The 144,179-nt window shown below is 37.9% G+C and overlaps 6 protein-coding genes across 9 annotated transcripts; 2 read left to right on the top strand and 4 right to left on the bottom strand.

Annotated features, from left to right (window-relative positions):
* Window positions 1-935: 935 nt before the first annotated feature.
* On the bottom strand, window positions 936-13,472 carry th (tyrosine hydroxylase). The gene is made up of 13 exons (XM_067378849.1): window positions 13,340-13,472; window positions 12,022-12,225; window positions 10,727-10,901; window positions 10,551-10,639; window positions 10,380-10,447; window positions 10,243-10,293; window positions 9,990-10,135; window positions 7,819-7,954; window positions 7,389-7,458; window positions 7,169-7,225; window positions 6,991-7,086; window positions 6,775-6,908; window positions 936-4,605 (listed from the first exon to the last, which is right to left on the bottom strand). Exons 1-13 carry the CDS (start codon window positions 13,421-13,423, stop codon window positions 4,446-4,448), a joined length of 1,470 nt encoding a protein of 489 aa, XP_067234950.1. The 5' UTR covers window positions 13,424-13,472; the 3' UTR covers window positions 936-4,445.
* Window positions 13,473-36,958: 23,486 nt separating this feature from the next.
* On the top strand, window positions 36,959-64,316 carry si:dkeyp-19e1.3 (USP6 N-terminal-like protein). Of its 2 annotated transcripts, XM_067380433.1 has the most exons (14): window positions 36,959-37,113; window positions 44,579-44,652; window positions 48,364-48,449; window positions 48,701-48,740; window positions 48,918-48,998; window positions 52,139-52,246; window positions 54,740-54,849; window positions 56,448-56,496; window positions 59,834-59,954; window positions 60,061-60,155; window positions 60,242-60,307; window positions 61,662-61,761; window positions 62,086-62,238; window positions 63,146-64,316. In XM_067380433.1, the coding sequence occupies exons 2-14, from the start codon at window positions 44,587-44,589 to the stop codon at window positions 64,300-64,302; spliced, it is 2,232 nt and encodes a 743-aa protein (XP_067236534.1). In that variant the 5' UTR covers window positions 36,959-37,113; window positions 44,579-44,586; the 3' UTR covers window positions 64,303-64,316. The 2 variants fall into 2 exon arrangements, with proteins under 2 accessions (XP_067236534.1, XP_067236535.1); XM_067380434.1 differs by lacking the exons at window positions 36,959-37,113; window positions 44,579-44,652 and adding an exon at window positions 51,042-51,179 and having other exon boundaries at window positions 48,372-48,449; window positions 48,701-48,998.
* Window positions 64,317-65,967: 1,651 nt separating this feature from the next.
* uevld (UEV and lactate/malate dehyrogenase domains) lies at window positions 65,968-77,064 on the bottom strand. The gene is made up of 12 exons (XM_067380435.1): window positions 76,917-77,064; window positions 76,678-76,762; window positions 76,465-76,530; window positions 76,199-76,362; window positions 70,100-70,241; window positions 69,915-70,003; window positions 69,712-69,817; window positions 68,760-68,930; window positions 68,430-68,603; window positions 67,433-67,520; window positions 67,190-67,313; window positions 65,968-66,139 (listed from the first exon to the last, which is right to left on the bottom strand). The coding sequence occupies exons 1-12, from the start codon at window positions 76,956-76,958 to the stop codon at window positions 65,975-65,977; spliced, it is 1,416 nt and encodes a 471-aa protein (XP_067236536.1). The 5' UTR covers window positions 76,959-77,064; the 3' UTR covers window positions 65,968-65,974.
* Window positions 77,065-80,019: 2,955 nt separating this feature from the next.
* On the bottom strand, window positions 80,020-88,960 carry spty2d1 (SPT2 chromatin protein domain containing 1). 3 transcript variants are annotated; one of them, XM_067380042.1, is made up of 6 exons: window positions 88,453-88,960; window positions 88,054-88,194; window positions 83,433-84,854; window positions 81,057-81,213; window positions 80,871-80,948; window positions 80,020-80,521 (listed from the first exon to the last, which is right to left on the bottom strand). In XM_067380042.1, exons 2-6 carry the CDS (start codon window positions 88,070-88,072, stop codon window positions 80,422-80,424), a joined length of 1,776 nt encoding a protein of 591 aa, XP_067236143.1. In that variant the 5' UTR covers window positions 88,073-88,194; window positions 88,453-88,960; the 3' UTR covers window positions 80,020-80,421. The 3 variants fall into 3 exon arrangements, with proteins under 3 accessions (XP_067236143.1, XP_067236142.1, XP_067236144.1); XM_067380041.1 differs by having other exon boundaries at window positions 88,054-88,168; XM_067380043.1 differs by lacking the exons at window positions 88,054-88,194; window positions 88,453-88,960 and adding an exon at window positions 84,950-86,748.
* An 11,185-nt stretch (window positions 88,961-100,145) lies between these two features.
* On the bottom strand, window positions 100,146-129,404 carry LOC137014803 (uncharacterized). Its single transcript, XM_067379321.1, has 4 exons — window positions 128,138-129,404; window positions 100,976-101,140; window positions 100,709-100,810; window positions 100,146-100,628 (listed from the first exon to the last, which is right to left on the bottom strand). Exons 1-4 carry the CDS (start codon window positions 128,159-128,161, stop codon window positions 100,146-100,148), a joined length of 774 nt encoding a protein of 257 aa, XP_067235422.1. The 5' UTR covers window positions 128,162-129,404.
* On the top strand, window positions 110,952-123,325 carry tmem86a (transmembrane protein 86A). Its single transcript, XM_067379453.1, has 3 exons — window positions 110,952-111,086; window positions 118,152-118,416; window positions 119,347-123,325. The coding sequence occupies exons 1-3, from the start codon at window positions 111,066-111,068 to the stop codon at window positions 119,766-119,768; spliced, it is 708 nt and encodes a 235-aa protein (XP_067235554.1). The 5' UTR covers window positions 110,952-111,065; the 3' UTR covers window positions 119,769-123,325.
* Window positions 129,405-144,179: the final 14,775 nt, after the last annotated feature.

The raw sequence follows: 144,179 nt of genomic DNA, 5'->3' as shown, positions 1-144,179 counted from the left end.
GTTAAGCACCACAACATTTGTAATAAATCAGCATATTAGAATGATTTCTGAAGGATCATGTGACACTGAAGACTGGAGTAATGATGCTAAAAAATTCAGCTTTGACATCACAGACATAAATTATATTTTAAAGTATATTATCATAGAAAACCATTATTTTAGATTGTAATAATATTTTACAATATATATTTTTTTTCTTTCTGTATTTTTGATCAAATAAATGCAGGCTTGATGAGTAGAAGAGACTTCTTTCGAAAACATTAAAAATAGTAATGTTTCCAAACTTTTGAATGGTAGTGTATATGTATGTGCAAACTGTGTGTGTGTGTGTGTGTGTGTATATGTATATATATATATATATATATATATATATATATATATATATATATATATATATATATATATATATATATATATTAGTATAATATATATAAGAACCAAATACATAATATTAATTTATATAATATTTATATATTTATAAAACAATCTGTTTTGTATAAAGCACTAAAATATTTGAAAAAAAAATTGTTTATTGTTTTAAATGTCATGATCATTAAGATTAATGTAGGCTGTTTTTGATTTAAAAATGGTGTGATTGGATTGGCCAATGATATTTGATGAAAACTCATTTTAGGGTTGGAATTGATCTTCAATGAAATTCCATTCTGTTATGGTAGTTAAATAAGGCAATATAAAGCAAAATAAGGCAAAATAAAAAAGGCAAAATGTGGAGATCAGAAACTGTGCATTGTAAAAATTAACAGCTTGTTGCCAAAACAAAGCAAATGAAATATGCAAAGTGATGACAAACAGCCTAAAGTCTTGTAGAAATGTATGAGAAAATTAGAGAAAAGTATATGGGCCGTTTTATGTGACAGCAAAATGGCACCCCTGCTGGTAAGACAAAGAATAGTGGCACATGAAAAAAGGGGGGGCTTGCTGCTGGCATGAATTATCAATGCACTCTGTTACTGGAAGCACCATTATAAAGACATTAAACCTCTCTTCCTCTGTCTCCTATTATCCATCAGATGAGGGAAGCAGGAAACCCAAAAGATCTGTAGGGCCTTGCAATAAATCATTCACTGCATTCAGTAAGCTGCATTTTCACATTGCCATTCACAACAGTGCCCATATGAAACAGGACCAACCAGTCCAGCACAAATCTTTAGAGGTTATCAATAAAAGGCTCAGGAGAGTTCGTGATAACCAATATGTACAGTCAGCAATATCCACAGTTTTACATGAATAGCTTTCTGTTTTATACTCAATGACCTCAGTTTAATTGTTAAAATTATGTACACTACAATAATATATCAGTCTTAGTTAGAGTAATATCCTACACCTACTGATTTACTACATGACGTATTGCACTGTGGGATCTTCGTAAAATGTATTTAGTGGTTGGTTGCGTATTCAAATGGCAAATCTTTCCCACTAACTGGATCCAAAATCGGAATCCTTATCCCGATCTTCAACCTCTAACCTCAGGACACGACCCTTACAAAAGCCCTAGTCATTATGCTGTCCATAATATAAAAAAGTGCTGGTGTTGGACGCCTCACCTACACATATGCTTAGACTACCATCTGGTGGTGGTTGTTTTATTTAAAACAAACTTGAATACCTACTGTTTTCTAGCCTTCTGAAACCAATGTACTTTCCCTGTGAAAAGCATTTCTGAAAGTATGAAAGTCAGAAAGCAAACCACAAGAATAGTTTGGGATATTTTTCAAATATATTCTTTATAATATAGCACATAATATCCACTTTGCATTACACTGTTTTCTTGCAACTTTATTTCACTTTTTATGCCATTGTTTGCAGAGATAGATTATTCATATTTATATTTCATATTTTCTGAAGAAAGATGAATATAAACAGGCATCGATCAGTAGACCAGTATTTTTTATGAATGATTCGCTGTTATTAATAAAATATTTCTACCCTCTGTAGGAGAATACATCAGCTCAATGTATTATTTTAGGAATATATTTGGAATACTCATACATTCAATTTGTATCGATTATACATGTTTGATTATATACTGTACATATTTGTTTTATTTTTTTTTTTTTTAGTATAGCACTTCATCTGGTGATATTTCATAAATAATTTTTGTCTTCGATAGCTTCAGGGTACGTTTACACGTCAATAATGTACCAAAAAACGGAAAACCTTTTCCTTTGTGTTTTTCTCGTACAGACGACATTGTTGTCAAATCAATGAAAAAAATGACTGTATTCTGCTGCCAGGCCAGTAGATGGCGATGTTACTTTGTAAAGAAACACTAAATGCCTTTAAACTAAATGTTACATTAAGGACTACAGATATAAAAAGATGGTTCACTCCTATTAGTTATGAATGGGAGAAACTGCAACGCGCAATTTAGCAGAATATGTTCCGCCTTCTAAGTAAAAGAGCCAATCACTGATTGATAAATTCATTGCATCACTGCAGCTGCCGATAGAAGCTCCGATGTGGTGAGAAATCGAGTCCCCACATCCATCGGGTCTCCTTTAGGACTCCGAGTGATCCCACTGGTTCAACGGACTTATAATGTTTCTCATTACACCGGTTTCCATAGAAACCAGAGACTCGCGCTTAGGACTGCACATGCACATTGGCTCGTCTAGCCTGAAAAATTAGCTTTTTTAACGCTATTTGAGCATAAGAAACAACATTAATGGCACAGTTCATGTCAGATTTTATTTCTGATTTGAAATATGTTATTAAATTGTGAGTTTGCCAAGCAGTTTTTGAGATTTCAGGATTCCCCCATTCAAATAGATAGGACTTGGCCTTGGATGTCTGAAATATGGCAGCCGAGTGAACAGACTTTCTTGAATGGGACTTTGGTAATATGTATGCGCATGATGTCATCGTTTTTATGGGGGGTTTTTTTGTAGTTTACACAGAGATCGTATTCAAAAACTTGCACTTTGAAACATGTTTTCATAAGTTGGTGTTTTCAGGCCCCCAAAACGAGATGGTCCTCACTGCAGAACATGAGATCCAAGGGGCGAGATTGGATCCAACTCCTCCCACTTTACATTTTCCTAAACCTACCTGTCTCCACCCCCTGGATCTAAACCTACTCATCTCCACCCCCTGGATCTAGATCCAACTCCTCCCACTTTACATATTCCTAAACCTACCTGTCTCCACCCCCTGGATCTAAACCTACTCATCTCCACCCCCTGGATCTGGATCCAACTCCTCCCACTGTACATATTCCTAAACCTACCTGTCTCCACCCCCTGGATCTAGATCCAACTCCTCTCACTTTACATATTCCTAAACCTACCCGTCTCCACCCCTTGGATCTAAACCTACTCATCTCCACCCCCTGGATCTGGATCCAACTCCTCCCACTTTACATATCCGTAAACCTACCTGTCTCCGCCCCTTGGATCTAAACCTACTCATCTCCACCCCCTGGATCTGGATCCAACTCCTCCCACTGTACATATCCCTAAACCTACTCATCTCCACCCCCTGGATCTGGATCCAACTCCTCCCACTTTACATATCCCTAAACCTACCTGTCTCCGCCCCTTGGATCTAAACCTACTCATCTCCACCCCCTGGATCTGGATCCAACTCCTCCCACTGTACATATTCCTAAACCTACCTGTCTCCACCCCCTGGATCTGGATCCAGCTCCTCTCACTTTACATATCCCTGAACCTACCTGTCTCCACCCCCTGGATCTAAACCTACCCATCTCCACCCCATGGATCTGGGTCCAACTCCTCCCACTTTACATATCACTGAACCTACCTGTCTCCGCCCCCTGGATCTTGTATGTTCTGCAGTGAGGGTCTACTGCCCAAAACGCAGTTGTCGTGTAAATGAACGGCTAAAACGCATAAAAAGTTTTCAGTTTTTAGTTGAAAATGCTGTCGTGTAAACGGCCCCATAATAGCTTAATTTACAATGGGTATAATTTATATGTCATGTTGACACAATTTCTCTTTAGTCACAGAGTGATCCATTAATCCACATATAAAGAATGAAAGTTTTGTCATCATTTACTCACCCTTGTCGTTCTAAAAATATGTGTGGCTTTCTTTTGTGGAACATGAAAGAAGATTTTGATGAATAATTGTATGATTTGACTATATAATTGAAGTTTGTTTAAAATGTTTGGTTACACACTTTCTTCAAAATATCTTTTTGATGTTCGGCAGAAGAAAGAAATGTGTACTTTTTTGGAACGGGTGAGTAATTGATGATAGAAATTTCATTTTTGGGTGAACTAACCCTTTAAGGTTTGTGGTATCTAGTTCCAACATGAGGTTTTAAGGTTGGCTCTCAGCGTTTTAAAAGCAACGACTTCTTTAGCAGCAGATTTAGACAGAGACGCACAGCATAACGATGAGAACAACGTCACATGTGAAGCACAGAGAAACGGGAGAGCTGATTGGCTCCTCGTGGCAGGATCAAGCCAACACATTCAGGGCGTCCGTGAGAATCTTCAGTTCATCCTTGATGGTCTCCAGTCCTTGCTGGATCTTCAGAGGGTTGTCCAGCACTTCTATGCTGTCTGTGTATGGGTCAAACCGCACAGAAAAAGGTCTCTTGATGCGGGTCACGTACGCTCTGTTTTACAGAACAAAAAAAATGTGTGTAATTATTGTTATAGAAACAATTAAAACAATAAATTAAATGATAATGTATACAATAATTTCCTTCTTTTATTAGTCAATACTTGCTACTTGATTTTTAAGGAGTAATTTAATCTTTACATAATGTGTTTTGAAATAAGATAAAATAAGTTAGAAAATAATGAATGAAATAAAGTAAAATACTTTTGGAAAGTTGGCATGTCCTGTGGTGTGACATGCTTTATGCAATCTAAAACTATTATAAATATTAATTAGTGTTCATTTTAAAGACTTCATTAAAAAGTCCATGGACATGTGATGCATGATCCATCTATCCATCCATCCATGAATCATCCATCCATCCATCCATCTATCCATCCATCCATCTATCCATCCATCCATCATTCATCCATCCATCCATGAATCATCCATCCATCATTCAGTCATTCATCCATCAATCAATCATCCATCCATCCATCCATCCATCCATCCATCCATAAATCATGCATCCATCATCAATCCATCCTTCATTCATTCATTCATTCATCCATCAATCATCCACCCATCCATCCATCATCCATCCATCCATTCATTCACCCATCCATCCATCCATCATCCATCCATCAATCATCCATCATCCATCCATCCATCCATCCATCCATCCATTCATTCATTCATTCATTCATTCATTCATTCATCCATGAATCATCCATCCATCCATCCATGAATCATCCATCCATCCATCATTCATTCATTCATCCATCCATCCATAATCCATCATTCATTCATTCATCCATCCATCCATCCATCCATCCATCCATCCATCCATCCATCCATCCATCCATCCATCAATCAATCAATCAATTATCCATCCATCCATCCATAAATCATCCATCCATCATCAATCCATCATTCATTCATTCATTCATTCATCCATCAATCATCCACCCACCCATCCATCATTCATTCATTCATTCATTCATTCATCCATCAATCATCCACCCATCCATCATTCATTCATTCATCCATCCATCCATCCATCAATCATCCATCCATAAATTATCCATCAATCATCCATCCATCCATCCATTCATTCATTCATCCATTCATTCATCCATCAATCAACCATCCATCCCTGAATCATCCATCAATCAATTATCCATCCATGAATCATCCATCCATCCATCCATTCATCAATCATCCATCCATCCATGAATCATTCATTCATTCATTCATCCATGAATCATCCATCCATCATTCATCCATCCATCATTCATTCATTCATTCATTCATTCATTCATTCATTCATTCATTCATTCATTCATTCATTCATTCATCCATCAATCATCCATCTATCCATCCATAAATCATCATCATCTATCCACCATTCATTCATTCATTCATTCATTCATCCATCAATCAACCATCCATCCATCCATGAATCACCATCAATCGATTATCCATCCATCCATCCATCCATCATCCATCCATTCATCCATCCATCCATTTCTTTCATGGGCTATTTTAATATGTTAGTTTTTTTTTTTTTTTACACAAATTAAAAAAGAATTATATTTATTTATTTTCATTCACTAATTCAATTTTTAATTACAGAGAATGTAATTGTATGCTGTTATGTTTTATTGTCATACATGCATGATATAAAATTGCTTACAGTATCTTTTTAGTTGTTTTTTGTTTTAGCAACTTTTATTTTAACTTTTATTTTTATTATAATAAATTCATTTATTCATTCATTCATTCATTCTGAGAATTTAATTGTGTGCTGTATGTTTTTTATCATCATATATATATACATCATATATATATATATATATATATATATATATATATATATATATATATATATATATATATATATATATATATATAATTTAAATTTACTTACAGTATCTTTTCTTTTAGTTGTTTTTTAACACCTTTTATAAATAACAGTTGAAATTATTTGCAAATAAAAATAAAGACAAAAATGCAAATGTACACAATAAATATCCTATTTTAACTTTATTAGTGAGCATGGAATAATATAAAATAGTTAAAATATTTATTTACACTTTTTACAACTTATTTTCATTCATAGCTAAAAATATGATGGCCAAACCTACAATACTGACAGCAAAAGAGTATTTTTGTTGCAGCTCACCTCAGTTTCTCTGTCGCATCTGTGAAGCTCTCCGACACAAAATAGACGGGCTGGTACGTTTGGTCTTGGTATGGCTGAACAGATACAATGTCCGGGTCAAATTCCCGTATCTCTGGCTCATCTGAGAGAGAGTGCTGAAAAAGTGGACAACATTAAATGTCAAACACATTCATCATAAAAAGCAGCAAAGCAATTCTTTTGATAAACTCCACCAACCACCAGCTCGCCGTAAGATGACAGCAGTCCTGCCCCATATGCTTTGATCTTCCCTCCTTGCTTACACAGTCCAAACTCCACCGTGAACCAATACAGCTGAAAAACACACACAGAACAAACACATTCAGAGTTTTTAGTACAGAAGATTTTGATAAGATGTGAGATGCTTTGTACTTACTGTTGACAGTTTCTCAATATCTTCCTCAGAAGCTCCAAGAGAGGCCAGACCAATACTCTGAGAGGACATAGATCCAAGATTGAAAATGTAAGGAAATATGGAAAATTATACATAAATATATATTTAAATATACATTAATATATATTTAAATATACATTAATATATATATATATATATATATATATATATAAATAAATAAAATTTATTTTATTTTTTTTACTTGAGAAAACTGTGCAAATGTTCTATCAGCCAATATCGGCACATGTCCAAGAAGTTCATGGACACAATCCCTGGAAAGGAAAAGATATAAAATAATTATGATTATTAGTGACTGTGCCATTATTTTCATTTAAAGCAAATGTTACTTTTTTTTATCCTCTTGTTATTCGGTCATTTTAGACCGGATATTATTTTCATAATAAGTACTATTTTTTTTTTTTTTTTTTTTACTCTCTTTTTGTTATTTTATTTATTTTTAGTATTTAAGCTTTTTATTTTAGCACCTTTTATTTTATTTGGCATACATCTTTACTGGGTTGCAGTGTTTCATCATGTACTAAGCAGTTTGTCTACGTCCGGATGTAAATCAAATGCTTAATAAAAAGGAAGTGTCCTCATAAATGTAAAATGTGTGACAGGAAGTCTCTTACGGTTCAGGGGAGTGCATGGGGGAGGAAGCGTGCCTTATGTACTGCGTACACTGGAACACACGGAAGGCCAGGCTGGCCAAAAAGTCTCGTGCAGAGAGGAGACCTGCCACTGGTCTCAGCTGAAATCCTGTGCGCTCTTTGGGCATGAGAGAGAGAGAGAGGTGCTTGACTGTGCCAAACTCATCACCATCATTCGGTCTGGTTGCTAGGGTGTTGCTATGCTGCTGCTTGCCTGTCCTTGGTGATTGCTATGACATTGCTATGTTCTGAGTAGTATTGCTATGCCATTCCTAGGGTGTTCTGGGATGTTGCAAGGTGTTGCTATGTGGAGGTTCTGGGCAGTTTTTATTGGCTATGTGGTTGCTAGGGTGTTCTAGGTGGTTGCTATGGCATTACTAGGTTTTTGATAGCACATTATTATGGAGCTGTTTTTGGTATGTAGTTGCTGAATGGTTGCTCTGGCATGGGTATGATGTTGCCAAGGTGTTCTAAGAGGTTACAAGGGAGTTCAGGGTGGTTACCAAGGTGTTGCTATGTGGTTGCTAGGGTGTTCTAGGTGACTGCTATGACATTGCTAGGCAGGTTTTCTGAGTGGTTACTATGGCATTGCTATGTGGTTCCTGTGATGTTTTGGATGGTTCCTGGCATTTTCGGGGTGGGTTGCTAGGGTGTTGCTATGTACATGCTCTGGGTGTTAGTATGCAGTCGCTGAGTGGTTGCTGTAGCATGGCTATGACGTTGCTAAGGTGTTCTAGGTAATCCATAACCCTGAGGAAGTTCTGGGTGGTTGCCAATATGTTGCCAGGATGTTCTAGGTGACTGCTATGACATTGCTAGGCAGGTGTTCTGAGTGGTTACTATAGCATTGTTATGCTGCTCTTATGTTGATTTGGGTGTTCCTAGGATTCGGGGTGGGTTGCTAGGGTGTTGCTATGTGGATGTTCTAGCCAGTTTCTATTGGCTATGTGGTTGCTAGGTTGTTCTAGGAGGTTGTGATGGTATTACTAGGTGGTTGCTAGCACATTGTTATGGATTTGCAGTGGTGTCCTAGGTGTTTGCCAGGGTTTTGGTATGTAGTTGCTGTGAAATGCCTATGAGGTTGCCAAGGTGTTACAGATTGGTTGCAGTGGAGTTCTAGGAGGCTGCCAAGGTGTTGCCATGTGGTTGCTAGGTTGTTCTAGGTGACTGCTATGACATTGCTAAGCAGGTGTTCTGATTGGTTACTATCACATTGCTATGCAGTTCTTAACGTGTTTTGGGTGGTTCCTAGGATTATCGGGGTGGGTTACTAAGGTGTTGCTATGTACATGCTCTGGGTGTTAGTATGCAGTCACTGGGTGGTTGCTGTGGCATGGCTATGATGTTGCTAAGGTGTTCTAGGTAATCCATAACCCTGAGGAAGTTCTGGGTGGTTGCCAATATGATGCCAGGATGTTCTAGGTGACTGCTATGACATTGCTAGGCAGGCGTTCTGAGTGGTTACTATAGCATTGTTATGCTGTTCCTGTGTTGATTTGGGTGTTCCTAGGATTCGGGGTGGGTTGCTAGGGTGTTGCTATGTGGATGTTCTAGCCAGTTTCTATTGGCTATGTGGTTGCTAAGTTGTTCTAGGAGGTTGTGATGGCATTGCTAGGTGGTTGCTAGCACATTGTTATGGATTTGCAATGGTGTCCTAGGTGTTTGCCAGGGTTTTGGTATGTAGTTGCTGTGAAATGCCTATGAGGTTGCCAAGGTGTTCTAAGTGGTTTCAATGGAGTTCTAGGAGGCTGCCAAGGTGTTGCCATGTTGTTGCTAGGTTGTTCTAGGTGATTGCTATGACATTGCTAAGCAGGTGTTCTGATTGGTTACTATCACATTGCTATGCAGTTCTTAACGTGTTTTGGGTGGTTCCTAGGATTATTGGGGTGGGTTACTAAGGTGTTGCTATGTACATGCTCTGGATGTTAGTATGCAGTCATTGGGTGGTTGCTGTGGCACGGCTATAAGGTTGCTAAAGTCTTCTAACTGGTCCAAAAGGTTTTAGTATATTGTGATGTTTTATGTTAATTTTCTGTTACTGGCAATACTGAATAATATTTACAGTAACAAAACATGAGTTGTTATATTAAATATCATGTTGAGTGACGTACGGGTTGCACTGTTTTCTGGCTGTGCTATAATTTGATTGGTACCTTTTAAGAAGCAGGACACATCCTCCAGCTGAGGGATGTTATCGGGACTGTAGCCACAGTGTTTCTCCAGTAACCGGAAAGCCTCTAAATGTTCACTACAGGCATGGGTTGTGTACAAATCTCTGAGGGTGGAATACACTTCTCGCCTGCACACACATTTAGTTGTATATGAGAAGTTTGAATGGAAAACACAGTTCAAGGATCTCTGGCTGTGTTTTTCTGGAATTGGTTGTGTATTTCAGTACAAACGCACCATGTTCCGATCTCCTCTTCCGTATACTCAACTCTAGGAATCGATTCTCCACTGGAAAGAGACAGGTGTCAATCAAATATCTGTGCCAACATGTCCAGAGAGGCAAACATTGCATGGTAAACAGTTTTGCAACATACTGTTTATATTTGAAGGCAATGTCTCCAATCATCTTCCGTCGTTTTCTGTAAACAGGGTCAGTGAAGCCCTGCGAAGACATCAAAAAACTTATATAAGAAATACATGACAGAATTTGGGTAATCAAATATATTTTAATTTTATTAGAATAGAGAAGCTATTCCAACACTTACTGGATGATCCTGATCCAGATCGGGATCGAATTTGGTAACAAGATGATGGCATCTATCCAATTCAGCAATTTTTCTGGGAAACCAGTGGACTGAAGAAACACAAAAGTACTACGCATAAATGACATTCAAATATGGAAAAGGAAAAACATATGAACATTATGTTTTAATAGACGCACATTTGACCTCTTTTGTGGTTTTGACGTCCTCTGCACTTCTCTTGAGAGAGCTGACCAGCGTGCTGACGTCTGAAAGGTGCACCTCACACTGAATATAATACTCCAGATCCTCCAAGCCATCCTTTGGTTTTCGGCTGGGTCTGGTCTCAAGATGGTGGATCTTGGCTTCAAATGTCTAGGGTGTTCAGTAGTTGAAAATTACAATAAAATTAAAAAATAATAATAATATTATAAATTCATACACATGTTGTAGAAATATTGCCATTAGGAAAGTGAAAATGTCATTTTTCTTTATGGAGTTCAACTCTTAAATGTATAAAATATAAAAACTCTGGTAACACTTTCGTTTGGGGACCAATTCTCACTATTAAGTAGTTGCTTATTAGCTTTTATGTTACTGGCTGTTTATTAGTACTTATAAAGCACATATTAATGCCTTTTTCTGCATAACCATATTCTACATCCCTTAACCCTACACTGTAAAAAAGAATTGTTGGTTTAACTTAAAGTAAGTTACCTGGTGGCCTTAAAATTGAGTTAATTGAAATTAAAAATTTGAGTTAATACAATGAAGGCGATTGATTTAATCAGAAACTCAAACTATTATGTTATCTGAACCACATGAATTATCTAAGTTGATTTGACAAAAGAAAAAATGTTGTGAAAACAAATCATAAAAATATTTTTACAGTGTACCTCACACCTAAACATAAACACTATAACAACTACCTTACTAACTATTAATATGCAGTAAATTTGAAGTTTAAAAGTAGAAGTTAGAACTAAAGAGTGACCAAAACTATAACATTTGATTTTTTAAATTCATTTATATACATATAAATAAATGTAATAATATAGTTATATATTTTCATATTAATTTTTAATACATTTAAATAGTGTCAATAGTTCCAATAATTTGCAACAATTTTGCATTTTGCTGGATTTAGATTAAAATGTATACTCTTTTAGACTATACAAATTTAGACATGTTTAGAATAATATATTAAATGCACCTTTAATATTATAATCTTACAGTTTTCTAGTTTTGTAACTCATGCGCAACATACACATGTACATACACATTTTGTCTGATATTTAACTTAAATAACTAATAATTTACATTTCAAATTAAAGACCAAGTCATTTGAAATAGTCCTAAAAGATTTTAACCTGAGAATAAGAACCCAAAATGCCTAAAATATTTCCAAAAACCAATTTTTTAGCATTTCTTTCTTCATGATATCTGTTCTAAAATCTTTTGCAGAAACAAACAAACAAAAATCCGTCTGTTTTACCTCAAAGACCTTGAAAGTGCGGGACAGCGCTGGGCTCTTTGAACTCCTCAGAGAGAAGAAGACACTGAGCAAGGCTTTTCCATCGCTCTCCTCGAACACGATCTGCTCGGTGAGACCCGCAGCCTCCGCTGCCGCTGCCGCCGCCTCGCGCTCCTTACGCGCATCCTCGATCAAACTCTGCCGCCTTCCCACAAACTTCTGAGACTGTTCAAAGAGAAGACCGCGCATCATTTAAGACGACACATCCATTTCTATTCATTTTTAAGATGCATCTAATCTAGAAATAATAGACTAGCTTACCTGTTGGACATCAGATGGAGGTGATTTACATCTCCAAAAGCGCATAAGAACTTCAATGCAGTCTATGTAAACCTGTCATATAGCCCAGACTTAATCATTTGCTCTTGAGCCGATGTTACAGCCACTTCTAGACTGCTTTCACAGCGTTTGCGACTGTTCACCGCTTAATGCTGTGCGTAAATCTCAACGGAGATACCATTTACGCGCAGCAAAACGGTAGAGGAGGTGCATCTCAATTGCTACACCATACTCAATATGCGAGAAGTAGTAGAAGTTAATAACATTATTTCTCAAAATATTAAAAGTATGAAAGTACTTGCATTAGATAATACCAAACTAACTGACATCTAAACATCAAACAAATCCTGGGCGATCTTTAACTTCATAAACGCCTAATTTTTTATTCAAAATTCATTTATTATATTTTGAATAATGCATGTTATACAGTTTTTTGTATAATGTAATGTAGGCTATATAAGCACCTTTACAATAAGGTTTCATTATTTAACTACTTCGGTTCACATAAACTAAGAATGAACAATACTTCTACACATTTATTAATCTTAGTTAATATTAATTTCAACATTTACTAATACATTATTAAAAATCAAATGTATTTGTTAACATTAACTGTGAACTAACAATGAACAGCTGGATTTTTAACAATAATTAATAAATACTGTAATAAATGTATTGCTCATGGTTAGTTCATGTTAGTTAACTTATTGTAAATGGTATTCTAAATGGCACTTGGTTTGATATCTCGTTTTCTAATAGAATAAAATTCATACATCAATACATAAAGTGAGTCTTAAGCGACCAAATACTGTATTTGTCCATCTGTGTAGATGAATGTAGACAGTATAGATTTTCATGACCAAACTCCCATGAAGTTTAATGCGTAAAAGCATCTCTATTTTATTATTACCAATACTGACGAGGAGGAAATGTCAAATAATTCTTTCTTTCCTTTCCCTCCTTCATTCTAAAGCTATTTAATGAAGTAAAAGGTTCTTACCGTGATCGAATCTGAGCGCTCGAGTTCAGACGCAGCTCTCCGGATGCTCTTTGTGGAAGATGTGGAGCTGCTTGAATTCGGCATATTCAGATGACGCGCGCGCGGGACAGATGAAGGTATCTTACTGTGCTCTCTTGGGAGTGCTGGTTACTTACTTCCATCTGTAGCTTTCTTTCCCCCTTATTTATAGAGATAATTTATCTTGACTGACGTCAAACTGACCCCCTCCGTCATTGAACATCTTGAAGCCCCTCACAACACATTCGTTCATAATTCGATTCTTTGCTATACGTAACTGTCTGTCATTTCCATTTGTCAATTATTAGTGTATGAATGAAAAACCTGCCACTGTATCTAAGATTGTTACCTTAAAGAGCGATTTTACCTGAATTAACACATTCAAATATATGCTAAATATTATCAATGATGCTACACTCTAAAAATGCTGGGTTAAAAAGTTGGGTTGAAAATGGACAAACCCAGCAATTGGGTTGCTTTAACCCAGCGGTTGGGTTAAATGTTTGCCCAACCTGCTGGGTAGTTTTAACTATTATTATTAACTATTGTTTAAAAATGACTGTATTGCTTGCTTAAAATGAAACCAAACTATGTTGGGCATTAAATTAACATTTATTAATATGTTTAATGAATAATAATTAAACAATAAACATTTATTAAATTGCATTTTAAGAAATGTTCACCTTTTGATTATCATTGTTGCCTCTAGTAATCATGTGTCTGATTTTTAATTTCCAACCTATTCTGGGTTCATTTTAAGCCAGCCATATAGTATTTTTTATTTTTTTTAATTGCCCAGCAGGTTGGGCAAACATTTACCACTATACCGCTGGGTTAAAACAACCCAATTGCTGGGTTTGTCCATTTTCAACCCAACTTGGGTTGTTTTTAACCCAGCATTTTTAGAGTGTGTATAATAGTAAAAATAAAACAGTTAATTTAGATGTTACCATTTTTATGTTAGCATTTTTACATATAAAAGTTTTAAGTAAAACAATCCAATGACAAAAATGTCTTTTTGCCAAATGGTTTTGTTTTCAAGTTACACAAGTAATTTTGGTAACACTTTAGTTTAGGGTCCAATACTGCTATTAACTAGTTGCTTATTAGCATACATATTACTAGGATATTGGCTGTTTATTAGTAACTATAAATCACATATTAATTCTTAGTTAATAGTTCTGCATGACCATATTCCACATCTCCAAAACCTAAACTTAACTGTAACCCTGAATAAGTTGGCAAAACTCAAAATTCAAAAAAAAAAAAAAAAAAAAATTGAGGCAATCAGTGAGTCAAGTTAAGGCAAGTTAAGAAATTCAAAGTTTAAGTAAACAGAACTAGCAGATTTTTATTTTGTGCTCATATTTAATTGTTCTTAACTTAAAAAGTTTGAGTACTAATTCATTTAACTTAAAATTATCATGTAACCTCAATGTAAACTTTTATTAGTGTAAATTTAGCTAGCTATAACAAGAAAATGCTAACTTGCTAAATTGCTAACATGTTAACAATAGTATGGTGTAGCACTTGCTGAATTTAACATACTTCCTCTCAAACCAAGCCACATGCACCACTTGTCAGCATGATGGTACAGTAACTCTCCAAAAACCCACATTAACAGAAACTCTTCTAAATTAGCATAACAAAACAGTAATCAAATCTCCCACTTATCATTAATAATAATGATAATTATTAATTTATTCTCCCTTTCCAGTGCCATGGGCAAAGCATGCTGGGAAATAGAAACCCCAGCCCAGTTTCAGTTAAACTTAAGTTCGTCTAAATTAAAAGAAAAAAGTTCATAAAACTCAAAACAATGAAACAGTTCAGTTTACTTAAATATATCAGTTGTGTGAACTTGAAAGAAAAAGAAAGTGCAAAATACTCACAAAAGTTAATTTTACTGAACTAATATTTATTTAATTTAATTATTTTTTTAGACGGTTTTGTCTATTTTTTTTTTGTTTGTTTCATAGTTTCTTTCTTGTTTTCTTTTTTGTCTTTGGCTTATAATATTTACTTGGCTATATAAAATAACTGAAATATTTTATTATACGTTTATCAATTAATTGATAACTCTACCACAATTCATTTTACAAAAGCCATGGTTTTATTTCCCCCTTTCTAAATCTTACCCACACAGGTCTAGTTATTGTTCTGTAGGTCTCAGATACTTGGCATTTAAGATTTTTAATCTAAAGTGACTTATAATGCACCAACTGCAATGACAGTGTGCCTGGAGCAATCTGTGGTCAAGGGCATGATGATGATAGAACAGGACTTGATACTTTAGATTGAACCTCCAACCTTTGTTTAAGCCGCCCAGACCCTTAAACATTATCCAGTCACCCTGAGGGTCTAACATTTATGTTACATGACATGAGCCAGAGCTGGACTGGACTACATTTAAATGTAATCTGTTATCCTGCTGAATACAAATCAGTTTGCAACTTAGATTAAAATAAAAGATATTGGTTGTATAACGCTAAAAATTGTATACATTTCAGATATGTTCATTATATTTCATATCTAAATAAAAAGGATAAGTGCAGTTTTCAAAAACACAGCTCTTCTAATGAACCATAAACACATTCAAAATCAAGTAACGTGCCTTGCACTTAATAAAATGTCTTTCCTTCCAACAAAAGGAAATAAAAGTCAACTGTAGTAAATTGAGTCACTTTATCAGCTCAACCGAAAATCCATTGTCATTTTCCTCAGCAAATGTAATTGCGATTAAAACCTGCCAGTTGTTTTCTGTCTTCTACCTGAGCATCAAGTGATCCCTCCAGCCGTGAACAGTTTTATGTGTAAATTGATTAAAGTCATGATGCACAGAGCCCTGCGGTCCGGATTACCAGCAGTCTCAGACGCAGCAACAGCTGGAAAAACGCTCGGACACAGGGGGGTTGTGTCTCTAGTAGGATGAGATGAAATGCTAAAGAGTACTTGCGTACCCTCAGGGCTGTGTGCCGAAAGTGTGTCCTTTACTGGGAGGGGCAGAGAACAGGGAAAGATAACGCTTAGTGACATTAAAAGAAAGCACACAGATTTTCTGGATTGTTCACAGTCAGTTTGAGTATGAAATGCTATAATGATCTCTCCATGGAAGGCACTGGATGGTGATTTGGATAACAGGTCTCACAGGCATTTAAGTGTTTACTATTTTCAAATTGGGACTTCAAAACGTGATAAACGTGTATTGGGGTCACTTAAGTTCTTCATTGAATCATGAAACAATTTATTTGATAATAAATATTATACAGCTGTTAATTCTGGACCTTGAATCTGCCAAACAACACTTTGTTCAAGTTCTGTTATGTTTGCAATCAAGTCATGTCAGATTGATTGCATTTAAAAGTTGAATGTGTATGAATGCTTCCAGAAAGTCATAATTATTAATTCTGAGTTGTGGACATGCCAGTGAGAAAACATGGCAGATGCAATGGATTTGGTTGATGGTAAATTTGTTGAAATGTATGAAATCACAGTTTTATTATACAAAATACAGGTGCTGTTCATATAATTAGAATATCATCAAAAAGTTGATTTATTTCACTAATTCCATTCAAAAAGTGAAACTTGTATATTATATTCATTCATTACACACAGACTGATATATTTCAAATGTTCATTTCTTTTCATTTTGATGATTATAACTGACAACTAAGGAAAATCCCAAATTCAGTATCTCAGAAAATTAGAATATTACTTAAGACCAATACAAAGAAAGGATTTTTAGAAATCTTTGCCAACTGAAAAGTATGAACATGAAAAGTATGAGCATGTACAGCACTCAATACTTAGTTGCCTTTTGCCTGAATTACTGCAGCAATGCGGCATGTGGAGTCGATCAGTCTGTGGCACTGCTCAGGTGTTATGAGAGCCCAGGTTGCTCTGATAGTGGCCTTCAGCTCTTCTGCATTGTTGGGTCTGGCATATCGCATCTTCCTCTTCACAATACCCCATAGATTTTCTATGGGGTTAAGGACAGGCGAGTTTGCTGGCCAATTAAGAACAGGGATACCATGGTCCTTAAACCAGGTACTGGTAGCTTTGGCACTGTGTGCAGGTGCCAAGTCCTGTTGGAAAATGAAATCTGCATCTCCATAAAGTTGGTCAGCAGCAGGAAGCATGAAGTGCTCTAAAACTTCCTGGTATACGGCTGTTTTGACCTTGGACCTCAGAAAACACAGTGGACCAACACCAGCAGATGACATGGCACCCCAAACCATCACTGACTGTGGAAACTTTACACTGGACCTCAAGCAACATGGATTGTGTGCCTCTCCTCTCTTCCTCTAGACTCTGGGACCCTGATTTCCAAAGGAAATGCAAAATTTAATTTCATCAGAGAACATAACTTTGGACCACTCAGCAGCAGTCCAGTCCTTTTTGTCTTCTGATGCTGTCTGTTGTTCAAGAGCGGCTTGACACAAGGAATGCAACAGCTGAAACCCATGTATTGTATACATCTGCGCGTAGTGGTTCTTGAAGCACTGACTCCAGCTGCAGTCCACTCTTTGTAAATCTCCCCCACATTTTTGAATGGGTTTTGTTTCACAATCCTCTCCAGGGTGCGGTTATCCCTATTGCTTGTACACTTTTACTCTACCACATCTTTTCCTTACCTTCGCCTCTCTATTAATGTGCTTGGACACAGAGCTCTGTGAACAGCCAGCCTCTTTTGCAATGACCTTTTGTATCTTGCCCTCCTTGTGCAAGGTGTCAATGGTCGTCTATTGGACAACTGTCAAGTCAGCAGTCTTCCCCATGATTGTGTAGCCTACAGAACTAGACTGAGAGACAATTTAAAGGCCTTTGCAGGTGTTTTGAGTTAATTAGCTGATTAGAGTGTGGCACCAGGTGTCTTCAATATTTAATCTTTTCACAATATTCTAATTTTCTGAGATACTGAATTTGGGAATTTACTTAGTTGTCAGTTATAATCATCAAAATGAAAAGAAATAAACATTTGAAATATATCAGCCTGTGTGTAATGAATGGATATAATATACAAGTTTCACTTTTTGAATGGAATTAGTGAAATAAATCAACTTTTTGATGATATTCTAATTATATGACCAGCACCTGTATAGACAAACATATTGGGACACACATTTTAATTCTTGAATTCAGGTGTTTTAATCGGACCCACTGCCACATGTATATAAAATCTGGCCATGCAGTCTGCATTTACAAACATTTGTGGGATAAAATGGGTCGTTCTGAAGGACTGTGTGAATTGTGGTGTTGTGATTAGATTCCAAATTTGCAGTCAGTTCATGAAATTTCATCCCTGCTAAATATTCCACAGTCAACTGTAAGTTGTATTATTGGAAAGTAGATACCAACGATACCAGATGAGGAATAAGAGTCTTATCTAGCGAAATGATTAGGGAAGGCGAATAGGGAAGGCATAGGACATTCAACGTAAGCGTTTTGAAGAATGCGGAAACGGAAAGTACGTTCAAGGCAATATTTTGTTTATAAAGCATAAACGGTTGTATTTTTTTCGAAAATGACCGATCGTTTTGCTAGATAAGACCCTTATTCCTCATCTGGTATCATTTAAAGCCCTTTGAAGCTACACTAAAACTGCAATTTGGACCTTCAACCTGTTGGTAGCCATTGAAATCCACTATATGGAGAAAAATCCTGGAATGTTTTCCTCAAAAACCTTAATTTCTTTTTGACTGACGAAACAAAGACATGAACATCTTGGATGACATGGGGGTGAGTAAATTTATCAGGAAAAGTGTATTTAAAAGTATTCACAAACTTGTTAACTATATCATGAATTTTATGATATATTCCGATTATAAAATATGAGGAAGTGAATGTGTTTTGTCACGCGATGAGTTTGCACGGCAATTCAGAGCTGTCAGATTTACGAAATCTTCCCCGAAATACATAAAAGTATGTGGCGGTGAACTGGGAGAAGAATAGAGCAAACTTTATTGTTTCATACACAATGTGTATTTGATATGAATAAAACACTTCGTCAAATTATATAATTGAAAGGGTTATTGTTTCAACTTCCGTAGACATCAGTATATGGAATTTGATTTTAACAGACTACAGTTGTCTTTTTTATGCAGTAGCCAACTCAATTCAAATGTGTATTTAAATATCTGAAACATAAAATAAACCTGATGAGGTTAAAAACACCGAATAGTTGTGATAGGTTACATGACAAGCGCGGAGCGCGCTTCTGTTTCTGGATCAGCGCTAAAGCACATTTGAATTTAGCAGTGAATCTTTGCATTTTATTCTTTGCCATAATCCTAATCGAACACTGGGTGTATTACAGCTTCAGAATTATATTTGTATAGACTGTCAACAGTGATAAGGTATAGCTAAGAGTGGTCCAGACCAACCTTACAAAAGTATGACTTACAAAAGGTATACTTAACTTAAGAACATTTCGGGACACACATATTAACGTTAAGGTACAGCTTAAGGTATAATTTAAGAACAACGTAGAGTTAAGAAGGTTTCGGGAAATCCAGCCCAGGTTTTTGTTGGTCAGTGGCGCATGTATATTCAGTTGCCTCATAATAGCAACATGCCAACAATGCACCTGAACACATCTCATTTTCAGACCAGCACACCCATGGGCAAACAGATGGGTGCGAGTGCATTTGCTATTTAAACAATGTGAGCGCTGGATGTAAAAATGATAACTGCTTCGGGCTGAAACTAGCAAAAAGCCACTTGCGTCGCGTCTGGCGTCCCATTGCACTGGGTGCATGATAGGGCCAATTGTGACTAAAATGTAAGTTACCTAATATAAAGTTTATTTAATTGTTGTATATTGACGGCTCTGTTCACAACATAAATAATAACATAATACAAAAAAAAAAATTGTGGTGTTGTGATTAGATTCCAAATTTGCAGTCAGTTCATGAAATTTCATCCCTGCTAAATATTCCACAGTCAACTGTAAGTTGTATTATTGGAAAGTAGATACCAATAATACAAAAATGGTGAATACAGTATATATAGAAAATTGTATTTTGACTTGTCTTTAAAACCAAATATTGGATGAGAATTTAATCTGAGATGTCCAAGCTGTAGTCCAGGACCATCAAATATCAACAATCATCAAGACCACTTGATGGAACATGTCCCTGTTTGCTCTGGACGACACACAGATATTAACAGACGGATGTAGGCACAATGGTTACCCATCAACCACCTGACGCGCTGACTCACTGTCATTCACGACCCATTTCTCCACACTGCAAATTGAGAGCCTTTGTTCTAAATGCCGTTCAAAACTAGGTGACATCACTTTGGCATTCAATGCACACTGTTTATTCATTTTTCCCCCTTTTTTTGTAAGTTACAGAAGAACCCACACCGGCACAGGGACAACAATTATCACAATTACGTATTGATTGGATGGTAGCCTCCTCTCGAAGGGCCCCGCGGCATAATTGTTAGACTTCAGACAGAGTAATTGCAGCACGCTCACAGCTGGCCGATTATTCTTCGTCCCCCACAATTCTTTTCTCTTTCCTTCATTCGTCCTATCGCTCATTTTTTCTTCATTGAATGTTACCTTTCATCTCAACAGGGGTCATTGGGAGCGACAACAAATAAATATTCTATTAAATGTAATCAACTATATTACTTAATAACCATAACAATGAGTATTTTGAATCAAATGCTGACAATAATGCATGAATGTCGTATATCAGATCTGTGAGACCCTGAAGGGTTTGTCTTGTTCACTTTGGAAGTTCAAACAAATCCTTTTCGAGAAACATCACCACTTAATATCTCTGGAAAACAAGGCTTATATGTGATAAGTGGAGCCTGTTGATTGTGCTAGACGTTCTTGAGGAAACATCTCTCCAGTGACTTTTATTCTGCACCACCAAAACCTCATTCTTTACTATGTTCAAATGTGACTCCTGCATTGTACTCATTTTGAAGGATTTAGTTTCTTTACCCGAAGCAAAACTTTAAGGGTTAAAATAAAAATTTGGTCCTCATTTACTCACCCATACACACTCGTGTTGCTCCAAACCCTTTTTTTTTTTCTTTTGTGGAACACAAATGAGATATTTAGCAGAATGTCCCAGGTGCTCTTTTTCATACAATGAAAAGTCTCATTACAATTCATCAGTACATTACAATTTGGTAAATTAGTTGTGAATTCATAAGATCTCATTGGTACGATTTTGTACAATCTGCTCATGCCCCCATTAGGGTTTGGTTTAGGGGTGGACCTTCATGAATTTACCAGGGGCATGAGGTCTATATAATGCTCTGCATAACCAAGACATTAATGTATTAACACTATAAATTATTATAAATTCCCTTTGTTTGAGGTGTACCATAAAACCTACTTGATAAAATTATGGTAATACATATGTAACTATGCATCATTTATTTATCTGACAAACAAATTTTCTTCAAATCTGCCAGTTATGGAGGGTTTTGAGTAAGCGGATCTACAACAGCTTTGGTGCCTACGTTGTTATGTATCATCATCATTGTCCCGTGTTCTCATTGGTTTGCTGGCCTATGGGGGATTTCATGCACAGGGAAAGCTGTCCGTGAATCGCTCACCCAAGCAGAAAAAATGTGCTGTTGATCTCGATTAATGAAAATCACATTGGATTTGATACAAAACTAGCTAGACTAATTGAAATGGAAAAAAAGTTATCACTGAATCTATTTTCTTGGTATTTTATTTTCTCCATAGGGAAATTCATTTTTTATGAAAACTTTGGCTAAACTGTTAAAGACAGACCTACAGTAAGTGGACCTACAGTACTGTGACTGTCTGAGGTTGTTAAAGGTTTAGTTCACTTTACAATGAAAATAACACCAAGCTTTACTCAACCTCAAACCATCATATATGACTTTCTTCTTTCTGATGAACACAATCGGAGTTACATAAATGAGTACGCCCCTTCTGAACAAATACAAAAGATGTATTTTCTTTATGATCACTAATACAATTCATGGAAAGATGGCAAAACTAAAATGTGTTAAACATATACATAATAAAACCTGAGAAATATATGTCATTAATAGCCATTAAATAAGTAAATTAGCCAATTTTGGTTAAATTAAGTATTGAAGAAATGAATACCCCATAGATAATTGGTCTCAAACTCAATTCCTGGAGGGCCACAGCTCTGCACAGTTTTGCTCCAACCCTAATCAAGCACACCTGATTCAGCTAATCAAGGTCTTCAGGATTACTAGAAACTTTTAAGCTGGTGTGAGTTAGAGTTGGTTGGAGCTAAACTGTGCAGAGCTGTGGCTGTGGAGCTGAGTTTGAGACCACTGCCCTAGATTTAATTCAACAAATGTATAATATTCTATTCCTTCTTGGCACGGAGTGTACAAGTTCATGACAAATTGTCACATCTGTCCTGTTTAACTCCTGGATGATGAGCTTCTTAAATGCCCTGGGTAGTGTTTCCCAAAAGCATCGTAAGCCTAAGTTGATCGTAGCTCCATTGGTTTCAATGGAGCTACGATCAACTTAAGCTTACGATGCTTTTGGGAAACGCAGCCCTGATCTTTAATGGTGTTAAGATTGAGTTCAATACATGTCCACAGAAGGTTTTTCACCTTGGGAGAATGCATATCCTCATTGTCATGTTGAAAAAATGCCCAACAATGCAGGGAATGAGGAAAGGGTAACATGTTCTGTTTCTGTTTGTGTATTAAATTACACAGTGGTGTGTGAATTCATGACAGCATTGATAAAGCACAACTCCCTCACACCTTCAGCACTCATACATCCCTATATAAGAGCTTTACTACCACTGAACTTTACTGTGGGAACCAGGCACTTCTCACTGTACTCCTCCTTTAGCAACACCAGAACATTTTGGATGCTGTTAGATCCAAAATTATTGATTTGGTCTCATGAGACCAGAGTATTGATTCCCAAAATCTATATTTTGCAAAAATGGGCTTTGGAAATGGCTAACTGACTTTAGTATGCTTTGGCTACAGTAGTTTCAGTGAGAACAACAACCATGCATGTCATTTCTGCAGGCTGCATCTTACTCTGTGAGATAAACAGTCACTCTTTTCATAGCTTTTGCTGGCTCTGAGACACTCGCTTGGTATTTCTCCTGCTCTTTGTCTAGCAAAAAAATCCCTCATCACTAAATGAAAGCTTAAAATGAAGGCCTGGTTATTTCAGGGGCCTTGTCACAAGTTCATTGTTTTTGAATTTCTGTGTTACTTTTGCTATATTTTCACACTTAAAACAATGATAAAACACTGTCCTCTTTTGTGCTAAGAAATAAGTCTCCTGACAATTCTCTCCAAAGTAGTTCCATTGTTGTCAGCATTAAGTCTGAAAAGGATTCAGTGGGCTATATAACACTTTTAATTGTCAAGAAATCACTTCTCTTTAAATGTTTTGGTTCAACATACTTACCTGTTGAACCATTGAACCATTTTATTTAGTACATTTTAGGAGGTTGTACTCGTTTTTGCTACACAACATTTTATCACCTTGATAAGAAAATCTTATTTTTCTGAATAATTTTGACATTTTCTTTGGCAATTGATTAAGAACATAAGAACATCTTGCTGGAACATTATATCTCTAAAGAAGCCTAACATGTCTTCTAAGTAATTGAGTAATTGCTGACTTTCAGAAGTTTCAGAGGGGGTGTACTCATTTATGCTGTGCACTGTATATTGATAAATATCCTGAAGCTTTATAATGGCAGTGAATGGATATTTAACTTATTTAACTTAATTTAACTTAAAGCATAACTGACGTTGCATTCTTTTTGACATGATGCACCACCCAACCCAGTAAAAAACGTCACTGCTCGCCACTGGATTTTATCTATAAATTCAAATAAAATAATTCAAATAAAATCGCATACTTGTACAATATATACAAATTCTCACTAGATCGGGTTGGTACTTCACATCAGGGTGAAACAAGGTGTGTGGCTGTAGCAAACGCACAACAAATAAATTATCCAAAAGAAACACTTTATTTAAAAAAACAAACAAACACAGGATTGAGGTAGAAAATGACAGAATAACACAATCACTATATACGCTACCATAAACAAGACTGCACAATGAATGGTGGAAAATAAGGGATTAAATACACAGGGAGAATTAATGAACTAGTATAAAAAGAGGTGCGTGATTAATCAGAAACCATAGAAACAAACAAGGAATTACAACTCAGGTAAACAGAAATAGGGAAAGATGACAACATTATCAAAATTACACACATTTTCAGTCCATCAAAATGCTGTTGTCTTGTAAATGAATGGCCAAAACGCATAAAAAGTTTTCCTTTTTTAATTGAAAACGGTGTCATGTAAATGGCCCCTGAAACACAAATGAACTAACATAATTAAACATAACCCTTACACAGTGTTGTGAATTAAGAATGTTTTAAAAATAATTTTCAATTGATGAATTCAAATTGAATGTAAATTAGGGATATCAACAGCCAATTGCATAAACTTAGCCACTATGTTAAGACTCTAGTCTTAACAACTAGTTTGACCAACTTGAAGTTAACCAAGGGGTAATCAGGCTTACTTTTCCAATTCCAATTAGACCAATCTACCTTTTTATGTGACTGACTTTTAAAAATTTGGACCAGTCTTGAAGAAAGGGTGTAAGAAAACGTAATTTTTGAACCACAAAAGCCATATCTGTATTATGTGTTTTGCTGGTTATGGTGTGGATGTAATTACCCGTTGGCATAATTGCGCTTCAGTGTGTCAAAATACAGCTGCCAAGCAAAACGACTAATCACGTAGAGTGCACCTCCGTCAGTTTGTGCTCATGTAATTTGTCAGAGGTGGTTTGAGCTGTGACTGTGGTTGTGTCGTGACAGCCTATAAAGTCACAAAAAGACCTTGTAGTCGATACTAGTGCAGTTTGATGCTTTGTAGTAACTGCAGTGTTTATTTGTATAGTGTCTTTAAAAATGAAAATTTCACATATTGGGAATATATTTAATGCTCATTATGTATGACTGGTGCTGGTTTTATTAGTGAACCTTTAAGAAAACAACACAATGTTCTTTGAAGCATTAGAGTGAAGTACAGTAATGTGTACTGTGTAATTACTTTTCTGAAACCTTTCATTTTGACTTTAATGAGATGATTCTATTTTTGTGATTGAATTGCCATCTATTTTAAGTATAGCCCAAGTGGATGATTATATTTAAGCAGACAGACAGATAGAGAGAAACCCACAATAGAGCATTAAAAATAACAAAACATTTCAAAATAAGGTCTAATACATGTACATATTAAAATATATTAAAGAAATTGAGGGTTTAATAATTGTAAACAGTGTTGAGGGTAACACATTATAAGTAACTCGAGTTATGTAATCAGATTACTTTTTCAAGTAACTAGTAAAGTAACACATTACTTTTTCAATTTAAAACCAAATAACTAAGTTACTTTTTCAAATAAGTAATGCATTACTTTTTTCACATTTATTGACTGACAGCTGTCCTGTCCCCATGTTGAGAGAAATATAGTGCAGATTATTGTATTATTGTTACACTTATTGTAATTCTAGACTAACATGCATTTACCCATCTTACTTGCGCGAAAAAAATAAAAACAGTGAAATTTCAGAATTTTACGCAAACCTGTTATAATTAACTATATTAAATTACACAAATATACTTTATGTACTTAATCTCACTTTATTAACTGATGTTTTTGCTGCTAACATTCAATGATCTAATTCAACCATACTAATAAGAAAAAATACTTCAGATTATATTTAAAAATAAGAGTGTTGAACTTATTTCTCTTGTATCCTTTTCTTCTTTAACCCAGAATGGCAGCACATCTGAAAGGTTTGTTTGAGCTGCGCCCTTTACTGTACATCTGTAATATGCATTTCCTTCAGCCTGAGGCTTATTAATTTCACCTTTGATGTGAAAGGGCTGAAAAATATTTGCCAAATATATAACTTTTTTTGTTGTTTTTAAAAAACAAACAAGCAAGACCAGTCCAAGTGAGAAAAAGTAATGTGACGCATTACTTTTCTTAAAAAGTAACTAACACAATTAGTTACTTTTTTAGTAATGAAGTCTTGTAATGCATTACGTTTATAAGTAACTTTCCCCAACACTGATATTGAATAATAATTTATTTTTATTTTAATTAATACAAGGATAAAGGATCCTTAATAAAGGATTAATAATTAGTGTTGGGAACTTGCCATGTTCTATGCACTTCACGTACCATGTTTCTTTTTAACTTAAAATAATTTTTAAAAAGAAAGCTAAGAACTAAAATTTAGTTTCCTAAATTTGTACTGTACCATGACCATTTGGAATCATTTTGGAAAAGGTGTTTTTTTGTTTGTTTGTTTGTTTGTTTTTTACCTTGGAGTATGAATATATTAGGGTATACAAATATGGTCATCTTTAACTACCATGGTATTATCATCTTATTTATTTATTTAGCTGATAAAAATAACCTGACAAAATAACTCTTCCTCAAGAAAAGTTCCCTTTTAAGATTTTATTGACTTAAAGGATTCTCAGGGATTTTCATTTTGCTTCCAGTGTAACCATATGTCACTGTTGATCTGTCTGGAGACTAAATGACGGTAGGTTTAGAATATATGTGTCATATCTGATCAGAAACGAGGTCTTCACAGGGCATAACTATGCATCAATCAAGAAAAATTTACATCACTTGATCTCTTTATGTTTTTCATCTTGTCTGGATCCATTCAGCATAGAAACCTTGTTTTGCTGTAGGTAGCAGTCGAATACATTCACATTGCCACTTAAACCCATATGATACATCATATGTATTACTACAGCTCTCACCTGAGGGTTTATTTTGGTACAACAGCACTGCCTCCCCGCTCCCATTAGTCCCAAACCTTCTCCAAGAGGGAGCGTGTTATTGAATTTACCTTTCGTAATGGCACCATGTGTAGCCCCTGCCGCAGGCGAGGATGGAACTGGATGTGATAATTACAAACACCCTAAACCCACAGACGCACCTCCTAATTAAACTCTGACATTTTCACTGAACACACACACTGTTTTCCTCTGTCTTATCTCGTCCCACTTGCTCTTTGTTCTCAAAATCAGCTCTGGTGATAACAAGGAAAAAACAGCAACAAAAATGTACTTTAATCACTTTCTTGAAATTTTAATGAGCCAAGAAAATGTTTGCCATAATTCACAGAGACAAATCTACAGCCTCAAGTCATGAATTGACGGTGAATTACTGAATACAAATGTGGCACAATCATATTGTTACAGGCAAATAGATCAACCAAAAATGATCATCGTTTACTCACCCTCATGTCATTCCAAACCCATATAACTTTCTTTCTTCTGTGGAACACAAAAGAAAGTAGGGTGAATTCAGGTTGATTGGGACACCTTTTCCTAGTCATCGCAATGGCAGAAAGTGTCCCAATCACCATGAATACACCCCTATTGTGAAGAATGTTTCAACTCTTTTGTCCATGAAAGTCAATGGGTCCAAAACAACATTTGATTTTCATTATATGACAGTTTTCAAAAAATCTTTTTATATCATATAGGTCTCTCTAGGTCTTCTAGGTAATATGCTTTATCCTTTCAGCATTCAAACAGTTTTGAGTGACTAAAAAATTGTGAGAAATGACAAGGTAAGACAGATTATTTCCAAAGCAGAGGGCAGAATGATGTTTGCATGTAGCGATAAAAGGCTTTCTGTCATGGAATGTGTGAGACAACACAACACAAATAAGACACTGTGTCTGAAATTGCTTATCGGAGCAGATGCGAGTAAATTGCCTCTGAAATGTGGCGTGACCGGAAGGCTGACGCCGTCATAAGGCTGGATCAATGCCATTTCGGGTAAACATGGCAGTCTGTGGCTGTGACGTGGAAGCAATGGGTGTTGTTGCGCTCATTGACAACGTCCACTTCCTCTCGATAATGGTTGCAGCTGTGACACGCGTCCACGCCGGCCCCCTAAACTCACACAAGTGGCTTGGGGGCTCATCAAGTCTCCCAGGGACGCCATTACTGCAGAATTAGGCTGAAGAGGACCTAATGGAGACCAGGGGATGCACAGACAGGCAGTCCGTACTCTATCAATAATCCGATCTCTCATGTTTGCCCACTTCAGTCAAACTCAATTCCACCATTAGATGTAAAAAAGGCGAATATACAGGGCAGGCAACATTTGCCAGATGGTTTCGATTTCCACATCCGTCAACAATTTTAGTTGAGTAAACATAAATTGGGCTGACATTCATTCCTCTTCAATTGTATATGCAGGGAGGACTGGAGAGGGTGGGTGTGTTAGAGCGCACATGTGCCCGCCCAATCTTAGTCTCATCTCTGACCAATGGAGTCGAGGGTCACGCAGACATCAGCGCTTGAGGGCTTTTGCAGCCTTTATCGCATCATGGAGTCAACAGAGCCAAATGTATTTATGGGATCTGAGACAGTCTAACTGCGTACTTACTGCCTGACCTGACCCTGGAACAGAGGAACCTGCCATTTCTTGAACTTCTAATGAGATGAAGAAGTCCTGTTTATCAAATGTACAACCCTCAACCTTACCGATTCATTCACATAAATCAACAGACAATTTGCATTTCCTGACGAAAATACAAAAGAATAGTGCGCCCAAGCATAAAGTTTTGTGTGTGTGTATGTGTGTAGATATAATAAGTGTAGCTATGTTTCCATCCATCTATTTTTATGTGAATTTTGGGATATTGCATAAAAATGCTGGATGGAAACAGCAAGATGCACATAAATTCAAGGAATTTATTGATAGAAATACATTTAAATAATCCAATTAAAAATCTGACAAAGTTTTAATAGCCTATACCTTTACCAGCAGTGATCTATTGTTAGATTTACTTAAATTGTTAGATTTACTTAAATAGATTTACTTACCTAAATTTGTTGTTACAATTACTCAAATTGTTATATTTTTGGCAGTCAAAATCTAAACAACAACAAGGAATTCTTTGGTTGAATTAGTTACAGTTTTCACTAGGGGTGTAACAATATATCGTGTAACAATACACCGATCAGGCATAACATTATGACCACTGACAGGCGAGGTGAATAACACTGATTATCTCTTCATCACGGCAGCTGTTAATGTGTGGGATATATTAGACAGAAAGTGAATATTTTTTTCCTCAAAGTTGATGTGTTAGAAGCAGGAAAATTGTAAGGATTTGAGCGAGTTTGACAAGGGCCAAATTGTGATGGCTAGACAACTGGGTCAGAGCATCTCCAAAACTTCAGTTCTTGTGGGGTGTTCTCGGTCTGCAGTGGTCAGTATCTATCAAAAGTGGTCCAAGGAAGGAACAGTGGCGAAAAAGCAATAGGGTCATGTGCGGCCAAGGATCATTGATGCATGTGGGGAGCGAAGGCTGGTCCATGTGGTCTGATCCAAGAAGTTAATGCTGGTTTTGATAGAAAGGAGTCAGAATATACAGTGCATCACAGTTTGTTGTGTATAGGGCTGCATAGCCGCTGACCTCTGTCCACCGCCAAAAGCGCCAACAGTGGGCATGTGAGCATCAGAACTGGACCTCGGAGCATTGGAAGAAGGTGGCCTGGTCTGATGAATCATGTTTTCTTTTACATTACGTAGATGGCCGGGTGCATATGCGTTGATTACCTGGGAAACAAATGGCTTCAGGATGCACTATAACATCCATGTGGATGTTACCATTGACACGTATTACCTACCTAAGCACTGTTGCAGACCATGTACACCTTTTCATGGAAATGGTATTCCCTGGTGGCTGTGGTCTCTTTCAGCAGGATAATGTGCTCTGCCACAAAGCAGAAATGCTTTAGGAATGGTTTGAGGAGCACAACGAGTTTGAGGTGTTGACTTGGCCTCCAAATTCCCCAGATCTCAATCCAATCGAGCATCTGTGGGATGTGCTGAACAAACAAGTCCGATCCATGGAGCTCCACCTCGCAACTTACAGGACTTAAATGATCTGCTGCTAACATCTTGATGCCAGATACCACAGCACACCTTCAGGGGTCTAGTGGAGTCCATGCCTCGATGGTTCAGGGCTGTTTTGGCAGCAAATTACTTCAATTGTTGGAATTTTCACCCATTCAAAATTCACCTGACAAAAGTTTCATTGTACTGCACAAATTACTTATGTTTTTAGAATTTTCGCCATTCAAAATCAAACTGATAACTATGAATGGCGTCATAGCATACTAAACTGTGATTGAAACTGTTTTCTTTCTTGCACTTACTTGATGCCTTGAAATCACTTTTACTAGTCATCCAAGATTGTAAAGAGCAATACTATCTGCAAAACTTCTTGCTTGGAGGACAAATTAAGATTTTAGGGACTGTCATCAACCATTGCCACATGTTTAGAGCAAACACCAAACATCCCCTCTCCTATTGACTCAGGGTGTGTGTACACAACAACGATGTACTAAAAACGGAAAAAACAGTACAGATGACAAACGTTATCAAAACTATCTAATTTACACAGATCTGCGAAAATGATGAAAAATGCTGTATTATGCATGCCCGACAAGTAGTTGGCGATGTCACTTTGTAAAGAAAGACTATGTGCCTGCGTAAATGTTTTTTTATTAATTTTCTTGCGTAAAATTCTTTTACAGAGCACTTCATAGTACAACACGTCCATACCTATCCACCTTATTTTTACAGTTTACTGCACTTCGATATTCTTCTTGTTATTTCCCTACAGTGTTTTCAAAAATGTACACTTTGAAACCCGTTTTCAAAAGTTTGTGTTTTAAGGCCACCAAAACGCTGTTGTTGTGTAAATGAACGACCAAAATTTTTTTGGACCAAAAAGTTTTCCTTTTTTAGTTGAAAATGGTGTTGCGTAAACAGCCTCTCAATCAAGAGAGAGACTCTTCACTCCACACTTTTCACACAAATGATGTGATTTGCTAATATATTATCAGGCAGATGTATAGGATGCTTTCCTTGGTCATGTTTGGTTTAGGGGGTGCAGAAAAGACAGAGCGAATGACGTGGGCTATGCCACTGTCTGGCTTGTTAAAGGGCCCATTGCCTGTCACAGGTGTCTCCTATTGTCCCTCTGCCAAAACACCACGCACATCACGCCATCTTGTTTGGAAATTACACCCTTCACAGCAAACAAGCTTCTTTGTAGCGGAAATGGATACGCTGTCAGCACTGGTTTGCATGGGGAACATGTAGCACTGGCAGTTTTATAGATCATCATGTCAAATAGAGATAGAAATGTGGCATTATCATTTGAATCATCTGTTTTTTTTTAATGCAATTGCTCTTGATGTAAATGGTGGCTATTTTTCTGTGACACTGATGAGACAATAATGAGCACAGTTATTGCTTCAATGGGTGCCATTGTGTGTACCTTGTTTTGGGGAACACAATTTATCACTGCAGACACACATAAACATTAAAATGAGCCGTAGATCCATTTAAATTGGGTAAATGCACTAAAACGTACTCACATAGTGGCCAAAAACATTTTTTGAGAAGATGATGATAAATACAAATAGTATTTATTTCTAGTTATCTAATTTTAGCTACATTGCAAAGATTAGTGTTGTGCTTTGCTTTCTTTCAAAAATGGGAGAAAATTTTGAATATTTGCATTGTATTTTACTACAACTAGATGAAGTACCATAACTAATACAGGCATGATAACAACCATCTTGCAACATGCTAACAATCACTCAACATATATTAGCAAACACATTTCCTTCAGAAAATACCTACTATTTCTCCCCCCCCCCCCCCCTAGTTTTTAGGTAAATTTTACAACTTTCAACTACTGTATATCCAAGTCGGAACTAAAAATATTTTCTTCTCCTGAGTAAGTGAGAAACATCAGAAACAATATTGATATTTATATGAAACATAATTGAGAACTCCATTAAACTTTATGATCCATGAAACAGAAACCTCTGAGAACTAAACATTTCCTCTAGGCATGACAAATGTTACCATTACACAGTCATGTTTGATTTTTTTTTATGCAGGCAACAGAGCAACCGGTAAATGTCACTATGTGCCTGAGACCAGCCAGAGACAGGCCCTCAGGCGACACACCCTGTCACTTCAGTAAAGAGAGCAGCTGCATCCAGTGCCATTCAATCTATCCCTTAACCTAGGGTTTCCCAAACAGGGGTTCTGGGTTCATGAGTTCGTTAAAAGTGATTAATTAGCTTTTTTCACAGTAAATGCTGCTATTTATATAAATCAGTGGTTCCATTGCATTGCTTTTTTACAATTTTAGACAGACGTGTTTGACCATTGTACTCGCATCTCACATCTTTTGCAGAATCTTGCGCATTACACAGCGTTCTAAAATATGGCGCTCTAAAGTTTTTGGCTCAAGTTAAAAGAAGTTTAAAGGGTTAGTTCACCCCAAAATGAAAATTCTGCCATTAATTACTCACCCTCACACACCCGCAAAGGCTGATTTATACTTCTGCGTGGAGTGTATGGCGTAGGCTGTGTGTAGCAAGTGTAGACAATGACGTAGCCTGACGTGCACCTCTTCAAAAATGTAATAATGCATTGAGTCTACATGGACCGCAGGCGCTGTGATTGGTCTGCTAGAACCCCTCCCTCAGGTTAAAAAACTGGTGCGGAGCAATCGGAGAAGAGCGAGCATTTACAACTTCCATAGGAATTAAAAAATGCTCTGTTTCAGGGGACACATGCAGTCTACTGCAACAAAAGTCGTTACCTATTTGCTGCTTCTCTGCCACTTCTATTTGTAAGCGTCTCTGACAACGTACATTCTTCTTTTTGCCTTGATACTCAACATTACCGCGGACACTGCCTGCTAGTGGTCTGCATGCACGTCAACGCGGACAACGAAGCTGAAGTATAAATGAAAACAGACGCCTAGCATACCACGCAGAGCCTACGGCGTAGGTCCGACGCAGAAATATAAATCAGCCTTAAGAAATTCATTCATCTTCAGAACACAAATGAAGATATTTTTGATGACAGAATGCTGTCAGATTTCCTTCCATTTACTGCCTTTGTAACTACCAAATTGACACTTCAAAAACTCCATAAAGAGATCAGAAAATGAATCCATATAAATCGAGTGGTTTAGTTTTCTGAAGAGAATCGTTCACTTGTTATGATGAACAAATTTAATTTAGGCTTTTACTGCCATTGTTCAGTGAACAAGATGCGTAGACCGATCGGTGTATGATATCAAAGTACTGCGAGAGCGATTCAAAAGCATGAGGAGTTGTATGCTCTCCAAAAGCTCTTGCGGTACTTTGATGTTATATGCCGATCGGTCTGTGCAGCGCTGATGCTTCTCGAACAAGCCTGTAATTAAACTGCCAGCAGGAAATGTTCGAGCGGCTCTCTTATGATACCAACAGAGGGCATCACTGACTTACAGCCAAAACATCAACCTAAAATCACCCGGTTTTCAGTATCAGTCGCACATGAATGTATACTTTAATTGATACTTCGAACATTATCTGTAATGTTTATTGTCTTTTCAGGTAAGCGATATATAAAAATCGCTAAGATTTGTCTGCTGCACATTGCTGACTGAAGTAACACAAAATAGATTTCATATGTATGGAATTATGCAGGAAATATTAAAACATATATCTGGTATTAGCAGAAATTGATTCAAACATACATGAAATATTACAAAACATACAATCCCCTATTAATAAATTGCACTAAAAGTTTTACAATGCATCATGTAAGCGACAGTATAAATGCTTCGAAATAAAGATCATTGGTGGAACCCCTAATTTAACCTAACTGAGCTTGAATTAGCATTAGCATAATGAAGCACAATATAGTGATTTATATGTCACTTGAAAAACAAGATACACAGTTAATTATGTAAATAAATAGCAAAATATGCTTTTTCATTCCAGATGTTGTAGTTACAGAGTCTACCAGGAGGGGCTAGCTGCTAAAGCTAACCAGACACCTCTGACCCATTGTAGCAAGAGGTAACTCCTTCATTTTGTGAGTCCCAAATATTGCAATTTTAGTGTGTGCTGCTTGTGTTTTAGCAATTTATTGTACTATGATATATGTAAGCATTCAGTAGATTGATTTCCAAAATCAAGTTAGGCAAATTTCTGCATAAAATCTGAAAAATCTAATAATTTGTCAAAAATAATTAAATGCAGAGTGATTGATGTTAGAAATGTTGTTAGGTTTATTATTACTTTCACTACCAATTACAGGTCATTTGACTTGTCAATCAAGGATACAAATCTGCAAGTCTGGTGTCTGACCTATTGTTCTCTTCATGTTGATAGTAGTTTGAAACCCTCCTGTGGTGAAATATGGAACAACAATACAAATATGTCTTGTCTATCTGGAAACATATTGAATTCATTTAGTTTTTTCTCAAGCAATTCCCACAACATATATTTTTAATTACATTTCAATATTTAATGTTACATTATATATTAAAAAGGTGCTTAGCATTTTAGGCAATTAGCTTTTTGAACATCTGTAAGCAGCAAAACACAAAAAGGAATAATTATGCCATGCATTTATAGTAAACCTACAGTATATAAACCAGATATTTATTTCTGATATTAAAAGATGTTTATGCAAGTAAACCTAAACCAAACTGTTGGACAGAAATAGGATAGAGTGTGGGAAAACTCCCCCTACTGTTTTCCCCAAAATAACCACTAGATCAAGTCAAGATACATTTTTTTTGCAACTATGGACTACATTAACAAGAGTTAAGTATTTACAGTGAAGCTTAAACTGGTGACGTAGGCTACCTGAAACAAAACAGATATTACGTAAATTATCTAATTTTCAGCAGTAAGAAAAAAAGTATTTTAAAGCTTGTTGTTTGAACATTGCAGTTATATGCGATATGAGAATAGTAAGGCCTGTAGATAGAGAGTACATGTTATTTAAGGAAAATATAATTATATTTTGAGAATGACAAAAATGTTTCAATCAAATGTAATCTAACTAGGTGGTTGAATAAAAATATTTGGACTTTATATTTAAAAATCAGAGGCGTAAAGTTCTTGAGTAAATGCAATTAGTTTCTGTACTTGAGTATCTTTTTGGCTACTTTGTAGTTGTACTGAGTTTCAAAGATATAAGCAACTTTTACTCTCTACTTGACTACATTTTTGAACAAGTAAATGTACTTTTTACTCCACTACATTTGAGATGAGTTATGCAATTACAAATGACATTTTTCATGGCAGCTAACTTTTTCTGCAGCAGTTTGTTTCTGATATAAAGAAGTGATATCACCATCTAAGGGCATTGAAGGTACAATATCTTGTGCATTTTGCCTTTACTCACTCAAAACTTGTCAACAAGGACACTTTACATGAATGTGAGTGCATTAGCAGGCAGTTGCTGATCGCAGATGTTTGATTTATTAGATGAGGAAATGACTGCAGCTGGTGATGAGGCTCAAACCAGCACATACAGTAGAGTTTGACTACTTAATTTTACTTAACTTTGTTTTATTTATCCGTTATATTGACAAGACCGTTTTGAAGGATATTGGTTTACCTGTGGCCTTATTGTGCACTTGAGCTTAACTGAGACTTGAGAGTTTGTAGATGTTTAAAAGGTTGTTGTGTCAACCTTGATTTATTGCAACATTGAGGTGTTCAGTTTTATTTTGATTTTAGAAAATAAACTTGATTTCTCATCTTACAAATCAATTGTTTCTTATTTTCACTTGGATGGCTCTCAGGACTAGTGCATTTCTGAGCCTTCATTCAGCATGAGTAAAATACTCAAATACTGTTAAAATCAGATACTTTAAGACTTTTACTCAAGTCGTATTGGAATTAGTTAGGCTACTTGTAACTTGTGGAGTCATTTTCGATGTAAGGTATCAGTACTTTTACTCAAGTATGGTTTTCAGGTACTCTTTACTCTGTAAAAAATTACCTCAAGTTAGCATCAGGTAGCTAGTTAGCTAGCCAGTTATCATCAAATATTACAATATTTTTTCAAATTAGATATAATCATTTTGTAAATCATAATTATTGAGTATATTCTTTTAAATATTAATTTACTGATTTTGCTGTAAATGTATAAAGCAACTTGCTTTGTCAGACAAGGGGCATTTTACCCCTGTGGAGGCATTTTACCCCAAAATTTATGTAATTTTTTTGGTTACAAATCTAATAACATGAAATCTCTGGACGTTTTTCATACTTGGTTTATGATTTATGTCATTGTCACTAAAATTATAATATCTATATTGTTTCACAGAAATAAATGACCGTCCTCTATGCATGGCCGCTAGAGGACGCACCACGACAACTCACTGACTGCAGATAGAAATTAATTTAAATATGTTTAATAATTTAGTATTTTTTAATAAAATGTATATATTTATAATATTCTAAAAATGTTTGTTATTGTTTGTAAGATAATATGCTCATAATATCTTAATCATAACCTTAATCATTCATTGTATTGTAGCTTAAAAATAATAATAGCAATCGTAGACTATATATTAATAACTGATTTTAAATGAACATTTAAATATTTACATATTGATTTAACAGCTCTTGTGATTCTTACGCTAAGCTGTGGACTGCACGCGTGCACGCGCTCTCTCACACACGCGCGCGCTCTCGTGTTCTTCTCATGCACTGATCACACAGTTGAACTGGAGTCTCGTCTGTCCACGTTGAGCGGCTTCATTATGAACACAGATTATTTTTAAATAACAGCCTGTGCAGCGCAGAGCGTCTGTTTTCAAAGGTAAAAGATTTCATATAATGCTGTTTTTATTTTAGTTCAGTTTGATGATAGTTGTTTTGTCGGCCAATGCTTTACTGTCGCGTCTGTGCGTGAAAACAACTTAAGCTCTCAGATAAAAGTCAATTGATCTGTCTGAAGTCAGATAAAGTCTTGCTTTCAACATGTTTATTTTGTCTAGAAGCTAGAATAGCTTGGTCTTGTTTTTAGAGTAGCCAGTTCACAACTGAAAGTGGACCCTAAATAAACTTCATGTGGCTTTAGTTGATTCTACTGAAACCCATTGACTTAAGACACTTTTATCTATTACATTTCACATAGAGAGATCATATTAGATATCTATATGAATTGTAGGGTATCAGTCATTTGTGTCTTTTTGAGAGCTTTCATTTTCATTGTTACATTTTGGATCTACAGTAAATAAATCCATCCGGGGTCACGTGTCAGCTTTTTCATCATTTTAATTGTACTATATTAAAGTGTATTACTATTTAACAAATGTGACATGATTTCAGCATAGAAACATGAACTTAAAGTGCGTTAGTTTCAATTCACACTATGCCAGACTACCGTTTTACATTTTAAATGTGAATCATTGCTGGTGGCTCCCATGAGATACACTGTTTCGTGTTGAAACCTTGAACTTCAGAAGGACAGGATGCATTGTGGTCACCAGCCTACTTCCTTACCTTCTTTCAGAGCTCGAGGCGTGGCCCACGCTGGTTTCCACTTGAGTAGACCGCTCTTGTGTTTAATATCAAACACCTAGACATATCCTTAAATCTACCTTGTTTACAGAAGTCAGTGGATTAGATGTTCTTTTTGAGTTACTAAAATACATTTAGAGGAAGTGAGAGCATACAACAGCTCGGGCATGTGTTTCTGTTTCTGAAAGCCTCCAGTGAGAACTAATGAACCACAATCTCACTGACATGTGTGGCCTGCTGCACATATGTGTATACTCTAAAAGAGGCTGTGTGTTGGAGACACTTGTTGTGCCTTACATCATAAAATGTTGCTTTGTCTTCTTGTTGCAATGTTAAGTGTTTATGGCCACTGAAATTTGACATTTGATAATGATGAGCACAGACTGATGGTTTGCATTATGCATGCAAGCAATACGCTATTAGATCATCTGAGAAGAAACTAACATGTTGCAGCCTGTCATTTAATTATAGGTTTGTGGCTTCTTTTTGTCCTGCTGCTGCTAGAGCACTGTGGTTTAAAAGTGAAGTCACTTTTTTCTCTTCATAATTAAGTTGGACATATAAACAACTTCTTCTGAGCCAAAATTTAGACTGTATCTTCTCCTAGAGCATTAAAGCTACAGCCACCAAACTCCTTGGGTAAAGTTGGTTTTATTTTCACACATTTGGACTTCTGATAAATTCAGACTTTCCAATAAATGTGCAATAAATGAATGTTTGCGAATTTTAAGCAGCGACATGATATTGACAACCAACGATTGTCAACTGACAACATTTTTCACAGTCGATCAAAATAGGCAAGTATTGTTTTAATGGCATATTTACTTGTGAATGTCCACTGAATGTCCAATGTAGTGTGATTAACAAGGCTATTGAATACGGATGTCCGAATGTGCAAATATAAAACCAACTTTACCGAAGTCACCAAACTCAGGTCAGATCTTCAGACTGTTCTGACTCGGGTTGCTATGTCTTTTCAAACTGATCCGACTTATGGTTTTCCTAAAAATGAAAATTAAATATCATAAAAAATCTGATTAACTTACATTGAGGGGGTCAAAACTCTTACAATTTCATTCAAAACTTAAAACTTTCTGGCTAGGCTTCTTTCTTTCTTTCTTACAAATTCTATCAAACTTCAAGCTTTTAGTTTTAAAACTTCAAACTTTCTGGCTAGGTTTTTTAAAGCCAACTTAAAGGGTTAGTTCACCCAAAAATGAAAATAATGTCATTTATTACTCACCCTCATGCCGTTCCACACTGTAAGTCCTTCGTCTTCGGAACACAAATTAAGATATTTTTGTTGAATCCGATGGCTCAGTGAGGCCTACAATGACGCCAATGACATTTCCTCTCTCAAGATCCATTAATGTACTAAAAACATATTTAAATCAGTTCATGTGAGTACAGTTGTTCAATATTAATATTATAAAGTGACAAGAATATTTTTGGTGTACCAAAAAAAACAAAAAAATGACTTTCAAAACACTGATTCAAAACACTGCTTCAGAAAGCTTCGGAGCACAAATGAATCAGTGTATCGAATCATGATTCGGATCGCGTGTCAAACCGCCAAACTGCTGATATCATGTGACTTTGGTGCTCTGAACCGCAGATTCTACACAAATGATTCACAATGCTCCGAAGCTTCCTGAAGCAGTGTTTTGAAATCGGCCATCACTATATAAGTGGTTATTTAGTTTTTTTGGTGCACCAAAAATATTCTCCTCGCTTTATAATATTAATATTGAACCGCTGTACTCACATGAATTTAAATATGTTTTTAGTACATTAATGGATCTTGAGAGAGGAAATGTCATTGCTGACTATGCAGGCCTCACTGAGCCATCGGATTTCAACAAAAATATCTTAATTTGCGTTCCGAAGATTAACAATCAAAATTGACCCTGTTTACTTTGCTAGTGCATATTACTAGTCTTGTGGCAAACAATTAATCTATGCCAGTTAATACACAGAAAAACAATTTTTGTCATGGTTAATCAAAATCTGAAAAGTTACTTCCGTTCTGGAATGGCGTTCTTTCTCTGATGATGTCAGTTTGACGGCTTGGGTTAAAAACACTTAAAACACTCCCCTCCAACCATTAGTCTGCTAACCTTTCAAAGTTGCTGAGACATCTACATCTGTCAAACTTTCAGCATTTGTAACACATCTGCACAATTTTGACAGATAACTCTGCAAAAACATTTAGCATTTCTGTAGGTTCTTCCACCAGCTAAGAGTTCTTCTGTATTGTTATTGGTGCTCTAAAAGTTTTCAATTTAGTGGATTGGATGATAACACTGTAAAAAGGTTGTGACATTAAGATACGTTCCAGGCACTCTTACGTTCTTCAGAAATAACCTACCTCACACCTTTCATTTAGTATCCATTCAAGGGTTGAGAAGGCCACTTGAGTTTTCCCTGGGGAAGAGTCCGGGGGGAAACTGGGTTCATAGGAAATGGGCTGAGCTATTTTAACAGAACATTACTATTGTTGATTTGCTAGACTTAGGCAACAAACAATGAACATGTTTTTCATTGTTTTTAGCAACCAGGCATACATAGTCTGATCCATTAATTAAAATAATAAAGTCTATTTTCAATGCACTAAAAGGCTAATTCACCTGAAAGGAGAAGCTTATACAAATAAATAACATAAAAAAATATATATATATATATATTTCCTTTTTTTCTGTAATGAATTGCTCTGGAATTGGTTGAATTCTGGCTTATGCACTGAAGTTTAGGATGTAATGGCATGTAATAAGGCTTATCAAGTTAAAGGAACACTCCACTTTTTTTGAAAATAGGCTCATTTTCCAACTCCCCTAGAGTTAAACAGTTGAGTTTTACCGTTTTTGAATCCATTCAGACGATCTCCGGTTCTGGCGGTACCACTTTTAGCATAGCTTAGCATAGTTCTTTGAATCTGATTAGACCGTTAGCATCGCACTTAAAAATGACCAAAGAGTTTTGATATTTTTCCTATTTAAAACTTGACTCTTCTGTAGTTAAATCGTGTACTAAGACCAACGGAAAATGAAAAGTTGTGATTTTCTAGGCTGATATGGCTAGGAACTATACTCTCATTCAGGCGTAACAATCAAGGAACTTTGCTGCCGTATCATGGCTGCAGCAGTGCAGTGATATTACGCAGTGCCCGTGAGCCCCTGCTTGCACAGGGAACGTGCCTTGCAACCATGGAGACGTTTGTGAGAGACGCTGCGTAATATCATTGCACTGCTGCAGCCATGATACGGCAGCAAAGTTCCTTGATTGTTACGCCTGAATGAGAGTATAGTTCCTAGCCATATCAGCCTAGAAAATCACAACTTTTCATTTTCTGTCGGTCTTAGTACACGATTTAACTACAGAAGAGTCAAGTTTTAAATAGGAAAAATATCAAAACTCTTTGGTCATTTTTAAGTGAGATGCTATTGGTCTAATCAGATTCAAAGAACTATGCTAAGCTATGTTAAAAGTGGCACCGCCAGAACCGGAGATCGGCTGAATGGATTCGAAAACGGTAAAACTCAACTGTTTAACTCTAGGGGAGTTGGAAAATGAGCTATTTTCAAAAAAAGTGTAGTGTTCCTTTAAGTTATATTTTTTTTAACTGTTTGTTTCTCAGAGATATTTCATAATATCTATCATATGCTACACGGATGATTGTTTGAGTAGTTTTTGGCATTGTATCAGAGAAGTTATGTCACAATATTGGACTGCAAATAGTCCAAACTTGTTCTCTGCACAGCTCATAAAGATCCATGGCATACAAACGATAATCTTGCTTGAGCTCTTACAAACAAAACACCCATTTATTTATTATACTTGTATTTTAATTTATTGAGTCTTGAGTTTCGGTGAGATTTCTGTAGTTTGGCTTTGCAACTTCAAACTATGTGGTCGGACTGAGAGAACGTCAAGCCTAATGTGAAACTGATAGCTAAAACTTCACTTTTATACACAGTTTATTAAATATAACCTACATGGGGAAGTTCAAGTATTACTGGAAGTTCTGTTCTCAAAACTAACCCAAAGCTGTCCATGAATGGTGACTGTTCGCATGTTCATGTAAACTGTAGTTCGTCTCTGCTATATATTGCTCTTGTTGGTTGTTGCATATTGGCTTCTGCCAGTAAAAACAGCTGAACTGTGCACAGATCAGTGTTAAGGATCTTTCTCCATCAGCACCTTTTCATAACCCTTCTGCCACTGACCTGTGATGAACTGATTTCACGCTCCTACTGTGCAAACAGCAGCCTGTTGGCGGTGACACACCTGTACCTCCTTTGGCTGAACATCACACGGCATTTTCAACAGGATCCAACTGTGGATTTAGAGTTGGCATTTAGTTTTAAAGAAGCAGAATGATGCACAATTTAGTTGTGTAATTGAAAATGAAAACTTCCAAGTCTTTTTATTCCATTAGTTTGATGCTGCGGTGTCAAAAATGGGTAAAGCCATATCCCAAAAATTAAACTTGGGCATAATAAAGTAGTTTCACAAAGACAATGAGCTTCTCAGATAATTACTAAGATTGTGCCACCAGTTTTGTCTGAAACATCAAAGAAAAATGTCTGCATCTTAGCGCGCTTATAATTGCAAGCATGTGGTTATTTGTTAAGAGCTGTGGGTGACCTCTGTGTATTTAGTTTCATGAGAAAATTGAAACGCAGCTTTAGCTTAACCTTCGCTTGAATAGTTTGGAGTCCAAGTCACAAAATCACGTTAAACCATTTATTGCTTTGTCCAAAAGGATAGACTTTTAAGCAGACAATCCTACTAGTAGTGGCCCACATTTTTGATCCCGTGATTTCTGTCAAGCCATTAGTTCCCCGACTCCTAGACTGCGGTAAATAAATTATGCTTGGATCTCTTGCTAGCTTTGACCTGTTTTCCCTGTCAGCTTATAGGAGACATAATGTTTCTCAAACAAGCCTTTCCCTTTAGCAGTAACAGAAATGAAGATGTTTTGGCTCAAGATCAAGTCTTAAGACAGATTTGTTTACTGTGGCATATTTGACTTCTCACGAGGGTGGTGGTTACATGGAGAAAGCATTAGGATAGTGCTATTCCTTCCCTACCATAGACAACAAGGTGTAAAACAAAAATTCTGTCACTATTTACTTTCACCCTCATGTTACAAATTTGTATTATTTAAGTTCTTCGACAGAACACAAAAGGAGGAATGCTGAATAATGTGTTATGGCCGCTCATTTTCAAATAACATTTCTATTTTTGTGATCCACAGAATAACTACAGTCTCATTGAGTAAATGATGATAAAATTGTAATTTTTCAGTGAATTATCCCTTTAATAACTTTAGCGAACATCCAGCTCATATACTTTTAGAACATCCAGCTCACATATTGATTAAAGCGCTTAAAACAATGACAGAAAAAAAAAAAATGCACGGTACAAACCTTTTAGGGGTAAAGGTAAAATGTTTGAACGTTTTCTGAGAGTGAAGAAAAGTTTGAAAGGGAAACTTGGGTTTCCATTTTTATGATCTAATGTTTTGAAAAGGACAGGTGGTTAAACAGAGAAAGGTGCCCATGTGTCTCAGCAGAGCAGTTGTCTGGTGAACTGTAGACTCTGTAAGAGTCCCACCTGTCCACAGAGAATGTGAACTAACAGACCTCACTAGTTTTCAACACATGGTGGCGAGTATCAGCTGCGACATTCCTGCCCTGTCCATGTCCTATTCTATGCTGTCCAACTTCTTTGGCCACCTTGCAGATCCAAAAATTGACTTGCTGCTTAACTTTATAGCAATTCTCTATCAAAGCTTGGGTTTTTGTATGAATCTGACAAGAGATCCATACATTGGGAAAAGGCTGAACTGTTGGCCTGCACAGCAAAGTGTGATAGTTGTAGTGTTGTCAAAAGTATAGACCTCGCTACCAAGTTGGTACTGAAATTAAAAAATGTGACGATAACAGCATTTCCCCCTAGAATTTTGAGAGCTGTTGAGCAGATTCTTAAACACCTTTGATTGGCCATTGTGTTCACATGCTTAACAGATATGTCTGTGATTGGCCTCAATGATCAACACTTCAAAAACATTGTAAATAGACATCTTTGATGCTCTTCACTGAGCGCTTATGTCCGTCTATCAGCGAATATATTAGGGATCTGCTGATAGACGGATACAGTAATAGACGTCTGCTTTCATACGCTCCCGTGTTTATCTGTGTAAGCGCTCGGTGAAGAGCATCAACAATGTCTATTTACAACATGTTTTTGAAGTGTTGATCATTGTAGCCGACCATAAACATATCTGTTGACTGCGTGAACAGAATGGCCAATCAGAGGTGTTTAAGAATCCGATCTATAAAGTACTGAAGTCAGTACTTTTGATAAACCTAGGTAGTTGTTGGAATTTTCCATGTGATTTCAGTCCTGGTCTCGCATGTTGCATGAGTTTGTCCAGCACCTTTCCTGACAAGACTGTTAGACTGAAAAAAATCAGTGTCTGAACAATTAGCTGACATAACAGCACTTGTCTGTTTTAGGCTCATGATGAATGTGCAACCTCACCTCACATGTGTGTCTGTCAGCTTCAGGCAGAACTGAATGTTGTAATATTGGTGGAATGTGTATGCCTCGGATCATTTTCATGCGTTTAAGCCAAACGGACAGGAAGGTGGATCTGTAGAGGACTAGTAATGTCAGCAACATTCAGGGACATGTTTCCATGCATCTGGATGAGCCCATTTGCTCAAAGTCTTATGTTTGTTTTGTTTCTTTTTCAGATTTTGAGATGAAGAAGGACATTGATACGCTAATAGCTGAAGAACGGGCTGAAATCATCGAAAAATATGAGAAGGCAAGTTACATCCTTTTAGTTGTCCACTTTCTGACTTTCAATAGTTTTGAGTTTTGAACTTGATGTCCAGACAAGAGGAAACTGGTTAATAAATGTCCCTTAACTTTCAGCGACATGAGCAACAAAGGCACACTGACAAAGTAGCACAAGTAAAGTAGTAAGTAGTCATTAAATCAGATGTTGCAGTACGTACATGAACATTCCTCTTGGAGAGGCCAAGATTTGGGGTACGGCACTGCTTGGAGTAACCTAGGGTTAAGTGTTTTGCTCAAGGGAATGATTGTGATAACTCATGGATCAACTATCCCAGATATTTAACCACTAGACTACACCACCCAAAAAGTTGCTGCAATTTGCTGATCTTGGCAAGGAAAAACTTTCCTTAGAGATGCTGCACACAACTGATGTAAGAAAAGCTATGAAAAGGCTGATGTATAATATGTGGGTAAATGTAGTTTGGGTTCATATTGTGGTATATCTGCCTTGCTGTCCAGTCATGACTTCACAGACAGTGGCTTTGTATGAATGTACAACCGAAGGAAATGATTCAGACATGCTTTAGAGGCATAAAACATCACATCTAATGATCTAAAACAAATTTGAATTCAAAACTGCTCCAGGTGTGTGTGTGTGTGTGTGTGTGTGTGTGTGTGTGTGTGTGTGTGAGTGTGTGTGTGCGCACTTGGATGGGCGAAATGCAGAGCACAAATTTCGAGTATGGGACACCCAACACCGTCAAGTCAATGTCAAGTCAATGTCAAATTCAAAGTCCCCATGAAATCAAAATTTAGTTGTTTTTTTTGGTTTTTAGTATGAATATGTTAGCCTTAAGGTTATCTATAAGCTAGTTTGTTCCACAACAATGAAAAAATGTGCATTTAGAAAATATAAGTTTTCAAAACTTAGTCTCTCACTTCTGTCCAATATGGATCAATGATTTTGATGACATCACCCTGCACTTCAGCTTCTCATCCGATTTTCATCATCCAATCAAATGCTCTCTTGAATCTAAAGTGCTCCGCCCCCTAATTTATAAATAGACGCTGAAGTTGCGGCTGAAACTGGTCACTACATGGTGAATGGCACATAGTGCTCTATATAAGGGATAGGGAGCGATTCAGACAGTGTAAATATGGAGAAATGGTTAGACAGACTCGGGATCAGAAACAGTGCTGACTAGTAACTTGACTTATGTAATCAGATTACTTTTTTCAAGTAACTAGTAAAGTAATGCTTAACTTTAAATCTACAACAAAATATTTGAGTTACTTTTTCAAATAAGTAACGCAAGTTGCTTTGTTTTCCCATGCATTTACTGACAGCTCTCCTTTCCCCATGTTGAGAGAAATCGAGTAAGTGCAATGCAACGTGTAAACATGATGCTTATTGTAGTTCTAGACTAAATATGAACATTTACTCATCTCACTTGCACAAAATCAGTATTCCTCAAAATGAATAAAAACAGTGAAATGCAATCTCAGAATATTGCACAAACCTGCAATAATTAAATGTATTAAATTAAACAAATATACTTTATGTATTTAATCTTAATTTATTAACCAATGTCTTTTTACTTCACTGACCTTCGATGATCCAATTCAACCATACTAATAAGCAAAAATGACTTTAGAAAAACGTCACATCTGTGATCAGCCTGAGGCTTATTCGTTTCACTTTTGGTGTGAAAGGGCCTTTACATTTGCCAAAAACAGAACTTTTTTGTTATTTAAAAAACAAACAAGCTCAGCCCAGGTGAGAAAAAGTAACGCAAAAGTAATGTAATGCATTACTTTCCATTTAAAAGTAACTAAGTAACACAATTAGTTTTTTTTGTTATATTGTAATGCATTACTTTTTAAAAAATAACTTTCCCCAACACTGCTAATGAGTGGAAGAGATAACAATGGTGGCGCCTTGCACCAACATAATTTACACACTTTCCAAAATACACATCCTCAGCATGATTATGATCACTGTTTTGCTTTTAGTAACAGTTTCAATCTAAAAGGGGAATCTACTAGCTGCGTGGCTGTCATAAGCTGTCATAAGCTGTCAAATGTGGCGAATGCCGAACACAATGGCTCTAGGCAAACTGTGATATAAACACACCGGCCATTTAAATGGCCACATATTGGCCATTTTAAAAAAGGGGAGGAGCTGCTCGATATGTCCCACTCTGTCTTCGTGTTTGTGGAAATTACGTCAACACATTGAATAATGCTGTGCATTTCAAGGCACTTCAGTGTAATAAAGCCAAGTTCAAAAGCTTTTGATAAAACCTTATACATTGTGACCGCAATGTGGTCTTAAAAGTAGCGTTTCTTCTGCTCCTCTCTAGAGATCGACCGATATATCGATTTACTGATATTTTCCCCGATTATCGATTATCGTATTTACCAATAAACACTGCCATCTTGTGGGTGTTTTGAGAATTGCACACTGGATCGCATACATTACAGCGCATTTGAGTGGAGACGAGTACAGGTAAAGTATACTTACCTGCTTTTGTTGTAATTAGTAAACTTTATTTAACATAACAGCAATTAATGCACAAATTAGATGTTATATAAATGCCTGCATTGTAGCTAGTTTATGCAACATGTCTCTAAGAAAGAGACAAGCTCACGTAAGATAATCCGTTTCAAGTAAGTCTTGTCCCAATAAAGATGTAACTTTGCATGAATTAAATAATACAGCCATTAATGAGCACATGTTAGAAATAAAAGCGCTGAATTTAATTCTTTCGTTGTTGTCTATGCTCATCATTAGTCTCGTGAAGTCGTCTGCATTTTGCTGTTCCCTCAGCACTTTGTCAGCAGATATTTCATAATCTAGAATGACAAAAACATTATTAATAATTCTGATATAACATACCAGTTGAGAAATGCAATAAAATACAATGTTTTGTTTGTTATATTCCAATATTCCAGAGAATGGTTTGTTAAATTGTTTGTTCAGTTCAGTGGTGTTGTAATAGTCAAAAACAGAAGTAAAACAGTAAATAAATTTCAGTTCTGCATATCATTTATCTGGGCACATAAACACACATTATCTGTATCAGTTCTAAAAAATCAATATCGGTCAATCACTACTCCTCTCCACCTTTTTTTTAAAATTGTGTGTGTGAACTGTAGACACAGGGTTGTGGGATATCATGGGCACCGAAGGTATATCAATGCTGCCTTTAAAAATGTGTCCATAAAAAGGCCATAACTTAGTAGACAGGATGTTATATGCACATTGGATCCAGACAAGCCTTAGTGCCTTCGAAACTTCCATATACAGCTTGCGAAGGCAGCAAGTTTTAGCTTTCTACAGCCAAAATCTTTTGAGGAGGAAGCGTCTTGATGGACAACATCTGGATGTCATGCTTACATTGCTGCTACAACACTGACTACAGTCTGGATGGAAATTCTCAGCGTACTTCGGATACCTTTTTAGATAAGTTTTATGACGCTTATACAGATAAGGTATTCGGAATATACAGAGAAATATATCAGTCTGTTAGAATAAATTGTGGATTCTTTGAGTTTATAGTATCATCCCTATTTATTTTGGATATCTGGATTGTTCCAAACAGAAAGTTTCAAATGTTTTTCTTGACTTTTACTTTAAGTCATCGTGTTGTTATTTGAGTCCCAATCATCTCTTGGTTTGAGGGTCTTTTGCCTTTGCTCCAGATTCTGAGTTTGTTTGTTTGGCTGGTTGCAGGGCAGGCAGGAGGGTGTGCACATCAAGCCCTGGGAGGATGCGGACTACAGCATCTACAAGGTCACAGACCGTTTCGGTTTCCTGCAGTAAGTCTCGCCTGTCCTGGCAGTTTTACCACACAGTCTAACAAGATGATGACCTCTGTGCTCATTTGAAGATGTTAATTGCTCAACTGTGTTGTCAAGTATATGTGCAAACTTTTACGCCTGTCTGTAACCTTTAGAACAGCGTTGTCAGGATTGTGTTTCATAAGTCTAGAATAAAATCTTCCAGTGATGCTTCCGAATTTTTTAAATACAGATTTAACAACCGTTTCCCCTTTATACTTTCTTTCCAGTGAAGAGGAACTACCAACACCATCCGCAGTAGAGGAGAAGGTGACATTAGGATATCTGCTTTCCTTGCACCTGCAATCCCTGTTAAATCTTCTATGGCAAAATTCAGTTTAACCCAATGAATTATGGTGTCTACTATAGTTGACACCATAGTATATCCTCTTTGTTTTACTTGCATTTTTAGATTTAAGACTAAAGTGCAGTATGCTCTTTCCCTAGTACAAACTCCAGGAGGTCGAAAGAGAGGAAAAATGGGTTAAGATGGTGAAAAAGTGGCAAAAGTACCACAACAGTGAAAAGGTAACTTATAATGTCCAGTTTCACAGACAAGGCTTAAACCTAGTCCCAGACTAAAATGCATGTTTGAGCTGTCTTGCACCGATATATCTTAAAATATGTTAGTGCCATTGTTTTGTCTCAAGATGCACACCAGCAACTAAGACATGTTTATAAAAGCTACTTAAATGTCCTAATTAAGGTGACCTATTATGCAAAATTCACTTTTACATGGTGTTTGATCATAAATGTGTGTTGGCAGTGTGTGTGTACACAACCACCCTATAATGATAAAAATCCACCCACTCCTTTTTTTAATCCTCGTAAATCATAAGCAGTGTCTGAGAACAAGCCGTTCGCAGATTCTGTACAAATTAGGGTTGTAACGGTAAATGTATTCTTACCGAACATTTGCCGTATGTGTCTTTCGGTTCGGTACACGTGTACCGACGAGTACAGAGTTGTAGCCCATTAACCACTTTTAACCACCAATAATCGCATTAAGCTCTGTGTTTTGTTACTTTCAATAAGAAACACAGTCTCATTCCTCAAATTCTGTCCATTTTATCACGAAATTCAAACAATATGCAGCTTTGTCGCTCTTTAATGTGACGTGACAGATTGCTGTATAGGCGCCTCATTTTAAGCATAAGCAGAGCGCGAGTGAGCGCGATCATCTGTATGTGATGTCTGTGTGATGTATGATAAACTTCATAAAACTCATCAGTAAAGTTTTGGTCATCATTTGGACTGGGCCCGCTACAAAAGGCTTGTACTAATAGTGGATAAAAGCAAGATGACAACATAAGTAATAACGGTAATTAAACTAAACTATACCTGGTCTATCTCCATGCAGCATATATTCTCTGGCTCTGTATGCATCATTGTCCGACTCTGGTTTGAACTGAACACCGCTACTGACAGTTTCTGACATTTTCCGTGCGTGAGATTGTCCTGTTTTGTTGTTGCATGAGCTCGTGAAGCTCCATCCTCTTCTTGGAAGGGGACTGGGAGCAGCTGCTCATTTGCATGTAAATGGACACACAAAAACAGCACGTTTTTGCTCACCCCCAAAAAGTGGCAATTTTAACATGCTATAAAAAAAAAAAAATATTTGTGGGGTATTTTGAGCTAAAACTTCACATACACACTCTTTACATCTTAATAATAGAGCATAATAGGCATAATAGAGTGCCCCAGGGATGACGCGTTTTTGTAGGCCAACCCGGAAGTTAGCGGCGCACGGGTTCCCTTTTTCCCCTAGACTTCGCAGAAAATAAGCTCTGTGTTTAACAAAGGGTTATGACACTTACTATCAAGTATCACTTTGTCTATCAAGATAATCTTTACAAGTTAACACAACATTTATAGATTTTGAAGCCTAAATAAAGTGGACAGATATAAAAAGCTAACAGTAGACTATAAACGGACTACAGCACACCATGGTCGCGGATCAACGTCGTCACCACCAAGCTTCCTCAAACTTTATTTAGAAAACAACTTTATTTATGAACATGCTCGCTGATTATGATCTGTGCTGTTATGAACACTTTTCCACTTTTTCATGAGAAATGCTGTCCAAATGTCCTGTTTGTCATGATGACGTCTAAAGTCCCCGCCAAAGGAAGTAGTCCCTTTTAGCAATTTGTTAGCAACCGCCGATTTTAAGACACAGTAAAAGTTGAAAAAATCACAAGCGGGTTATAACTGGTGTGTGTTATGTCATAGATCAAAACGTGAAAGTATTTAGAGGCTTTGTTCACCACAGACCTTATTTCAGGCGATTTAGCAAAAACCCATTCAAAAAACCCATACACTTTAATGGCGTTGTAAACCCGAAGTCCTAAAATGCTAACTCGCTTCCGGGTTTTGTCTAATAAAATGCGTCATCCCTGGGGCACTCTATAGGTCCCCTAGATTGTTTTTTTACAAGATGTAATATAAATCCTAAGTGTCCCCTGAATGTGTCTGTGAAGTTTCAGCTCAAAATACCCCATAGATTTTTTTTAATTAATGTTTTTACCTGCCTATTTTGGGGCATCATTAACTATGCACTGATTTTTTCAGCACGGCCCCTTTAAGAGATGCGCTTTCTCTACCACACGAGCTGTCGAATATATTACAGCGCATTTACAAAGTTCACACAGCTAATATAACCCTCAAATGGATCTTTACAAGATGTTCGTCATGCATGCTTCGAATTATGTGAGTAAAGTATTTTTTTAGATGGTTACGTGATGGTTATGATTCTGTGTGAGTTTGAGGCTATGCTCTGTGGCTAAAGCTAACATTACACACTGTTGGAGAGATTTATAAAGAATGAAGTTGTGTTCATGCATTATACAGACTGCAAGTGTTTAAAAATGAAAATAGCGACAGCTCTCGTCTCCGTAAATACAGTAAGAAATGATGGCAACTTTAACCACATTTAACAGTACATTAGCAACATGCTAATGAAACATTTAGAAAGACAATTTACAAATATCACTAAAAATATCATGATATCATGTATCATGTCAGTTATTATTGCTCCATCTGCCATTTTTTGCCGTTGTTCTTGCTTGCTTACCTTGTCTGTGCACAGATCCAGCCGTTAATACTGCCTTTCCTTGTCTAATGCGTCGAATGGGCTGGCATTATGCAAATATTGGGGTCATACATATTAATGATCCCGACTGTTACGTAACAGTCGGTGTTATGTTGAGATCCGAGTGTTTTCCAGAAGTCTTTTAAACAAATGAGATTTACATAAGAAGGAGGAAGCAATGGGGTTTGAAACTGAATGTATGTCTTTTCCATGTACTGAACTCTTGTTATTCAACTATGCCGAGGTAAATTCAAATTCTGATTCGAGGGCACCTTTAACGAAGGCCTAATCCTGGCCTAATCTTAAACCCTGTCTGTGTGAAACCAAGAGATAAATTTGATAGTTCCAACTTTAATTGGATGAAATTTGAAGCAATCGTAAAACAGTTAATATATTGAAATATTTAACATTGTTGTCTCTTATCATATTGCTGCCATTATATTTACATAATATGCCACTCAATACTGCTGTTTTTCACAGATTTTTACTACGTTTAAAGAGGCCCACACGTCCGGAATTATGGAGACCCAAAAATAAATCTCGCCATTTGTTTCCTCTTCCCATGTGCATTTTTCAGATGATGAAGCGGGTATACAAGGGGATTCCCTTGAAGCTGCGCGGTCAGGTCTGGGCTCTGCTACTGGATGTGGAAAATGTGAAACGGGCAAACTTCAGGAAATACGAGGTAGGAGCTTTGCAGAGATCATCTTTGTGAGATATGTTTGGGTTCTAATGAGTCCTTTGGAAAAAAAAGGCTGTTTGATGTTCATTTATTCAGTGACTCACTTGTTTGGGTTTTACTTTGTCCTGTGTGATTGTTTGGGTTTAAATTAGCCAGATTGTTTTGTCTCCAATCTGCCCTCTTGGCACAACAACGTTTTAATTTAATAACAAAGGTTTTCTGCTTTGCATGATTTGTAGTCTAACAACTCTTACATAAAAGTTCCATGGTTTTAAAGTGATATTTCTCCAAAAAATGAAAATTATCCCATGATTTGCTCATACTCAAGGTATATATCCATAAGGTGTATCTGACTTTCTTCTTTCAGATGAACACAATTGGAGTTATTTTATAAAATATCCTGGGTCTTCCAAGCTTTACAATGGCAGTGAATAATCCACATGGCTCCAGGGAGTTAATAAAGGCCTTCTGAAGCAAAGTGATGGGTTTTGTAAGATAAAAATTCATATTTAAATCTTTATAAACTAAAATAAAGAGCTTCCGTCAGACTGCTGTACTCAACGACTTACAGAGAAAGAGTAATCTGACCTGGCGCATTGTGGGGCTGGGCGATATATCGAATGCTTTTGTCACGCGCATTTCGTCAGTAAAGCCGCTCCATTTGAAAGCAGGTGATGGCGATTTAGTGGTAATCAGGGAACCGGCTTTACTGACGAAATGCGCGTGACAAAAGCATTCGATATATCGCCCAGCCCTAACGCATTGACGAACGTGGAATCTCAGAGGATAGAGCAAAACTAACACTAGTCACGAATTAGAAGTCTAAAGGCCTTTGCACACTGAGTCCGAAATTTTCGCATGCGTTTTTTCGTATTCGCAATCGTAAAAATTCGTCATGCACAGAGACCTTGCACACTGAGTCCGATGCGTATTAATGAATGTGTAGCGAAAAAAAATCGTAAAACAATACAAAATGAAGTCTTCAAGCAGTGAGCATGATTAGTTGTCTGCTCTCTTCTTAAAAAGAGAAAAAGAAAGAGGAAATATTGGGTCCATTCAATCCCGAAATTGCATAGAGAGAAAGGAGAATTCACCTCATCAAGGAGCTGTGTGATTATCCGAGCGTTTCAAAGATTACTTCAAGTAATGGCTCAGTGGCTCAGTTTGATTCTTTACTACTGGCACAAATGTCTAAATATTAAATTATATTAAAACAAGAATTCTTAAAGAGAAATATCGGAGGATTTCGATATATTTAAACTGCAAGAAGCATCTAAGCTTACGCTACTCCTATATCCTACGCCATTAATCGCGTCAGAAGTTACTCTTTTGACGCAAGTCGACTTGCAATACGGCCGTCTGCCAGAAGCTAGTTATTTTAGTTTATAAAGTTTTAAATATGGCTATTTTCTTACAAAAACCAATCGCTTCACTTCAGAAGGCTTTAATTAATCCCCTGGAGCTGTATGGATTACTTTTATGATGGATGGATGCACTTTTTTTGACTTTGGCGCCATTTACTCCCATTATAAACCTTGGAAGAGCCAAGATATTTTTTTTATATAACTCAGATTGTTTTCATGTTTTCGTCATATACACCTAGGATGGCTTGAGGGTGAGTAAATCATGGTATCATTTTCATTTTTGGGTGAACTATCCCTTTAACATTAAAAATTATTTTCACTGTTATTATTATAGTTATTTTATAGTTTTTTTTGTTTTTAGTCATTGCAGAAACTGTAGAGTTCAAGATTTGTATTTATAACTGAACGTGTATCTATATCTGAATTTCTAAATATATCTAGGTGCCGCTGTAATATTTATAACTTGTTTACTGCTCTGATGAATGCAGATAGCAGAAGCGTCTCTCTTAAATGGAAACTTGTGGCTATCAACGTTTGTTTTTGAAAATTTAGATGCATTGTAGTTCAGGTAACAGCCTGGTAACTTGTTGAATATATCAAAAGTGAAATCACCCATTACTGTAAATGCAATGTTTTTAAAAGTTTAACTGTGAATATAATTTAAAGGATAGTTTACCCCAAATGATAATTTTGTCATGTATACATATATAATGTTATTTTCCCTGTGGAAAGCTAATGCAGCTCTTTGTGTACAACGACAGTTTATAGTGACAATGTCCAAAAACGTTCTCCTATCAGTTTAATATGCACAAATAACCATTATCAAGGCATTTGTATATCGACTTTCAGAGAACCGTATGAACATCCGTGCCCTGAGGCAGTTTACTTGAGCAGTCCGATTTGTTTTTTGGCTCAGCCAATGGCATCAGTTTAAGAGATGACAATCTGTCTGATCATTGGCAGTTGGGCAGTGTTTGGGTAATCTTTTTAAAAATGTCACCAAGTTTAACTTTAGGAAAAGATGTTTTTGTTGTTGTTGTTGTTGTTCATTTAATTAACAGCAGTCTTGAACTGGAAATTGTTCACAACATATCGATTATCTCCAATCATTTTTGTTTTCATATTGTTGCAGATAATGAAGGAACAAGCCAAGAAGTATTCAACAGAAATCAAGCAGATTGATCTTGATGTCAACAGGACCTTTAGAAATCATATCATGTTCATGGAACGCTTTGGGGTCAAGTAAGATATTGCATGAATGCATACATGCGGATACAAAATCTAGTTTTATCTTCCTTTTACTCAAGGTCTGTTTGGCATTGTTCTTTTTGTGTGTGTGTGTGTGTGTGTGTGTGTGTGTGTGTGTGTGTGTGTGTGTGTGTGTGTGTGTGTGTAACGTGTTGAGATGGTTCTGAAATGAGGTGCTCAGACCCTGTAAACCATTAGCCAAAACAAGAGCAACTTCCTCTTTGTCACTGCGTTTTTGTTAAGCTTCCTGCCCTAACAGGAAATGACACAACCGATGACTCGTTACCATTATGCCCAGAATAAATAAATACTTTGATGTTATCCATAACAACTAGAGTTTTGCCACAGTGTCATGAAAAAAATATATATTTCCTTTTGTGCCGGACAATCATAAAGACCCACTTGGGATTGTATATCCTCTTAAGAACGGACAGATGTCAAAAACATTTTTTTTTCTTCTGTTTTTAAACTGCCAACGAGTCAATCATGGCTTTTTAACAAAATGTATACCAGACGGCCTTCAATAACCTTTCAGCAAATTTGATATTCAACAGTTTTCACACTTACTTGGAAAATGAAAACTGAAATGGTCTTCAAACCTCACAGTGTGTAGACCAAAGTGCATGAAAAGGTTTCAGCCATGAGGTTTGCATGGGCTGCACACCCACAATAAACATAGATCAACCACCAACCTCTTTGCACAGGCAGGGTATCTGGTGGATGGAAGATATGAGCAATGACTTCTCCATTTTTATTAGCACTGCACGGCCAATAAGAGGATATGGGGCGGAAGTGCTGTTTAACACATCTGCTATTTGTTTGTGTTACTCTTAAGTGTTTCTACAACACACTAGTCACAATTCTGCTTTCCTCTGGCTTGTAACCAAGGGTCTTGCTGTGCATTTCTGAATCTTTTCAAATCTGCAGACGCTATGAATTATTAACACACATCTCCTTTGGATGTGATGGCTTATGCATGAATGGACTGCTACTGTGAGCTGGTTTCTTTCTACTGTTCAATTTGGGCTGGACCCTCAGTGCTTTTTGCTCAAAATGTAGTTGGGTTACTGACAAAGAATGATGTCCATGATGGAAAAAAAGGAAAAATGTCAGGTATCATTTCCTGTTTTACGTTTTTGGTGTCACATGAGAACAATAATTTGTTTTGGCAGACAGGTTTGTCAAATCTTAATAATTTACATGACTTTGTCTTATGAAATAATAATACAAATAGAATGTAAAATAAATGTACATTTTTTTCCCAGATTTTTATTAACACTTCTTTTTTTTGATAATTTTAACATTATACGCATACACAAAATATTGTAAATTCATTTTAATTCAGAAATTAAAAACATGTTCATCACAGAAGTCACATTCATTGTCATTGTCTGTATGAAATGTACTTTCGAATACTGTATTCAGTCACAAAAATAATAGCTTCATGTCATTGACCCAATTTTTGGCCTACTATTAGTATCGCATCATTAACCCACATTGAAACTTTCATTGTTAATTTGACATTTTGGTTGAACTTCCTTTCAGTAACTACTGAAGGCTGTTTTTGACCTGTGTTTTTTTGTCTTTTACAGACAGCAAGCCCTGTTCAATGTGCTGGCAGCTTATTCGGTCTACAACACGGTGAGGGACTGACAGAGTCTGAATGTTTGTGTGTAAATGTGTTATGTAACTCAGAACAGCATGTGCTGGATGAACCAGGGCGGAGGGGAAGAAGGGCAGTTCGGTGTCCCACCCTGTCAACAGTCCTACACAGACACACGCATACAATTGCCCCACTAATAGCGACTTCCTATTCACTTCTATTGTTCTTAAGTTCAGCTAAATATAATGACTTTAGACCCCAACAATGAAATAAAACTTTTATCAGTGATATGGCTGCATGCCAGTTTGCATATTATCCATACTGTATAGCATGCAAAATTTGGAGAATTGTGTCCCGAATGGTAGCATGTTAAAAATAGTAGGTACAATAAACATGGCTGAAATACTATTTCCAATTTTGGAACTGTGCATGTGTGCCTTTTGGGTTAATATTGCCGATATCCCCTTTTGTTTGCAAATGTATGATCTTCAAAATTGGATAAACTTAAAAATTAAAGCAGAACAGATTTTATTACTGTAGACATCATACGCTTGGTGACTTTTTTGGACATTCTGAACACAACAAACTCACAAAGAAATATGTGCCACCTTTCTAGGAGGTGCATGACACATGAGAACCATTTGTTTTAAAATAGTCTAAAAATACCAAACATGCTTGATCTCCTCTAATTGGATGGACTCGTATGGTGCTTTTCCATTGTGTGGTATAACTCGGCTCGGCATGGCTCACTTTACTTTCAGTTTGCTTTTCCACTGCAGTTTAGTACCGCTTCAAAGTGGGTGGGATTATAGACTGATCGTTATAGTTGCACCGCCTCTACTGCCGTGGATCTGCTCCTCGGCTTCCAACGAGAGGAACATCTACGCCTCATCTACTGACCATGATGCAGCCATTTTTTTTCTTTCTTTTATCCCCCTAAGATGCATGCGATGGTCGTTTAAAGAAAGTTGTGTGAACAAATGATGCTGCGGTGGCTGTTACTAACTTTAAATCTAGCTGGTTTGGTGTCTCGTGTTTCAAATCCAATGACGCTGGTAGTTACAATTCTTTCTGACCAATCAGTGAACTGCAGTGTTTACACGTCACATTTAGTATCAGTACGGCTTGGAACCTGAACAGAGGTGGTACTATTTAAGCGAGCCGTACCATGCAGTGGAAAAGCGGCAAAAAGTAAGCGTACTAAGCTGTACCATGCAGTGGAAAAGCGGCAAAAAGTAAGCGTACTAAGCCGTAACATGCAGTGGAAAAGCGGCAAAAAGTAAGCTTACTAAGCCGTACCATGCAGTGGAAAAGCGGCCAAAACGTACTAAGCCATACCATGCAGTGGAAAAGCGGCAAAAAGTAAGCGTACTAAGCTGTACCATGCAGTGGAAAAGCGGCAAAAAGTAAGCGTACTAAGCCGTAACATGCAGTGGAAAAGCGGCAAAAAGTAAGCATACTAAGCCGTAACATGCAGTGGAAAAGCGGCAAAAAGTAAGCGTACTAAGCCGTAACATGCAGTGGAAAAGCGGCAAAAAGTAAGCTTACTAAGCCATACCATGCAGTGGAAAAGCGGCCAAAACGTACTAAGCCATACCATGCAGTGGAAAAGCGGCAAAAAGTAAGCGTACTAAGCCGTACCATGCAGTGGAAAAGCGGCCAAAACATACTAAGCCGTACCATGCAGTGGAAAAGCGGCAAAAAGTAAGCGTACTAAGCCGTACCATGCAGTGGAAAAGCAGCAAAAAGTAAGCGTACTAAGCTGTACCATGCAGTGGAAAAGCGGCCAAAACGTACCAAGCCGTACCATGCAGTGGAAAAGCGGCAAAAAGTAAGCGTACTAAGCCGTAACATGCAGTGGAAAAGCGGCAGTAGTCTGCAGCTAGAAAATCGGAGACTATGCTCATCACACACTATATGATTTTCAGTGAAATCAGTCATAACTTCTCTGCACAAAATCTGCAGACTGTAAACTTGTTTATTTTAGCCTTTAAAGGATTAGTTCACTTTCAAATAAAATTTTCCTGATAATTTACCCATGTCATGCAAGATGTTCATGTCCTTCTTTCTTCAGTCAAAAAGAAATTAAGGTTTTTGATGAAAACATTCCAGGATTATTCTCCTTATAGTGGACTTCAATAACCTCCAAACGGTTGAAGGTCAAAATTACAGGTTCAGTGCAGCTTCAGAGGGCTTTAAACGATACCAGACGAGGAATAAGGGACTTATCTAGCAAAACGATTGGTCATTTTCGAAAAAAATACAACTGTATATGCTTTATAAACACAAATTATTGCCTTGCACGTGCTTCCGCTTTCCGTATTCTTCAAAAAGCTTACGCTGTATGTCCTACACCTTCCCTATTCTACTTACGGAACGAACATTGCATTTTTTTCCATAAGTAATATAGGGAAGGCATAGGACATACAGCGTAAGCTTTTTGAAGAATACCAGTTTGACCAGGCTGGAAAACTGGCTAAAGCCCAGAACACAGCAAGCCAACGCCGACGAACTAGTGCAGACGAAAGCAGACTGTGGGGTTGGCTCATGTCGGCAGCGTCTGGGTCCACAGTTGCCCTGACACATCAAACCGATGCTTGACACCTGGCGGCCAAGTAGCACATCCATTCTGCACCTGCGTAAGAAGAAATGTTTTTCCGTACCAGCAGTAGCTGAACAGCCAATCAGAGTGATCAGTTGGCTCGACTGACCGATGAGCTCCGCCGATTCAACATGTCGAATCGGCCGAAAAAAAGCTGACGAGGACCAACTTCAGCCGGCGGTATGGAACACACTGAGAAAACACTGAACAAAAACTGCCTGACGGCTTGGTGTGTTCCGGGCTTAAGACAAGCAAACGCTATAACAGAGGCTTTCTGTCTGGTGCTAATTGGATGATATGCTATTTAATGTATTTATTGGGCACTCTTTGGGAACTGACCCTAAACATCAGGAAATATAGAGGATCGACAAAGACAAATGGAAGAAATTTGTATAATGATAGTTTGACAGGATGTTTGGAAAAACTGCTGGAACATTAGGTGCACATAAATTTCCTTATTTGCAAAAGTGAGGAGTGTGTCGGTCTCAAAAAGACAGGAAATGGTACCATATTCCTTTTCCTTCCCGATGTGCCTAGTACAAAGTGGGTCAACTTGGCAAGAGGAGGGCGATGGAGGGGGGAAAGAGGTGGAGAGAACAAGAAGCAGGTCTTTGTCTATGGCAGAAGAAGTACAGAAGCACTAAAAACTTTTGTAATTAGTGAAATGAGCACTATTATTTCCTTAGGGCTTAGGCCATTCTCTATGTCTGAATGTTGTTTGATGTTTTTTAGAGTAACTTACCCCACACTGTTGGTTATGTGGTTTTGTATAGGAAGTGAGCTACTGTCAGGGGATGAGCCAGATCGCTGCCATTCTGCTCATGTACATGAATGAGGAAGATGCATTCTGGGCCTTATCTCAGCTACTGACCAATCAGAAACATGCCATGCATGGTGAGTGTCTCTCACTCTCTGTAGATAAATAAGATAGAGCTTTTGTTTTTGTAGAACGTGCTGTAATTATTGATTTAATCTCTATCTTTCTCTGTGGTTTCTAAAGGATTCTTCATCCCAGGTTTTCCCAAACTCCACCGTTTTCAGCTTCATCATGACCAAATACTGTCCAAACTCCTTCCCAAACTCAGGAAACACTTGGTGAGATTTCTTATTTTGAACCTTAAATTGCTCGGATTTAACCAAATGTAAGTTAATACTTATATTTGTTGTTGTCTTCAACTCAGGATAAGGAACAGATGTCCACTGGTATCTACACAACCAAATGGTTCCTTCAGTGTTTTATTGACAGGGTGAGGAATAATTTTCATTTTCAACTTGTCAACATTTTCACCATTGTTATTTACTCTTAAAGGGGATTAAGCCTAGTCCTAGACTAAAATGGCCCTTTAAACCAGATTAACAGAAATCGGCTTTCTCTGCCGTGGTTTTACATAGTCCTAGACTTAGTCTAGTCCAGAGTTTAATTAGATGATTTCCTAGAGCTACTCCAGGACTAAACTGAGGCTTAAATTAAACTTACCATGGGGCTGTTCCAAAGAAGACACGTATTACTTGGATGCATACAGTCGTGGCCAGAATTATTGGCACCCTTTGCAGATATGAACAAAAAATAAAAATAAAAAATCCCAAAACCTAACCTTTCATTGACGTAAAACAACTGAAAATGGGGAAAATCTCATTATGAAATGTTTTTTTCTCTAATACACATTGGCCACAGTTAATGGCACCCTTTTATTCAATACTTTTTGCAACCTCCTTTTGCCAAGATAACAACTCTTGAGTCATCTCCTAAATAGCTGACAAGAGATCAGATAGCACTCCTCCATACAGAATCTCTCCAGATCCTTCAGTTTCCCCAAGTCCATGTTGATCCACATTCCTCTTGAGTTGTCAATAGGGTACAGGTCAGGGAACTGGGATGGCCATGGCAGAACCTTAATTTTGTGCCCAGTTACCCCTTTTTTGCTGTCATTGTTGATTTTGATGTGAAACTCTAGATGGTGCATGCTGATAGGTCTTTCCTGGTTCATTCCATGTTTTATAAGCAACCTGTCATGCTAATTCAGATTAGCACAGTTGTTTTTAAATTAATCTTGTTTATTTTAGTTCTGGACCCCATAGTCCAGGTGTTGGTAATCTGTGTTTCAGAAAGCCATTTATAAAACATGATTAACTATTCTAGATTAAGTCCTACTCCTGGTTTAATTTAAAACCTGTTTGGGAAACCGCCCCAAAAGGTTCATAAGGGTACATATTACTAATCAAAGGTACTAATAGGCACCTTTTATAGACATAGATAAACAGTGCAAATGCAGTCATTCTTTCTTTCTGGACCTCCTCTCTGTGATCTAGTCCAGGCCAGGACAAAAAGTTTGGTTGCACTAGCTTTTTTGTCCTCTGCTGGGGCAAGACTTTTTTCTGCAAAAGCACAGTCCAAATTCTGCAACTCTTTGCTGAATATTCAGGGAAGAGAATCACGTCACTCGCTTACAGTGAGTTTTCGTGTGAAAAAGACTGGAAACATCATCTGCTAAAAATTTTATATGGCTAGGCTGAACCCCTTAGAGAATCTGATGTCAATGTTTTATTTATGTTGGAGTTCTGCTTAGCCGGTTGATGACTTCTTGTGTTTCTACTACATAGACACCCTTCACACTCACTCTGCGTCTTTGGGACATCTACATATTAGAGGGAGAAAAGGTTCTTACCGCCATGGCCTATACTCTCCTCAAATTGCACAAAAGTAAGCAAGATTTCCCACTTCTCTCTGTAGCCTAGTGGTTAAACGTGGGCTGGTAAGGTTCAGAATCTACAATAGATAATCCATGAGCTATCACTATTACAACACAGAACTGTATTGTGGTTAAAGGTTGGTTTAAACTATCATCATTTCACCATATTATTATATAGTGAAATTGTATAGTTATAGTTAGTCTTAGTCTGGGCTCAAAAACACAAAAGTTATGGTTGTAGTAGAAAATTAACTTCCTAGATATAATGTTTACTTGGGTAGTGTAGATGAGATTAATTTGAAGTTTATAGTCTAAAGCTTTATTCTTTCTTTCAGAGCATCTTCTGAAGATGTCTCTGGAGGACCTGAGGGAGTTTCTGCAGGATCGTATTGCTTCCTCCTTCAACATGAGTGATGATGTTGCTATTGATCACCTACAATCGTCTATGTCAGAACTCCGCAGAATGAAGCTTGACCTCCCTCCTCCAGGTAAAGGACAAAATTGTTGTAAATGAGAACATTCTATGCAAATACCAGAGAGCATAATTAAGGACGTTGTGTTCACAAGATGTACTTTACAATTCTATAATGAATGTCGTTGGTGTCTGTAAAGCCAGGTTCACACTGTATGATTTTGGCCACAATTTTGCCATCTTTTTACCTTAAGATGAAATTCTGACAGTGTCAGAAGATTTGACGCACTGTCCTGTAGTGCGACTTCTCCAACGACAACCATTAAATCAAGCGAGACAACAAACCACCACTTGCTCCACACACATCGTCTTTTCTTCCAGTTTTCTTTTCAAGAGAAAATGAATGCTAAATATTGTTTTTGTTTGCTAGACACCATTTCTATCCCACATGTAAATGTACATATCATAGATCGATGATGTAAGTCTCCAGACAAGTCTTCTTGCGGTGTCCACTTTTAATGCGCCTTGACTTTTATGACATTAATGACAACTGAGATCCCAGTGTGACATGGCTTACAGTGGGGATCATGTTAGTACAGTCTGAGAAGAAACAATTTTAAAAGGACTATTATAAATTGTACATTGTGCACCTGGCTTAAGTGAAGACTCCTAGAAGTAAAGGCTCCAGTTAAAACCCCAAAAATAAGAGTTTTACAGTCTGATGCTATCTGAGAAGCTTTCACAAAGCTGTTTATATGCCCTAGTTGTTTATAGCTCCTGTACAGATGGTTTTCTAAAGATGTTGGAAGCCAACAGAGTTCTCTTACAAACTTATAATGTAACATCAAGAACCTTATGACCAATTCAGGAACCTAATACAACAAAAATGGTCCTTTGGGTTATTTACTGAACTTAAAGAACCTTGTAACAAACTTTATTTTTAAAGAGTATCCTGTGATTTCTTTTCTGGATTTGTCTTGTAGCCAAGGGAGACGAGTTCCCAAAGATAACACTGGGTGAGGAGCGTCCAATAATGCTGCTTCCAGTGATCCAGAATGAATCTGTACCCTTACCACCAGCCGCACACAACAAACAAACCTCAACTAAGCTTCAGGCGGAAGACACCACCACCCACAAGCAGAGCAGCGATAAACACATCCCTACTATTACCTCATCTTCCCCTCTTTCAAAGCACACCCAATCACCTTCCAACTCTTCACCATCACAAGTGACACCTGAAGATTCAGGGTCCACACTGAAGAATCAAGACAGTGAACCTGTACAAAAGAATCATCTACTCCATCCAGAACCTACACCATTTTCGACAGAGACTCTTTCATTGAAGGGTGAATGTGTCAGTAGGCCCATGTCAGCGGAGTCTGAAGATTGGCCTCCTCCATACCAGACACCCCTAACAGATTGTTCCAGTATCCACTCTTTGAATCTCCCAGAATTACCTCCTCCACCTCTTCCCTGCAACGAACAAGGGGTCGAGCTTTTACCTCTAGAAGAGGATGTCCCGTTTTACCTTCCCCCACCTCCACCACCAGTTACCCAACCTTTGGATCTTATCTTAGAAGATCCATCTTCATCTCCTTCTTCGTATAGATCCTATCGGCAGCTAAGCAAGTTCCCCGTCAACCTGTATGTTCCACCATCCTCAGGTGACCGGCGACCTTCCAACACCTCGCATTACGACAACCTCTCGGAAGAGGAAGATCAGTCTGTGGAGAGGTTGTTGGAGATAGCGGCCACATTGCCGCAAAACCCAAACTTGGGCCTCAAGAACACCACCCTTCCCCTTCCCTCAGAAGATGCCATGTCTCTTTCTCTCCCACCCCCATCTATGTTCTTCTACACCCCTGACTCTTCGCCACTCCCTCCACCTCCTCCATGCATTGAGGAGTCAAACCGTTGGGTGACTCCAGACTGCGTTTTCCCCCAACCACCTACAGGCTTCACAGATAGACCCTTACCCATATCTTCAGTCCCATGTAATCAGGTGGTTCTAAACCAGACTGAACAAGATACGGGTCAGCCAGAGCCCCCAAGACTACCGCCCAAAAAATCACGACCCACAATGCTCTCTCCTGTACACCCTGATTCAGACTTCTACCGAATGCATGTTCCAAGTCACTAGTTGCTGAAATCATCCTTACAAGGCAAGTACCAGTGTTGGTGTGAACCGAAGGCATGTTTCCATATTTTGGACTTTTATACTTCAGTGATATGAAGTGAATGTTTTTTTAATCTTTTAGATGTTGTGATAATGTTGCTGTATGTGCTATGTAAGAACAGGATGCTAGAATATGTGTTGTGAGTGTGTTTCAGCAAGTTTGTTACATTGAAATCCCCATGTCTACAGTAAAACATAGAGTGGTAGAGGTTATCATAATCACCATTTAGCGAGTTGAGTAACCAGTTTTCCGGGGAGTCTTCATGTGTCTTGAAGGGATAGCTTTAATCATTCAGAGGTTCAACTATTGTTTGGCAAAAAGAACTGATTTGATTGCATTTTTCAGGTTTTTCCTTTTGGTCAGTCATTATAATTTCTTTATTTTATATCTTGGTGCAATTTGTTTTTGTTTCTTTTGAAACTTTGGTTATATTATGGAAAAACACCTAAAGAATGTGCATCATTAACATTAAACGTTAAGATGTTTTTTTGTTCTGTCATATTTAGGAAATGTAAACAAGGATTTCACCACACCAACACAAGTAGAAGTTCCCTGGTTACAGTAATCTTAAGACATTTCAGTGGTCCTTGATTTACTCAAAAGGGAATTTCCATTGAAATTTCTTCATATGTAAAGCTTAGTGCTAAATACTGCCCTTTAGCGCCACCTTGTGTAAATACAGCCCAGCTTGGTCAACATTTATTTACTAGGAAATACAGCCACCATAGTGAATGTTAAAATGAAGAAATTGTATATTCAAGGTCTTTTCATGCCTTTATTGTGTAATTGTAAATAGAATGTATTTGATTTGTACTTTTGTTATTAGTATTTAGAGCCTATATTTAATTGCTTTTATATATTGCTTCTCAGGTTAAATTGGTGTTAACCCCAGTGTTAAATGTATTTTGGTTTATGCTCATTTGACTTTATTTGCTTAACTAAAAAAGAAACATGTCTTCATTGCAACAATGAGACAAAGGATGGTAAAGTGGAGTGTTTTATTTACATTATTGCTATCTTCAATTCTGATTTCACATTCAGAGGTATATGACAAGCACAACGTGATAAAATATAATACCAGGATCGAACGCACATTAGGAACCCACACCCTTTAATTCATTTAAGCAAACCTACATGACAGATTTGCCTGATTGGTAATAGCATTTAACAAGCACTTGAAGCCATTCATTTTACCATTCAACCATAATTTAACCATCTACCATATTGTAGTCTTTCATAAAGGCACTATTGTCCATTATCTGCACAGGTAAGCAGAGTCAATAAGTTTTTTGACAAAAAGGATTGCATCTACATAGTGTGTATTGTAAACAATATAGAAGTGCAGTAATATTATGCATAATAATTCACTGAAAGCCAGCATAAGTGCTTTAGTGCTATTGCCGTCAGACGTAAGACTTCCACTTCACAGTGGCTGCTGTGAGAATATAAATTAAGCAACCATCACAGGAAGGACTAAACCGCATCTTTACCTTCTATTAGAATTTTCTTTGAATAGCCCTGCATCCATAAATGTTCTGAAAGTCCAAATGTGTGTCTCAAAGCTTCGGTTGTAGCAGAGAATGCAGACAAAATATACCGCTGGTGGAGGTGATGCAGTTTTCTCCAGTTCCTGCATTACATTTTTAGCTGCATGAAGAGGTTGACCTGACATGCCACGCTCTCCCTCACCTTCATTTCATCTTCTGAACCTAAAGCCACACCTGGTAATCTGGTAGAGCCACTTTCCCCGAGGATGCATGGCAAGCTGAGGAACACTTTGGAACCGATTCCACCCCAACCCTGAATGAAGGAAATGCACACATGTTGGAGACAATGGAGGCTTGCAAATAGATGATCTCAACATTAACACATGGATATTAAACTGTATTGTGCGGCTGTAGGTTGTAAGATTGTAGTCTTGAAAGTATGACCAAAATAAGAATTTTCACCAGAAAATATCATCTGACCAAGTATCAAATCTGCCACTTTTGTTCTGACCAACTGAGAAAAAAAAACATTTATAATAAATCGCGCTACAAATGGCGATTTAAATCTAACGATCGCTTAGCTCATCACATTAAACCATGCAGATTATTATTATTGTTCTACTGTTCTCAAATTGTTAATATGTTTACAGCATCAGCGTTGCGAGACTATGGCCCGGTTTCACAGACAGGTCTTAGCCTAAGCCAGGTTAGGTCTTAGTTCAATTAGGATATTTGAGTATCTTTTATAAACGTACACTAGAAAAAACATTATGGCACTGGCATATTTTAAGATATGTCAAAACAAGATACTTTCAGTTGCATCAAACATGCATTTTAGTCTAGGATCAGCTTAAGCCTTGTCTGTGAAACCGGGGCTATGTGTATTTAGTGTGTATTAGCATTACCTGAAGACTTTAATTTCTGTACAGTCTAATCTCTAACGTTAATTTGTCATACCATACAATCCGCCATCAAAATTATTACGTTTAATTATTCCAGCTCCTGTGAGAAAAGGCTATAAATGATCCACCACCAGCAGCATCCTCACATGCCTACTAGCTGGGACTCGTTCTTTATGTAAACAGACTTTTTGCTTCAAACACAAGTTTGCAATGTTGTGATTCACTTTGTAGGTGGTTGGTTTGGTTCATGGCTTAGAACACTTTAACAAAGACTTTAAAATGAGTGGGAAAAAATACTTCCAGAACCAACACAGCTAAAAAGGTGGGCAGAAACTAATGCACTCTATAAGGTTTGCATTTACAAAATATGACTTAAATAAACCCTTATGAAAGTTAATTGCATGTTAATACTGTTAAGTAATAAAGTTATTAACAGATGTTCTACAAGGTAAGTAACATACCTCAGCCAGTGTTGTGACAGAGTGTATTTTCTTTTGGTCTGTTACGATGCTGTGAGTGATGCCAGCAATGGATAACCCAACTGACCATGACCTCTGACCTCTGCCCTTGAGCATCTCTAACGCCCTGAAAGCATATCAAACCGTTCACACTTAATAATGCAATAAACAAATACAATTAATTTTTACATTTCTATTACAAACAATATGAAAATTATATGGAACGGTGATCATTTAAACCCATACCTGTCCATCAAGGGTTTGGTGGAGTTGGACACTGGGCATAATGCTTGTAGTTGGTCAGTTCCCGGCCCCATGTTACCCCACACTGCCACTGAGGAACAATCATATAGAGCAATCACGTTTATTATCAGTGCACAGTCGATTTGCTAATGTGACCATGATGCAAATGTTTGTTTTTCAGAGTTAGCAAGAGTTAGCAGGTAAGCAAGCAAGGTCAATAGCGAAAAATGGCAGCTGGAGCGATAATAACTGACATGATCCATGATTAAATGATATTTTTAGTGATATTTGTAAATTGTCTTTCTAAATGTTTCATTAGCATGTTGCTAATATACTGTTAAACTTGTTTAAAGTTACCATTGTTTCTTACTGTATTCAGGAGACAAGAGCCGTCACTATTTTCATTTTTAAACACTTGCATTCTGTATAATGCATAAACACAACTTCATTCTTTATAAATCTCTCCAACAGTGTGTAATGTTAGCTTTAGCCCGTTAGCCATGGAGCACTATCAAACTCATTCAGAATCAAATGTAAACATCCAAATAAATACTATACTTACATAATCGGTTATGCTGCATGACAAACACTTTGTAAAGATCCATTTGAGGGTTATATTAGCTGTGTGAACTTTGTTTATGCAATTTATTATAGAGTCGCGAGCCTGGGGGCGGGGAGCGTGAGCATTTAAAGGGGCCGCATGCTGATTCGGCGCATATTTAATGATGCCCCAAAATAGGCAGTTAAAAAAATTAATTAAAAAAAAAATCTATGGGGTATTTTGAGCTGAAACTTCACAGACACATTCAGGGGACACCTTAGACTTATATTATATCTTGTAAAAAAGCGTTCTATGGCACCTTTAAGTGTTTGAAAAATGATGTTTTAAAAAAATATATTTCAGCTTTTTTAATACAAAAGAAACTTTTCTAACTTCATAAGCTCATCTAAACATCATATAAAGATTTGAAAATGATTTTATGAACACTGAAGCACTCACCCTTGTTCTCTGAGAGTTCTCCAATGACCCAGGCCTGCTTGCCTGTGTTATTTGCCACCAGTGAAATGTTGATGATGTGAGACAGTCTCTCTGAGTCCAGATTACACCCCACACCGATCACTTGAGTGGGCAGAAGATTACTTTGTCTCCAGGCAACATGTGTCATAATGTCCACTGTGAACATTAAGGTCAGAGTTCACATTCATGGTCAATAAAGCAAGATTTTGCTGTCTGTTATATTTCAGATTAGTAGATGCTGACTAAATCATGAATGAAGAAAATAAATGGGACCCATTTAAGCACAGGCGACGCTAGCTGCCGATCACTAACCTGGTTGAGAGGCGATGAGCAGCACAGCCTTTGGACTCAGCTGGGCGAGATGAGGGATGATTCCTCTGTACATGTCCACATTAGTCTGAACTACACTCAAATATGACTGCTCATCACTCCAGGCATTCGCTGTGACGACCACCACTTTAGAGCCCGCTGAGGCCGACAGGTCTATGAAATTGAGGTTAAAGACAGTCTGTCAGTCACTATCTGTTGTGTAGGAGGGGCTGGATAACTTTACGATGTAGACGGTAAAAAAAAACATGTAAACACTTTGTAGTGTTTATTAACACAATTATTAACACAACTTTAAATAAAAATAAAATGAAAGCAGGAAATATAACTATATAATTATAGTAAAATAACACATCTTCACATATTGGAGGGCTGAAATTATGAACACATTATTTCTAGAATATAATTTGGACATTAATGTAAAAAAAATAAAAGTAGAAATAAACAATAAACCAAACAATTAAAAATTGTTTTTGGTCATTAAAAAATAAAGCTGAAAATAAAATCAGAAGATAAAAACTTAAAATTACTAAAACTAAACATGAAATGAAAATAAATTAAATAGAAATTATTAATAAATGACAACACATAAGATCATAAGCACATAACATAAGTGCTAAAAACAAACAAATTCAAATTAAACTATAAATATAGAAATAAAAGCTAATTACAAATATTAACAATACTATAATATTATATAAATTATATTAAAAAAAAAAAATTAGATTTTGAAAATGTGTTTAAATGTCATGAAAATAATCGTCACAAAACAAAATATATTTTTGGAGTGAAATATGATCCAGACATGTTATGGACAGATATTGTGAGATTTAAAAAAAAAAGAAAAAGATTTGAAAATAAACAATTTGCAATTCAACTGTTCTTTACATATTAAAATGGGGACATGTGTGGTACTTAATATAATGATAAAAATCACCTTTCGACACCTCGACCTTTGGTAAACTGAAAATCTCCAAATCCATTGTGCCGCCTTTGGTTGAACTCTCAGGGATGTCAATAAAAACCAGTTTGTCAACAGAGCACTATGACGGAAAGTATGACAATACAGACTGGTCATACAAATGTGGTTACGTAGCCATAAGCTATTTCTGGCAAACAAAAGACAAATCATGTAGTTACTTTTGCCATAATACTCAACACAGCAGCTATTCCCAAATCTCCCCCACCAATCACAGACACTTTAACCTCTTGATCAGGCCGATTTACACCTATAAGAGCAATTACAGATCATATCATGATTTTAATTCATAAAAGCGGTACTCAACATTTGCAACTGCATATTTGTATGTCCATCCAAGACAAACCTTCATTAACTTTGAGATTTGACACATAGGCCAGTAGATCGTTGGGACTGTCGCCATATGCTGAAGATCTGGTGCCCAGCGGAGGTTCCTCCTCAAACTTAGCAATCATCTCTGCCAGAAGGCCATTCACAGAGGACTTTGGCTGCAACAGTGACATTTTTTAATAATTATATTATATATATATATATAAATATATATATATATATATATATATATATATATATATATATATATATATATATATATATATATATAAAAAAAATAAAAAATACAGTAAATAGAGTAAAAAAAATTGTGAAATATTAGTATTATTACAATTTATAAGAACTGTTTTTGAAAATATTTTTAAATATATAATAAATATATATAATTTCGGTGTGGATATTCAAAGTTGTTTTACTTGTTTTACTTGTCAAGTGACAAAAGTAAAAAATAAAAAGTTCGGAAAAGTTTAACTTTATGTAAATGAGCAGCGAATTTCACAAGCAACAACCAATAGGACTGAAGACTGTAAGTGAAGGTGGTACAGAGTTCTGGAGCAATTTGACCATTTTATATGATTTGACTGTAACCACATACATGGATATAATAAAATGATGCACGGAGAAGAAACTGTCTGCAGTCTTAGCGAGTTAGATTTATACATTGATAATTTGTGTTGGTAATTATATGATGCAGTGAGCAGTTTAGCACTCCTGCAGTTCATATTACAGTTTCCCCTGCATTATGTTGATTACTAGGGACAAGAAAATGTATTTGTCAAATTTGAATTGTGTTTTAGTAATTTTTGGCAGAATGAGCTAGTTTAATTTGTTGATTGATCGATCGTTAATCTTGTTAATGATTTAATCACTGAGTACTGCTGTAGTTTATATCAGAACACTATGAAACACTATGAACTACACTATTGGTTCCCAAACTTTTTAGCATGGAGTACCCCCTGAAGGCATTACCATCCTTCCGCGTACCCTCTCTCTTCCACTTCGACTGCAGTCACACCTTTACTATTAAAAATTGATTTTCCAGTGCATTTTTTACCTTTATGAATAACTTTATAAAATAAATAATGTTTTAAATAAAAATGTTCAATAGAGAAATATGCAATGATGGTAAAACTAAGTAAAACCTTTAAATATTAAACTAAAACCGCCAGTAGGTGGCAGCAAGTCACTGTTCTTATGAGTGAGTCATCGAGTCATTCATTCAGTAACGAAGCAAGTGGCTGTGAATGAATCATTGAATCGACTCTCACAATTCGTTCAAAGCCGCAGAATTGTTCGCGAAACACAGACGTGTTGTAGTTCTGCTGTGGTTTTCGTTATTATTTCGTTGCAAAATAGAGTAAATACTGGCAGTACTGTGTTTAAAATCTACGTTTTGTTTTTTGACCTGTTGTATAATAATGTCATGTTTGCAGTCATGTGGATATTTGGGAACAATTGCATTCTTGCTCGTTATCATCATTATATACAAGAACTCACACAAGGTATGTTTTGTACCGGAGAAAGTTTGAGTCTTAAATCAAAATTAATCCATTATCTGTGTCTATATTTGTTCTTCATGCAAGTAAGTGCTAAATCCCCACTTTTACAAAGGTGCATTGTCGAGAACGACAGTAATATAGCGCGATTTAAGGCAGCAGATTCGGCACACAATCTATCATATGCATGCTGCTTGTGTGGACACAGTCATTTTTGACTGCAAATGATGAGGTAATTTGATTAAATGATTTACGACATTTTGTTGTTTGGCAGTTAGAAATACATGCTCTATTTTAATATTATTTTAAGCTAGAGTTAAATTTACTACTCAGCATTTTGTTTGCCTACCCCCTTTTGTCACCTCACGTACCCCCAGGGGTACGTGTACCCCAGTTTGGGAACCACTGAACTACACATCAGCCTTAAGGCTGCTCTGTGCCTGCTCAAAATTCTGTGTAAAGATATAATGCTGCATAAAAGCCAGACCAAATTATGCCCGCTCTGACCCACCTCAGTCCCTAGTATCAAAGTATACAGTTGAAATTGCTGTGTAAAAGCACCTCTGAGCAGCATTAAAAAGTCTGTGAAAAGACACCTAAATGCCACTTCAGAAGTGCTTCTGTGCCACATTTGCAGTGTAAATTTGGCATAATTCCTAGTGAAATTAGAATGATATCTTAGTTTTATATATCATTGATGTGATTGCGTTTTCTAAATATATGGCCAGACATGAAGTCTACCAATAACATTAGAGTGACGGCACTGGAAACGACAACAATAGTCTTCACAGTACAGAGACTTGCAACATACAGCAATAAGTCGCTGGTGGTGTGAACGGGGCTTAAAGCCAGGAACACACCAAGCTGACGCCGACGAACTAGTGGCAACGAAAGGGTTGGCTCACATCGGCAGCATCTGGGTCCAAAGCTGCCCTGACACACCACACCGACACTCGACACTGTGTTAAAAGAAATGCATTTCCGTACCAGCAGGTGGCAGTAGCTGAAGAGCCAATCAGAATGATCAGATGGCCCAATGGAGCGACGAGCTCCGATGGCGTTTCAACATGTCGAATTGGCTGAAAATAACTGACAAGGAACAACTTCAGCCAACGGTGCGGAACACTCTGAGAAAACCTAGTCAGCCGATAAACAAAAACTGCCCAACCGTTGGCTTGGTGTGTTCCTGCCTCTAGATGTGCAAAGCTTAGGAAGTGAGCTGCCGTGCTAGTCAAGCTCTGACAGAGTGACTTTCGAACTGCGTTGCCTCTGCTCCTTCCCCAACAATATGGACAAAGTACTTCTCATGTCCCGAACAAATAAGGACTTTTCAAACTCTGCTGCTCTGTGTTTCACAGAAACCTGGCTAAATAAAGCCATTCTGGACAGCCCAATACATCTACCTGGCTTCCAGCTGTTTAGATTGGATCGCACCACAGAATCAGTGGGGAAATCGTAAAGCGGTGGGACATGTTTGTACATCAATGAAAGGTGCTGTACAGACGTAACAGCATTGAAGAAGATGTGCTGTCCCGATCTAGAAACACTCTTCAGAACAACATCCAGACTGTTATAATCATTCTTGGCTACTTTAATAAAGTAAATCTCTCCCGTGAACTGCCAAAATACAGACAGCACATCACATGTCCTACCAGAGACAGTAATATACTGGACTACTGCCACACCACAATAATGGATGCATACCATTTTGGGGCTTTCTGATCACTGTCTGGTTCATCTTATACCAACCTACAGGCAGAAATTTAAATCATCTAAACCTGTATTAAAGACTGTAAAGAGATGGACCAACGAAACTGTTGCAAATGCACTGATTGCCTTTGAAGCTGCTGGACCAGCTCACTAATACTGTAACATCATATATCAGTTTCTGTAAGGATATGTGCATTCCTACCAGGACACATTTAAGATACAACAATGACAAACCGTGGTTCACCGCAAAACTTAGACAGCTTTGTCAAGCCAAAGAAGATGCCTACAGAGGTGGGAAGAGAGTCTTGTATAATCAGGCCAAAAACACACTGACAAAGGAGATCAGAGTGGCTAAAAGAAACTACTCTGAAAAGCTGAAAAAAGCCACGACCCTGCCTCAGTATGGAAGGCTTGAAAGACATCACCAATTACAAGGCACTTTACCCCAGGACTGTCGAATCAACAACTGGCTGATGACCTGAATGAGTTTTATTGCAGGTTTGAAAACCCGGTCTCACACCCCACACCCGTTCTGACCTTCTCTTCATGCATTCATCAACACCTCCAGCAACCCCCATCCTCCTGTACTTACGATCTGTGAAGATGTGTGCCGGGTCTTCTGGAAACAGAAGACCAAGAAAGCACCAGGCCCAGATGGCGTCTCGCCTGCCTGTCTGAAATCCTGTGCTGATCAGCTGGCACCTTTCTTCACAAAGAACTTCAACAGATCACTTGAACTATGCAAAGTCCCTTCCTGCTTCAAATGCTTCACCATCATCCCAATCCCAAAGAAACCCAAAATCACAGGACTGATTAAAGACCTGTTGCTTCAACGTCTGTGGTCATGAAGTCATTTGAAAAACTGGTCCTGGCCCACCTGAAGGACATCACTGGACCCTTGCTGGACCCCCTGCAGTTTGCTTAATGGGGCAAACAGGGCTGTGGATGATGCAGTCAACATGGGACTACATCCTGCAACATCTCGACAGACCTAGGACTTATGTGAGGATCCTGTTTGTCGACTTCAACTCGGCTTTCAACACTATCATCCCAATGCTCCTCCAGACCAAACTAACTCAGTTCTCTGTTCCTAGCTTCATCTGTCAATGGATCACCAGCTTTCGGACATCTAGGCAACAGCTAGTGAGACTGGGAAAATTGCGTGCTCCGATGTGTGCTCTGCCCACTGCCTATAGCCCGAATGCACCACAAAAGACCCCTCAAGCTCCTGCTTGCTGAAGTCACTACACTCATCGGCCTCATCCAGAACAGTGTTGAGTCTGCTTACAGACAGGAGGATGAACAACTGCCTGTCTAGTGCAGACATAATAACCTGGAGCTGAACACAGAACTCAAAACAGTGGATTTGATTGAGGAACATCCCAGCACTCCCCATCATTAAGTAGAGTGGAGTCATTCAGGTTCCTGGGCTCTACCATCTCTCAGGACCTGAAGTAGGACAATCACATTGACTCCACTGTGAAAAAGGCCCAGCAGACGTTGTACTTCCTTCGCCAGCTGAGTAAGTTAAACCTGCCACAGGAGCTGCTTCAGCAGTTCTACTCTGCAGTCATAAATCTGTCATCCGCCCTCCTGTAACGGTCTGGTTCGGCTCGGCTACAAAATCAGACCTCGGATGACTACAGCGGATAGTCCGGACTGCTGAGAGAATCATCGGTACACCCCTTCCCACTCTCCAAGAACTGTGCTTGTGAGTAAAAGGGTGGGCAAAATCACTCTGGACTCCTCACATCCAGGCTACGTCCTCTTTGAACTGTTGCCATCTGGTCGGCGCTACAGAGCACTGAGCACCAGAACAGTCAGGAAGAGAAAGGTTTCTTTCCTCAGGCCATCATGAATAGTTAAATGCCCCCACTGGGCATGTGCAATACACAATTAAAACTCATATTTAAACTCATATTTATTTAGCATGTCATACCTCTTATTCACATTCCCTTGAATTGTATACTACATACATGTACATTGTTATATATATTATTATTTATTATTATTATTTACTTATTTAGCTTTTATTTTCCATATTGTCGCTGTCATTCTGTCCATGCACTGCAAGCTTCTGTCACCAAGACAAATTCCTTGTATGTGTAAGCATATTTGCCAATACAAATCATTCTGATTATGAAAATATAATTTATTCCTGTGATCAAAGCTGAATTTCATCATTACTCCAGTCTTCAGTGTCACTTGATCCTTCAAAAATCATTCTAATATGCTGATTTCCTGCTAAAGAAATATTTCTTATTATTATCAATGTTGAAAACAGTTGTGCTGCTTAATATTTTTTTGTGGAAACTGTAATATACTACCATTCAAAAAAAATAAATAAATACAAATGAATAAAAATTATTACCTTTATTCAGCAAGGGTGCATTAAATTGACAATTTTACAAAATATTTCTGTTTCAAATAAATGTTGTTCTTTTGAACTTTATATTCATCAAAGAATCTTGAGTTCTTCATTAAAGTTTCAACATTGTTAATGATAAGAACCGATATTAATAATTAAGTAATAACAGAGCATCAAGGATCATGAGACACTGAAGACTGTAATAAAGAGTAATAATGCTGAAAATTCAGCTTTGATTACAGGAATAAATAACATTTTAAAATATATTCAAATCGAAAACAGTTCAGTTAAATTGTAACAATATTTCACAATATTACTGTTTTTTTTTTTTGCTGTATTTTAATCAAATAAATGAAGTGAGCATAAGAGACTTCTTTCAACAACATTTAAAAATCTTAATTATTCCAAACCTTTTACCTTCATTTTTAAATTTTCTTTTTTAAATTAGAAATTAAATAATCAAACAATCAAATAAACTATTTTACATGTAATATAAATAATTCCAGTCAAAAAAGAAAAAATAGATTTGAAGTTCTCTTACATGGTCCCAGTTGTGCAGGCCCGGCAGGTGTATTCTACCCTTCGAATCGACATGTTTACCCTCCCGTATGACCATGCTGGACGTGGGTCTCAGGAAGCAGATGGGAGGTGTGAACGGAAAGGAATCCAAGAGCCAAAGCAGGATGGGCAGGTTATATGAGTGCCCTGTGAATACATTATCATCAACAGACAGGACTTCTTATCAATTACTATATTTAACATAAACCATATATAATATATTTCTTGTTCACGTTCATGGAGTCTTACCTTGATATCTGATTGGGATGTTTCCAACCAGTTTGAGTAGATCCTTCTGTAGACTGTCATTAAATGCTGCAAAAAAATGTGTCAAATGACTCAGCAGATTTCACAAGTAAGATGTATATAATAAATTAGCCTAAACTTTGAACTCTCTTTAACTAAACCAGATAAATGTGGTTTTATAAGTTATGTATACTGATCTTTATGAAAATGACTTACTGTATGTTCCAGATTTGACTTCCATATCAGTGTAGACGCGAGACACTTTCTGTAGCTCTTCAATAGCCACATCACGAAATTTATACTAGTAAAGAAACCAAATAACATGTTAGAGAGTAATAATTCATATTTAAAGGCGTGCTTGACACTGTGACTACACTTCAAACAGGTTTAACCAGTGTCTTATCATCATCCTTATTCATCAATTATTTAAGATTACTAGCATAAATGTTCCTCACCTTAGAGAGAACTTTCTTCACAGATTCCGAACTTAAATCCATGATCGCTGTTTAAAACTGTGCGGTAAAACCGGAGAAAGCCCTAGAGCTCTTCAATCTCAACCAGGCAATAAAGTGAAACTTCCGCAAACACATTTCAGCTGACTACTGTCTGGTACGGCAAGCCGAGAGGAATGATGTCGTACAAATAAAATATACGGATGTATAAGGCGGTTGTATTTATTTTATTAAACCAGCCCAGGCTGAATTTAGAAAAGAAAAAAAAAATACAAAAATATAAATAAATATATATAATTAATAGACATTTATAAACATAAAATGCATTTCAAATAGTTGGGTTGGGTTTGTAAATCAAACTCTCTTTTACCGGACTCACCATAATGAAAATAAACCGCTGACAGATTGAAATGTTCAAAACATAAACATTATCTTGTCCCCTCTTTTCACTGCTGTTTTGTTTTATTTTGCTACTGGAGCAAGTGGGAATACAACGATTATTTCCTGTCGTCTCCCGTTCACCACTATAGAAGTTTATCCAACTGACGACTTTCGCTTCTGAGAAACCTGGACATTTGATAAAGGTCCATATATAGGGAAGAAAAGGCAATAGCAACTTCTGTTTCTTTCACCGGCATCACATTGAGGTACAACTTATTATCCAGGTGCTGATAGTAGTCTATGCATTTTTGCTGTAACTTTTTGTTCAGCACTGAAAAATGTGAAAAATGTGGAAAAAAAAATATGATTCGACACAAAAGATTCATAACGCTCCGAATCAGCGTATCGAATCATGATTCGGATCGCGTGTCCAACCGCCAAAATGCTGAAATCACGTGACTTTGGCGCTCCGAACCGCTGATTCGATACGCTGATTCATAACGCTTTCTGAAGCAGTGTTTTGATATCGGCCATCACTGTATAAGTCGTTATTTTGTTTTGTTTTTTGACGCACCAAAAAATATTTTAGTTGCTTTATAATATTAATATTGAGCCACTGTACTCCCATATGAACTAATTTAGATATGTTTTTAGTACCTTTATGGATCTTGACAGAGGAAATGTCATTGCTGGTTATGGAGGCCTCACTGAGCCATCGGATTTCAACAAAAATATCTTAATGTGTGTTCCAAAGATCAAGGAAAGGTCTTACGGGTGTGGAACGGCATGAAGGTGAGTAATAAATGATAGAATTTTCATTTTTGGGTGAACTAACCCTTTAAACTTAGTCTTGTCGACATTTTGGAAATTGCTTTCATGTTCATTGAGATAGTGTTTAAAATGTTACTTTTCAAAGGGGGTGTACTCATTTACACTGAGCACTGTATATGATTTCAATTGAAATTTGAAAATGGACAGTTTTGCATTCTGAATTTCTCTTGAATTTTGGTTAAATAATTTGACAGCTATTTGTTATGTGAACTTTAAATGCGAATGCCAGCCATTCCCACATGATTCTGTGAGACTGGAGGGTGGGCCTCAGACCCTGAAGGCCAGGGGGGTCCTCTTGACTTACTACCCAAGAACTCGAACCCTAAAATATGTTTGGAGCTCTTGGGCAAACCAATGGCACCACCTTCTAACCATCAGTGCACACAAGTCTTTTCTATATCTGTTTATTAGTAAATAAACTACTGTGAGGACAGGGTTCATAAATGTTCATTTCTATTCATGAATATTAATTCATTCACAAACCTACCTGATCTTAATTCTGGAAAAGTACCACGCTCGTCTACACGACTTGCTAAGGCGCATATAAAAGATGCAACATATTCTCCTGGATGGAAGCAACAAAAGAAGGCAAACACTGAGTAAAATGTAATTTGCATGAAGGTTAAGTATGATTTGTTATTATGTGCCTTACTTTAAAGCGGATAATGAAGACAACAATTGTGATATTATTAAAGGATTAGTTCACTTTCAAATAAAATCTTCGTGATAATTTACTCACCCCCATGTCATCCAAGATGTTCATGTCTTTCTTTCTTCAGTCGAAAAAAAATTAAAGTTTTTGATGAAAACATTCCAGGATTATTCTCCATATAGTGGACTTCAATGGAGCCCAAACGGTTGAAGGTTAAAATGACGATCCCAGACGAGAAATTAGGGTCTTATCTAGAGAAACCATCGCTTATTTTCTAAAAAAAAAAAAAAAAAGTTTAAAATTTTATACGTTTTAACCATAAATGCTCATCTTGAACTAGCTCTCTTCTAATTCTCTATTAGAATTCCGGCAGTGTAGACACTGCTAAGTGTATCACTGCCCTCCACAGGTCAAAGTTTAAACTGTTATATACTTGCACTAGCATATTGTGTATGACAATTTAGTTTAAACTTTGACCTGAGGAGGGCAGTAATATACTTAGCAGTGTCTACACTGCTGGAATTCAAATAGAGAAGAAGAAGAGAGCTAGTTCAAGATGAGCATTTCTGGTGAAAATGTATACATTTAATTTTTTCTTTTTTTAGAAAATGAGCGATTTCTCTAGATAAGACCCTTATTTCGTCATCTGGGATCGCTGTAAACTAATTTTGACCTTCAACCGTTTGAGGTCCATTGAAGTCCATTATATGGAGAATAATCCTGGAATGTTTTCATCAAAAACCTTAATTTCTTTTCGAATGAAGAAAGAAAGACATGAACATCTTGGATGACACGGGGGTGAGTAAATTATCAGGAAATTTTAAGACCATTCACTCTGGTCAGTGACAAAATTGGCAGGATGTTAGGAAGCCTCATCTATTGCTGTAGCGATCAGCGCCCTCTGCTGGTCAAACCTGTTTTCCCACTTTGTGCTTAAAATTTCGACAATGACCCTTAAATAGTACTGTGGTGGTATGATATTTAATTCACATTGTAAATGGTGCTTAAAAGTTCTTCACAGAATACCATGTTATTGCAACTAATATGTTACAAATTAGTTTGTGGACTAGTCTAGACAAAGCCAGAAATGTTGAAATGTTGACCATTCGCATTGCAAGAACTTGTTGTGCAATATGTCTACAGAACAAAGTTAATATTTGAGTTTCATACCAACTCATTTTTACTTTCAGATTTCTGTAACCAGATCCACTATTAAAGCAATAAGAGAGAATTAACAAATGACAGGACAACAGGATCTGTCAAATCACTTTAACAAAAAAATACATTGGAAAAATGGCAGTCTTCTGTCTTTTCTCACCAATTAAATAGTACAAGTAATAAAATAACTCTCCCAAAACCAGGACCAATTTTGAAGAAGTTGGTGCTTGAGGTGTAAGGCATCCACATCAATATACATCATTTCTACAGATACAAAAAAATGCTATTGTGATTCTCAGATATTTATTTTATATATAATTTTCTCTGAAGCTCAGCTACGTCAGATGGGCTTTTGATAGTGCAAACCTGCTCCCATGGCTTGGGCATTCAAATAAATAGTGTAACAATGTCAGTGGCACAAGGCAGGCATTTCCATTCCTCTCAGTTCCAACCAAATAAGACTAGATCAAAGTCAAGTAAAGTAAACTAAATCTTTCTCTGTTTCGCTTTCATTGCTAGTTTTCTTTTCATCTCCTCCTCCTCCATTCGCATTTCTTCTTCATCCTCCTTGATACCCAGGCGTAAACTGAAGCAGAAAAAACAGACGTCATTAAGGAACGGGACTTACGCCGGTCCTCTGCGTAAAGGGAGAGAAGCGTTTTATTTCAGTCTATCCGAACACAATCATCACAATCATTTTCTCTTCTTGGCATTCTTCCGCTTCATCTCCTCAAGTTCTCTCCTTTCCTCCTCCTGATCTTCAAACACTGCCATTCGCAGACTAACCAGACAATCGGGGCAAGGCATAACACACACAAAACACACAGAAAAAAGGCAATAGTGTGATGATCTGGTGAAAATGATGATGAACCACATCAGTTAGCCAGAGCTACTATTTCTCCACTCATAGTATGCAACTGAATTTGTCTGCTTACCTCCGTGCTTCCTCTTTCTGCTGATCTCTCCAGCTGCTCTCCATAAACTTCAATGCATAGTCACTTTCGTCTTTATATCTATTGAAACGAAAGACATGTTACCACAATATACGCAAAAAAACCTTTGCATTTTACATACGTAGAGTGTATATTTCAAGGCAAATTATATTTGCAACAAGAACTCACTTGGTCCTGTCGTAGCCAAAGATTTCCCTGATATGTTTTGAAACTTCATCTTGGTCTTCTCCTTCATCGTCGATGAAGTCATCCATCTCCGAGTCGTACTCTTCCTCATCTTCATACTTCCGTTTATAAGTGGACGTGATGGGAGGCAACGACGGTCCTTCAAAAACAGCAGGGAATACATCATGTAAGAACACACATAAGGCATTGATGTTGCTACAAGGGTTATTAGCTTTTCACAACAAAACCTGCTAGCCGAAATACGTTTCAGGGAAGGTCCCTTGGTAAAAATCGTGTTCCGGGGGGGGGGGGTAAAATCCACGTTTTTGGTGGGGTTCCCCTGATAAAATTCACATATGTTATTTGGGGTCACTTCAACCTGCGGACATGAAAAACAACCTGCAGCAACAGTGTTAAAATAGCCCAAAACTACAGACTTGGAAACACTGGTTGCTAATGACTACAAGTTAAAGCCAAATGGCCTCATTCATGAAACAAGAATGGACATGCGTGTAAATAATTCATAAACTCATGAAAATTCAACGCAGCAATTCAGAGACAATTAAGGTAAGGAACAATTCAAATAAATTCAATCCAGGAATTCTATGACTTCCATGATCAACTCCCATCAAGTACAATTCAAGGAATATTCCGGTATTGTATAAGATCTGGTATAAGATACATAGGCGGAAATCGTAGTTTTTAATAAAATTAAAAACTACATTGTGTATTGTAAATAATATACCCCCCCCCCCTCCCTTGCCACACAGTGCTTTGGTCCACTTCCTGCTTTCCTCTTATCTCACATACACCAGTCCGGTGGGCCAGCGTTGCCAAGGTTGCGTTTTTTTCCGGACAATTGGGCAATGCCGTCATGGGAACAATTATTATTAATTATTTTAATAATGGGGTGCTACATTTATAACATACCGCAGCCATCAAAAATGTTTATCTGTAGAAAAAGAAAATTAAAAAGGATGCCTTTACTAATGCTTATTATCCTTGTAATGAATAACTGGCAACCTAAGGACAGAGGAGAGGCATTTGCCGTGACAAACTACTACGCGAGTTTAAGGCTTTCACATAGTACAAATGAATGTGACAACCAAAGCATGTCGCATATAAGCCTGTGTGAACGAATGGCATTGTTTCGTCTACTTCACAAACTCAAACACATGTGACGCTTACTGTGTTACATGAACTTCAGTCACTTCAGAGCTTTCTACACCATTTCATTTGGAAAAAACACGACAAACAGCCAAAATAACATGGCCTATGTGTGAACTGATATGAGGCTAATATTCTGTTGGGTTTTGCTCAATTTGATGCTAAGTGGCAGATCAGTGGGCTTGCTGCAGTTGAGAGCTAAGAGACGTTCTCTGTCCCAGACGAAACCTAAAATACTATGTGGAGGATGCAAGATAATTTAATAATTATAATATGACCGCGTGGAGAACCTATGAACCGCACTCGTATTTATATTAACAAGAAAAACGGAAATACATTTTGGCTAAATATTTGTGTCCCCTTCAAAAATCGCTTGAGAAATTTTTTCACTGTCCCCTCCAATTGTTAGATGAAATTTATGTCTGATAAGACACCCCAGATTTCCTCAGTGCCTCAAAAACATTGCATGTTATCTGTTATCTTCTTGTAGAAAATCAAAAGAAATTTCACGCCAATTAGCACTATGCTAGGCTACCAAAGGCTATTAAAGAGAAAAAAAATTGGTATTTTAAGTTTTGGTAAAATAGTATATGATTTAAAAGACTAACATTTTTATTCTGTAATACTGAATATTAAAATAATCTTAGTTAGTTGTCAATTACCACTGAAAATTATTTCAACTTGTCCCCTCAGTTTGTAAAAAAAACAAACAAACAAAAAACACAAATGTCAGCATGAAACTCATGCTTCCTGAATGAGAAAAAAAAAAGCAGGACAGGAAGAGAAGAGATGTTGTTGCGAGGGGAAGGGAAAGTTAATGTTTTGGATTAAAGATTACGAGGGGGCATTCATAAAAAAAAAAAAATAAAATAAAAAAAAATAAAAAAAAAAGGAAACAAATATTGAGCTGAAATGAAATCGATTGCTTGACAGAGCAAAACTCAAGTGCTCAGTTCAGCGAGTGAAAACGTATGTATGATAAACTTATACTTAACCTGGCTTGTAAAATCTAAGAATTTATTAGCCAATGGTTAATGATAGACATTATTCAAGTCGCAAGATTTAGTTGCATATGCGAGTGATTTACCTGCATTGTAGAGGGTTAAAATAGTAATTATTTAGGGGTATCTTGGGATTGTGAGCTGTTGAAATAGTAGTTCTCTAAACAATATTAACAATTAGAATGAATGAAACACTTTTCTTATCTCTTACCTGGAGGTTTAACCAAGACTCTGTGGCCTGTGGGGGCAATCACTGTCTTGGGGCCTTGTGGCACTGGAGGCCTCTGAACCATCCCGGGTCTCGAAGCAAAGTTCTTTGATGAAATAGTCTCTGAAACAACAGTGCACTGAGGTCTTCCAGGGCCAGAGCCCATGCCATTTACTGGTCTCCCAGAAACACTACCTCCCATCCTACTTGGTCCATTTATAGAGGCCCTGGAGCTTCCAGGAATTTGCTGACCTTGCAAACTACCACCTGGTCTTGGTTGTTTGGAGGGATCACCAGAAGAGGGTCGTACAAGTCCGTTGCTACCAGGCCGAGGTGGAGCATTGCTCCCAGGTCGTGATAAATGTCCTGGTTTTGCTGGTCTCTGAGGTTGCCCACCTCTATCAGAGCTACTAGGTCTACTCTGCCCAGAGTTAGGTCTACTCTGCACAGAGTTTTTGAGTGGTCCTGGACCTGATCTAGCTGCACCAGGAGCAGCTACAGTGCGACTTCCCGAAATACTTGATTTCCCTTGAGATATTGAGGTATTCCCCTTCCTTGGGGTAAGGTCACTTGAGGTTGTGGGCCTTTGGCCTTGTGAGGGTCTAGGTGGTGCTTGTTTTGCATTTAACGGAGCACCATACTTCATGGTAGCTTTATCATTTAAGGCACCTGAGGAGCCTGAGGAGTTGTTTCTGTCTCCATGTAGTTTGGCAGAACCTGGAGTTCGTTCACTGGATGCTTGAAGCTTTGGCCTTTTGCTGGTACTACTTGACTGGTGCTTTTCTACTGGTGGCTTGGGCATTTTCACATTTTTGCCTTCTCTGTCTACATTCTTCTTCTGAGAACTTGAGCTGAATTGAGATCTGCTGTCTTTCTGTCCTGAATACTTGTCTGGTTTTGGGTCCCTCTCTTTATCCTGTTTCTTAACCCTGCGCTCCATTTCGAGTTCTCGAATCTCCTCTGCTGTTCTAAGTCTCTCTTCGGTCTTCTTCACTACTTTTATTTCAACAGGTTCATATTGCTTCTTTTGCGCAAGTTTCAAGAGTTCTGCAAAGTTCATTGATGGTGGTGTGGGCCTAGCTGGAGCACTGGCTTTTTTCGGTTTGTTGTCAGCTTTGTTGGAGAACTCAGCCCGAGACTGAGGATGAGGCTGAGGCTTAACAGGCCTGCTTTGTTCTTCAGATTCAGAATCTGTACCCTCATACTCGTAATTATCATCATCATCATCATATGTGTTTGACATTTCCTGATCTTCTGATCTGTCCCCCTTCGAATGCCTCTTTTTGGGCTGGTCTATGACAGGGACGCCGTTGTAACCTTTGAAATTGTCCTTGGTTCGTGAAGCCATTGCTCGTGCCTTCCTATCTGATTTCAGCTCCACTCTTTTGGCTAACAGAACTTCTTTTGCTTTCTTATCCTGTATTTCTAAAAAGGAGAAGCAAAGTGACATCAAAATATGCATCATAAGAGTTCCATTTTCTGACCTTCACGTCTTTACAAAAATCCCTATGACAGGTTACCTATCCTGCTCCTGGAGGGCCACTATCCAGCAGAGTTAGTGCCAATCATAATTAAATATCCCTGAACCACCAAACCAAGGTCTTCAGGAATACTAGAAACTTCCTGGCAAGTGTGTAGGAGCATGTTGAAGATACACTCTGCAGAACATCAGTGGGATTTGAAACCTTTGCCCTATGACTTTTTTATTCTGTGAAACACAGAAGGTAAACTTTTATAATGAAAACAATGTGGATGGATGCTGTCAATATTTCAAATATAAACAAAAATATTAAGCATTATAAAAGTGGTTCATACAGCTTGTGAGCTAGAGACACATGATATACTGGCACAGGGTAACGAAATTTGTTGACTATTGCTTAGGGCTGGGATTCGATACCATCACAATATTTGGGTGGTGATATGACATGTATTGCTATTTATTTAAGAATTGCAAGTTCTACAAGTATTGAGATTCGATATTGCAATGTATTGTGATTTTGCTTTGTTTTTTTAACGCTAGGACATGGGGAAAAGTTGAATCATACTCTTAAGCCCTTTTTGGACAGGATTAGTTTTACATGGGGAGATGGAGTAAAGTAATTTTACCTCAGGACGTCGGTAATATTATTTGGCCAATTCGCACGGAACAAGACATCTCAGTAAAACTAGCAGAAGTGGGAGGGGTAACTCGATTTATGCAACACGAATGAATGTTTCTTCAAGTGCTTCCATGCTTGAAAAATGCGCAGAAAACTACTTTTAAACAGGAAATGACAGAATTTTACCGTACATATTTACAGCGGGTCTATTCGAACGGTATTAGTATTACCTGAGGTAATTTTTCCAGGCCTTTTTACAGAAGGTAAAAGTCGCCTCTAATCTTTACTGACATTGTCCGTAATGATTACTGAGATGGCACATTCGGACAGGACTAAAATCTCAGAGAAGCTCTGGTAATAATTACTTTACCCCATCTCCCCATGTAAAACTAATCCCGTCCGAATAGGTCTTAATACAGACTGTACATGATGTATAAGATGAGTCATATGTACAAAATTATCACATCTAAGTTTTATTTCAGAAGCATGATACAATACAGTGCTACATTCTCTTGAATAAATGATCCAATGACAGTTTTTAACAGTCATTTTGTCACCATCGAGTACAAAACAATGTAATCGATACAGTGGTTATTTTTAAAAAGGTGTTAACTATTTAAGGTGTTAACTACCTTACACATCAGTGATTATATTTTAACTACATTTATCATACTATTTACTATTATCATGGAAATTATACTATGAGGTAGAAATAATAACTGTTTCCTCTGGATCAGCGGCAGAGCCAACACAGATTTGAATGTTGCAATTTGATTTTGTCAAAGGATTAATAGAGAGACAAATTGTTGTAATTTATGATCACACAGGTGTCTGATTCGAGATTGTGCAGCACGGTCTTATAAATCGCTCTCTCAGCATTGATATCTGCCGCAAAGCGTAGGATACATGAGTAGTGCGAGGGCTTTTCAGTACATTCATTACTATATAATATTCATGAAGTAAAACATCGCTATTAAAGGATACAGTGCTTCTCCCACACATCCCACCAGTACAGTTTTCAGAAGTTTAAATATACGGTGGTCAATGTTGGAACAAAAGTGGGTAACTTCTGTCCACCTCGCCTATTAGCAAGGATTAAAATAAAGCAATTTAATTTGAATAAATATCGATTCTGGAAAAAAAAAAAATGTTTAAAATCGTAAACAAACAAAAACAATTGCGATAAGTTAGGTGAATCAATTATAAGGATGATCCAATTGAAACCCTGTGGCTCATGATGACACATCGATGTCCTAAGACACGAAACGATCGGTTTCGAACAGTATTTATATCATTTTTACCTCTAAAACACCACTATGTCCAACTGCCCTGCGCATCCGGTTAGTGAGGTCTGAACACGCTCTGACAACGGAAGTGATGTCTCGCACTCATTGAAGCAAAGCGTGGGACATCACTTTTGTTGTCAGAGCGCGTTTTTTGACCTCACTAGCCGGATGCTGAACACAGTTGGACATAGTGGTGTTTTAGAGGTAAAAATTATATAAATACTGGTTTCTCGCACAAACCAATCGTTTCATGTCTTAGAACATCAGTGTGTCGTCACGAGCCACAGGGTTTAATTTGGATTTGTCTGTGCATGTTGACTCTTATAGATGAAGTTCCCATTGACATGCATTACACGGCTGACAGACGGCAACAGTTGGAGTTAAAAATCATCATTTATGTTCTACTGAAGAAACAAAGTCACCTACATCTTGGATGCACTGGGGGTAAGCAGATAAACATCAAATTCTCATTTCAGGGTGAATTATCCCTTTAATCAATTAGCTGAGTCTGTGCAACGCCACTTTATAGTAGTGAAAGACGTATTTCTATGGAGAAAAATGTATTTGAAAAATACGAAAAAAATTTGCATGATCTAAATAGTCCAAAGCACGTGAGGACTTTATGGATATAAGCTTCTTTGAAGGGCTTATTATATAGTTTCATGTGGGCTACCTTTTCAGGTGTGTTGTTAGAAGTGTTAGAAGAGTGTGTCCACCAGACAGAGGGCAGCCAAATGATTTTGACTAAAATATTTATTTTGATAATACATGTAATATAAATCAGATATATTATCGTTGTTGTAAGTAATCACATTTTTTTATGAGAACAGCACCTGTAAATGTATTATAAGAAATTCCCTTAAGCTAAAAACAGATTTGAGGTCTTGGTTTTCTTTATTACCATTTATAATTTAAACAAGCTTTCTGGTTTAAAACTGTGTACAAGCAGTTGGTCGTTTTACAATGAAATCTGTGACATTTATGTTGTTGAGATCAGCCTTACCACGATGTTTAAATGGACTGGCATGGACTACTTTTATGGTATTTTAAGGAAATTTTAATCATATTGACAGCATCCTTCCCCATTCATTTTCATCTTATGTGAAAGAGCAGTATTTTGTGGACCATGGGGTTTGTAATGACATGAGAGAAAGTAAACAATGACTTAACTGGTTATGGCTTTAAAGAGAAGTGTTATATATAGCAAAACAAGGATTATGAAGAAAAAAAGTACGTTACCTTTTTTCCTTTGCTCCATGGCCTGTTTTTTCAAGAAGGCTTGCACCGCAGCCGAATTAACTCCTTTGACTTTGTCATCTTTCTTGGGTGGACCAGTTTTTAAGCTATACCGCTTCTATAAAACACAGACATGACTGAAAGCTATAGCCATGTGCACATGAGAGCCATAAGGATCCATATGACAGAATGCTTTTATTTCAATAGATGTGTATTAATATTACTCTAAAACATGTTAGTTTGACATGTTACAGCATTAAAACAGTTGAATTAATAAAACTATAAAGTTGGACCTACCAAAGGCCTAGACTGTACATATTTGAATCTACTTCACAGACTAATATATATATATATATATATATATATATATATATATATATATATATTTCTGCTGATACTTACCGGTATGCTACTGAGCCCTTGATTTTGGGTGGCGATGGACAGCACGTTGTCGAAATCCATGGTCCCTCACTGTCCACGGCTCACTTTTTTAGCTAATAGCAATAGCTACCACTCGCCAATCGACAAACACTAACCTAAGCCAGCCTTTTGCCCGTAACTACGATCTATAGGTCAACCGAAATCCACCCCGCTGTTAAAATCAAACGAATATTAGAGAAAGGCGAAACAAACTAAAAGAGGAAACCCTCGATTAAAGCCTTCAGCTTCTGTTCGACATATCTTGATCAGCTGTTACACATTTAAACCCCTTAACAACGGAGAGCTTGACCAATTGATAATAAAAAAGAGTTTCGTTTTGTTTTTGCTCAGTGATACCGTATCAGTTTCCCTAAATTGTCATTAAATGACATTAAACAGAAAAGCTATAAAAACTGGGCGAATATGGAAATCCTCTTGTGAGATTTGTGTGTTCTAGAAGCAACAACCAAACCCATGTCATCCGGTTCGCGTTTCCACGTAACTTCCGGTTGTGTAAGACACTCTGCTTTATCTTCTTTAAATGTTGTTTTGATTGGTCACAATTATCTAAGGCCAGAAATGACAAAACAAATAACCATTTTTATCAACACATAGGACTTAAATCATGTTTATCAGGCATTTTAGGAGAAGTGAATAGGGAAAGAAATGCATCAAATTATACATATTCCTATTAATTATTAGATATTATTATGAAAATGTTGCCAATTATTACTCCCATTATTACACTTATTTTTTCATCACATGTTGCTCCAAGAACACATTAATATGCAAATTAGATACAGTGTATAGATGCATTGTATTGAATAGGAAAACCCATGTATGGCTATTTTACCTACCTGCATTAAGTAAAATGGTATATCAATTCATTCCATTATATCTTTCAACCCTAACCCTAGTCGAGAATCATCTTTATACAAAGTTTGGTTAAAACAATCCTGAAGCCTAAAAATTGATTGGTGATTTAAAAAAATCCCATTGTTTATGCCTATACATGTCATTTAATGCCATTTTATTTTTTAAACAACTTTTTTCAAAAAAATTTTCCCATATGTTTCTTATGCTCTAAATATAATGACGTGAAAAAAAATACTAAATTTAAAAAAAATTCTGGGTCTCAGGAGGATATATATATATATATATATATATATATATATATATATATATATATATATATATATATATATATATATATATATATATATATAAAATGGTGGCTACTAAACATAAATAATAAGAAAAAAATTTTTCCCATATGTTTCTTATGCTCTAAATATAATGACGTGAAAAAAAATACTAAATTAAAAAAAAATTCTGGGTCTCAGGAGGATATATATATATATATATATATATATATATATATATATATATATATATATATATATATATATATATATATATATATATATATATATATATAAAATGGTGGCTACTAAACATAAATAATAAGAATTCCATATAAATTTTACCTTTCTCAAATTAGACATGCTTTTTTTTCTTGTTTGTTTTTCCTTATTATTGTTTGTTTGTTTTTTGTAGACAGCAAATGCGATTTTAAATGCAAATAAATTACTAGGAAAGTAAACAATTATTCTAATAAACAGATGAAACAATTCATAAAAATAAATAATGGAGGTCACTAAAACTAATAAACAAAATAAACTTAAAACATATACTTTTCTATAAAAATAAATGTATATAATATAAATGACCATAGACAAGAACAATATTTCCCTCTTCAGTTATAGCATGTGTTTTCTTTTACAATCTAAATATTTATTATAAATACCGACATATCACTTTGTACTTTAATATAATATTGTATTGAGTTGTTCTTTTTTATTATTATTATTATTATTAATATAATGCATCCAACAATGAACAGATACAAAGACAAAACAGACAGAGCCTCTACAGGAATGAAATTATATAAAATCTTCATGTAAAGTTCCACAAACAAAATAAGAGAAAGGAAAAATAAATAAATAAAAAAACTAACATCAAAAACACATAAAGAGGAAACATTATACATCAGAGGCGTTAGCATACTATTTTTAATAATTTTTTCATTATTACATAGCCAATTTCACATGTCCGTGTTAACTAACATGACATTTGCATCTAAAATATTACCAAATAAGTTGTATATTTTTTTTCAAACATACTATTATCAGTATTATATGTGTGTCCCTATTTACACAAGATATATTTATTCACAGTAAACCTTATTTTTTTTTGTAAATATTTTATGATTTGTGTGCGTCCCTAAGTTTGACTTACCACCCCGTCACAGTAACTTGTTTTATCTATAAATAATGCACTGTTCCTTTAAATGACATCACAAAGCCGAAGTGACATTTGAGCTTTAGAGCCACCAAGAACAAAAGCAGGCAACTATGTAAAAATGTTTTACATTGTTTGTTTGTTGCTTTTCATGTTAGGCAGGGCCCGTCGAGCTTAAACCTACCACCCTGTCACGCAAAATAGAAAGGGAAAACTGTTTTTTTTTTTTTTTTTTTTTTACTTTATTAATACAAAGAAAATTATATTTCAGATTGAATGCATGTATGCTAGGTGAGAAACTTGAGCACATGAGAGATTTGCACCACGTTTGAAGCGAGCCCAAATAACATGACAGCCCTTGGAATGCACATTTTACCAAGGGAATCCTGTCCAAAAAAAAAGTTTATCCCCTAGAACTTTATTTTTATCAGGGTACATTTTGGGATGAAATTTACCACCCCGTCACGTTTTTGTGAAGGGGTGGTATGTGACGGGGTGGTAAATTCATCCCAAAATGTCCGCCGATAAAAATACTTTGTCCATACCACCCCGTCACAGGGTCATTTTGTTAAAAGTTTATGGAAAGAAAATGAAATTACATTGAAATGACATTTCATCAGTGCCTTCATAGCTTCTTGCTGTGCTATCGCAGTACTCCGCACGCGACTGCAGTGTCGCCAACGTAATTGTCATTCAACAGAGAGCTCAGAACAAAACCAGCAACACTCAAAGAAACTGTCTTGCAGCAACAAAAGAGTCAGGTACAGCGAAGGAACCTGCGAGCCGAGGACAGAACCTTTTCAACAGGCTCACCAGTGCTGGCCCAGAACTATGACAGTGGTCCAAAATGGGTTCCGGCTACTCTGGAGGTCCAGACGGACCCAGTGTCGTATAAGGTCAAGACTGCTGACAATCTTTCCTGGAGGAGACACACTGATCAACTGCTGGGTGGAGCCAGCACAGTCACAGATCTTCCTGAATTCACTGATGTCACCGAGCAAATAGATGACACTTCACCAACTTCAGCAGTCTCACTGAGCCTATCATGACCTCAAATTGTCCATTTGTTAAGGAACCATCGTCACTGGTTGTTCTGACAGAAAATGGAAACTCAATTAGGTCGCCGGTATCCAGTAAGGGAGCGGCGTCCGCCTCAGCGTTTGTTGGATTACACTTAGTTAGGGGCTACCCTTATTGCTTGGGGGCAGAATAATCCCCTAAGGGTAAGCTAGGGTCTGAGGTAGTCTACCCTCATTCCCAGGGAAATAGTTATGTTATTTTATATAAGAATTCAACATGAAAGACTCAATGTTCTGAGTTAAAAAGAAAAAAAAGGGGTGTCTATGTTTATAGATATGTTGAAAAGAGAAACTGAATTTTATAAATCCATGACTTCAGTTGGCACAGTTTAATTTGTAATCTTTGTGTTATACCTCAAAGAGTAAGAGGGGAGGAAATGTTGTGTATTTTGTTAACGCTGTTTTTTAACTACATTTCCCATAATGCACGTTGTTACACGTGTTTCCGGAAATGTTCCGGTGTTATGCTGCGTTCACTCCACCCAGTGCCCAAGGAAGTCGACCGGAAGTTGAAGTCGGCCGGGTGCCGCCATCTTGTAGCAGAACTTAACTTTCGCTAGCATCCCCATTGACTCCCATTCATTTTGGCGTCACTTTGACAGTGAATAACTTTACATCTGAGGCGTTTAAAGACTCCATTTGTCCATTATTTATTTCCAAAGATACACAACAATGTATAAAGGGCTCCATTACCTTCTATGTTACATTATGGCCCCGTAGAAACAGTTTTTGTAAAAATAAGCTAACGATTGCGTCATAACCACTCGACTCTCTGTCGCACAGTAGCGAAATTACCGTACAGACAGGAGGAGAAACTCGCAGGCAATCGGGGAGATTATCTTAATATGGCGTACTGGCGTTATATTTTAAAATACTATACAAACTAATTAATCAGAAAACTTACTCCTGCTCACTCACGCCAAAGAACTCCCCGCTCAAGCTCGCCGTCTCTGCAAGATTAACGATGGCAGTTTTCACGCACAGCTACTAGAAGATTTACATCTGTCAGACAGGTTGCGGACGTCATCAAGCTTAGTGTGAGTCTGCGCGTCAGAAGCGGAAGTGCTAAAATTCGCTAAAAATGGGCTTCACTTGACTCAATTGAGTTCCAATGGGGTCGCTGTGTCCATTTCTTTTACTGTCTATGACTCCACCTCGTATTTACCGGAATCTTTAAATGACAACACGTGACGTTATATTCGGAGCTGTTCACGTCCTTTTGGTCCTTGGACTGGGAATCATGCGTTACCATGGCAGCACTATCGACGTCTAAATGAATCTACAGCGGTCAGGTGGTACAGCGCGGCCACGTGGTACATCTGGGAGCTTTCAGAAAACTCCCAGCTTACAAGTTGTAATTACGAGTTCTACGAGGACGTGACTGCTGTTTACAAGCTAGAATCTCGTAACTACAGGAATTACCGTAGTACGAGGCCGCGTGAACGCACCTTTACCTCTCAATATTTAAGGAAGCGGTCACGTTAAGTGTGTGTGTGTGTGTGTGTGTGTGTGTGTGTGTGTGTGTGTGTGTGTGTGTGTGTGTCTGTGTCTGTCTGTGTGTGTGTGTGTGTCATCCTTCCCTGCATGCGCCCTTATAATCTCCTAAAAATATACAATATTTCCCATCTCAGGGTAAGTCAACTCAGAGTTCAAGTTTCAACTCAGAGTTGGTTGAACCTCTTTATTGAAACGGGCCTCAGGTAAGGAGCGGATGCTACCCCTTGTATTTATGTTTGTTAGTTAGTGTAGCTTAGTTGTCGATTTGTTTTATTTTGTACGGAAGCCCTAAACGGCCATGGATTACAATTTTTTTTTCTATCTTGTTTTCTCGTGATCACGACTTATTTTCTCGTGATCTCGAGATAACAAAAGTTGTTTTCTCGTGATCACGATTTAATTTTCTCGTGATCTCGAGATAACAAAAGTTGTTTTCTCGTGATCACGACTTATTAAAAGTTATTTTTACAATAATTGATTCTGAAACACTGTACCGGATTCTACTGTTGCTATAGTAACGAACACAACTTTGACGCGCATCTGATCGACGGATAAATCATGCGCTCTTACTATATCTTGTGGATATTTCAGCTAAATGTTTACTTCACTTAATAATAAAGTTTACAATAAATAAATACATATAGGCTATTTAATCACTGTTCAATAAATGTACGCTTAACATATTGTTTGTGTAATTATCATAGCTAATATTCAACAGAGCATCTCAAGCGCAGGCAGAGTGCCTTCAGAAAGATGCCAGATTATTCTATAATTCTAAAACCTTTTAGATTAAACCAACTTTATTTTCCATATTCATTTAATATATATATATATATATATATATATATATATATATATATATATATATATATATATATATACACACACACACACGACGAATAAAAATAACATACACATTATGTAATATATATATATATTACATAATGTGTATGTTATTTTTATTCGTCATGTAGGATAGGCTGTGACGATATTTGCTTTAAACTGTCTTCCTCCTATCTTCCATTAAAAAGGGGTGCAATACTCCAGATTTCCTGTTTGAGAAGCGTGTTAATGTGTATGTTTTCTACAAAGAAATGTAGAAAATACAATAGGTTACACACTATCACTGAATTAAATGACATAGGCTATAAATCACATTTCTTATCAATATACATTGTGACATATTTAGGTAAACGAACACTGAAACTGCAATGATTAAAATAGCGTCTTAAAGATACACAATGAAGTTCAAACAGAATACTAATATCAAAATTAGTTTTAATAAACAATAAGTTTAGTATCACACCGAACTATTGCGGTCGTGAAACTGTGGTGAGTCATGCAACTAGTCAGAACGATAACAGATACACTTTAATGCAAAAGAATTATAATCAGTCATTTAACAGTAGAGTTAATCGCTTAAGGCACACAATACTGCACAAAATAAAGCGATCAGGAAAACTATCTCTGTCCGAAACTCGTACAATCTGAGCCAATATGAACTAATACAGTAAAGTGGATATTTACAGCGCATCACCAGTTATATTTGGTAATATACTGCCACCTGTTGGCACATTTGTGTAATGTAGAGCAGAGATTAAGTCGTGATCACGAGAAAACAACTTTTGTTATCTCGAGATCACGAGAAAATAAGTCGTGATCACGAGAAAACAAGATAGAAAAAAAAAGTAATCCATGGCCGTTTAGGGCTTCCGTAATTTTGTGCTGTTTCTTTGTTAGTTTTAACCAAACCTGCAGAAATTAAAAATGAATAAATAAATGAATGAATAAATAAATATATAGATGAATAAATAGATAAATAGGTAAATAAATGTGATAATAGGAAAATAAATTAATGAATAAATGACAATAAAATAAATAATTCATTTTTAATAAAATTAATTTTTTAAATGTTTCCCCCTTAATTTATTATTTTCTGCGTTTATACATTTTTACATTTTTAAAACTTTTTTAAATTTATTTTTATATTTATATATTATTTTTACATTTATTTTTAGATTTATTTATGTATGTATGCATTCATTTATTTTTAGATTTATTTATTCCCACATGTATTTATTTTTTTGATTTATTTATTTATTGATTCATTTATTTTTACTTTTCCTTGTGTAACATGGAAATGAGGAAGGCGGTCCTTCTGTAGCTTCAGTGCATCATTGGTTAAGAGCTCACGCACAGAATCGTCAGGCCAGCTAAACGATAGAGATCGGAGTTTGCAACGAAAATGGCGGCAGCCGTAGAGTTGTAAGTTATTTATTTTCACCTACTGTTATTCGCGTTATGCCGCAATATGTAAACTATTTTCCAGAAATAAAAACACAAAGCTGAAGCTACTTATGTGATCCCCCACAGCATCATCGTCATCGAGTCTAGAACCGTCGACGTCAGACGCTAGGGTGATGACGCCTAGAGTCAGACACTCAGTGGACGATTGGTTAGATTATTAATAGCTATAACTTTAGCAAAATGACAAATAACGTTAATGCAGTAACGGTAAATGTTTTAAATTTGGGAGCACGGAGAAAACTTTATACGACGATCAGATGGTCTCATATTGACATTGTTAACGTGGGTAGACGATATGAAGAAGTGGCCAGACCATGGGACTGTCAGGAGTTGATGGAGCAGCATGTAAAGGGTGTAGGTGAAGAAGACTGGAATTATTTTAAATCAGCTTTGTAAAACAAGAGATAACTTTGTGATTTGTTTTAGAAAATTTATCATTTAATACAAGTTGTATAAAATCAGTTGTAAGAGTGTTTGTTGTTATCAGGAAGCTAGAGAACTTTTACTGACCTTCATGTAATGTTTCACCATTTAATTTTCATATGCAATAAACCAAGATGGAATTTATTTGCAAACTTGACATGACTTATTCCATTTAAATCAGTAGACTTCATTCCTTCCAGTTTTAAGGGGAATCTACAGAGCTTACATTATATGGTTTTATAAGAAATTACTGACAGCTAACATCTGGCCACATTGTAAAGATTATAACAAAACTTCACAAAAGATAACATTATCATATTGTAAAGGTTTATAGAAATAACTTTACAGATAAGTAACATAGTAAAGGTTTATAAAAAATAACTACATACACTATTTACACTGATTAGTTAAATCAAAACTACAGCACAGATAGAAGTGGAACACACCTACAAATCAACACTTATTCCTCCTCTACATCAGAAATTATGTTGCTTAGGTTACACAGGACAAATTCTCTAAATGATAAATTTTAGGGGTGAGTTTAATTGGAACTGTTTTAAGAAAGGATTTTGAAGTTTTTCAGTCATATGACCACTTGGCGATGGTGATTTCTTCGGAGTCTCTCTTGGTGAATGATGCTGGAATGACGAGTTTCACCTTCCTTTCATAGTGGAAATCGGTAATGGTGAAGCCTCTGTCTGCATTTACTTCAGCGCCTGGACAAAGGTATTCCAGGAACTCTGAATTTGCAGTTATGAATTTATCACAACACCAGGATTTGAAACACCAAACCTTTAAGCAAGATCACCCTGCAATAAATTAAGACACAGCTTCACCAGTAATCAGGAGCTGATCCCAAGTGTGTAGCTGGAAGCTGTAGGTGCATGTATTGGTAAGGTGCTCGGCGACTGAATGAAACGCATCCGATGTCAACCCTGTGTGCTGACAAAGATGGTTGTTTCTCAGCAGAGTTGTGTACAATGGCGCCGGCTCAACGCATTGCATTCTCATATCAGATGTAGGTGGCTTCAGGTTGAGATGCGATTTGGATGTGTAGTTGTGGTCAGAGACAGATGGATCCTCCTATTGTGTTTCTGCATCACAGTTCAGGGCATGTGGATGTGAGCATCTTCACTGTTGTCTACATCACTGACGCTCATCGATGCATCTGTGGAAATAGTATAACCAAACACATTTTTACATTAGTAATAATACATCATGAGAATGAATATACAATGCCACTACTTGAACAGAACAGTGTGAGAGACAGATGCATTAAAAACGAGACAGTATATACACAATCTCTAACTCTAGTGTTGATACGTACATCAATATCAATATGAGAGATGTTGCTAGATTGCCTGCTATCATCTGCAATCTCTGTAATTTACAGGAATAATGTAAGCTACTGTAAGACTATTGTACCATAGTACTACAGTAAATGTACTATCGTAAATATGAAATATACAGGTGACAATGGTAATAGTGCAAGATTCATTGTGTTTTGTGAATATTACTGATCTCAAATTCATAGAACGGACTTCACAAATCTATCGTTAGGTTAACAAGCACATGGCTAGCTAAGTTAGCTTACCTGAATCTGACAACCTGTTCAGCATCTGGCGTGACTTCTTTATGGGAACATCGTAGCCGAGACATTTCACCTCCTCGTCTTAAGGCGGTGGGTGTTGAATTGTAAAGTGCAGCGCACCACTCCGACCGCTTAATATAATCTACCGTTACAGTTATAGGATTACGGCTAGAGACTAGCATTAGGTCCCTCTCAACCAGAAGTAAGATAACTAAACGAACGCAATGGTGTCACCCTTGTTGTCGTGAAAATAACGCGCGAGAGCTACAACCTGTCACTACACAGCCAGAGTAATCGAGCAAGCGCTTCAATCAATGATGAACCAATGGTAAGCAAGACCAACCCACCTAATTATCATACATGACAAAGAAATGTAAAAATAAATATGAAGATAAATTTAAAAAGTTGAAATAAATAAATGTTACAATAAAAAAATCTGGAAATAAATACATATTGGAATAAATAAATATAAAAATAAATGAATGCATAAAATAAGTAAATATAAAATAAATGGAAAAAATAAATAAAATAATAAATAAATAAAATTAGAAATAATTAAAACATAAAAGCAGAAAATAATAAATTAAGGGGGGGGAAATTAATTTTATTAAAAATGAATAATATTTATTTTATCATGTTGTTTATTCATTAATTTATTTTCCTATTATCACATTATTTATCTGTTTATTAATTTATATATTCATTTATTTATTCATTTTTAATTTCTGCAGGTTTGGTCCTCCATATAAGTTAGCATATGTTTTGTTTTGTTGATTTCTTTGATTTAGCGCCGCTCTTTGTCCCTTACTCATGTGTTCCGTGTTTGTTTATTATTCGTATATAACTTTGTAAATATTTATTTCTGGATTCACTGTTTTGTATAAACCATCGGGTGTATGTTTTTCCTCAGTGAGATATTAAAAAAAAAGAAGCTTTCATTCTATTCTGTCTCTGCCTGATTCATATCATCACACAAGATATCAGTAACTGATCCCGTTTATTTATTATTTTTTATTTAACTTTAACACTAACATGTTACATACTCTTTTACATACTTTAAAAGACATTAATAGAGGGTCTTAACAATCCTCAACAATGGTGACACTAAACAAAAATCTTTTTTGGGACTTTGGTAGCTTGTTTTGTGATGCTCAGAGCTGATCTGAAAATTTTGTCACCATTGTTGAGGATCATACGCAGAATCTTGATGTCTGTGTGAATAATTTCTGCACAATTATAAAAACTTTCAAAATATCAAAGCAGGACAGGATGTCATACAGTGTCATAAAACTACAACATGAAAGAAAATACAATAAAATCATCATACAATGAGCAACCAAATCCATTTAATCAGACCTTTTTTTTTCCTCACATTTTTTTTTGTTGTTTTTTTGTAACAAATGCTTTAGAAACAACAGTTACAACAATTGGAGAAAAAATTCAAAACTCAATACATCAAGGATCAGGAGCCCAACTAAAGCAGGTGCTTACATCCATAACGGTGACATCTATACATTTTGATAAAACATCAACACCTCATTAAGAAGTTTGAATGAAAGAAACAAATTCAGAATGGTTTGTAATAAGTGAAGAGGCAGAGATCTGTCTTTAATGTTGTTTATGTTATCTGACTTTTGAGAGGTTACCATTGTGCTGGAGAGTAGAGCCTGTGCTTCAGTCTGTGATGATCCAGAAACACTGATGCTCTGCTGCATGTTGCTTTATTTAAAGGCTGCAGTAACTGTGTAGTTGCTTATGCAGTGATACAGCAGTTACATTAGCTCATGTATGCTGTTGTTGTTTTAGTTTTTTTGTCTTTTGTAAGACATTTAAGAAAAATTAGTTTTTGTTTGAGCAGCCAATTTTATTAGTCAATTTAGCTCTAATTTTCAATTCATTTTTTGACAAGGGCAGTAGGGACGTTCTGAGAACATTTCCAAATAAAGTATGGTTCCCTAAACATTCAGAGAACATCTGAATGTTCTGTGAAGGTCCACCAAATAACATCCCCTAAACCTTAAAAGAACTCCACATCGTACTGGGAACGTTACTAGGCAACGTCCTTAACACAAGTGGGGACGTTCTGAGAATGTTCTGGGAACGTAAAATTTCTAGCGGGGATAAAGCGATTGAAAATTTGGATTGATTTGGCACTTGATTCTTATGGCTTAGTTTTCCGATCTCTTTATGAACTTTTTGAAGCATCAGAGTTACAGTTGCGTAGGCTGGAGGGACAGGAAGCTCTCAGATTTCATCAAAAAGATTTTGATTTCAAAGATGAACTAAAGTCTTACAGGTTTGGAACGACATTAGCGCAAGTAATTAATGACAGAATTTTCGGGTGAACTAACCATTTAATTGTGTAAAACAGGCTTCACAGTATCTGATCAAGGCGTATTTTGGTGGCAATTCAAGATGATTTTAACCCCAGTGTCAATGAATACAAATAATTAACTTCAAAATAAGAATATTAAATATTAAACTAGACTAATGTCAGGATTTTCTCTATTATTGTATTTTTCCCTGGTTTCCTTCCTCCTAAATCTGCCCAGGAAACTGAAGTGGCTGACTTTGCATTTAAAGATCATGCTGAGCTGATAAGAAGGAGAGACATAGTGGAGCAGTGCTGCCATAAACCGTACAGCATCTTTGAGCTGCAGAATTACTGTAATTAAAGAACCTATATGTCGTGTGACGACTGTCAATGACTTCACCACCTGTTTGCACACAGGTATCAGCCTTAATGCTCTTGATTTGTTTTTCATTAGGTCCCGCAGATCGATTTGCAGACCCACAAGACTTTGGCTCAAGGTGGGCTGTGGCCTTCCTTGTTTGTCTCTTCTCTGCTCTCTTCTTTCTTTCGTTGCATCTCGTTCTCTCTCAAACTGCTGCCGTTGACGTTCCAGGTGAGTCCAGAAGGTTTGGAGGAAGTGAGAGGCCAAACGCAAACGCTCAGCGTCCTGAACCAAACAAATGCTGTTAAAACATACCCTCATGCAGTAAAACAACTTAAATACGTGACAAAGATATGTGTGCACACCTGCATGTGTAGCCAGGTCTGATAACTGACAGTAACTGCAGGTAGTGTGCTCAGCTTCAGGTCTCTGTATTCAAAGAGCTCGCCACCAAACACCTGCTGTTTCTGTCAAGAAATTTAGAATTTTAGATACAAACTGAAAAATCATAATAATAATAATAATAATAATAAAACAGTATAAAATAATAAAATAATGCAACAGTACAAATCGGAATGTTGGCGTTAATTTGGTTTGCTTACTGGACAGAAGACATGAATAAGTTTTCTTACGTATTGGGACATGAGTTGTTGGACGCGGGAGCGAACAGTGCGCGTGAGGCGCAGTGAATTGCTGAAGGACAGCGCTCCTCTGTAGCCAAGAGGAGCAGAGTTATGTGTAGACACCATACACAGCAGAATGAGGATGCAAAAAGGAGTCAGACACCGCCGAAACATCTGCAGAGAAGGGAGAGCGAAACTGTCAGATCATTCAAAGTAGTGATATATTAAATAGATAGGCTACGGTGATGTTTTATGAGGCACAATACGGGTTTATCACAGTTTAATTCGCCATCTTTTTCCGTGATATTATTGATCATATATCACGTCAGAAATCGACCTCAGTAGCCCGGCATGTGGCATATTGTCTGACTACTGGATATTAGGCACTTTGAATCACATGGGCTAAACAACAAACCTTATATGTAATATTTTAATAATAACACAAAAAAATATTTTGCATCGTGTAGTGATGTTGTCAAACGCGTTTACTACTAGTTGCTTAGCCAATATCGATAATTAACCAGGTTCGATCAATATCAATTGCATTAAAATGTCTTATTTAAATGAATAACAATATAAATTGCGTATCGTTTTAACTGTTAAAATAAATCTCCTGATGTGTAGTTTCTCTTTTGGTAATAAGAGAATTAAAATTATATCGGCTCTTACCTGTGTTTGAATATCAGTACTTGATTGTTCAGTCGTCCTTAATGATTTGAGATGGTGATGCACCAGAGCTTTTATCTTATATGTTTGCTTTCGTTTCGGTTTCATTCTCGTTCTTTTTTTGGGAATGCCACTTCTTTTGTTCTTCTTTCTCTGTCATTACGCGTAGTAGAACAGTTTCAAGAAGTACAGTATAGTCTTAAAGATGGTACAGTATTTTCATGTGTACTGTAAGCCTTAAAGGATTTGATGTATATAAAAACAAGATACTCCTTAGAGGTGTACGTACAACAGATTAAAAACAGTAAAGATGAACTTAAAAACAGGATAAGAGATCAAGGAGAAACGAAGCAAAACTCCTTCTTCATAACATCTAGGCAATTAAATAAGTTAATTTCTAACCCTGATCATTTCAAAACATGCTGGATCACATAATCTTCATGTTTTATACAATGTTAATGCAGCTCTAGTGCTGCTGCTGCCAATAAAGCAAAAGGGGGACAAACCAAATACTAAGACATTCTTAAAGTCATGTATATTTTCAATTAAAATGTTTGGTAACATTTTACAATAAGGTCTATTTTGTTAACATTACATTAGCTAACAATGAGCAAACAATGAGCAATATATTTTTTATGTTTATTAACCTTTGTTAATATGAGTTAATAAAAATGTTTATTCATGTTAGGTGAGTATTAACCAGTGTTAACAGATACAAATTTTGATTTTTTTTTTTGTATTTTAAATTAAGTAGGTAACATGCAATGGCTATCTATAATTGCCTCTATAATTATGTGAAGATATGATTATGTACCTTCCAGTTTTTGTCAGTTATCATTATCTGACCCTTGAGAGAAATTAAGAGAGAAGAGAAAGTGGCCACGTACACACTGTAAGTTTTAGGAGTGACAACTGCATTTAAATGCGGGAGTGAATCCACTAAATTATCGTTAGGCTACATGTGTGTACGGAACACGACTCTCGAAAATGCGATGATTTACAGCTTGGAAACCAGCAACGTTCTATCGTCTCTCGTGTTTGGTATCTGTTATCGTGACCAAAGTAATATTAAAGTGACAAAACACTCGTTATTTTCAGCAATTTAACTAAACACACTAACACAGTCGACGGAGGCGTCGTGTTTTGTTTATGCTTGTATAGCCAGTTCCCTTTCGAGAACGGTCTCTCGACATGGCGTCAGAAGCTGACGCATTGGGGACTCCCTTCTCTCCTAATCCTTCCTGAAATCCTATTGCACAACGCCAGTGAAGTTGCAACTCTCACTGGCCAATGCCAGCCAAGACGGCGAAGGGGGGCGGTACCTGCCACTATATAATGCACCGTCCTGGCGGCATAAGCTCAGAATCTTCCTTTTCACGATCAACGGATTACGATTTAGACTACGAGACAGCTGTGGAGAAGACGCGAGTAGACGGATTACCCTCTTGGCGTTCCAGCATGTCTAACGTTTGCACGCTGTGTTCGGGGCCCATTGAGGCTCCGGACACCCATGAGTAGCTGCATTCTGTGCCTGGGACTCGCCCATGCAAAAGCAGAACTCGCCGGGTCGGGCTGCCCGCACTGCGAGGATCTCCCAGTGCGGGTGCTGAGGACTCGGAGGAGCATCGCCCTTGGTGAATGTCCTAGGCAATGTCCCACTGCCGCCGATGAGTCGCTGGTGGGACAGCCGCATAGGGGCGATGACGGGGGAATGAGGTGTGATTCACCACCCCGCCCTCCTGTTTACTTCATCGAAGAGAGTCTTCGACCCACCCCCCGCGCGTCGGAGATGGTTTTGTTCGGCGTGGCGAGGGATGACAATCCCGACGAGGCCATGTCCCTAACGGCGTCCGAGAAGGACTGGGCAGACCACCTCCTGGAGGAGCGCTCTGAGCCAGAGGGGCAGGTGGCGTTTCAAGACGAGCTCGTCAGGATTCTTACTAGGGCCGTGAGCGATCTCGGTCTGGAATGGGATTCCCCCGACGAGCCAGCGATGAGCAAACTGGATTCTTGGTTCCTTCACTTGGGCCGCCGAGCCGCCGCTCCAAGGAAGCGAGCCCCTTTCTTTCCAGACCTGCAAGAGGAGGTCGCTAGGACCTGGGCCGCGCCCCACTCGGCTTGCGCCCACGCCAGCGGCTCGGAGATATTCACCAAAGTTGCTGGCGCTGAAGCCCGTGGTTATACGTGCATTCCGCCAGTCGAGGAATCTATCGCGGCGCACCTCTGCCCCTCGTCAGCTTCCCTGAAAGCAGGCGCTATGTTGCCGTCAAGACCCTGCCGTATGACCGCGCATATTGCTGAAAAGGCGTACGGCGCCTCAGGTGAAGCAGTTTCAGCACTTCACACGATGGCGGTGCTTCAGGTTTTCCAGGCTCAGCTCCTGAAAACCCTGGACGAGGGTGAGGCGGACCCCGAGGCGTTTAAGGATCTGCGCGCTGCGACTGATTTTGCCCTGAAGGCAATGAAGAAAACGGCCCAGGCGATCGGACGAAGTATGGGCTTCATGGTTGTGCTCCACCGTCATTTGTGGCTGACTCTTACAGAATTAAAGGATGCAGACAGGAAGGCGCTGCTCAACGCTACTTTATCTCCCTCCGGCCTCTTTGGGGACGCCATGGAAGCGATTGCAGAGCGCTTCTCTGAAGCGCAAAAGCGTTCCAGGGCGATGAGTCATTTCCTCTCACGCCGGGCGCCCGCGCCGCCTCCAGCACGCAGCAGATCTTCTACTGCTTCAAACAGGCTGCCGAAGCGAGCTACCTCTGCTCCCGCCCCTTCGGCGCCGGACCCGGAGCCTGCTGCACGCACCAAAACACCCTGGCAGAGAGCGCTGAAGTGGCGTCACGGCTTTAAGAAAGGCGGCCACCCCGGGACTGCTCCTAGTTCGTCGGAGCAGAAGCCTCGTTCCTGACGGGAGAGTGCAGAGGAGGAGGGCGCTGAGCGGCGAACCCGCTGCGAAGCGTCCGAGGTGTTCTCAGGAAGTCCCCTTGGCGGTTGCAGGCGACTACGAGAATGTTTCTGTTGTTCATGGTCAAAATGTAATAAAGGCTGTTACAACCTCACAAAAAGAGCTTTTTTCTCCTCCTCTAGCAACGGCAGCTTCTCGCACTCTATGCTCAGGCGAGTTGCTGCAGATACAATCGGGCTCGCAGCTCCCCCGTGTAATCGGTGATGCTCGCGCTCTGTTGTTGAATGTAGGTCCTCCGCCGCAGCGGAGCACCCATGTCAATTCTCACGTACACGATTCGCCGACTCTCAAAGCGCCCATTCGTCAAGAGAGCTGTCAGCGCACTACCCCAGTTTACAGCGGCGTTGTCCAGAATACAGAGGGCGGGGCGCCCCGTCCTCTGTGCCAATTTGCGAGCGCTTGGCGGGCTGTTCCAGGTATTTTGGATTGGGTGCGGAACTTAATAGAGAACGGCTACACTTACAGTTTCGGCGCAGACCGCCCCGTTTCAATGGTGTGGTTATGTCGACAGTGTCGGCTCACAACGAGTCAGTGCTGAGGCAAGAAGTTCTCAATCTCCTCGCAAAGCGTGCGATAGAAGTGGTCCCGCCAAGCGAGCGAGAGAGCGGGTTCTACAGCCGCTATTTTGTCGTTCCAAAGAAAGGCGGTGGCCTCTGTCCGATATTGGACCTGAGACCCATCAACCGGGCTTTATTCAAGCGCCCTTTCAAAATGACGACACTGAAACAGATCCTCGCGCAGATTCGGCCCGAAGATTGGTTTATTTCAGTGGACCTGAAAGACGCATATTTTCATATTCAGATCGCCCCTCATCACAGGCGCTTTCTGAGATTTGCGTTCGACGGCACGGCATATCAGTTCACAGTTCTGCCGTTCGGATTAGCCCTGGCTCCTTGCACGTTTTCAAAATGTGTAGATGCAGCGTTTTCCCCCCTGAGAGCAAGTGGAATACGCATACTCAATTATTTGGACGATTGGCTAGATTTAGCCCATTCAGAGGATGTGCTCAACAGCCACAAACGCACTCTACTGCTTCATTTGGAGAACCTGGGTCTATGCGTAAATACACAAAAGAGTATGTTATGCCCCAGCCAGTCAATCTCGTATCTAGGGGTGGAGTTGGACTCGGTCGCGATGAGAGCGCGTCTAGGTCAGGAGCGTGTTCGCGATTTGATGTCCGCCCTGAGTGCTTTCAGTCTGGGCCATCCTGTAGCGCTGAAGGAATATCAGAGGCTCTTGGGCCGGATGGCAGTGGCCGCGACGGTATGCCACCACGGGCTGCTTTATATGCGCCCCCTCCAGTTATGGCTGAAAAGTCAGGTACCAAGGAGAGCTTGGAGAACGGGCCATGCCCGCGTTGTGGTCACTCGCAGGTGCATGAGCGCGCTCGCACCATGGCGGAATCCCGACCTGTACCAACGCGGCGCCCAGCTGGGCGTGGTTACGCGGCGGAAAGTGGTCACGACGGACGCGTCGACGACGGGCTGGGGAGCTCATTGCGATGGCGTTCCGGCGTCGGGCTACTGGACGGAGTCGGAGAAGACGTGGCATATAAATCGCCTCGAATTGAGAGCGGTCTTTCTGGCTCTTCGAAGCTTCCTCACACAAGTCCGGGGTCATCATATGTTGGTTCGTACGGACAATGTTTCGGTGGTATCGTACATAAATCGCCAGGGCGGAGTGCACTCGCAAGCCCTTTATGAGCAGGCTGCGCAGCTTCTACTGTGGGCCGACCACCATCTGCTCTCCATCCGAGCGGCGCATGTTCCGAGCCACCTGAATAGCGGCGCGGACATGCTGTCGAGGGACGGGATCCCTCAAGGAGAATGGAGATTGAACCCCGGGACAGTGAGACTGATCTGGGAACAATTCGGGAAGGCGGAAGTGGACTTATTCGCAACGGAGGAGAACACGCATTGTCCTCTGTTCTTTTCTCTGTCGCGGTCTCCCCTGGGAGGGGAAGCACTGACGATGCCATGGCCGAATGCTCACCTTTATGCATTTCCCCTGATGAAGATTTTGTCACAAGTGCTGCACAAGATCAGGGAGGAGAAAGCGTCGGTGCTTCTAATCGCCCCGTACTGGCCGAACAGACCGTGGTTTCCCGATCTGCTAGAACTGGTAACGGCTCACCCGTGGATGATTCCACTGAGACGAGACCTCCTGTCGCAAGCGGGCGGGTCAATTTGGCACCCCAACCCTGAATGGTGGAAACTTCATGTGTGGGTAGTTCAAGGGAGCCGGTAGATCCGAGCGTTCTGTCCCGCCGTGTTATGGACACAATTACAGAGGCGCGAGCCCCTTCTACAAGGCGCCTGTACGCTTCTAAATGGGCAGTAATTGTGAAATAGTGGGAACTGAATGGTCTCGAACCGGGAAACTGTCCCGTCTCAGGTATTCTAAGATTTCTTACAACAGCGGTTGGACGGCGGCAGTATGCCATCCACTCTTAAAGTCTATGTGGCAGCTATTTCAGCTTTTCATGCCGTTATCGATGGGCGCTCGGTGGGCGGACACGATCGAGTGGTAAAATTTTTGAGGGGTGCAAGACAACTAAGACCCTCTCGCCCCCCCACGGTGCCGTCATGGGATTTAGCTCTTGTGCTCGAAGCGTTGACGCGGCCGCCTTTTGAGCCGCTCATGTCAGTCGGCTTAAAGGAGCTCTCACTTAAAACTGCGCTGCTACTTGCCCTCGCTTCAGTAAAACGCGTGGGAGATTTGCAAGCGCTTTCTATTAACGCTGATTGCTTGCAGTTTGGGCCAGATGATTGTAACGTCACGCTCAAACCGAGGTTGGGCTACGTGCCTAAATCGCTGTCAACGCCGTTCAGAGCACAAATGATAACTCTTTCGGCTTTCACCCAGGAGTCAGCGGATAACGCCCCTCATCAGGAGTTATGCCCAGTGCGAGCTTTGCGAGTTTACATTGACCGCACAGCTCAGTTCAGGCTCTCTGAGTAGCTGTTTGTGTGTTTCGGCGGCAGTACCAAAGGACGTCCCGTCTCTAAGCAGCGGCTATCACATTGGGTGGTTGATGCGATCACTTTGGCCTATTCTAACCAAGGAATGGAATGCCCTATTGGCGTCAGAGCGCATTCAACGAGGGCGATTGCATCCTTGTGGGCATGGACTAAAGGCGTCACCATCAAAGACATTTGTATGGCGGCGGGCTGGTCGTCGCAGAATACCTTCGCCAGGTTTTACAATTTGGACGTGTGTTCTCTAGCCTCACAAGTCCTGGCGTTGAGTACAACTCGTATTCTACCTGCAGTTCCCGCCCACTAGCTGAGGCTGGTGGTTTCAACTAGGTCGTATAAGTGAATCTGGGGCGGAGCCAGCGCCACACCCAGTCTGTGGTGCTCTCCCTTTCATATCGGCAGAGCGAGCTGTATGATGCACGATGTTGCCGCGTACGTTATGCCACCATAAGCGGCCTGGAATATGGGACACAGTGCCAGCAATTCGTCTATGTCCTCGCAATGAGCACGGGCTCGCTGATGAATTCTCTCATGTTATACCGACACCAGCAGCAGCAGCTGCTCATTGACTGTATGTTCTTATTGCTGTGCCCGGCCTGGCCGCCCACATGCTTCATTGCCCTGTATGTAGCCTATATATTATTCTTGAATGCATACGATGTTACAAGGGTAACTACGTTATAAGCATTTCGTAGGTGTGTACTTTGGGGATTATTTTTTTATTATTACTATTCATAGTAGCTCCGCAGTGGCTGAGCTTCCCTTCTTCGCTGTTTCCACGGCATGTTCTATACAGTCACCAATGCGTCAGCTTCTGACGCCATGTCGAGAGACCGTTCTCGAAAGGGAACGTCTCCGGTTACTAAGGTAACCTCGGTTCCCTGAGAGACGGGAACAAGACATGGCGTAAACTGCCGTGTTCACCGCTCAGGTCCGCTGTACTCTTGTTCAGTCGGAAGATTCTGAGCTTATGCCGCCAGGACGGCGCATTATATAGTGGCGGGTACCGCCCCCCTTCGCCGTCTTGGCTGGCATTGGCCAGTGAGAGTTGCAACTTCACTGGCGTTGTGCAATAGGATTTCAGGAAGGATTAGGAGAGAAGGGAGTCCCCAATGCGTCAGCTTCTGACGCCATGTCTCGTTCCCGTCTCTCAGGGAACCGAGGTTACCTTAGTAACCGGAGACGTTTTTATTATTATTTTACTTTATTAATACAAAGAAAATTATATTTCAGATTGAATGCATGTATGCTAGGTGAGAAACTTGAGCACATGGGAGATTTGTGGACACATCAAAATGTCCCCCGATAAAAATCAAGTTCTAGTTTTTTTGTCAGGATTCCCTTGTTAAAATGTGCATTCCAAGGGCTAAATATCATGTTATTTGGGCTCGCTTCAACCCGTGGACATGAAAAACAACCCGCGGCAACAGTGTAAAAGTAACCCAATTCCACGGGAAAACCGCAGACTTGGCAACACTGTTAGGTTCATTCACTCACTCACTCACTCCCTCCCTCACTTTTTACTCAATTTCAATGTCTCCCCTCCCCCAGTTTTTAAAGTTTAAAATCAGCAGATCATATAGAGAAACACGTTGTCCATAAAACCCCATCACAGGGTCATTTTGTTAAAAGTTTATGGAAAGAAAATGAAATATTACATAAATTAAAGGATTAGTTCACTTCCAAATTAAATTTTCCTGATAATTTACCCACCCCCATGTCATCCAAGATGTCCGTGTCCCTCTTTCTTCAGTCGAAAAGAAATTTAGGTTTTTGATGAAAACATTCCAGGATTTTTCTCCATATAGTGGACTTCAATGGAGCCCAAACGGTTGAAGGTCAAAATTACAGGTTCAGTGCAGCTTCATTGCGTTCTACACAATCCCAGATAAGGAATAAGGGTCTTATCTAGAGAAACCGCTCATTTTCTAAAAAATTTTTTAAAATGTATACTTTTTACTGCTCATCTTGAACTAGCTCTCTTCTTCTTCTCTATTTGAAATACAGCAGTGTAGACACTGCTAAGTGTATTATTGCCCTCCACAGGTCAAAGTTTGAACTAAATTGTCATATTCAATATGCTAGTGCAAGTATATTACAATTTAGTTCAAACTTTGACCTGTAGAGGGCAGTAATACACTTAGCAGTGTCTACACTGCTGGAATTCAAATAGAGAAGAAGAAGAAGAAGAGAGCTAGTTTAAGATGAACATTTATGGTTAAAAACATACAAATTTTATAAAATGAGCGATGGTTTCTCTAGATAAGACCCTTATTTCTCGTCTGGGATCACTGTAAACTGTAATTTTGACCTTCAACCGTTTGGGCTCCATTGAAGTCCACTATATGGAGAAAAATCCTGGAATGTTTTCATCAAAAACCTCAATTTCTTTTTGACTGAAGAAAGAAGGACATGAACATCTTGGATGACATGGTGGTGAGTAAATTATCAGAAAACTTTAATTTGAAAGTAAACTAATTCTTTAATGTTGAATGATGTTCTTGTTGTGTGGACTAATCAGATAAATGTAACTTTATTTGTATTTTTTAAGTGAATTCATTTTTTAAGTACAAACAATGAGGCCATTGAAACGTCAAATTCATATTTCAAGATTACAAATCTAAGAATAAAATTTAAAATATATATTAAATTACAGACTTTCTATTGATGGAATATATACTATTATATATATATACTATTAGGAAAACATAAGATTTTAAAAATCTATTTCTTATTTTACTACTCCAATATTGTCCGTGACGGGGTGGTACAAGAATGCCTTGCCTGAATAAAAATGATAATATTAATAAAGATTTTGTGTCTGAGGTGGGAAAATATGTTTTTTGGAGGATTAACATATCTTTCAAGTTGTAGGTTTGTTCTTAATGAAAATGTTGAATATTGCAAATCGTAGAATGACTCAAATATACTTCTTCCATCTAAGATCAAATCAGGTTTCTTTGTGTCACTCTTGCATCGACTTGTTCAGGAAAGACAAATATTGCAGTGACGCAATATTGCTTCTCTAAACCCACCACAAGATGTCGATACAGATCCACGGAACAGTTCAGCGACGTTTACGCACCTAAATATCGTTTTATTAACATCCTGAATTCGTCTAGAACTCACATTATATATCAGAAATAGTTATTGACAACCAAAATACAATTAAAAACGCGAGAAAAGGAAGAAACAGTCACTAAATGTGCTTCATGCAAATCTCGCGCGTAAATCCCTCCCACACGTCCACATTTGCTGAGGCTCGCCGTAATGTCAACACTTTAACACGTTCCGATTGGACGGGGATTGTTTTCACCCGCAGGCCCCGCCCACATTACAGCTGATTTCTCTCCTCCCACTGATGATGGCCTGTCCCAAACACAAGACAAAAACAAATCGCACATACAAAGGGACGTAAATACTAGCGTGTGCTGTGTTAGCGACGACTGATCTGTTCATCTTTCCACTGGCTGTTCAAGCTCAGACAAAGATGGTTTCTCCTGTCACTGTGGTAAGTCTGCTACATATTTGAGCCTTTCATTTAAACACCCGTGTATAATCGACTTAATCACTTCATAAAGACGTGATAACTGAAATTGGCATTGCATATGCATTCATAAGTTTTTAAAGTGGTCATTTTCGTTTCATATTCATGTATTGCTTACACCTCCCTTATATTTTTATGTCATATAAACATGATAGTTATGTTAAAAATGATGCTTATGACTTGTTAAGGATGTGCTGACATCACTGTTTGTGTTATATGTATATTTTTGTCCATGCATCCTTGAGTCTGTTATCCTGGGAATAACAATGAGCACGTGATTATGTCCAGCATGCTCTTGTGTGCTTTACCTCTGCAAACAATGCGATGTATGATCATGAATTGAGCTGGTTTATTTATGCAAAGATTCCATTGATCTATAATTAAGTAAGCACTGTGCAATTCGCTATGCAGTGTTATTTTGCCTTCTCAGTATTTCCCCATTTTCTCTGCTTTCATCTCCTGTCAAAGGGCTTTATTCAGTGGAAACACTCGTGACAAACCTTTATTCCTCTTTCATACAGACATTCTGACTGGAAAAGAAAGTCAAAGATCCCAGTTCATGCAGTTTCTCTTGATGTAGTTGCACTGTTTCAGCAAAACCTTTTGTTTAAAATGTTTTCAACACCTCTTTTCACTAATGGGTTTTGAATTATATGGTGAATGACCAACTACATTTAGGTTATTTTATGGTGTATGACCAACTACATTTAGGTTATTTATGTTCTCATGTTATTTTTCATAAATGTGTAATTGGGGCAAGTTGTCACAATTTATTAATCTGACTTGGCAAAACAGTCGTTTGATATTTTTTTTATATACAACTTTTTTACACACATTTCATATTGTTTTGAGGTTCATATATGTTTTACTGTTTCTTTTTTTTTTTTCTAAAAAACATTGAACAGCAGATTCTTATTGTGACAACTTACCCCATGTAGGCCTGGTTTCATAGGCAGGGCTTAGATTAAAAGTGCAATGTCAGAATGTTGCAGTAAAATATCCAGAAACCACTAGGCCAGTGTTATATATTTTGTTCACTTGAGTACTTACAATATCCCAAATGTTTGCAACTATTTGTAAATCCTTTGAAAACTGCAATTTTAACCAAGGCTTCGGGACGTGTGAGTCGCCTGTCAATTGCGTCATACCCGCGTTACCCTCGATTTCCGGTTTTATTTTGTAGAAACCATGAAAACACCAAAGACGCTTTAATATTTACATGTTTTAATAGACAAGAGAACAACTGTTTTGATATATTTATAGACAGAAAACTAATTGTTGTTATATAGCTCAACACGTTTAGTCTTATTGTTTAATCTAATTTTCTTGATTTTTTGCGAGTACCACGCTTTACCATGCCTCAGAGAAAAACAGCTACTTGACAAAGTAGTAACATAGCATAATCAGATGCAGCTTTATATTTAGTAACAGTAATACAGAATTTTCTCCATCATACAATACGTTTTAAAATTAATTGCATGTCATTTATCAACACAAGCCATCCAGCATTTAATATGATATTCTTATATCGATCTATCTTACTGCAGTGTGTAACAGTGTCTCACAGTAGCCGCCGAGTGAACGCACAGAGTAATGTTATAACATAATTTTCAACACACTCAAATGTGTTAAATATGATAAACAGAGCTGCGTTACCTCATACTCATGACCGGAAAAGCGGAAGCGGCGCCGGCGACTGTTTCATAATAAAAGTCCCGCTGCTCGTGAGGCGTGTGTTGTGCAATCATTCCAGCGGCCTCGTTCAGCTCCACAACACTCGTCCTGCTCTGCTTCATACTACAGTAACGTTAATAATCACATCCATGAACATGATTTCTTCCCGAATCGTATCCCAGTTATTTTCCACCGGCCGTGTGGTGAAGACCACATGTCCCAAGATTCCGCGCTCAAACTTGGTGTCATCAAGCTACACCTTTATTTTGAATAGGCCTCTAGCAGACAGAAAATATTACATATTGCACCTTTAAGCCAGGATTTAGTTCAATTAGGACATTTAAAGGGATAGTTCACCTGAAATTATCCCATTGATTATCCCATAAATTACTCACCCTCAAGCCACCCTAGGTGTATATAACGTTCTTCTTTCAGTCACACACAAACGGAAAATATTCTGACTCTTCCGAGCTTTATAACTCGAGTGAATAGTAATTTTAAAGAGATTTTGAAGCCCAAAAAAGCACATCCATCCATCATAAAAGTAATCCATACGACTCCAGGGGGTTAAGAAAGGCCTTCTGAAGTGAAGCGATACATTTTGGTAAGAAAAATATCCATATTTATAACTTTATAGACCATAATCACTAGCTTCTGATAACGTTCGTCCGCTCGTTCACGATAGAGTCGAGTTCCGATGTAGGAGTAGCGTAAGCTTAGGTGAGAGTAGATGCCTCTCGCGGTTCAAAAAAAAATAAAAAAAATGCAGCAAACTCAAACTCCTCCAACATTTATCTTTAAAAATTCTTGTTTTAGACTTCTAATTCATGACCAGTGTTTTGTTTTGCTCTATCCACTGCAATTTGTCTATGAAATGCTGTGCTTAGGTAACATGATTTGGAATTTTTAGTAAATAGTCATTTAGGGGACACATTTCTCCAAGTGAATTAAATAAATTTAAGTAAATAATACATTAAAACATTAGCGTATAGCCTTCAAATATTGTTCCGTTAAATAAACATCGCATAAAAAAATCAGATTTTTTTTGTCTCGTCAGTTGTCAAACATTGCAGTTTGAAATTTAATCCCTCATTTTAATACAGTTGTCACTCCCGCACCTTTGCAGTGTGTACTCAGCATCATAAAAAATAAAACTTTATTCAAATTATGAATGGTTAATAGAAAGTGAGCAAAGAGCGCTGCTTTTATAATCAATGAAGCAGAGTTTAGTAACATAATTATGTAGTGACTTGTCTTTGTTTTAGGGGATGCATTTCTCCAAGTGAATTAACATACAATTATTACTGGGAAAGTCCCATCAGTACAATGGCTATAGTTAATGAATAATTCCTTGTGAGCTTCACACCTACAACCTTTCATTTACCAGCCCACATTTATAACCACATCCACCTCCATTTTAAAGAACTGCACCTCAAGTCTGCATTATAAAGAGCTCATGCTGTGTGCCGACCATCTCTTCACATCAGCTGGCTACAAATTAGAAGTCTCTGTATTTCTGTGTGACCTTTCTCAGACTGCGGGGTACACCAGAATCTGATTAAAATATACACTTGCTAACAATAGCCTTTTTCCACTTCCCCCACGGGCAAAGACTTGCACTACAAATTCCAAGACTAAGCCAAGACCAACTGACATGGGCTAAGACAAGATTAGGACAAGAAAAGTATTTTTTCTTCTCCCCCTTCAGTTAATGTAGGTTATTATTGTTCATAGTTATTGTTAGAGGGTTGTTCTTGTGATATTACTTTTCAAAAGAACATAGCCTGCAATTTTTGCATATGTGCAAAAAATCCAATAGACTTACAATGAAGGAGGAACCAAAGTCATAGAGACCATAATATCATAGAGATTTGGTGCTGGGCTCTATTGACCTAAGCATCCACCTAGCAACACCTTTGCAACCAACCCAGAACAACCTAGAAACCATCTAGAAATGCTTTAGCAACCTCCCAGAACATCATAGCAAAACCCTGTTTTCTTGAGAATAGGATTCTCAAGGTACCAAAATTTCCGTAGTCAGGACCAAAACAAATCAAATTTCACAGTTATCGGTACCATTTTTGGTAATATAATACAGTAATATTTTTTTGTATTTAACTATTTGAAAAATTAAATAATAAATGAAATTAGTTAATTTTATGAATGATTATAAGTAAATAATACGTTAAAACGTTAGCATGGTAGCCTTCAAATATTGTTCAGTTAAAAAATGACAAACAGTTAGCAAAAAAATGAAATTTTGACATCAGGTTTTTTTTGTTTTTTTTTTCGCGTCTGTTGTCAAACATTGCAGTTTCAGATTTAAAGGGTTAGTTCACCCAAAAATGAAAATAATGTCATTTATTACTTACCTTCATGTTGTTCTACACCTGTAAGACCTTCGATAAGCTTCGGAACACAAATTAAGATATTTTTGATGAAATCTAATGGCTCAGCGAGGCCTGCATTCACAGCAAAGACACTTCCTCTCTCAAGATCCATATAGGCACTAAATACATATTTAAAACGGTTCATGCGAGGTCAGTAGTTCTACCTTAATATTATAAAGTGACAAGAATACTTGTTGTATGCCAAAAAAAATAAATAGCTTTTCAACAATATTAGTGATGGGCCGATTTCAAAACACTACTTCGGAGCTTTACGAGTCGAATCAGTGATTCGGATCTCCTATCAAACGGCTAAACTGCTGAAATCACGTGACTTTGGCGCTCCGAGTCACTGATTCGATTTGTAAAGCTCCGAAGCAGTTTTGAAATCGGCCCATCACTATATTGTTGAAAAGTCTTTTTTTTTTTTTTTTTTTTTTTGGCGCACACAAATATTCTCGTCGCTTTATAATATTAAGGTAGAACTACTGAACTCGCATTAACTGATTTAAATATGTTTTTAGTACCTTTATGGATCTTGAGAGAGGAAGTGTCATTGCTGTGAATGCAGGCCTCAGTGAGCCATCGGATTTCATCAAAAATATCTTAATTTGTGTTCCGAAGCTTATCGAAGGTCTTACAGGTGTAGAACAACATGAAGGTAAGTAATAAATTACATTATTTTCATTTTTGGGTGAACTAACCCTTTAATCCCTCATTTTAATACATATGTCTCTCCCATACCTTTGCAGCATGAAAAATTTAACTTTTTATTTCAAATTATGAATGGGTAATACACCGAAAGTGAGCAAATAGTGCTGCTTTTATAATCAATGAAGCTGATTTCCCTTCAGTTTAGTGAGTGAAAATTCCTGTTATTATAATCAAAAATCTGTCTATACTGCACAATAAATCTCTTATTTACATCGTCTTTATACTTTGTTAGTTATAGTAAAATGATTTGCAAGCATGCAGATCTCATGCTGAACAAACTGAGCGGATTCTTTCTAACTTAAATGCCTCTGAATGGCGATTGCACTCACACACTCAACAAACATGTCTGTTATTGGCTACAATGTAGGGCTGGGCGATGTATCGAATGCTTTTGTCATGCGCATTTCATCAGTAAAGCCGGTTCCCTGATTACCGCTAAATCGCCATCACCTGCTTTCAAATGGAGCGGCATTTAATAGACAGAGCCGTAGTTCACTGATAAGCCACGCAATATCGCGTTCAATATCGATATGAATCGCCGTCGATATTGAACGCGATATTGCGTGGCTTTTCAGTGAACTACGGCTCTGTCTATTAAATGCCGCTCCATTTGAAAGCAGGTGATGGCGATTTAGCGGTAATCAGGGAACCGGCTTTACTGATGAAATGCGCGTGACAAAAGCATTCGATATATCGCCCAGCCCTACTACAATGCTTTAACGCTGCAAAAACACATTGTAAATAGAAACCTTTGGTGAGAACGCTCTGTGATGAGCATCATTTGAAAGCAGCGGCTATCAGTGGATACCGAAATGATCTGGTAATCAATATATGGTACTGCAGAAAGACTGGTACGTTACGTTTTTAAAATTTAAGTATCAACTTGGTACTAAAGCACTTTTGACAACCCTACTTGAGAACATGATAGAATCCAGTTCTGCATGTACTAGTTGCACATACATTTCTGTAATAAATCTGCCCACTCTTTGATGGCTTGATTTCAAGATTAAACATACTGTAAATTGTATTTATGACAGCTACTGCTCAGTGTGGTGTGAAGTCTAGAATCACCCAGTTTTGTAATGGGGAGGATGTGCAATCAGACTCATATGACCCTAATGGGTCACAAAAGGAGCTGTATGTTCTTAAATAGATTGGGGTGCAAGCCAGTACTTTACCGTGTGGGTCGAAATATGCAAAATTCTTCCTGCCTTGTTTTTATGGGCCTGTAAAACTTTGACATATTTCTCTTGGGTTGGGTATACTTCTGAGATTTAGCTATTGTCATAGTTTTTATTCATAATATCTCACATTTCCAAGAAAACACATGGATCACATGTCACTTAAATGCTTCTTGTTAAGTGTTTAATCACCTTCAATTGTTAAAGGGTTAGTTCACCCAAAAATGGAAAATTCTGTCATTTATTACTCACCCTCATGCCGTTCCACACCTATAAAACCTTTGTTAATCTTCAGAACACAAATTAAGATATTTTAGTTGAAATCCGATGGCTCAGTGAGGCCTTCATAGAATGCAATGACATTTCCTCTCTCAAGATCCATAAAGGTACTAAAAACGTATTTAAATCGGTTCATGTGAGTACAGTGGCTCAATATTAATATTATAAAGCGACGAGAATATTTTTGGTGCACCAACAAAACACAATAACGACTTATTTAGTAATGGCTGATTTCAAAACACTGCTTCATTAAGCTTCGGAGCACAAATGAATCAGTGTATCGAATCTGCTGTTCGGAGCGCCAAAGTCACGTGATTTTAGCCGTTGGCAGTTTGACACGCGATCTGAATCATGATTCGATACACTGATTCATTTATGCTCCGAAGCTTCCTGAAGCAGTGTTTTGAAATCGGCCATCACTAAATAAGTCATTATTTTGTTTTTTTTGGTGCACCAAAAATATTCTCGTCGCTTTATAATATTAATATTGAACCACTGTACTCACATTAACTGATTTAAGTATGTTTTTGAGTGAGGAAATGTCATTGCTCCCTATGGAGTCCTCACAGAGCCATCGGATTTCAACTAAAATATCTTAATTTGTGTTCTGAAGATGAACGAAGGTCTTATGGGTGTGGAACGACATGAGGGTGAGTAATAAATGACAGAATTTTCGTTTTTGGGTGAACTAACCCTTTAAATGTAAGAGAAGCTCTGTGTCAGTATTTCTGACTCACATGATGGTGTGTTTCACTTCCCATGAATACAACTTCAGTCTCTCTTTTGTCCTACAGGTCAAGAGCGAGGGTCCAAAGCTTGTTCCGTTCTTCAAAGCCACTTGCGTCTACTTTGTTCTGTGGCTACCCACTTCGAGTCCCTCCTGGTACAGTGCCCTCATCAAATGCCTGCCCATCTTCTGTCTTTGGGTTTTTCTGCTCGCTCATGGCATCAGCTTTTTAGGTGCCCACTCCAGTGCCAGGAAAATCCTGGCAGGACTTATTTTTTCAGCTTTGGGTGACGCATTTCTCATCTGGCAAGAACAAGGCTACTTTAGTCACGGTGAGTTAATTCATTTGTGTTCCTCTGATTTGATTAGAAAAGGATTAAGAGTTATTTGCTATGTGGGTTGATGAGAAGGGAAAGATATATCACCCTTAGGACGCAAATAATTCTGTTTATCAGAAGCTCTCCCTTTTGAAAAAAAAAAAAAACAGCATGTATGCTGGTTAGGTATGTTTCAAAGCATCGCAGCTGGTTTTAGATGGTCCTTAGCTGGTCCTAAGCTGGTCATAAGCAACTAGCTCCAGCTCAGGGCCATCTTAAACCAGCTCATGACCAAATAAGGACCAGCATAAACCAGCTGCCATGCTTCAAAACATACCTAACCAGCATATGCTGTATTTTTTTTTTTTTTTTTTTCACGGTCTGTGTCAGTATAACACTGTATTTAACTTTCTAGCATTTCCAAATGCTGATTTAATTAGTTAATGCAACTTTTTTGAAAGCAGACTGTTTTATGCAAGTCTCCACTATCAAGCAAGAAGTTTTGTGTTCAGCAGCTCTTGTACTGAGAAAGTAGTTCAGAGGTTGAATGACTTTTTTTTTAGGCCAGGGTTGAGGGTTGGGACAAACCATTCTCTCCAAACATACCCTTGGGAACCACATAATTACTCAAGTTTTCCTTTGGAACAAACAACAGTGTTATGGTACCAAGACTAACGCGTTTCTTAATATCCTGTACAAAATATATTTATGATAAATTATTTCATTCAGGGGTGTCCAACCCTGATCCTAGAGACCTTCCTGCAGAGTTTATCTATAACCCTAAGTTATCACATCTGAACAAGCTATTCAGTGTTTTCAGGATTACTGGAAAGTTCTAGCCTGGTGTGTTGCAGGAAGGTGGCCCTCCAGAAGCAGGATTGGACACCCCTGCTTTTATTATGATGCTTTCACTGAATACTCAATTCAATTGTATTTGCCTAACAGGATTGCTAATGTTCGCCATCACCCACATTCTCTACTCTTCGGCCTTTGGGATGAAGCCCCTCAACTCGAGAGCAGGTCTGGTCATCGCTGTCATCTCAGGCCTCAGCTACACCCTTCTTTACCCCTACCTATCTGGTCCCTTCACTTACCTGGTGGCCGTTTACATCGCTCTCATCGGCTTCATGGGCTGGAGGGCCATCGCTGGAGTCCAGCTCGCCAATGACCTCTGGACCTGGACGAAACTGTCGGCCTGCCTCGGAGCCGTCCTCTTCATGGTATCTGACCTCACTATTGCCGTCAACAAGTTCTGCTTCCCTGTGCCCCACTCTCGAGCCATCATAATGGCGACCTACTATGCAGCCCAGATGTTGATCGCACTGTCGGCTGTGGAATGCCAAGATGCCGATCGGAAAAGAGCCTGAAGAATCGCACTTTAACAAACCATCCCCTAATGACTCAACATCATTAGCAGCTGTACAGGTTCAAGTTCCACTTCCAGACACCTCTGGTCCATCCACAGTTCCCCTGTCTGAGCATGACTGGGATATATTGGTTATAGTTGAGGAATCGTCAGTTTAAAACCATGTAAGACCAGACCAATGGGAGAATTCTTGCTAGATTCATGTACAAGGTTTGATAGTCTTGGTCTTTAGCCTCTTGACTCTTACCACAGTTCCTTAGTCTTACCATACCACATTCCTCTAGTAGTTACCACTATTTTGGTGTCAAGACAGTTTTGGAGTTCTGGTTACTAGGTCCTCAATTTACCCTACTTCCTTACCTTAGTATCTTCTCCATTTCAACTGAGACTACCCCAGTGTCTTCTCATTGTCTCTGATATCAAGTCCACTTCAGATAGTCCTTAATGGCTAGTACTGTGAACAAAGAGAGAGTCCTGAGTGACTAGTGTTCATCAGGAACCTACTTTCAGGCCTGCAGAATGGACCAGAAAACAATATAAATGGTTCAGGTTTTTCTTAGGGGCTGGTTTCCCCGTCTCACCATAGATTTCCCAAACGTAATCAGAGGGCAGCATGAAAATCATTACATACTAAAGCAGATATGTTAGCGTAGTGCTGCTGTATTGAAAATCAATGCACAATCTTTGCTGTAGTATTGTGAGGTATACCTTAATGCTTATCCTGTGTCACTGACACATTTTAAAGTGTTGATTTAGTGTTGAGTTAGTACACAACACATGTGCTGGAGTAGTTGTCTTGGCTCAAATAGGCCATCAAGCCCAAATGACTGCAACCAGTGCTAGCATTGTCTCTTGGATGAGGCTATCCTCAACTAAGATTTGAGATGTATTTGAAAACACAGGTCAAGACTCTCATAAAAAGGGAAGGTGGTCTCTTTCTTGGAGGTGATTCGGTGACAGTTTCTGTTATCTTTTCCTTGGGTTTCTGCCAAGCATTGCTCAATACCTCTACCACAAGGTAATGGCAAATAAGTACAAGTTGTACTGTTCGTTTTGTCTGTATAGTATCAGATAATGTTTGTAAAGAGGGCGTGATGTCAGATGATACTCATGTATCGAGCTTCCAACCACTTTCATATGTCTATTGCCAGTAGGAAGCGTCTTACTCAAGGGACAGTGGGAAGCCCTGTGGTGGGCGAATAAACTTCTGTGTCGTGCGCTTTAGATTAGGTATTTTATCTATAAGCCAGTACTTTTTGAAAAGAATTCTCACTCTTTTCTCATCTCATTCGTATGTATTCCTCCACCTGAAAATGTGTGAATTTCACAGCATGTGAATATTCCACAGTACAGTGTTTTTCTTGTTTGGTACTGTGCTGTGTTAGCTGAATCAGGGTGAATCACAACCTATTTGTATTCATATTATCTACAGATTTAAAAAGCATATTTTGCATAAAGAAAATGTCTATTTTAGGATCCTTAAGGTGTTTTTGAATTATTTTCACGGCATTCTCCTAACCGAATGTGAAAATAATACTGTAATGCACCCAGACGTTTTACTTTTGTTAATAATTCTCATTGATGATTCTCATTAGATTTTCAGTACTATAATGAGAATATTTCTCTACCGACCCAATGGTTTTTTTTTTCTTTATGGGACCACATACACTCAAATCATGCAAGTATTTTACAATATAAATATGTATTTTTCACATTACGTTAATGGTAATTAATCCATATAGTTAATATGAACTTAACTGAGATACTCAATATCAATGAAAACTGGTACTAAACTAGGCTTCATTTCATTTATGCAAAATATTTAAATCTTAGTTTTTGGTTGGTGAAATATAACCTGGACATTTTTCTGACAGGCTTTGTGAGATATTCTGCCATTTAAGCAAATAGCACATGTACTGTACTTTGTTATCAGTTGATTCTGATCATTGTTTTATTCATAAATCTCAATAAGGGATCATCAGCTGATCCTGCACTGATGCTAAATGAGGGAACCGTCATCAGCCATGATGGAAAATACAGCTTGGTCTGATATGTACTCAGCTGTTGTGCCTCAGGTGCGAGTGGAAATGAGCTTTGAATGCAAACACAGCAGATCACTCAACAGTGGTCCATTTTAAAGTGATACAGCATCCTCAACCTGGTCGTCTTGCACGGGACGGCAACATCCATGTACACTGGTGTGTTCAGCAAACAGAACATTGAACATTTCCAGTGGAATAAAAACTTACAGTCTTTGTAAATTCAGTTTTTCTACATTACATTTGAATTCAATGAATTACATTTTGCTTCTCAAGTAAAACAAGCCTTCACATTATATTAAGTATGGTATCTACTGTTCTCTATGGCCTATTGCGTTCATCATACTGATACGCACATAGTGAAAATGCTACTGTCGCTATCAACAAGCAATCTCACCCTCGAGAAACAGCGTGGCTATTTTTGACACATTTGCTCAATGCCAAGTTTCGTAGGTTCCCTATTCATGGGTCACACTGTCAGCAAAACATTTCAGCTTAGCAGAAAAAAACCGTACATGATTTGCAAGGTCATCAAAACATCATGTCGTTTCAGAGCCATTGTGTGTCACACTACGAATCAGTAATGTGTTGTGAAGGTCTGCGGCAGAACGATATATTGAATGAAATTATAATTGTTCGTATGATGATTTGCATGGAAAAACCCCAGTAAGCGTTCCCATTTTAGGGGCGAACACAGACTTTTCTAGTGATTCAAAGTTAATTCTCATAGTAGCCTTTAGAAAGTCAATATTCCTATTCTATACTTAGCATTTCTTTTGTTCTTTGTTTACAACCTGCTGTCATCTCCCAGATGGTTAGAAATCGACCTTGTGTGGTCGTTTCCTTCTCTGTTGTGTAAATGCACACTCCGTAGAGGAGAACAGGTGCCTTCTGTTTCCCTCACTGAAATGCTGTCTTTTGAGAAGTGTGGAGACAGTCACTGGCACAGGGAAGATTTCCTTTCCATCTGGCTTTGCTTTAGCTTGCAAACCTTATTCAAATGGCAGTGAGCGCGATCATTTTACCCCCGCTTGTCAGCACTCGGGTGTTTGATGCTTTTGTGTTGGGTCGAGGGGGATGAAACAGAATGCTGGGTGTTCAGTGGGTTCAGTATTGATGAATGTGTTTAGGTATAGCAGTCCTGTTGTTAAAGATAATGAGGAATAATCCACTTGGTTCAAAGCACACCACTGAGGGATGTAAATATCTGCACTTTTCCATTTTATCTTTTTAAACCTTGCTGATATTCTCTTTATGAGCTTGAGGCTTGAAACAGTCTACGCACATTCTTGATGCAATTACTAAAGCCCGATTTTGTGTAGAACTGCGTTCCTAAACATGTCAGGTGACAATTCATAACATGATGCAAGTGCGTGTTGCATTCTCAGCGTCACCACTAGGGGTGTTATAAACTCTGTTCCTCTACGGTCGGTCAGTTTTTGTTTTGTTTATTTTTTTATAAACCCTCTGGTGCTCTTTGTGTAGATTTTTTTTTTTTTTTTTTTCAATGAAATGAATGCACTATATTTTAGTTCCATGTTTTTTCTTTAATATTTTTAGGGGATTTTATGGTACTAAATTATATTTATGCAGTAGTTATAATCCATTTATCCATTATTATCCAACTTAAACATAAATCTTGAATGCTTTAGAGCACAGACTTAAGTTTGGTCGCTTTTTAAAGACGATACTTGGCAAATTATTGCTGAAGTGAAAAATAATTTGATGTTTATTGTTATGAAGAATGCACAAAAATACTACTTTCAATTTTTACATGAAATATACTCCAAAACTGTGAGAAAATCAAAGCCATAAATGTAAAATGTTCCAAATTTGAGTTTGATATCTTAAAAAATTAGCTTTCAGTAAGATTTTGTTTGGGCGCAGTTCCAAAAGTTTCCACTAAATAAAATTCGCTTCCCATTCATTTCCAATGCTGTCATTTTTGGCCGTGAGGATTACAAGTGTGACTTTTTTTCAGGACTATTTATCCTTTTGGAACCATGTCCATGATTTTGTGTGTGTGTCTTCACATAGCAAGTTCTAAAACCTTTACTAAGTTTTGTAATATTCAGATGAAGTAAAAATTCTAAAAAAAAAAACCCCAAAACAAAACAACAAAAAAAAAACTTACAATTTTTCGTCCAAAAATGACCGAAGAGCATCAGAGGGTTAGTGTCAACAGTTTGAAGAGCATCTTGCTGAGCAATTTAGTTAAAAATTAGATAAATAAATAGCATGTTTATAGCTAGCTACTTAAAACTATAAAGATAACTAAAATGATAACTAGCACCCCCCCCCCCATGGACGATAATGTTGTTTACTATAAGCGCACACTGCAATTGCTGTCTGCCATTTTAACTGCTGTCCTAATCAGCTGCTATAACTTCTCTGATGATAGACTGAGCATCAGTGACTGACAGGAGTCCCGCATTAGCATGTTGCAAAGCTAACGCAATAGCATGTCACTACGCTCACAATAGACCTTCTTTTTATTTAACTAGTATTTATCGATGTGTTTTCAGTATTAAGTGAAATTTAAGTATTTATATTTAAAATTTCTTTTGACTCGTCCTCCATCTTGGATTGATTTTTCGCGCAATGCATTCTGGGTTCGCATTCTCTGTAAAGGATACTTGCAATGCTGTGTTAGAATGTGGCTAAATGAGATATCTTAGAATGTACACTTTATGATGGAAGCATCTATGATGCCTTGAAATGCTTTCTAGGTAGCTTTGCATATTCAGACATCACGTTTGAGGAAAAAGAAACATTTTCTCTTATTTATTGTTTTTTTGTAGGTTTTTTTGCTTTAACACACCTTTTTTCTAGCATCTGCTGTGAACATTACGTACAATCACAACTTTACCAAGTTTGCTTTGTATCACCTCTGCCTTTAAGAGTAAATCCAAGGGTAGTTGCTGTTACTAACGTCATAATATAGTAAATGGTCAATTCCATCTTATGAGAAAGTCTTATAAGATACTAGTGTATTAACATTATTATTTACCATAGCTGACTGTAACTACTGTCCAGTACTCAATGCACATACTGCAAGTGTATTCTTATGTTGGATCTCACATCTTAACATTTAGTTCCAGAAAAGTACAAAGCATCTAAGGTGGACCAATATTGCTATAGTTTTTAGAATCGAATATATGTAAACATTTTCTGACTATGCTGTGTGTAAGGCAGTGACAATACGTTGGTAGTGAAAGCTGTGCAGTTGTGATTGCAATCTTTAAAAAAATAGAAAAATAAATCCTTGAGGAGGTTTTATGGTCTGTGAACAATATTACTAAATAAGGGAAACTCTTATTTATTGGAGTACCTCTCTCTTTCTCTTACTATATATCTATATATTTTTACAGTTGACCCTTAACATTGTGAAGTTATTATGTTGTGAACGAATGCTGTTATTTTTTGCTGAGTAGATGTGAGGTCTATTCAATTTTTTGCCTTATTGTTAATGTCCAGTAGTTTAATTCCTTTAGTTATTGTGTTAAAGGACCGTAGTGCTCCTTTACTATAGTGATACTGCTATGAATGTGATTCAGTCCAAGTAAAAAATAAATGCAACTGCAATGCAACTGAAAACATAAGACAAGTGCGTTTGTCTCTTTATTGTCAATTGTAACCTGCAGAAGATGATGAACCCTTAAAGGGACAGTCAGTGTTGGGGTTTACACATTACAAGTAATCGGATTACTTTATTCAAGTAACTTTTTTTTCAAATATTTGAATTACTTTTTTCAAACAAGTAATGCAAGTTACTTTGTTTTCCCATTTATTGACTGACAGCTCTCCTGTCCCCACGTTGAGAGAAATCATAAGTGCGGAGGTGTTGTGTGCGCTGTGTAAACATGACAGTTATTGTAGATCTAGATTAAATGTGAACCTGCATTTACTCATATCACTTACATGAAAACATTCAGTATTCCTCATACCTGAAATAATTAAATGTTAAACAATACAAATATACTTTATGTATTTAATCTCACTTTATTAACCAATATCTTTCCTGTTGACCTTCAATGGCCCAATTTTACCATACCAATAAACAAAAAAGTCTTAAGATAAACATCACATTTGTGTTAGCTCCATGGATTGGACTTGATGTTCAGCACATCCCACAGATGCTCGATTGGATTGAGATCTGGGGAATTTGGAGGCCTCAAACTCATTGTTGTGCTCCTCAAACCATTCCTGAACCATTTTTGCTTTGTGCCAGGGCACATTATCCTGCTGAAAGAGGCCACAGCCACCAGGGAGTACCGTTTCCATGAAAGGGTGTACATGGTCTGCAACAATGCTTAGGTAGGTGGTACGTGTGAAAGTAACATCCACATGGATGGCAGGACCCAAGGTTTCCCAGGAGAACACTGCCCAAAGCATTACACTTGCCTTCTTCCCATACTGCATCCTGGTGCCATGTGTTCCCCAGGTAAGTGACGCACACGCACCCGGCCATCCATGTGATATAAAATAAAACATGATTCATCAGACCAGGCCACCTTCTTCCATTGCTCTGTGGTCCAGTTCTGATGCTCACGTGCCCACTGTTGGTACTTCGGTCAGTGTGGACTGGTCTGCGGCTATGCAGCCCCATACACAACAAACTGTGACGCACTGTGTATTCTGACTCCTTTCTATCAGAACAAGCATTAGCAATTTGAGCTACAGTAGTCCACACAGGCCAGCCTTCGCTCCCCACGTGCATCAATGAGCCTTGGCCGACCCTGTCGCCAGTTCTCCACTGTTTTAAAAGTAATTTTCCTCAACACAGGGGACAGTGTTTTGGTGATTTATTTATTTATTGGTCCTTTTTTTAAGCTTGACAGTTCCAGTCCCCATCCACTTCCATTGAATGGAAAAGAGCAGCTTGAACATGCTGCTAAACCTCTCTTTTTGTGTTCCACAGAGGAAAGAAAGTCAGATGGGTTTGGAACCTCATCATATTTATTGCCAACTATTTATTCCTTTCACTATTGTGTAGATAAGTGACTAGAGGGGGATAGATCACTTTTCAGCTAACATTCACAGATGCGACATTGCAGTGCAATGACCAGACAAAGCAGTCAACCGGATATCATAGAGCTCGTACTGAATTACATACGCTTTGAATGTTGTGAAACCCAAACTGAGGACTTTGTACTGGTTATACCCAGACAACAATATCTTTATCATGATGTGGCCCTTATTATATTATTTGTTTGCGTCTGTTTTACAGTTCAAAAGATTTTGACAGGAAAAGTAAGACATTGATAGACATTCAAACTAAAACAGGACAGTCTGTCCTCTCCATTATAAGGTCCGACTGGTTTGTACGGCACAAGATTTGGATTTCCTGTGTGGAAACACTACTCTAAAGACAAGAGTCCAGGTCAGCTGCAAGTGAGCTGCATTCTGATAAGACATCCTGTGCTACGGCTGACGGTTGCAGAATATGAATTTCAACAAGAGCACTGGTGACCAAATGTGGTCATAAAGAGTAGTGCGGCAACATTTGTGTATGTAATCATTGAAGACTTGTTTCACTTTGTTCTGTTAATTCTTAAACACCTATATTGCCAACACCCAATAACTTTGTTGATGTATTACAAAATTGCTTTGCAGCGTGTAAATGCATGTCAGAACATGTTGGCAACGATTACCTCAGTGCCTCGGGATCCTTTAAAGTTCCAACTAATCATACAAAATGTATTGGCTGCAATTATGGAAATTAAGGCGCTGATTTTCCTGTGGCGATAATAATTGTTAAATCATGTGAACAAAACCTTTATTGACAATTAATGATCTGTGAGGCTGTTTAACCTTTCTTAAAAATCCCCCAAAGCAAGGAAAATAAATGTCATGTGGTAAATGGCACATTTTCTGGCGTGACTAAGAGTTCATAAATGTAACCTTGAAGTAGCCTCCAGTTCTCAGTGGCAGCTTTAAACTTAATCATTAATAAAACATCACTCTTGTCTCAGTCATTCGTTCTCAGGGGGTCATTAAGGGATACTGATCCCAGCTTTCACATTTTTTTACTTTCCTTAGCCTGTATATTGAGCATTTCTTTCCCAGCATTCTTTGAAAGAGACATTGGTCATCTTTATCTGTAGCTAAACAACCAAAATTGACCCTTTTTGGGACTGTGATGATGCATTTCCACAGTTATCACCATTGCAAATTCATGTTTTCATTTTTTTTTTTTTTTTTTTTTTTTTTTGTAATACACATTTATAACTATACTTTGTGTTACATTACCTTGGCAGTCAAAGACAAAAAAAAAATAATTAAAGGATCATTCCACTTTCAAATCAAATTTTCCTGATCACTTACTCACCCCCATGTCATCCAGGATGTTCATGTCTTTCTTCAGTCAAAAAAGAAATGAAGGTTTTTGATGAAAACATTCCAGGATTATTCTCCTTATAGTGGACTTCAATGGCCTCCAAACGGTTGAAGGTCAAAATTACAGTTTCAGTGCAGCTTCAAAGAGCTTTAAACGATACCAGACGAGGAATAATCTAGTGAAACAATCAATAATTTTTAAAAAACAACAACTGTATATGCTTTATAAACACAAATGTTTGCTGTGCACGTGCTTCCGCTTTCCATATTCTTCAAAAAGCTTACGCTGCATGTCCCACGCCTTCCCTATTCTACTTACAGAGAAAAAAAACTGATTTGTGAGTTTTTCTAATACAATGGCTGAGAGAGTGATGGCAAATTTGACGACTTTCTCTATTCCGACCAACGTAATCAATCTCTCTATATTTATTTCCTCATTTGGAAAGTTTTGTCGTTTTTGTGTGTGTCCCTTTAAATGCAAATGAGCTGCTGCTCCCGGCCCCCTTTCCAGAAGAGGGCGGAGCTTCAACAGCTCGTGCTTCGGTTGCTCAACAGCAACAAAACTGGAGAATCTCACGCAGCCAAAATGAGGATTGTCAGTAACGGTGTTCAGCCTTACATTGTTCAAATTAGAGTCGGACACTGATGGAGAGACTCAGGAGGAAGTTTTAGAATGCATCTGGACGTTTCTGAATGGTTAGTGGATAAATTTATGTACCGTTATGTTACTCTTTTGTGCAAATCCAGCGTTGAAATAGCCAATGTTGGGTGTAATTCATACATTAATTAATTACTGTAATGTAATGACTTATAATGTAAGCATCTCCCTTTAAATACTTTGGTCAGTTCAAGAATAATTTAAGCTATTTATGTGAAAGAATTAAAAGAATAGTTACATGTATATCCTTGTATTGTTCAGTCAAGGCTGGATTTTGAAAGTAATTAGTATTAAGTAATGCAAAACCTGAGTGTGTAATTTGTACAGAAATCTAGTTACACTGTTTAAGATGTAATTAGCGAGTAATTAATTCATTTTTTAGTGTAACTTGCCCAACACTGGCAATAACAGAATGCATAGAAAATCATTGTAGAGACTGTACATTATTGCCTTAGACATTGGATCTTTCAAAACTGCATTAACACCGATGATCAGCAGGGGTCAGTGGTGTTTAGAGATTAAAGCACACATCAGACATGTCTGAACAGATAACTGGATGTGTATTTTACAATTTGTTCAGATAGTATTCATCTCTGTGAATGCAATGCCACAAACATGGATTTTGTTTTATGTAATGGGGTGTGGAGATTTTTTATTTATTTTTTTTCAGCCAATTAATTTAACTTAACTCTTTGAAACTAGAGTTCACATTATCATTTTATTATTATTATTATTATTATTTTCAGTATTGCATTCAGCTGTACGTTTCATTTGTATATCATTTTTCTATAAAATCCATCATTTCAGTCAGTGCTGTCTGAGCATCTGCCGTGTCTGATCATGCATGTGAAAACCAGCTGAGCAACATTCTTATTTATGGTAAAAAGCTGTTGGAATTTTACATGAGCAGAATTTTGAGGAGATCATATTTCATATTTGGATCTGTGTACAATAAATGTGCTCGCTGTTAGCTGGTTTCATACCATTTGGCCCAAAATGAATTTCTATCCTAGTCCAACCTCGCCCCTATTGATAATTATTCAGTGTAATATAATACTTATGCCGTTATACTGACAACTGTTAAAGGATTAGTTCACTTTCAAATAAAATGTTCCTGATAATTTACTCACCCCCATGTCATCCAAGATGTTCATATCTTTCTTTCTTCAGTCGAAAAGAAATTAAGGTTTTTGATGAAAACATTCCAGGATTATTCTCCTTATAGTGGACTTCACTGGCCTCCAGATGGTTGAAGGTCAAAATTACAGTTTCAGTGCAGCTTCAAAGAGCTTTAAACGATACCAGACGAGGAATAAGGGTCTTATCTAGCGAAACGATCAGTCATTTTTGAAAAAAAAATACAACTGTATATGCTTTATAAACAAAAATGATCACCTTGCACATGTTTCTACCAAAACCACGCTTTCGTATTCTTCAAAAAGCTTACGCTGTATGCCCAATTCAACTTACGGAAAAAACAGAACTGGCGCCTCGTTCGTTTCATAAGTAGAATAGGGAAGGCATAGGACACACAGCGTAAGCTTTTTGAAGAATACAGAAAGCGGAAACACGTGCAAGGCGATCATTTGTGTTTATAAAGCATATACATTTCTTTTTTTTTTTCGAAAATGACCGATCGTTTCTCTAGATAAGACCCTTATTCCTCGTCTGGTATTGTTTAAAGCTCTTTGAAGCTGCACTGAAACTGTCATTTTGACCTTCAACCGTTTGGAGGTTATTGAAGTCCACTATAAGGAGAATAATCCTGGAATGTTTTCATTAAAAACCTTAATTTCTTTTCAACTGAAGAAAGAAAGACATGAACATCTTGGATGACATGGGGGTGAGTAAATTATCAGGAAATTTTTTTTTTGAAAGTGAACTAATCCTTCAAGGCAGGAACACACCAAGGCGACGCCGACGAACTAGTGGCGACGAAAGCAGACTGCAGGGTTGGTTCACGTTGGCAGCGTCTGGGTCCAAAGTTGCCCTGACACACCAAACCGACAGCCGACGGCCAAGTAGTACGTCCGTTCTGCGCCTGCGCAAGATGAAATGCCTTTCCTTATCAGCAGGTGGCAGTAGCTGAACAGCCAATCAGAATGATCAGATGGCCCGATGAGCTCCGACACCGATTCAACTTGACAAATCGGCCGAACAAGCCGACGAAGACCAACTTCAGCCGACGGTGCGGAACACACTGAGAAAACTTAGTCGGCCGACCGTCGGCTTGGTGTGTTCCGGGCTTTACAGTATTACAAGAGCAAGCCAATGTGATCACAGTGTTAAATAGTGCTATTCATGCCATTATGCTTGATTTAAGTGTTTTTAATTAAGCATTATCCACTCTCCTGTGAGGAAATGTTTAGCAGAATGTCCAAGCACCTTTTTTTTAAAAAAAAAAAAGAACTATGAAAGTTGATGGGAACAACATGCAGCTGTCACTAGCTATTTCTACCTGACCAGACCTTTACTTTGTGGGTATAATGTAGTTTTATTATAAAGAACTTTCATTAATAGATTTAATTTTTTTTTTTTATTTTAGACATAACATCTTATATAATTTTGTTATTGTAATGTTGTAAGAAGTTGAATTGTATAGCATGTTTGGCATACAATCGCCGTTTTCACAAATTCTTGTTTTTGTAGTTTACACAGAGATGATAACAGTATAGTTTTCAAAAACTTGCACTTTTAAACCCGTTTTCAATCATTTGTGTTTTCAGGTCCCCAAAACGCCATTGTCGTTTCAATGAATGGCCAAAACGCATAAAAAAGTTTTCTGTTTTTAGTTGAAAATGGTGTTGTGTTGTTACACCTGTCAGCTGCTGATGCCATTATGTACCAGCAGATGGCAGCATTGTCCCTTACAGTCTCTATTTGTTTTTCCTGTACTCCATTTCCCATTACCCACTGCTCATTATTAGTGATCATATCATTACCCTGTCTATTTAAATGCCTTTTCCCCTGTATTCAGTATGAAGTCTTGTTTGATTTGGTTTGCATGATGGTCAGCACTCTTGAGCAGTCTCTTTGTTTCTTGGAGTTATCGTTCCTGTCTACCTCTGTGGATGTTATGTGTTTGGACTGACAACATGTGCTTTGACCCTCTGCCTGGTATGGACTATGACTTTTGGAGTATACTTGTAAATAAACTGCATTTGGATCCTCACTCTCTGCTGAATGCTGTTTCCACCACCAAATCATTACAGAAGACTTCATCATTATGGATCATACGGTTGAACTAGTCCATATGCAGATATCCTCACACTTGAAGAACATGTTCAGAGATTCCTGGACATTGCAAATGTTTATGAAATACTGGATTATGCTCTCATAGAATTTTTTCTGTTACGGGCTCAACCCTCTTCTTAAGGATAAGTTAATTTGTGATGCTCCTCGAAGTTCGTTCGGTGACTTTCTGGCATAGACTGTAAAAAAAGATGGACGACGCGACGTCGCTTCCTTCCATTGTATTGAACTGAAGCCAAAATGGGCTGATGAATGGGCGCTGACACGTTACGCAATACGTCAAAAAAAAAAAAATGTTTGGAGCCTGGGCATGCGCAGAAGGAATCGTCAGTTGAGCCGGAGGCGGAGTCGCGATATCAAACTTCCGCCCAGACGACTGCGTCATCATTCATGTATTTTAAATAGACTATAAAAAAAATACACAATTTAACAGTCTACATATAAAATAATAGGCTATTCTGTTTCTAGAGCAATAATATTTTTGAAACAGCAAATTCAGTAGATAAAATCAATATAATATGCCACTAGAAACAACTCTAAATCGTCAGAAACGGTCCTGCCATTTTAAATCAAGTTCAACTAACGTTACAGGAGATCGATTGCTGTAATTAGAGTAAGCTATCATTAGTTTTGTCCTGCTAATTATTATTTTATACCCATAAAAATAATAAGTAACTGCCAGATAACGATCACCTGCTTTTTCCCGACATGGTTAATATTAGGTGTGTTATCTTAACTAATAACATTTATTAATTAGCTTATAACGCCCACATTTGATGTTACAGAAAAAAAGTTCAGTGATCCGTCAGATCTTGTAGGTCGGTTAGTACAGTTTACTGCTGAACAACTCATTTTGTTGGTGTTAATGACAAAGAAATCGAAAATTAACAGTTAGTTAATACATCTTCAATCTCCCCTCGAAGCTCCGACAGTCCTCAGACAACCTGTCAATCAACTTCGAATCATGACGACACGCCCCGTTTTTATAGCATCAAATTGCTAGCTAAAATCTAAATTATCACAAAAACGAACAATTGAATATATATCAGTGTGATAACAACTACCTTAAATGACCAAAACCATCTTTCAGAAAGTTTTATTTGAAGCAGAATTTATTTTTAAGTTTTCACTGAAGTCTCATTCGACTGCATTGAGAGGGCGGTGTTTATGACCTGTACTGCATCCAGCCTCCAGGGGGCGATCAAAGAGCCCGTGGCTTCACTTTTCAGAACGTATGAGACACACCCGCTTTCTGGACTATGCGTTGAGGTTAAGCGGGTCCCCATTCACCATGGGAGTGGTAGATGGGGACGCTTCGCTTAAACATTTTCTGGGGGGGAGCTACGGGAGGCAAGCTCCGATGGTCTATTGGCAATACATGTGCTCACAATGCTCACCAGAGCAGTTACGTCAAAACCATCAGCACATTCATGTCAGTACCGCCAGCCCTCAGCGCAGCCGTTCCTGAGCCATCAGCGCAATCACATCAGAACTGCCAGCCATCAGCCATGCCTGAGCCGCCAGAAGTCAGGATCGCAAATCCAAAACTTCCAGTTATTAAGGATGAGACCTTACAGTCTTCAGCTGTCACAGACACCATCCTTGCCAAGGCATCCTATCTACGTTGGAGCTTGATATCAAATTTGGTGGATCCATCTCTGAGAACGGTCAGAAAAGCCAGCTTTCCTAAGCCATTATCATCTAGTATTTCTTTTGGCGTTTCTCTGGTTCCTTAATTCATCTGGCCTTTCTCAGAGCTTTCTGTGATGGCAGTGGTGCTATGGTGTGTTTGGTCGACATTTATCGAAACTGCTTTGAACAAGACTGCTGCATATAATTCAGAGCACATTCCTGTTCCTAAGTCTGTTCCTGAGCTGGTCCTAGTTTGCAGATCTGTTCGTGAGCCTGTTCGAGTCTATGAATCTGTTCCTGAACCTGTTCGAGTCTACGAATCTGTTCCTGTCAATGAGTCTGTGCACTCTGTACTTACGCCTGCCTACGAAAACTTCCTTTTGAATACTGCCTTGTGTCTACGTTAGTTAACTCTGCCACTCCAGTCACTAATATGAATATCTTGTCAGCTTTGAGAAGTCTGTCTGGCCCTGGTTTGCTGCTGATCAGCCTTGGGAGTTTCTGGTCCCGTCTTCCTGGCTCTGGTGGTTGTCAGCTCCACCCTCGAGACCTTCTGTCCAGCGGGCTTCTCCATGGTCATTTTCTGTCCAGCTGCTTCACCTTGGCCATCCCCGGCTTTACAATCTCCCCACATCCAGTTTGCTGGTCTCTGGCTCTCGGCCTTGCTTCTCCTCCTGCATCTGTTTCTGCTCCATGGTCCTGGCCCACCTTCCTGCCCCTGGCAAGAGGGGCTATGTTACACCTGCCAGTGCTGATGCCATTATGTACCAGCAGATGGCAGCCTTGTCCCTTACAGACTGTTATACCCAGACTCCATTTCCCAGAACCCACTTCTCATTATTAGTTTACTGGTTTCAGCTGTGCCTCGTTAATCATATCATTACCAGAGATTGAGATGAGAGGGTCTGTATCTCTTATCATTGGAGAAAGCATAATGGCTTACTTAGTCACGTGCGGCACCTCTCTGCCTATTGTGTAATGGCAGTGATATCAGCCCCCGCCTTTCAAAACTCCTTCCCTCGGTTTGTTCCAAACGGGATATATCACCCTCCGAAGGGCACTTCGGAGTGAAAATAATTATGGCCGCCATATTGAAGGGTCGTTCCAAACCAAAGTGCTCAAAACTGGCCACTTCAAAGGGCCCTTCGGAATGAAGGATTTCAAAGGGTACAACTGATGGACACTTCGGCCCCCCATGATCCTTTGCACAGGGAAGTTGTTTGACGTCACAGAATGGGAACAGGAGGTTAGGAGTTAGATTTTACCTATAAATGTATAGTATTTTTCTATACTACTATAATATTTAAACAAGTTCGATTTGGTACATTATGGTCAAAATGACATTGTACTTCAACAGAAATACTTTACAGCTCATTTTATCAGTCCATTTAAATGTTTAAAATACATAGATACAATATACATGGTGCGATAAACCTAAAATAAATAAATAAAGTAACGTTAAACAAAGGGCGCAGCTTGCACAATCTACTCCTCCTTGATTGTCTTGTTAAGAGTCTTGTCTTGACGTTGAAGTGCGTTCCAAAAGAAGAGTTTTTTTACCCCTACACCCTTCATCCCTTCGAAGCTCTCACTCCGGAGGGTAAACCCTTTGAAGGGATTAGGGCATAGGGATGAGCCCTTCCGAATGGAACGCAGGGCCTGTGTACCGCCACAGCCGGAGCCTTAGCATTAGCCATTATGCTTTTTTGGCTAAAGGCTGCAGACTTGCCTTCCAGTGGCTTTTACACAGCATCTATTGTTCTATCTGTTAAACAGTAATGCGGCACATTTGTTGTTGGTAATGCCGTAAATGAGTCCTAACTGTCGCAACATTCCCTAGTCTGCCTTCTCTAAAAAAATACATTTTTATCAAGCTAAAATCTACATAGGCCTATAGTTCCCAATGAAAGTATTGTTTAGTGTAAAACATGCTCAAGATTAGCAAACAGGCTGTCGATTAATTAAATGATTAGCTATTTTCCCACAAAAGCTGTTTAATCGGCATAGTGAAGCCTCTCATCCATTGACATCCATTCAAAAAACGGCTATGGTCTCCTTCCCTGCGTACCGCCAGAGCCGGAGCGTTTGCCAAAAAAGCGCAACGACTAATGCTAAAGGTTGCAGGCTTGCCTTCCAGTGGCTTTGTCATTACTCTGTCTATTTAAATGCCTTTCCCCCCTGTCTTCAATATGAAGTCTGGTTTTCATGATGGTCCATTTTCTTGAGCAGTTTCTTGGAGTTCTCATTCCTGTCTACCTGTGTAGATGTTATGTATTTGGACTGATAACATGTGCTGTGACCCTCTGCCTGGTATGGGCTATGACTTTTGGAGTATATTTGTAAATAAACTGCTTTTGGATCCTCACTCTCTGTTGAATGCTGTGTTTCCACCACTAAATCATTACTCACGTAAATGGTACAAAGGGTCCTTTGCAAAAATAAAACATACAGAATTTCACATGTGCAAGAGAAACTTTTCACATGCGCATTCATTTTGGAGAGCTCACATGTTACAATTTTCAGTTTATGAATAGACCATATGCGCCAGAGAAACAAGCACTCATGTTCAGAAATGTCTTTGAACTTCTCTTTTTGTGGTAGCTCTACATATTTCTATTGCATTGCTGTTGATGCGTAATTAGCTAAATTAGTGGATTTACTTGTAGAGTTAAAAGATATCATGGGCATGTTTGAAGCAGATGTCATAAATGTCAGTAGACTAGGGAGATTTTAAAATGACTGATTCTGGACTTCCGCTTCCGGCCGAATGGAGTGAGCAACGAAGTTAGGCAGCTCCGCTAAAGTTTCAACAATTTAAGTATCCTGGGTCAACGAGCATCGCCCTTTGTCTGTAATTTATCTATAAAAATAATTTAGGACAATATTTGATATGAAGGGCACTCGGAAATACACACAAAAAACTCTACAAACCACACCCGCACCGGTTGGCACTACTCCGGCTAACGACTCTGCTAACAAGGCCTCAACCGGCACTGCGAATGCTATTGCAGCACAGGCTGACGCTAACACTGCTCCAGATGGTGAAGCTCTGGCCTGCTCACGAGATGAAGGCATGATGGCGGAAGAAGAAACGCCTCTTTCTGTAGGAATATTTCGAAGTGAACTACGTGCTTACCGCGAAAATTTAAAGAATGATATAAAAGCGGAAATCGAGATTATGCATCAAGATATACGCAAAGACATCACATCGCTACGGGAGGAAGCTAAAGCGGACATCAACACGCTCCGAAACGAACTTTCACAGAAAATAGAAACATTGCACAGAGCCCATACTGAAACGGCAGACACACAGAGAGAGATGGAAAGATCTCTCTGTGATGTTTCGGATAGAATAACCGCCATGGACAAAGCACACGCAACCTTACAGAAGGACTACAATAAACTACAGGAAAAATACATGGACCTGGAGAACAGAAGTCGCAGGCAAAACCTACGCGTGGTGGGAATTAGCGAAGGGATGGAGGAAGGGAACCCAAGCCGCTTCATAGCAGAGTTTTTTTCAGATGTGCTCGGTGAAGAAAACTTTGAATCACCAATCCTGATAGATCGAGCTCACAGAACCCTAGCCCCTAAACCCCGAGCAGGAGAGCGTCCAAGAGCGATGATAGCTCGCCTACACTACTACACCGACAGGGAGAAGATTCTGCAACTATCCAGGAGCAAAGGCAACCTATTTTACAAAGGATCACCTGTACATATTTTTCCGGATATGAGTCCAGAGATCAGCAAGCTGCGAGCTTCTTTCAACCCGATTAAGGTGAAACTACGCAACGCGGGAATACCCTACAGTCTGTACTACCCGGCAAAGTTGATCATAACGATGGGCAATACCAAACATTCGTTCACTGACCCACGGGCAGCTGAAAACTTTATCAAAACCCAGGCCCCGACAACTGCACAGGGAGTAGAGGATTAAAGGTATTTGAATATTCCTTTCAACAGACAATGGTGATGCCACCAAGGAAAACCTACTAAAAGGCAATTCTCTTTGGACACATGTAACACATGTTTAATTTAGAGGATATTGGAGTAAAGTTGATAGAGAGAAAATGAGGGGGTAGAACAATTAGGTAAACAATTATACAACAAGTATGTGTGTGAATGCATGGGTGTATGTGGGTATATGCATATGTATATTTATTTTACTGTATATATATATATATATATATTTTTTTTTTTTTTCTTTCTCCCTCCTACCCTTTTAAAGTTTTGTTTGTCATTTATTTATTTGTTATTTATCTAGTTTCTATGCGTATTGGACACAAACTGATTTAAATTTCAAGTTTAGGGAAGGGGCTTAGGAGTTGAATTTAATTACTATATTAGATTTGATTTGTGTTTACTTTTATTCAATAAGAAGGTGCCACAACTACAAGAGATCTGACCCAGGAGTATATAGTTTACAACTTTAGGAGTTAAGTGGGTAAGTCGAGTGTCCACGGACTTAGGGATTAGGAACGTAGGGATCTTTATGAAGATCTTTTCTGTTCTTTGTTTTTACCCTAGCACGTTTAGTTTAGGGATGTTGAAAAAGTTCATATGTTCAGTCTTTGTTCTACTTCAGAGGATGTCACACAAGATAGTTTTCACTACCATGCATTAATTAAATATAACACCATGTTGGCTAAAACCACTCCGCACAACTTGGTCAAATTTGTGACTTGGAATTGCAAAGGGCTTAATGGAACCATAAAACGGTGTAATATTTTAGCACATTTGAAAAAACTAGATATGGATATTTGCTTTCTACAAGAAACGCACTTGAAAAATCAAGATCACAACAGATTACGCAATAAATGGATTGGACAGATATTTCACTCTAACTTCGGTGCAAAGAGTAGGGGTACAGCAATATTAATTAAAAAAAACAGTACCGTTTATTGCTTCAAAGATAATTCCAGACTCTCAAGGCAGATTCATCATAGTCACGGGTAAACTTTATGATAATTTGATCACATTAGTAAATATATATGCGCCCAACGTTGATGACGAACAATTTATAAACTCATTGTTATTAAAAATACCTGACATGGACTCTCATCAACTGATAATTGGGGGAGATTTTAATTTAGTGCTTGATTCTGACCTGGATAGGTCATCACGGAGACCGGTTACTGTGACTAAAATGGCAAAAAGTGTTAAGAAATTCATGAATACTTATAAAATAATAGATCCATGGAGAACCCTGCACCCCAATACACGGCAATATTCTTATTATTCCCAAGTTCATCAGACTTATACCAGAATAGATTACTTTTTAATAGATAGTAAACTCCTTCAACAAACGAAACATTGCAATTATGAAACATTAATGTTGTCAGATCATAGTCCTCTAACTCTGCATTTAACTTTCGGATATAATCAAACATCGAAGACCTGGAGGTTTGATAACAGCATACTATCAAGCAAAGAAGGAATAGAAGAAATAAAAAAGCACATAAATTTGTATTTATCATTTAATGACACTCCAGATGTCACAAAATCCACCCTCTGGGAAGCGCTAAAGGCATTCATTAGAGGCCAGATAATCTCATGGAAAAGCCTGAAAAACAAGCAACAAAGGGAAAAAGAAACTCAACTAAAAAAAGAAATAATAGAAACGGACAGACAACATTCATCTAGCCCCTCAGTAACTCTACATAAGAAAAAGCTGGCTTTGCAGACCGAACTGGAATTAGTATACACTTCCAGAACAGTTAAAATGCTGACCAAAGCAAGGCATAGATATTATGAACAAGGGGAAAAAATGGGTAAGATTTTGGCTCAACAAATTAAAAAACAAACTGCATCAAGGATGATTACGGAAATCCGCACAGATTCAGGCCAAGTTACAAGAGACCTACAGGGGATAAATGATACATTTAAATGTTTCTATAAAAAACTATATACTTCAGAATCCAAGAAAAACCCCACATTCATAGATATGTTTTTTGATAAAATGTCTATTCCAACAATTAGTTTAGAAAATCTAGAACAACTGGAAAAACCCATAACAAAGCAAGAAATTGAACAAGTTATAAACAGTATGCAAAATTCTAAAGCGCCTGGTCCAGACGGCTACACTTCAGAATTTTACAAAGCCTTTAAAGAGCAGATCTCGATATTGCTGTTAGATGTATTTAATGAAGCCTTACATAGGGGCTCTCTACCTCCAACATTTTACCATGCAAGCATTTCTCTTATTCACAAAAAAGACAAGGATCCTTTAGACCCCGCGTCTTATAGACCGGTGAGCTTACTCAACGTGGACAATAAAATACTTGCAAAAATTGTAGCTACGCGGCTGGAAACAATCTTACCGACAATCATTTCACAGGACCAAACTGGGTTTATCAAAAACAGACAGTTGTTTTTTAATATTAGAAGATTACTAAATATAATTCACACTCAAGATAAAAAAATCTACACCCTGAAATTTTACTTTCCTTGGATGCGGAGAAAGCTTTTGACAGGGTCGAATGGGATTATCTCTTTTCGACCCTGTCAAAGTTCGGATTTGGCCCAAAAATTATATCTTTGGTAAAATTATTATATGCCCAACCCCAGGCTTCAGTGCAGACTAACAATATGCATTCAAGTTATTTCCCTCTCAGCCGCTCGACTAGACAGGGCTGCCCGCTCTCGCCATTACTTTTTGCAATAGCCATTGAACCCCTGGCTCTTTTATTACGGGCAACGGAGGAGTTCATTGGGATTAAAAGGGGAAAAACGGAACATAAGGTTTCTCTGTACGCGGACGACCTGTTACTATACATTTCAAACCCTGTTAAATCTGTTCCTGTGATAATGGAAATTTTGAAAGAATTTGGAGCAGTATCAGGTTACAAATTGAACTTATCAAAAAGTGTCTTATTTCCAATTAATTCTAAAGCCCGTATGAATACTAATGTGTTTACTATCTTTCCTTTTTCAATTTCAACTGAATTTAAATATCTTGGGATAAATATCACGCAGGAATATAACGGCCTCTTTAAGCACAACTTTTTGAAATTATATGATCAAACGAAAAAAGATATAGAGTCATGGAAAAATCTACCACTTTCACTAGCAGGTCGAATAAATATTATTAGAATGAACGTTCTGCCTAAGTTTTTGTTCTTGTTCCAATGTATTCCTATTTGGATAGCCAAAGCATTTTTTAGTAAACTAGATTCCCTCATGTCATATTTTATATGGAATGGAAAAACTCCTAGAATCAAGAAAATGTTCTTGCAAAGACCAACTTGCCAGGGAGGAATGGGGTTACCCTGTTTCCGACGTTACTACTGGTCATGTAATATCCGCTCAATGTCGTTTTGGTTGTCCACTCAGGAGGCTGATTGGAGTAGGATGGAGAGTGAAAGCTGTTATCCCACCTCGTTAAAAGCATTACTTTATTCAGCTTTGCCAATTTCAAAACAAAAACCTGAGAACCCAGTAGTTTCTCATTCAGTTAAAATCTGGTCCCAGATTAGGATGCATTATGGATGGAGGGATGCGTCAGCTTTAAGTCCATTGATCAGTGATGGAGTACTCGAGTCCTGGACTCGGACTCGAGTCCGACTCGAGTCACTATTCTTTGGACTCGAGTCCGACTCGAGACTCCATTCTCTGGACTCGTGACTCGACTTGGACTCGCGGACTGATGACTCGTACTTGGACTCGGACTCGAGGATATATAAAATCGGACTTGAGCATTCATCACGTTGTTTTTGACTAAATATGTTGTAAAAAATTATATAAGTTTATATATAATATTATATAAGGTTTCGTGCCCAAGACCGGCCGGGATCTATTTTTTTCCCTCACAGACACTGCTACCGCTCGCTCTCTTGACAACACACTCACTGACGTCACTCACTTTACGCTCGTGCATGATTCGCGTGCTAAATGTTCAAATTTGGAAAATGCAGAAAGATGTGCCCCGGATCGTGAAATTCGCCTACACGAATTTTGCATCTAATGCTGGAAAGAGCAGCGCTAAATGTTGTGTGTGTAATTGCACAAATGAGGAAAAGACTGGGACAACTTCAAACTTTAACAGACACCTGTCACAGATGCACCCAGAAAAGTAAGTAAAATGCTTTCCATTGGCTAACGTTAGCTTTAAAAAAAAAAACCATTATTGACTAATGCATATATGATAATTAACAGAAGAAGCTAGGGTTGGGCGATGTTTGACAATTTGGCATCAGACGTCGACGATGTCTTATGTCTGGTTCAGATTACACAATTTTTTTGTCTGTTGATAATTTACTAGTCACTGTGTCAGATCAGATTACATGATTTTTTTTTTGTCTGTTGCGATAGTCACTGTGTCAGATTACACAAATTTTTTTTTTTCACTGTGTCAGATGGATGACGCAATTTTGACTCCTAAAATCCTGTGGTGTCGTGGACAAGAAACATGTCAGACTAACGTTACACGTTGCTTTCTGACCAGTCGCGTGCCGTCACACACACATTCACTTGAACACATACAAACGCACTCACGCTAAATCACTCGGTCACTCACTCACAAACGCTCTCTCTCTCTCTCTCTCTCTCTCTCGGCATATCGTATTGATTTTTACGTTTTAAGTATTTTTGAAATACAGTGCCCAGTAAAATGCACGTTCACAACAATGGAAGTAAACACATGCTTTTGAACACATGCTTTTGATGGCGTCGTAAAGTTGCAAATGTGTCTGGCAAAGTGTATATGTCAAATCAGTAAATAAACTCCCTTTGCAATCGTGACAGTGGTATCATTTTTGTTTAATGTAGAACCTCTTTAATGCATTTTATCAGTTCTTTGAAGGTCCCAGAGTGGAAACATGTAGGCACTGGGAGCTCGAGACTCGACTCGGACTCGAACTCTGGGGACTCGAGACTCGATTCGGACTCGAACTCTGGTAATGGTGACTCGACTTGGACTCGACTCGGACTCTTCTTTGGTGACTCTGACTTGGACTCGGACTCGAACACTGGGACTCGAGACTCGACTCGGACTCGACAGTTGGTGACTCGACTACAACACTGCCATTGATTAATAATCATACATTTCCTCCATCAGTCTTAAATATGACATTTCTTCAGTGGGAGTATAAAGGTATTCGATGTTTAAAAGATTTATTTATTGAAAATATTTTTCCCACATTCAAACAATTACAGAGCAAATACAGTTTGGAAAATAAAGATTTCTTTAAATACCTACAGATCCGAAGTTTTGTTAAGTGCTTATTTCCGTCTTTCCCTAATCAGCCCCTAAATTCTGCAATGGAAACAGTGTTTTTGTCTAATCCATGTCAAAGAGGGCTAATTGCTAAAATTCACAATGTGCTATCACAAGAAGAAACAACACCTACATTGGACCATTTGAAAAGAGCCTGGCAAAATGACCTAGGAGTGTCTATTACAGACAACCAATGGTCAAAAGCCCAAAGAAATGTTCATTCTACCTCTGTTTGTATTAGACATGGTCTTTTGCAGTTCAAGGTGCTCCACAGATTGCACTTATCCAAATTAAAGTTGTCAAAGATGTTTCCTTCCATTAGCCCTTCTTGTGATAGATGTTCACAAGGGCCAGCCTCTCTTGCACATATGTTTTGGAATTGCCCTCACATTACGACCTATTGGAACAATATATTTCAAACCCTTTCCAAGATTTTGAAAAAACAGCTTAAGCCAGAACCAATTTGGGCTCTTTTTGGTGTGAAACCTGTCTATGTACAACTTTCGGATACCCAAAACAGCATGGTTTGTTTTGTGACCTTGTTAGCACGGAGATTGATTCTCTTGTGTTGGAAACAAAAAATGCCCCCTGCTCACTCAGCCTTAATGAAAGATATAATGGGTCATTTGAAATTGGAGAAAATTAAATACTTGTTAAGGGGGAAGTCTGAAATATTTTATTCAATGTGGCAAACTTTCATAGACTACTTTGGTGAGAATGTTTAATTGATTGACTTAGCATGGAAATAGAAATGATGCCCTCTGATGTACGTTGTTTGTTATGGTGTTTTTGTCTTTCTGTATTTGATATGTAAAAAAACCTCAATAAAAAGATTTATAAAAAAAAAAAAAAAATGACTGATTCTTTCATAAATCCTTAAGATCTTACCTTTATGCTGTATGAATGAAGGGTGGGACTACATAAGGTCTATACTCTTTCCTTTGTGCTTCAGTGCTATTTTACTATGAAGAAAACAAGTATAGATGCACATTAATAAAGATCTATTAGCTCTCATTTTCTCTTTCGTTAGGGCAGTACACCTCTAATATCACGGCCTTATGTCCACTTTAACGCATCCACTGTAACGACCAGAGAAAACACACTGTGAAATGGGATGCTGGCACAGTACAGCTGTGTGCATTGTCCTATCTGCCAAGATCAAGGTAACATAAAAGACTGATACAGTAAAAATTTGAAGTGCCCCAACAAAGACTTAGAGAAACTGAGAGGCCGCAGCAATCTTCTTGGTCTAGTTACACAAGTGGTGATCCTTCTACT

The sequence above is a fragment of the Chanodichthys erythropterus genome, chromosome 24, assembly GCF_024489055.1.
Source record: "Chanodichthys erythropterus isolate Z2021 chromosome 24, ASM2448905v1, whole genome shotgun sequence".
NCBI lineage: Eukaryota > Metazoa > Chordata > Actinopteri > Cypriniformes > Xenocyprididae > Chanodichthys > Chanodichthys erythropterus.
The sequence above is the reverse complement of the archived record's forward strand: the minus strand, read 5'-3'. Positions and strand labels throughout refer to the sequence as shown.

Bases quoted from the DNA above. Each gene is read 5' to 3' on its own strand.
- th (XM_067378849.1), bottom strand. From the start codon at position 13,423: ATGCCGAATTCAAGCAGCTCCACATCTTCCACAAAGAGCATCCGGAGA. The intron at 10,448-10,550 runs GTAAGTGTTGGA...ATGTCTTCGCAG, and splicing joins ATCTGGATCAGGATCATCCA to GGCTTCACTGACCCTGTTTA. The intron at 7,087-7,168 runs GTAAGTACAAAG...TGTGTTTTTCAG, and splicing joins ATATTGAGAAACTGTCAACA to CTGTATTGGTTCACGGTGGA.
- uevld (XM_067380435.1), bottom strand. From the start codon at position 76,958: ATGGATTTAAGTTCGGAATCTGTGAAGAAAGTTCTCTCTAAG. The intron at 69,818-69,914 runs GTAACTACATGA...TTTCCGTCATAG, and splicing joins TGTTGAGTATTATGGCAAAA to TGCTCTGTTGACAAACTGGT. The intron at 67,521-68,429 runs GTGAGTGCTTCA...ATTGTTCCTCAG, and splicing joins AGAACTCTCAGAGAACAAGG to TGGCAGTGTGGGGTAACATG.
- spty2d1 (XM_067380041.1), bottom strand. From the start codon at position 88,512: ATGGATTTCGACAACGTGCTGTCCATCGCCACCCAAAATCAAGGGCTC. The intron at 88,169-88,452 runs GTAAGTATCAGC...TGTGTTTTATAG, and splicing joins AAGGGCTCAGTAGCATACCG to AAGCGGTATAGCTTAAAAAC. The intron at 80,522-80,870 runs GTAAGCAGACAA...TTTCTGCTTCAG, and splicing joins CAGAAAGAGGAAGCACGGAG to TTTACGCCTGGGTATCAAGG.
- LOC137014803 (XM_067379321.1), bottom strand. From the start codon at position 128,161: ATGAACATCCTGGATGACATGGGG. The intron at 101,141-128,137 runs GTGAGTAAGTGA...CCTTCTCTGCAG, and splicing joins ACATCCTGGATGACATGGGG to ATGTTTCGGCGGTGTCTGAC. The intron at 100,629-100,708 runs GTGTGCACACAT...TGTTTGGTTCAG, and splicing joins AGACCTGGCTACACATGCAG to GACGCTGAGCGTTTGCGTTT.
- si:dkeyp-19e1.3 (XM_067380433.1), top strand. From the start codon at position 44,587: ATGAAGAAGGACATTGATACGCTAATAGCTGAAGAACGGGCTGAAATC. The intron at 44,653-48,363 runs GCAAGTTACATC...GGCTGGTTGCAG, and splicing joins TCATCGAAAAATATGAGAAG to GGCAGGCAGGAGGGTGTGCA. The intron at 56,497-59,833 runs GTGAGGGACTGA...GGTTTTGTATAG, and splicing joins CTTATTCGGTCTACAACACG to GAAGTGAGCTACTGTCAGGG.
- tmem86a (XM_067379453.1), top strand. From the start codon at position 111,066: ATGGTTTCTCCTGTCACTGTG. The intron at 111,087-118,151 runs GTAAGTCTGCTA...TTTGTCCTACAG, and splicing joins TGGTTTCTCCTGTCACTGTG to GTCAAGAGCGAGGGTCCAAA. The intron at 118,417-119,346 runs GTGAGTTAATTC...TTTGCCTAACAG, and splicing joins ACAAGGCTACTTTAGTCACG to GATTGCTAATGTTCGCCATC.